This window comes from Spea bombifrons, chromosome 2, assembly GCF_027358695.1.
Source record: "Spea bombifrons isolate aSpeBom1 chromosome 2, aSpeBom1.2.pri, whole genome shotgun sequence".
NCBI classification, from domain to species: Eukaryota; Metazoa; Chordata; class Amphibia; order Anura; family Pelobatidae; genus Spea; species Spea bombifrons.
Window position 1 is genome coordinate 7,878,502 of NC_071088.1, and position 144,179 is coordinate 8,022,680.

Consider the following 144,179-nt stretch of genomic DNA (forward strand, 5'->3'; position numbering starts at 1 on the left):
TGGAAACACAATACGGCGGCAATGGTGACAGGTGACGTTCTGCTTTTTAAGTCTATTTATTATATATAATATATTATTAAATGCGTTCGAATAAGGAATTCATGCAGCAGATGCCCGAAATGCGGATCTTTTTTTTATTCTCGTAACGAAAGGCCGGCAAATGGAAAAAAAATATCCGTGAATCAGGAGTCTCCTTTATTAATAAATCACTAATGAGTTGCTTTTCACCATTTCAGCCGTTCTGAACTGCATTCCTCATAGTTATCTGCCAGACAAAAAATATACAAACGCAGAGGAGCGCACAACCAAAAAAATATAAAAGACATTAATATTCAGATTCCCGGGTTGCTGCTAGAATAATAATTAATGACCGATAAAAACGCAAAACAAAGCAAGACCTCAGCGCATACCCGGCGAATAGCATTCAAAAAACACCTATCTGTGACATAAATATTGTACATGGCTTCGCCCGCCACTCCACCAAGCCAGCCAAAGGTCAGCCATTGTCCTTCAGTAATGATATTTAAGTCTATGGAATATTTGGGGGCAATTAAGGGACGGCTAGGGGCAATACCCCCTTGTGTACTTAGACTTCTGGATTTTGAGGCAGTGACTTTTGTTCCTCATAATCCGGTTATTATTCATTTATATAGCGGTGCCATATTCCGCGACGCTGTACAATGCGCAGAGACATGGAGTGAGGGTGACCGCATCGGCCATGTTTTCCAGGACACATATAATTTGTACATATTGCTGACCAGCCTCGGATAAAATGCTGCCTGGAGTATGTGGGGTGTATAGACTTATAGAAGAGAACCGATTAGTCAGTTATGCATCCTCCATACTGCAGGGCAGCATTTCTATCTGGGCTGGTCAGCAATATGTAAAAATTATATGTGTCCTGGAAAACATGGCCGATGCGGTCACCCTACCTGGAGTCCAAGGTCACTATGGAGGCTCCATGGTGTCTATGGATAAGCTACATGGGAGATCTCTGGCCCATGAAGCATCTAATAGGGCCATGTGGCCCCCGGTTATGCGGCACAACCCCCTTGGCCTGGGCCACAATACGCCGCTGACAATGGGCCTAATTTGAGATAATGAGCACAGGGGGCGAGGAGGAAACGGATACGTCTACAATGTTACCAAACGCCACAAATACTGCGATACCCATACAGGGGAATTCTGTAGCGAGTCTGGCGAAATCCCTGCTTGAATTCAGGTGACAATTTAGAATCACTATAGATAAGGTTTAATTACAAAAATCCTTGGGATGGATATTATAGGGTTAATACTTGAAGCATCTCGAAGGCTCATTTATGAAATTCCGGACTGTATATCGGACTGAGCATCTACCGCCAAGGACCACTAAATGTAAATTATTCAAATTAATAATTCTTGTGCTTTTGAATGAATAAAGATTTTTTTCTAGTGGTTCTATTTTTACATTATTTACTTCAGGGGCGTCCAACCTGTGGCCCTCCAGCTGCTGCAGGACTACATCTCTCATAATGCTCTTTCAGCTCAGGGGCTGGCTGGGGAGGATGGGAGACGTAGTCCTGATTTACTTAAAGCGCAATCTCTTTAGGCGGCTGTCTCCTTTTGAAATATAATTCAAGACTGTCCAAGTGTGATTGACAGAGCTTGTGATGGAAAAGCAGAGGTAGACAATGATGCGAGGTGTTGCCCAAAAACATACACTCACACACGCACTCACACACATACACGCACTCACACACATACACACACTCACACACATACACACACACACACGCACCCACACATACACGCACTCACACACATACATGCACCCACACATACACACATACATGCACCCACACATACACACACACTGATTGCTCTTCTTCTGGTTGACTAAATTCCACTTGTTGAGCCCTAAATGCCAGATTTTTCCTTTCCCATTGTGAGTGTGTACTCACACTCCATACATCCCCAAATACTCAGCCATTAACCCCTTGTAAGGCTTTTAAAAACCTGCCAAGATTTCCGTCTTGCTAAGATTGTTAGCTCTGCAGGGTAGTAATTTATCAATGAGAATATACACTGATTACTAGACGTGTGCCCCAGGCCACACCTGGGCCTCGATGAGAGGATGGGATTGAGCCGTCTCGGCTCTGGCTTGTACTTCTCCTCTCCTTTATTAACCAATGCCGGCTCTGACTTCAGTTTCTTATATAAGACCGCTCTATTCTCTATGTTACAGCGCTATGGAATATGATGGCGCTATATAGAACAATCATTAATAATGTTAGTGTCCGTCCAGCACTCCAGCACAGTAAAAAAAAGAAGACTATTTGCTAGATTTGTAAAGTTTCATCAAAATATGGCAATATACCATATAGAAGTTCTGGTGAATGCCACATTCAATTGGTTGCTATGGTGACAAAACTTTGTCGCAGCATCAGAAATTTACGTATCTCCCCAAATCATTCACTAGGACAATAATGCCCCAGTGGGGGGCTATAAATAAATACCCGTTTTCAAACCCAAAGCATCTACGGAAATACAATCGCCTGCCTTTCATAGGATTTTAAATAGGATTTCATAAAATAGTCTTTTTTTGTTAATATTTTCCAGACATTCTGCATAATTCTTTTTGCTTGAGTTTTTTTTTTTTTTATTTAGTACATTTTTAAAAAGATTTCGCAACAAAATTTAAACATCTCTGTAGAATATTTACAACATGGTGACAAAATCATGTTATGTACAAAGCAGACATTATACAAAAAAAATGTAAACATATTTACATAAATTACAGGAGTGCAAACTTTTCATCTGTAGATTCAAAAATTGGGAGCCGATTTGCCCGTTTTTTCTAATGAAAGCGGTGTGGGGGAGGGGTGATGTCATCGTTACGGAGAAACATTTAGCGTCATGTGATATATCTCTGGGTTTGTCTTCTGATCAGCAAGATAGACCATCATAGTCAATCGATAGATATGTGGAAACGAGGTAGTCTATGCATTGCCTGACTTCAGGTGGCTTTTGAACTGGAAGCAAGTGATTTTCAAGGATTCTGGACTTCTGTTTTCACACTTTGTATTCCTTTGCAGCCGCATATAACGGCAAGAGTAGCAAAGTTGTGAGTTCCAGGGCTCGATTCACCAGTAAATTCCTGGTTTAGTAAATACACGCCTGGATATTTTTTACATGGATGTGCTGACCAAGATGGAATGGATGTCAAAACGAGTTGAGTTCATTCATCTGTGGACTACTTGAGGTTCTTCATGAGAACCTTCCTCAATATTTATGAAAGCCTGTTGAGTCAATGATCTGCAAAACAACGTCATCAGCGTGGCCATCCCTTTCCAAACAATCTGTCTTTCAAATAAATCAAGATTACGTTGTAATTATTGACTTCCATAGTGGCCAATGTGGCTGGATGGGAGCGTGGAGTCTTCTTCCAACGTGCTTCCCGCCATCTTCCCTGGATCCTGGTCGAAGTTTTGGTAGTGCCTGTAAAATTCCATTTCATAATCGTCTTCTTCTTCTTCTTCAGAATCGGTGTCGTCGTTGTAAAAGTGGATAGTGGCCTGGACCGGAAAACTGGCCAAGACCTTCTTCCCCATGTGCTGTAAATATTCATTGGTTTTGGATTTGGGCATGTACAGCCTGGAGAACGAGGAATAGTGACAATTACACATTCTGCTCAAGGACGTTTCATCAAATCATCTACCATTCTTTTTTAGACCACATGATTAACTTTATCCCAGCTGATGGACCGGGCCGTGTCCTCTTTCCCTAATGTATGGGTTCGTCTTAGGCTGTTGGTTCTAGTTTTGTCAGACCCTTTGAATGTAGGGACTGTAAGAAGGGGTGCGGAAATTGTTGGTGCTAAATAAAATATAATAAATAACCTAAATTATACCAAAATACTGATGCTTCCCTTTTGATATCTACATTCACAGTGCAGTAATAACCAGCATCTGGTTGGATGAAATATATATATTTTTTACATTAGGTCTTATTAATAATATTATTATTAATAATAATAATAAAGCGTCATTTTCTGCGGTTTACAAAACTTACCGGACTGGGTGTTGGAATCCATGCGCGCCTTTGGATTGAGCATCTCTGTTATTGGCGTCTGTTTTGTCTGACTGTGAATAGAGACACAAATTACACATACAAACCTAAGCACAATATTAATACTTAATAATAATAATAATAATAATAATAATATGTTTAAGCTGTAGATATAGTAGAACATGGAAAGGAATGCCTTGTGTAGAGCTAAAAAGTTAAGCGCAATGAACTAGACTGCCTACTGTCCACTGTGGGTGAGAACTTAATCCACTGGTGGGTGGGCACGTAATCCACTGGTGGGTGGGCACGTAATCCCCTGGTGGGTGGGCACGTAATCCACTGGTGGGTGAGCACGTAATCCACTGGTGGGTGAGCACGTAACCCACTGGCTTCCATAGTATGGATCAAAATAATCACTATAGGAAAATCAAGTTTTCCATCTTTTTGCATCAGGTGCATTTTAATAAAATGTATTTACTACTTACCTGTCTGTGTTGTTCCTGATCTGCCAGGGTCATCACCCATGGCCTCCATAACGCTCGACCACTAAATAAAAAAAAATGGGAACACCGATCAATGACAAATGATCACACTCCAGACTGAGCCTTCTGAGCCCTCTGTCGTTGTATATAATCCCCTATACCCAATTCCCCTAATTAAATTAAAATGTACAACTTTAAAATTACCCCCCAAAAAATAAACAATAATACCTAAAATATTAATGTTAGAAATATTATGTGTTTCATTTATGGATATAAGAAAAAAAATTTCTGCTTAACACCAATTAAATGCAAAAAAAAAAAAAATTTCCACATTTCAATCCAGAAACCTGCTTAATTCCCCAAACTGACAATACACTAAAATCTGTAGCAATATTCCAAGAATTCATTTATTGACATTCCACTTTAACTGTTTGTGTGCCAGACTGAAGAGCTGGATTTACAGAGCACTCTGTGAACAAAAGCAAGTCATTAATAATGCTTTCTGTGCTCTCAGAACCTGAAGAAGGGGGGATTTCCATGGGCTTTAGAAATCCAGTATAAAAGCCCACACATTCCTCTGCAGGGCAAGTGTATTTATTCAAAGGCTCTGACTGTTCCTTTAATAACTCATTAGGTCAATATTTCCAGAAAACCCCTATTATTATGCCTCTCCATCAGGTGTAATATTAACCACTATTTCTATGACACCTGCTAGTTACAAACCTATATAATTTCACTTCAAAGAAAGGGTGCAGCCACCTCAAAGATTAAACACTGTCTGAACTTTAACTCAGATTTCACCCCAAAGGGCAAAAAAGAAAAAAAAATCACATTTATCTTTTTTTCACCTAGAAACAATATCATTTTCCCCAGATAATATAATATATTTTTACTTATTTTCCAATAATTAAAAACATTAGGCATAATCATTTACCATAAAAAAGCTGAAAATAGAAGCACAATTAAAACTTGTACTCCTAACCCAATGAATATTTTACATAATAATAATAATAAAATACAGGCCATTATCAATAATGCCCCTAATAATAGTAAAAAGTGAACAAGGAACATTTATACATGAAACAGTCTCCTGTCTGTAGAGCTAGCAGTTTACATGTGGATCCAGCTTTAACCCTTTGGTTGCCAGTGTGAAAACAGAGCTTACATTCAACATCATGGGTGATGAGTTCATCTTTGGCTTGGTATTCAACATTGAGAGAAAGGATGATATATATATATATATATATAATTACATGGAGATCAGTTGGTGTAGCTGTGGGTTTAACCCCTTGCTTACCTGTCTGGCTCCCCAGGATGCATTGCACTGGCACTGACAGCGGAGCAGTGGCACATGTGGCTAATGGTCGCCTTCAGTGTATAGTGGAGAGAATCCATGGTGCAAGCAGAGAGCTGTCTGTGTGGGAGCTTGCTGTGCGCTGATCACTGATCGCTGATCACTCACACTCCAGCTCCTTTATATAAGCAGCTCTCACCTAAAGCAAACAATCCTTCAGGTACAAGGGAGGGATCAGCCCCACAGAGACCACCTCCAGCCCTCAATGCATACTGACACCAATGGAGATTAACCATTCACTGCTCACTGCTGGTGTCTGGGCATACTGGGAGTTGCAGAGAGAAGCAGAGGTTGCTAATCCCTAAAGGAGAATGAATGGAGCCACACCTGGATGTGCTGGAGATTCACCTCTGGGCTACTAACATAATCCTCAGGCTTTATACAGAAATAATATCCCATATGTCTCAGCACAGCTGGGGGGGGTACACAGAATCTAACTGAAGAAGGACAGTATTTTCTATAGAATAAAAAAAGAAAAAGAACACGCATTGGTGCTGTCACTGAAAAGAGTTTCCCATCGCATGCCATTTATATAGAGCTAGGAGTTCCCTTTGCTGGTTTCGATATAAGTTTATAAATGTATTTACTAAAGAAATAAATAAGGTATACGTGTTATCCTGTGCTGTGTGGCATCATCAATAATACATGTGTAATATATATATATTATATAAATATACAGGCACACATATATATTATCTGTATAGACGGCTCCTGGAATACAGTTTTAATTTGTAATATATTTTTTAAAATACTGTTTCTTGAATGCAAATGTAAAAAAATCTTAAAAATAAAAACAAAGAAAAAATACATAGAAAAACTGTTCATTTTTGTAATTTGCAACATTTATAACAAATGAGCAATAAAGTGTCATCTGCATGTTGCGCTAGCAAGAAGCTAGCTGAAATGATCAAATGTTTATGGCTGCAGAACAACTATGATATATCCATACCCAGCAATCATTTTTCTAGAGAGGAGGGGCAGAAGTCCCAAAGAGGGACTGCTCATCCCGAATAGAGACACTTGGGAGGTATGTGAACCTCACTATACATCAGACTTTGTACATGGGACATCAGTGAGCAAGTGGGCAACTTGAGCGTATACAAGGCGGATTGATACATCAGGCAAGTTATGCCTATATATTAAAACAAATATATATAAAGAAAACGTTGGTATACAGAACGTTCGAACAATGGAATTCTGTGTTTATAACAGATCCTCCTTACATGGCTCTTTATAGAACAGCTGGGGATGCCCCGTATTCTTTATTAAAGAAAAACCTGCTATTGTGAACCTGATTGTTCTCGCTTTCATATTAGTACAAAGGCTGCGAGGGATGGGAGAGCGTTCAAAGACAGCGTTTGTAATGTGTTTCGCTTCAACAAGGTGTGTGTGCTTGAATGTTCCCAACAGCTGCGCCCATAGCTGAGAGAGGAGACTGGAAAACAAAGGGTGGATTTTACACTTTGCTGCTAAAAACTTGAAATGCAGACAAAAGAGTCAGAGAATAATGTAAGGATAATGAATATATATAAATATATATATGTAATGTAATGTATTTTACAGTATAAGATAATATACATTTGGCTAATGTCCTTTTAGAAGAACTGATCCACTTGGAGATAATAAATAGTAACTGAGATTTCCAGTTTCCAAATAAACACAGAAGCATTTGAACGTTCAGCATTACTAGAAATGATGGTTCTAATGTATTATGGCGAGGGTGCTAGATAAGTGGAACAGCCTCCCAGTAGTAGAGGTTTCTACAATGAGGGGATGTAAACATACACGGGATCGGCATACGGCTCCTGAATCTAAGACGAGACCAACAAATGGTTAAGGTCTGAGTCTTTACAGCAGGAATGAAAAGCCCGACTACTAGATGGGCAGCGAATGTTCTTATCTGCTGAAAAATGCTATTTTTCTATGATTAATGCCCAAGTGAAGTGTTCAGTTAACACATAAAGCTACTTTTGAGATACTGTATATTAAAGTGAGTCCAATAGCTATTTGCCCATTTGGGGTCCTCTTCCCATACTGTTCCCCCATATCACCCCAAATTTACAGCAATTTATTCTCCACTCTCAGCCGTTAAATGCATACGTCTCTTTATATATATATATAATTATATGCATTTTGCATTTATCTGAAATTTTAATCTTTTTACTTATTCTGTCCTGGGGGGCCGGCGATTCCTTGTGAAGCAGGTAATTCCATGTAAATTGCTAATTATGTGGCTTGCTGCGTAGCTGTTAATGGATATGTATTTAGGGCGTTCGTGGGTAACTGCCAGTTCTGAACATCAGCACCTCTGCGACAAGTCTCTACGGCATAGCAAAGAACTTACATAACTCTCATAGGAGAAGCACCGTGGGAAAAGTCATGCCAACAGCTGGCCGGCCAGTTTAATAACGTCAGTTGCTTGGAATGATAGGAGTTGAAATCCTCTTCATAGGTTGCTCGTTTTTTTTTTTCTTAAAAACGTCTCAGACTTGGGGGCATCTGCCATTTTGGTGCCAGGTTAACCCGGAAAAGATCCTAGCAGCCCCTGCTAGCAGCCCCTGCTAGAGCTGGCCTCTCCATTTTGGTCTAGTAGTTTCTACATAAATAAACCTTGAGAAGAATAGATAGACAGATCGACATTAAAGGGGCATTCATGTAAGATCTCCTTGTGAAATGTTTCATATCAAGTCGGTTTGGCACGCAGAGCAGAAACAACTCCGTGATACATCTGCGGGCACCGCGGCCGCTTCCCAAAGCAAGTCTTTTCTTGGAGTGGGGAAACCAGATTTCTCCCTTAAACTGGAACCTGCATAAAAAAGATTGCTTTACTACCCATACCTTCCAACAACTCTTTAGGGCTATCACTTCAAAGCAGGAGCCCTGGGCAAATTCAGGCCTGTTGGTAGCTATACAAAAGGTCTATTACATTATTGTAGTATTTGGTAACATCGGGGTCTCTTTACTCAAGGGAGGGCTGGCAGGAGTTGTGGTTTTAACTCACTTTACTATTCAGTGTGAAGGCCTGAGCGGACCCTGTACAATGTATAACTTAATGAGCGAGGAGGACTTAGTGAAATCCAACTATACATTATACAGGGCCAGCCAAGATCCTACTGCTGCAGAAGCTCACTGGAGATGGAAATTTATAAGTCAAGAAGCTGAAGCCACAACTCTCCTTCAGACTCTCCGTTTAGTGAATAAACCCCACTGACATGGGCAAACATTCCCAGTACTCCCAGTGTATCTGTTGTATGAACGAATGCGCCTCACACGCAAGACAGCAGCACGTGAAAACATCCAGCTTCAAAAAGTTCACCTGGCAACAAGTTAATTGCCTAATTACGAGTTAATTAAAAAAAAAAGAATATTCAGGGAAGGTAGCCGTGCTTTTGTGAGATGACACACCTGCGGCAGAACAACACAAATACTATTTATTCCAGAAGAAGAAACATCGCGGTGACATTACCTCGAGAGCCGGGAGCTGTACAATAAATGAAGATTTAAAATGAAAAAGTAATTAAAATTAAACGATGATCCTAACGAAGTATTTATATATGATATATATATATATGATAAATGAGAAACGTTTCAATGCTCCCCCCGAGCCTATAGTGATGGGAGTTATTAACCTGGGGGGCTTCCTGGCCACCCGCGAAAAACCCAGTAAAATCCAAAACATCAAGGGCTGCATGGGATGTTTTGACATAAACACCGAGGAAGACTTTTAGGAGGACGACCGTTTCCTCGGCTCCTGTTTGGAAAGCGGGATATCCTGTTATCTGCAATACAAAGTTATCTTCAAAACCAAACTGTTTGCAGCAAAACCCTCCGTCCCTTTTCTCTGTTTGTCAGCAAATATTCTCCAATAACCCAATTTCTACTATTTATTTTTACATTAAGGATTTTAAGATTTTAACCAAAAATAAACCCCCGTGTTCTGCATCTTCACAATCAGGAGAGAAATTATATTTCCATTACAATGGTCCCATGTACATCATTAGATAATTCTTCTAGATTGTAAGCTCCTCTGCGCAGGGCACTCTTTTTTCCGTTTGTTTCTGTTGTGATGCACTACTTGTTATGTCCTGTTTACCCATTGTACATCGCTACAGAATATGATGGCGCTATATAAAACAAATAATAATAATTCTCCTATATATATATATATTACATACATGCACTTGGTGCTGTCTATCAACCCCTTTCCCTTTTTTATTTTTGGGTCTATACTGAACCTTCCGTTTATTTGCCCCATAAATATAACGTATAGAAATGCGGGCGACGTGTTTCAAGAGGCAGCCATTTATATATTCTAAAAGATATATATATATATAGATTGTAAGCTCATTCGATCAGGGCCCTTCCGTGCCTCTTGTTTCTGTCAGTCTATTTTTTTATGTTATACACTACTTGTCATGTCCTGTTTATCCTTTGTACATCGCTGTGGAATATGATGGCGCTATATATATATATATATATATATATATATATATATATAAAAAGAAATAATAATAAAATAATAATAATAATAAATATACTAAGAGTATTACGCATTATAAGCACAGCTGTGTGTTTCCAACAGAAACTTTAGCCCTATCCTATGTGTTTTTAAATTCTCTCACTGGATTAGCCTCTACCACTTCCGCTGGGAGGCTGTTCCACATATCTACCACGTTCTAAAAAGAGGCAGCCGGTCCATTTGATGCAAAGATGGTGCATTACAATTCACCTGGATATTTCTGATAGAACCAGGTGACACGTGAACAGTTTATATATTCTATATCCCCTAAAGTGCTTTGATTGATCTCTCTAGTGAACCAGATGTCACGGCTAAGACTGATTCTCCCTCTTAACTCATTCACTGACAGGGGGCATCTCATCAGCTCTGTTTATCAACAGCCACGACTCACCTTTTCACTTGCTGGGGCTAAAACCCAAAGCCCCCATCCCAGCTATCACACTCCTTATCTCTCTATGGAGAATGAGCTCAGTCCTCACCCCTCCCCCGCCGCTGATATTAGAGGATCATCCATCTGTCAATGAAGTCTTCAGCCCTTAGGAAATAATAACCGAGGACAGTTCATGTGATAAGTTTTTTGTTTTAATCTTTCCTTATTGTCTCCATTCTTTATTTACTGATTAAATTATACCAAAAAAAAAAGAATGTCGCCTCCATTGTGGCAGTAAAAGGTAAATTATATATATTTACACAAAATGGACAAAAGTATTTGGACACCTGACCATTACATCAACAGGGGCAATGATGACATCACATTTTAAATACATAGACATTAATATGTAGTTAGTCCCCCCCCCCTTAACAGCTTCTGCTCTTCTGGGAAGACTTTCCACAATATTTTGGGGAGTTCTCAGTCCGTTCATCCAGTAGAACATTTGTGAGGTCAGGCGCTGATGTTGGATGAGACGCCCGGCTCACAATCTCTGTCCGAGTTCATCCCAAACGTGTTTCATGGGATTGAGGTCAGGGCTCTATAGCGCCAACAGTTCCCGCAGCGCTTCTTACAGTCCCTACATTCAAAGGGTCGGACAAAACTAGAACCGACAGAGTAAGACGAAGCGACACATTCGGTAATGAGGGCTCACAAGCTTGCAATCCAGAGTGGAAATTTCCTGTCTTCTCCTTAAGCCCCCTTTACAATTAAACGATAAAACACTCCTTACTGGCATGAAAAGCAAAGTCTGCTCGATAATCCTAAAAACGCACAGTACGGGGTTCACTTCTCAGCTATGGGTTCCACATACTGCAGGGCAGCACTTAACGTATCTTGTCTTAGCAGGGCCCTCTTCGCCTTTTATTTCTCAAGTCCTAATCGATATGTGATGCGCTACTTGTTATGTCCTGTTGATCCATTGTACAGCGCTACAGAATATGATGGCGCTATATAAATCATTAAATGATACATTCTGCGTATAGACTCTTAGCCCCAGCATACATAGGAATTTCCCAAGGGCTAACTCCTTGGCTCTCTCCCCGCTCTGTTACTTGGCAGTAGGATACGTAAAAAATAAGAAGGCAGGGCCCGCATACCTGCCAGCACTCTCCAATCTGCCAGGACAGTCCCTTTTATGGGGTTCTGTCCAGTCAAATTTAGGTCTGTCCCGGCATAAACATACCGGTAGGTATGGAGTGGACTCCGACATTAAATACACAAGCCTGCTCAGCGGTCAAGCATGGCACTGCATAGATGGGGAATCCTCGGCATGACACAAACAATGTCTGTTTCACTGAAAGACACCCTGGGCTGATGCATGTGACTTATTTAACGGGAGATGTTTATAGAAAATACATGTCACAGGGCTGCGTTTAAATCAGTACTATGCTGCGTCGTACATATCCGGTAAACACGTGTGATTAGAGGGACACTCTGCCATCACACGTGCTTTAATACATACGATACCTTTCAGTTTGCTCTGTGACCCCTTTGCAGATATATAAAACCCATTGTACAGCGCTACATAATTTGATGGCGCTATATAAAACAATAAGTAATAATATGAAGAATCCCGACATATGCATTTCCCCATCCCCCCGCTTCTTTCCGTGCACGTACACGTGAGTGCATAAAGGAAAAATCTGATCTCCTCGCTGCGCGATATATTGTTATTTAGCCCTCAGCACTCATAGTGGTTACTGTAGCGCTAGGCCTCACCAGTAGCTGGCTTTCTAAACTAATATATTCGTTTATGGAAATAAAATTACATCGTAACATTACTTCATCTATACATTTGTAAATAGTTTTTAAAGCTTCAGTTCCAGTGGAAGAAGTGTGAGGTTTAACAGTGAGTGAAGCTATTATTATTATTATTATTATTATTATTATAGGTCTGCAGCGTATAGCACACCCCAGCAACCTGCCTTACTGCCCCTATACAACAAGCCAGCTTTATTTATAATGAAGTCCCAGCTGAACTTTAGCTGCACCGCTCCAGTTACCCTTAAACTACAACTACCGTGATTCCAAGCATGCCAAAGCCTACGTGGAGAATCTTGGGAATTGTAGTTCGACATCATGTAAAAAAGGGCGACGAGAACTCCACCAATCACAAGGCGATATTTCTGCAGTTGTCAGTAGCGTGCCAATCACTAGTCAGATTAGAATGAGCCAATAGGTCACTGCGTTAGATGCAGAGGCTTCCATTGGCTGGTGGGCTGCCCGTGCTGGTGAAGGGGAGGTTGTATGACAGTGACAGAAGTTGGGCTCCCACTTTCACGCCTTGGAGCCACTAATGCCCCAGGAGAGGATGTGAGTTGCCTTCTGGGATTACCCTGTCTGGGGCAGTTGGTGTGTGAGGCGCTGGCATTGCCCTTGTGCATTGGGGCCGTTATGTTATTGAATAATAGCGGACAGTGTGTGTGATTCTAATAATGGAGCTGCTGGCAGGCAATGCACATTCATTGGATGGATTCTATTATTAATATGCAGGCTTTAAACGGTTAATTTGCCTTTGTTTCTTAATGTTGTAGTGCGAGTAAGTTTTACTATATGCTTGGTAAGTGGAACAGCCTCCCAGCAGAAGTGGTAGAGGGTAATACAGGGAGGGTATTAAACATGCATGGGACAGACATATGGCTGCTGAATCTAAGATGAGACCAACGACTGAATAAGTCTTTACGGCAGGAAAAACAGGTCGAGTAGAGGGGGCCGACTGGGTCTCATCTGCCGGCAGAGTCTATGTTTTTGTAGTGATTCCAGTGCCGGGGGAGGGGGCGGCAGTGACACCCCCTTCTGATATATTCCTCTGGCTGCTGACGTTTGGCGGCTCACGTGTATCGTATACGAGGCGCACCTTGTACCGCAAAACACACGTACGCTATAAGTGCCGTACAATGTCGCTGCTCCAACAATCATTCGGATGCTGACCTGAGACGTAGTAGGAAGAAGCAACGGTAACCATGACAACAACAAAAAAACCCAAACTGCCCCATGGGTGCTAAATAAAGCGGTATAGCAGGAAACATTACACAGGGCACGAGCTCCCGGCTCACACTGGCTTATAGAGTTTCATACCAAAAAAAAGCCATTCGGCCCATCGAGTCTGCTCTTACCTCTACCACCTCTGCTGGAAGGCTGTTCCACTTATCTCACCCTTACAGATTGTGTTAAAAGTTGTCTGGTAACATTCCTGTGCTGCCGGCTGGACGTGCTTTCACGCCGTACTCAGCCGCCTTCACCCTGTTTAATTATCTCCAAGATTTGGTTAAATGTCCTCACACGTTTATTGTTACTTTTGTCAAAGCTCAAAAATGATTTCATTTAAGAAATTTAGGTTAAAATCATTTTATAGGAATTTTACATGATTTTCAAGAAATTTACAAAAAGAAATTTAGCATGATTTTCAAGAAATAAAAAAAAAGAAAAAGAAATGAAATGTAAGTTTAAGTTAACAACAAAACATGATAAAGTGACCTGAATATTCTATACGTTTTCTAAAGCTCGCCAGCACTTTAAGGAATTGCAGTAAACGTTATTCTCTCTCTGTTTCATCTGCTCCGAATGAATTATCTGATTTTGGAGCAAACTGTAAAATAATTAGCAAAGATTTACGCATATGTCACAAGCAGGGAATGTGTTCAATGCACAAGAGACATAATACATGCCTGTTAACAATACATACAAAATGTATGGTGCGTGGGCAATGAACGTGCGTAAAGGGGCAGATACAGGCTTTCCGCAGGTAGAATGTTCTATGACATCATGCTGTTGCCCGCGTTTATACGGGTGGATCCACGTATGATGTCACAACGTGCCCACACAATGTGTCTACGCCTGGCTTTACATCATGGGCTGTCAGGTGCCCTTGGCAGAAGTGATTGGCAAGTGATTATATTAGCAGAATAGTTCTGTTAATATATATATATATATTTCCATATATTATATTTGTATATGGTGTGTGTGTGTGTGTGTGTGTGTGTGTGTGTGTGTGTATATATATATATATATATATAATGCTGTTCTATGGAACCTGTATGTTCTTAGTGATATACTTTGGTAACATTAAATTCTTTTTTTCTCTCTCAGCAGGTGTCGTATGCTGGGCTGCGGCAATTGTCAGCTTTTGCCCTCAAGGTGCCTATAACCTACGTTTCACCCATGCCAGATCTCTGAACAGGGGGCTTCGAGGCGCCCTCCACCCACCCGCCTGCTTCCCCAGAGCCATGCTCATTACCCTTTGCTACGTGTATCTGTGGCTGCGTGTCCGAAGCGGCTATGCTGTGCTGATCAGGAGTTGTGTGCGCAAGCTTCACAGGACCAGCTCCTTCACGTTCTGTGCTCAGGGGCCCCCGCATCCCGGCATAAAGAGCCCTAGTGGACAGCAGACCCCAGGGGAAGATAAAGTCTGCCTGAAGGTGGGCAGCAAAGTCTTCCTCATTGAGGGTTCCCAGGTACTAACCGTTCAAATTATATTCTAAGCCGTTTCTCTCGCAAGACGCCGGCAGCGCGCTCTCGTGTTGTGAGACGCCGGCCTCTCGGGGAGCAATATGGAAACCAGCAAATAATAATTCTGCCGCTTACCACCTTGCGATTTCACGGCGTTTGGCCCGATCAGGCCTGCTGATTACCGAACTGGGACAGCGGGGTAGTGCCCGAAAATCAGGACTTTACTACATAAATCAGGATGGCTCGAAGGTATGGCTCCTTACTGAGCTGAATGCCATCGTCTAACACGCTTATAACCTATAAGATTATAATATAACACTAATAAGAGGGGCTTAAGTGTAGGGAACAGCTCATTTGTATGAAAATAAATATAATATGGATAAAGCCATAATTTCTATAACAACAATGTTTCCAGAAGTTACATTTTCAGTGATTTCCCAGATATTGGTATTTGTAGAATTCACCTATTCTCTTATTGTTTTTTTTTTAATTTTATTTTCTTGCGTTGAGTCTAAAGGGTTAAGTAAAGTGAAAGGCTCTCCTTTCTGCAACCTTGCTTTTGTTTTCATAGGTCCGCTGAGCAAAGTTGTGTGAAGGTGACGGCTGCCGTCGTAAACCTGACAGGTTCTCATGTTAAAAATTATATCTGGATCCCCTAACCGAAACTTTTTTAAGCAGTTTAGAAAAAAATAATCCAGGAACAGCAATACCGGACTGGTTACTGGCCATGAACGATTTTGGATAAATTACTGGTGTTTAAAAAATAATAAAAATAAAGCCGGGGTATAAAAAAATAATCTATAGTATATGCATTCATTTACTTTTGATTTAAAGTCCATTATTTGTTCCCAAACACCTTCTGAAGCTCTAAAGGAACCTCAATCAGGTTTTTATATCCAAAAATAATTCTGATCTAGTTGATTCCTGTTAAATCGGGAAAGGGTTAGCTAATGTTTTGTCCCCGTGTGACAGATCATACAATAAAGCACCATATCTGCATAGAACAATACTCCCCATATCACCAAATATATGGGACGGTTGGGATAGATCTTCCTCTGGGTCTTTGGTTTGGGGGTTTAGTCGCTAAAACCAATAGTTTGGAATCGCTTGCTTCACTTAGCATTGTGACGAGCCACTTTCTCCTGTAAGAGGGTCTGAACTGGCCCTGCATAATGCATAGTTGAATATCAACTGGTTCAAACATGCATTATGCATATAATATATAGGGTTCCTAGCTTTTTCTAGCACTCCCAGGAACACTCCAATAGCAGCACTCACTCGCTAACATAGGAAAGAACCTCAAGGTGGCGCTCTCTGCAGCTCCCTGGTTCTCACATATATTATATATATATATCTGCTAGGGCCGCCCTGCATGTAATATTAATTTAATAGCATGGCAGCCTTCTTGTCGTGTTCTGATGTTCTGAGATGGGTTTTGAAGATACTAATAGCACATAGAGCGTTGATCGCTAACCTTTGGCACGGCGCATGTGCAGCGGGGCCTGGACTCATAAGTGAGCACCTGGCAGGTGTATGAATTCGCTGGTGGCCGCCCCGAGCCGTTTTTTTTATAAACACAGCTCTGCAGGTAACTTGTCACAGCCCTTTATTACAAGTTATATTTAAGATGGCTGGGACCTTGCTGGGTTCCACGTACAGTTCAGTGTATATTTTCGGGGCTGTTGCCCTGGTAACAGTGCGTGAGTGGATACATTAGACACATATATGCATATATCCGTTGCATGGAATGGCATGGTTGTATGGAACGGCCCACGATCTGCTGGCTGCTTGGAGAGCCTGTGTCGCGTTGAACTTTCTTTTGTAAACTGTTTTTGTCTTTCAGCTCTTTGAAGATTTAAACAAGTGGAAGCTGCTGCTTGGATCCTCCGGTGATAGCGATCTGGGCGAGGGGAGCATAGCCTTTATAACCGAGAGTGTTTCCTTACCTGGCGAAACCTTATCCTCCGCATTAAGAGCCTCCAGAGAGGTGAGCCGTGTCCCTTCCTCCCCAAGTGTTGTGTAAACTATCGATACAAAACCTTAAATAATAAATCCCTCTGCACATCAGAGCAGTGTGATATATGTGTTACCGTGTAACATGTGGAATCCTCCCAAACCCTTCGTTTTATCGCTGAATAAGTAAATAAATCCACGGAATGTTGGAATAAACAACATATGTATTTGAAATGCGTATAACCTGGGCAGAGCCGTCCTAACGTCGTGATCTCTGGATTTTTGTGATTATTCTCCATTGTGTTATCTTACACCTATTGTTAAAGGGAAGTCCCCTCTATGCGCTGTATACAGTAACTGCCCCTTGCCCAGCGCTGTATACGGTAACAGCCCCTCGCCCAGCGCTGTATACGGTAACAGCCCCTCGCCCAGCGCTGTATACGGTAACAGCCCCTCGCCCAGCGCTGTATACGGTAATAGCCCCTCACCCAGCGCTGTATACGGTAACTGCCCCTCGCCCAGCGCTGTATACAGTAACTGCCCCTCGCCCAGCGCTGTATACAGTAATAGCCCCTCGCCCAGCGCTGTATACAGTAACTGCCCCTCGCCCAGCGCTGTATACAGTAATAGCAAATGGAGAGGTTTTCTCCTGATATTTCCACGTTTACAAATAGATGTGTGATATTTGATGAATTTGTAGGCGATTCTAGAAAAGTCCTCTAAACTCTGCAGTTTCAGAACTCCTTCTATTGACGACAAATCAATTTACGGGACTCTCATCAGGCTTTGACGCTGCCTAAAAGACCACATCTTGCTACGCAGCGGACATGACACGGGAGTCGGGGCGTTTGTCGCGCATCTGTCTGTGATGTTTTAATAAACGGGAATTATGTTTATTTGTGCAGATTGCAGGGCCGTCCGCGATGTGTCTTTCGCTTTATAAAACCAATACTATTTGGTCTTCGGATTCTTTTTTTTTTTTTTTTTGGTTGATACAGAACCTGGAGACAACAATTAGTTTAAGATTGAAGTCAAAATATATATATAGGGTCCTGTATAGAGTGCACTTTTGACGAAGCAGCCCCCGGCTGTAATGATGAAGCGTACCCAAGGAAAGCGCTCGTATTCTCTGGACACAAAGGGATTCGCTTGGTCTCCGCGGTGGGAAATCCTCTTGTTTGGGGCAAGTTCTGGCTTCCTTTGCTTTGATCGTTAAGCGTTGGCTACCTGCTCAGGTTCCCATCAAGCCACAGGAAGGGCTTGACTTTTAAAGCGTCCCTGTTTACATTTGGGATGACTGAATGGGGATCTTGCCTTGTACCTGGCCTGCAATGCAACACGCTGCGGCTTTGATCAGGTTACCGCAGCCTTGTTTTGATTGCACCGCAGCTCTTGTCTTGGCCGTATCGGTCACGGAGGATGCACTTTGGTCCAGAGCTTCTATCTGAGCCCGGGAATAATGTTCAACGGAGATGGCTGTCCTGGCATATCGGTGTCTAGGAGTCTTCCCTAAGCCTCTAACCCTTTGGGGTTTATTCACTAAATGAAGAGTTGTGTTTCAGCTCCTTGACTTCACTGATCGTTATGAAGGGGGAATACGGGCAGGTTTCTCCAGTAGAAAGACTTAGATGGTGCTGTATATAGTAATTATGCATGAAGGTCTCCTGGTAACTCTCCGTTTAGTGAATAGACTCATTTGAGTATCATTAACTAGATTTAAACACAGTTCGTTTGGTTAGAGTGTTTGAGCTCCATTATAATATTCATGGCTGATTTTTTTTTTTAAAAGAAAAGGCACCATGTCATGGGATTTGGGCCAGTACTCGGTGTTGGCCAAGAGATGGAACCCGAGTGATGGTTGAGGCAGGGATGTCCGGTCCGTTGTGGTATATTGTTTTGGTGAAACTGTCTGCTTTTATGTATATTTAAGGTATGTACTGTATATTTCCCACGAAAAAAGCTACATAATACTTCTTTAAGCCTTAGTTATGGCTCGTGGTTATCCAGCAGTAATAAGCTAATAATCCAAGATGGGTGCTATGTTGTGTATCGTGCTGAATATATGCGTCTTGGCCATTGTTCAGCGCTGATAAATCCCAACTAACCTGTGTTTTCTCTTCTCTCCCGGGCCAGATTCGGAACCTGTCTGAGTACTGCTTGCCCCTGGCTCTCTGTCATGGAGATTCCTCTAAATTGCTTGCCGAAGCCAGCGTTGAAAACTTCAGCGAGCTGGGAATAGCGTTCATGGAAGACCGGCTGCAGATGGATAATGGATCGCTGCTTCACAAAATTACCTGTAAGAAGCATCTCTTTATAATATTACATGCGTTCGTCAATCAGTCAGACCATCGGGAAAAGGACCCTCGTTTACCAAGTGACTTGTTGGGTCTGTTTATTTTATTAACCGTTCATTACATTCCAGATAGCAGCAATAATAGAGGTGCAGCCCAGTGATAGAGAGAGCATCCTCGGGCTGTGGTATAATAAGACAAGTTCTGTTCCCTCGCTATATATATATAAATATAAAAACGCTGGGCTTCGGCAAGGAGGGTGCAGGGAACAGAGATCCTCCAGCCCACCCAAGCATTAGGCAAGAAGGAATTAGTGGATATTTTGACTGCAGAAAATAGTGGTGAGGAGAAGAATCTACGCTAGGTGTGCATATATGTTTTGTACGGTAAGAAGGAGGTCTGTTACGTTGAAATATGGACTATGTGCCTGATGAGTACCTGTATACCCGGTCTATAATCCAGCTACTAGCTAAAATATAAGTTTCAGTTGCCTCCCCCCAATGTCGTGCTGGGGTGGGAATATGCATTTTAATATGCATTCCTTACCTGTTTGGAATAAAAAGTCCCATACGTTTAGTAGAAGCTGCAGCTCCAGAGCTGCAGTGCGTCGCCTCTTTTTTGATCTGATTATTGAGCCACTTTTGACTCCTTGAAGCAGCCAAACAGCGGCTGAAATAAATAGCAGCGCTTTCCGCGCACGCGTCTACCGCGAGTCAAGTATCCATGGAGAGGGGAAAAGGGGCAAATGTACAGGAGAGAGCCTGCTGCGTACCTAAATGATCATTTAAAGGGAGAGCTCGGCTTCATACGGATTAAAGCGCATGTGACGGCCGGAGTTTCCCTTTAATATTCTAGATAAAACCCGAGTTGTTCTGTGTAAAATGTCTGTTTTCTGGAGGAATGTTTGTCAGATGCTTTTAATTAGCTGCCAAGTAATCCCGTCGTTGGGTTTATTTTGTCAGCGGCTTGGACGTCGGATAATGCTTCTATGGTGAGTTGCAGCGACTGTTTCATTGCCTGCGTTGCTCGTTCTTTCTGATTTGGTTACATTGTACCGTGTCCTGCTCCATCTATTAACCAGAGGCACGGAGCAGATGCTGAAACGCGGACTTCATTTTCGAATGGAGTTATTTTGGGGAAAGGGACGCATTTTATAGTATTGTCCCCAGAACCTGATGTACCTTTTTATTTGTTTTATTATAGCAGTGCAGCTCAAAGCGTTAACAGCGGAAGATAAAACACAAGCCGTAAAGGAGGCAGAAGTTACCGCGCCGCGTAAATCCACCCTACCGTCCGTTCGATTGTCCTCGGAGGCAGACATGGGAGTGAATGAAAGCACCGAAATGGCAGCTCCAGATAAACACAAGGGCAGCTCCGGTTTAAATGAAGAGTCTGATGCCCCTTACAAAGAATCTGCCCCCGGCGAGCATCATCATCTCCACCTCTCCAGCTGCCACGAATGTCTGGAGCTGGAGAACCGCACCATAGAGTCTGTCCGGTTTGCCTCTGCGGAGAACATTCCCGACCTCCCGGACGAGTTCATCAGCTTAGAAGACCATGCGGATCAGGGCAGCGTCGGGGAGAATCCCAAACGAAGCGGAAAGCCTCCTAACGTGCTAATATACTGCGGCGCTGCCCCCGGGGAGACTTTTCAACAAATCAAAGATGTGTTGCTCCAAAGTTTTGACTCTTCTAGATACGTCGTATACTCTATCCCCGATGACCAAGTCCACAAAGCTCCTTGGATGGATAATTGCTTGCTGCTGGTTGTAGCCGCAGAGCACGTTCCCGCGGATGTCCATAAACAATTTATGACTTACTTGTCCAGAGGAGGAAAGATTTTGGGGCTTTCGTCAGACTTCACTTTTGGGAGCGTGTCGGTTAAACATAAATCAGCGCTACAGGGGTCCGTTCAGGCTCTGGTTTTCGGCAAACCTGAGTGCTCGGAGACCAGCTTCGACGTGATGACCAGCGGCAAAGTGTTCGAGAAACAGTCTGGTGGAGTCCACATGGAGAGCTGGGGTCATTTGGACAATGAGAGTAAAGACTTGGTGGTGGTTCGCCAGACTTGCGGAGACCGCGGAGGAGAAGCCGTTCTCTGTCAGGTACGGTTATGTTGTAAAGTGTCACTTCCGCCCAAAACTTTTTCCAGTAGCCGTGTCTGCACTTAACGCCGGGCTATTAGTCGTGGCTGATATGAAGGGGATTGCCCACCATGGTTGTATTGTAGAGCAATTACTGTGTTACATGCGAGTACTCGCTTACCCATGATCCTCTATTTATACTGCATGTGGCGTCATACTTAATCAAGCCATGAATGCGACAAACATGTCAAAATGTGTCTTTATCTAGTATTGTAAATAATCACAGTCTCCATGCTGAGCTGATGCTTTATGGCAATGCTAATGAAGTCCATTCCTCTATAGACTTTCATTAGTCAGAGTTTCTAGATGGGTTATTAAGACTGATCCATTCTATTGGTTTACAACGAGCAGTACGGTAAGGAGTCAGGTTTATCAGATTAGGCTAACAAAGCTAGAAATGGGTCGGTTGTGTCGTGTACGTTTTATTTCCCCTTCGGCAAACCATTAGTCAAATTTGTAAGTAAAATGTTACATTTGTCATTTTTATTCTCCTCTGGAGTTCCATTTAAGAAGATTTTTCAGTTTCCATGGCAACAAGCTATGGGTGCCTTTTTTAGTATCACATGATAGGCTTCCATACCGTATACGAGACATGTACATGTTTTATACACAGTCTACAATAAATTAGATATCTAGCATTGGCTTGTTTGTCTTGTAAGAGGATGAACATCATAACTACAAGCAATGCAGTCATTCTTGAATTTTCATTTTGAAGGTGAAGTTGGAAGCTGCCCCCGAATTACTTGCTTATCAGGATAAGGGGACGTTCGACTCTCTTAAGCTGAGCAACCCGCGGAGGCACGAGGTGCTGGCACAGGTCCTGAACGGTCTGGGCCTAGAATGTGAACGGAGGACTCTGCCCTCTCTGACCCCCGTGTACCTGCTGACTTCAGAGCCGGTGAGTCCCTTCCTTACCTGACTTACCTAAAAAGCTATATATATATATAACCTACGTAAAGGGCCGCTGAGCTGGGTTGACCAGGTGAGTCTTTTAATCTGGGATGCAGTGCATCATTGAGCTTAACCCCTTCACGACGAAGCTTGTACATGTGCGGGCTCACAGTGCATTGTTCTTAAGGGGTTAATAAATCCTTTTAGTGTATATAAAATGTCTGTGGCTTAACTAACCTGTTTAAATGAACAGGGGAGAGCTAACCATGAGGTTGGGTAGGGGCAGAGTAGTCATCTGGACATTTTAAGCAAAGTACCCGAAGATTTTCCACTTGCAATTCCACATGTATCCACCGGGTGTCCTGGAGCAACAAGGACTTTTACCCTGACTGCATCCTTTCTGTGCTCTGTTTTTGCATTCCTTTTCTGAAATTGTGTTTCGGTTAGAACTGCATAGAATATATCGCATGTATTGACTTACAGATATGTCTTAAACTGCTTTATTATCCCCCCGGGTATAATGTCCAAGGCGGCCCCACCAAAGATTGAGGACATTAACGTGCGTTTTTTTAAATGTTTTGTTTTTAAAATCAAACAGCGGGATCCCTTTCTGTGCATGCGCATGGAGGAAGTGTCTCAATACTAATGTCTTTAGCTCTGTGAAAATTATTATTCTGTAAATACACAATAATAATGATTTATTCAATTTTGGCTTCCCCTTCACTATGAAAAATCCTCGGGATGCTCGCGCAGCCAGTTGGTGATTCTTTTATTTTTTTGTATGCTGTTGCTTCTTAACTTTATGCTTTTATAAAATGTAATTTAAATCACGATGCATCTCGATAACGGAAGACACCGGTCCTTTCACATGTGAGGAAATTCCTAAAATAATCGTTACTAGCGCTCTTATACTGCCCTCTCCTGGTGGAGGACGGAACCTTCCTTTCACAGATTCTTGGTTAGAGGGGAACGCCACCATTCTTTAATAACACTTTTAGATAATGCTTCCAAAAATATTCTGCTTTTTTATATGAATTCTCGCTCTGTTATCTGAGCCCCAATCTACAAACACCCCGACTCCTTATCATACTGCCTGTGGGAAACAATAGTATGGCTCAGTCTTAGTCATCCAGCCAGACACTCTGACTAATGAAAGTTTATGAAGGACCAGGCATCAAAGCTTTGCCATAAAGAATATCCTCAGTGTGGTGATGGAGCCGGGAAAGTCACCTAAAATATCACATGATTCACAGCAGTGGCGCCTCAGATGAGTTTATTGGAACAAAATTAGATAAAACCCAATTTTTTGCTATTACGGTATATAGCGCTGGGGGGGTTATTACGGTTTATAGCGCTGGGGGGGTTATTGCGGTTTATAGCGCTGGGGGGGTTATTGCGGTATATAGTACTGAGGTTGGTTATGCTCAAGGAGAAAATATATATATTTTGTTTCTTTCTTTGTATGGGACGTCCGCTTTAGGGGGATGAAGTGGTGATACAGGCTGTGATACTCGAAGAGTCTTTAATTCAGTGGGAGACAAAGGGTTGCTCATAGCACTCCCAGCCAGGCTTTGTGAGATATCCCAGTGTCCATTTACTAATTATTTTTTTTATTTACATTTAAACCGGAATAAAATAGTGTATGTATTTGTATATTGTTATATTGCTTCTAAGCAGGCATTTTTTAGATGAATTATTTTAAATATTAATATTTAATTATTATAAAACACATTTTATTGAAGAAGAAAAAAACAACCTTTGCTGCTGATTTTTTTTCTCACTGTATAGTGTCAGGTTAATTCTAATGACTCTTATTATTTGGGGTTTTAGACAAAAAGTGGCAGACAACCACTATGTGTCTCATTTTATACCGGATTTCATGGTTCGTATTACCAAAAATACTTTTGATTCTTACCTTGGCTTTAAGAACCCAAAGTTATTTTTACAAAGCCCGCGAGAAAGCAGCTTGCGCATTACATGATCCAAACTTCTTTCTTCCCAGACATCGGTAGAAATAAACCTTGGAAAGCAATTCTCCTTTAAACATTCTCCATTCCTCTTGTATCTGTATGTCAATTGCTTGTCATTTTGTACTTGTTGTTATCTGTAAAATTTTTACCTTGTACAGCGCTGCGGAATCTGTTGGTGCTTTATAAATATACAGTATAATAAACATAAATATGGCTTTAACTGGGAGGAAAAATAAATAAAAAAATAATAATATAGATTTTAAACGTCACCGACTTCTATAAAGAATCTAATTACACGAATAGTGTCAAAAGACTTTTAAAGTGACCCAACCTTTGGTGTGACCCAATATCGCAAGAATCCATAGTCTATTTATTTTGACGCAGAAAGAGAGAAGGGATCTTTACTAAACCCCCTGTACTGATCTGGAGCGCAAATAAGCCTTGATTGCTCCAGAAGCCGTAGTGGAAGATCACTCCGTCAAGATCTGGTCCCAGCTGATTGGTTGGGGCGTATGCTGATGTCATCATCGTGCGTCTGCAGACCATGAGCTGCCCATCAGATGATGAGATGCAGCTCCATAAATATATATTTTTTTAATTCCATGAGCAAATAAAAATGACTTTTTGGCTTCTTCGATAGACGCCAAGTCTTATCGCTCTCTAATTTGTTTCTATACTTCTCTGAGTCGTCGCTGTCGCTTAGAATTCTTTTATCTTTAGAGCGTTCGTGTCCATTGCCGGTCCACCGTCTTTTGGTGGCAGGTCCTCGGCGTATACAGGAAAATCCCGCTCCTTTTTAACGGTTTCAAAGAGACCCTTTAAACCTTGATTAACATTTGTCTTGTTTAAACTCTACGAAAGGAAATTTATGGCGTATCGAGTCACCCGAGAGAGGTTTTTCTTCCACTTTGAGTATTCCCAGTTTCCCTGTAACCGTGTCCGTTCCTGGCTACCATAAAGGTTGTAAAATAAAACAATTGTTAAGCGAGTAAAGGTCTACGGAGACCCGTTACTGTTCTCCATGAAAAGCGAACCTGTAAAACAGCACGGGGAAGGCTAAACTTAATACCGCGAGCGAAAAGGTTCTTAGCGAGGAAGGGAATTGGCTTAGAAATTCCCTTTAAATCCGCAAACAGCTGCGTAGACGGGAAAAAAAAATAATAAAAAAAATAATAAAGTCCAGTAACTATGAACGTGCAACTTTTACCGTCTACAGAAAATATTTGATATTGGGGGAAAATAACCCCGTTGCGATCATGACATCAATTTGCTGATTACACAGACTATCGTTAAAAAGCATCGCACCTGAAAAGCGAACGGCGCTCACCGGCGTGGAACGCGAGGATCGGGCCAACGAAAATCCTGCGAAGCCTTAACGTCCCCCGCGTGGGCCGTAAATAACCGCGCAGCCGACGCGAGAGAGGACGCACTCGTTTTCATGTACTTAATTGATCCAGTCTATAACGTTTCCCGTTCCGTGGAACCAGATTGTAAACGGGCGAAAAGTTTGTTGGGCCTCGCGGATGCGAAGAGTGAATGACAAGAAGTCCTTTGTCCCGGGCGTCAAGAAAGTCAAACGGCTCGTTAACACTTTTTTGGTATTGTTTGCACAGATGTCTTTTTCATTTTTCATTATTTTTTCCTTTTTACTGTAATGGGGGGGGGGGCTGTATGGATTCCTGTAATATTGGGTCAGACCCGGGACTCGGAATATCCTCAAAGACCGTTATTACTGCTTTTGATATTTTGTTTACAAAGTTAGATTGTTTACAGAGGTCAGTCACATTTAAATTGACATTTTGTGTTATTCTCCCCGAGTTAAAAATATATATATATATATATATATATTAATACAAAAACACTTTTATATATATTTTTTTTTGTATTAATATTTTATTAAGGGAGTTTCTTTCCAAGGTTTTATTGTACTTGTCTGCTAAATCTTAAGCAATTCTTATCCCGCCGCATTTTGTAAACAATTAGCAGGTCAGATTAATTGAGTGAAAATGTTTAAAGGAGCACTCCAGTCCCAAACACGGCTAAAATGCACTTTTATGCGGCCATGCCCTGCTGCGCACGCACAAACATACATTCGGTAGAAGCAGGTGGAAAGGAGGAAAATGGGACAAACGTCCTTTATTATTAATAATAATAATGTAAGCACAGATGGTGTCACGCTGCAGAGTGCACAGAAAATGGACTCCAATGGAAATTTTAATATTTTTAAAATTTTAATAGTTATTAGGAGCAAAATGCGTAAGCTGCGGAAAGATGAGGTTGGGTATAGGAAAATGTTATGGAAAGGGAAAGAATGGTCATTAAAAGTAAGAAAATGTTGGAAGTATGACTTTCAAAGAAATGCTACTGACCATTTATTCTTAAAAAGCATTAGTTATTATATTATCTAAATATTTGAACCTTATATCAATGAATGAAATAAAATGCATTAAAATATTTTTTTTTCTTTTAAACATTTTGCTGTAGATTTAATATATTTTACAAATCACTAAATATATTTTTAGCCCTTGGAAATAATTAAGAAGGTTAATTTCTGAATTCAGTTTTTATATTGTTACAAAATAAATATATAAATATATAGATATTATTATTAGTATTATTTTATCGTTGTTGGTGTTTTTCATCTTCAATGCTATCGGTGAATATGTCTACTTCAGAGTAAACTGAAAAGGGCAGCTGTAAGAAAGGCAAACACTTTAAAAGATCCGCGAGTCCCTCTTGAATTGGACGTCTTTACGATCCCGGCCGTTGGCTTCTTGACTTTGCATCTGTTTGGATAACCTCGTGAATGCGAGGATTCCGTCAAACGCCTTTGCTGCCGGCTGATGGCAGATGTCGGATATCGACTGCTTTCTCCGTGCTGCTGTCATTGGGAGCGCGGCTTGTGATGGCTTCATACGGCGGGGGCCGCTCCGAAAACAAACAGATGGGAGACATCGCAAGTCCAGAATCACTTTTCTGATCGCAGCTTTGTGCCAAACTTCCCCAGTGTTCTAATTCTCCCCTGGGGTATTTAATAAAGTTTACGCAGATCAGAATAGCCTGGATGGCTAAACGTCAGGACAGGACGGCAATAATGCCTGAACTCTCGTATTTGATTACGTTTTATAAAATAAAACTTTTATCGTTTGGTGTTTGCCTCCTTCCATGAAGGAGCGGAGATTTACTTTACTGAGAGAGTGGCATATAAGTGGAACAGCCTCACATCAGAGGTGTTAGATGCTAATATAGTGAGTGAATTTAAACATGTAGGGGATAGGCATATGGTTTCGGAATCTGAGACGAGATCACGGACTGATTAGAGTCTCGGCTTTTACAGCAGGAACAATGGGCAGACTAGACGGGCCGACAGGGTCTTCTCCCCCAGCAAGTGTTTCTGTGAGTAGTCCGTGGCTGGACTGGTCCGGTGAGACCTGCTCTGGTTGGTATTTACTTTTTTGCTAGTCCTCCAAAAACATTACTGCGTGCAGTTATTGGAGTTAGAGAATTAATCTCTTAATTTATTTTTGAACTTTTTGCACATGCTCAGTAGCCCCCCCCACCGTAGTGATTGAAGCAGCAGCCAATCATGCGCATGCCGACAAAACCTCAGCGTACAGGTAGTATACATATGATTGCCTGCGGCTGCATTGCATGCGTAAGATGCATACGGAGGAATGCTTCCTGCTTCTAGTGGAGGCAGCTGGGGGCGGAGATAACCGAGTTAAACTTTCTAACACCAGTAAGAATGCCCGTGCCGGGCAGAAGGGACCTTCATAGTCTCCTGGAGATCCTTGTGGCATGTCTTGGCAGTGAGCTGTCCTCTTTCTTTCATTTTATCCAATTGTACTCCCTGTCGTGCTTTACCAAATAATCCTTAACAGTGCATCTTCTGCGCTAACAAAAAAATAAGTGATATCCTTATCCTCTTAGCCATAACATAGAATGTAAGCTCTGTGGGGCAGCAACTTCCTTTACTAATACATTCATTACTATTATATACCAATAAAGATGCCCTTTTTATGTAACTGCACGTATTGTACCCACACTTTTATTGTACTATAACCTGTAACGCTCCAAGTCAATATCTTGGTTAAAAAAATCCAGCACAGATGGGGTTAATGTTGTAAATGACTATTGTAGCTGGAAACGTTTGATTTTTAATGGCATCTCTTCATAGGCGTACAGAGGCCCTTTATCACTCCCATCACTCCTGTGTTCCAATGGCCCTTTATCACTCCCATCACTCCTGTGTTCCAATGGCCCTTTATCACTCCCATCACTCCTGTGTTCCAGAGGCCCTTTATCACTCCCATCACTCCTGTGTTCCAATGGCCCTTTATCACTCCCATCACTCCTGTGTTCCAATGGCCCTTTATCACTCCCATCACTCCTGTTTTCCAATGGCCCTTTATCACTCCCATCACTCCTGTGTTCCAGAGGCCCTTTATCACTCCCATCACTCCTGTGTTCCAATGGCCCTTTATCACTCCCATCACTCCTGTGTTCCAATGGCCCTTTATCACTCCCATCACTCCTGTGTTCCAATGGCCCTTTATCACTCCCATCACTCCTGTGTTCCAATTGCCCTTCATCACTCCCATCACTCCTGTGTCCCAATGGCCCTTTATCACTCCCATCACTCCTGTGTTCCAGTGGCCCTTTATCACTCCCATCACTCCTGTGTTCCAATGGCCCTTTATCACTCCCATCACTCCTGTGTTCCAATGGCCCTTTATCACTCCCATCACTCCTGTGTCCCAATGGCCCTTTATCACTCCCATCACTCCTGTGTTCCAATGGCCCTTTATCACTCCCATCACTCCTGTGTTCCAATTGCATGTTGTTTTCCCTGATGTAAGTTTAAGCTTAAAGGGCTAATTGATGGTTAGAAAATTTCTAATTTATTTTTGCAATTATGTTACAGCTAGAAATTTCCTTGTTTTCCATGAAAACAGTGAAGTGACTCAAAATTTTTCAGTTATAGTGTGTATGTATGTATGTATATATGTATGTATGTATGTATGTATATATATATATGTGTATATATATATATATATATGTATATATATATATGTATATGTGTGTGTATAATACATACGTAAAGTAAGTTGTTGGTATAAACTTGGGGTTTATTTTTTTAGTTTTTTAACACTTTACTTCACTATATACTCTGCAGGACCCAACCTGTTAGGCTGAGCTCGCTCTGTAATACGCCATTCATGGAAGGGGAACAAACATTTCAGCTCTGTGCCCCTTAATCACAAACCGGAATAACCCCCGTATGTTCTAATTCTTCTCCGTTCCCAAAGTAACACTAACTTTGTAGAAATTAAACCGGTTTCTTCCCTTCTATTCCGTTATATATTTATATAAATAACGACAACAAAAGAATTAATGCTTAAGATATGTTAGTTACCATTGACCAAAGCAGTATTTTTTACACATTCATTATCTTTAATACCTGGTGTGTAAAATAAATTTTGAGCTAAAAAAAACATATTACGGAACAGTGAGGCTCATTCACAGAGCGGAGGTCCTAAATAAATATACACCTTGGCCCTTCAGCCCTGAAAATGTTTTTCCTCTATTATTTGGCTGTTTTGGCATGCAGCGGGTGTATCGATGCGCGGGGCTATTTGCGCTCACACAGGGGTTTAGCTCTTGACCTGGCTATTTTCCTATAATAAACACTCTGGTGATGAGGGCAGATTGCTTCCATATTGAGTTTGCTCTGCGCGGGGCAGGTAAACACCGACCTCAAGTGCTGGCTGATCTCCGAGGTAAAGAGTTGCTCGGCATCCTATACAAACTGAACACAGAGCCTTATTATATATATACGGTATATATATATATATAATTAAAGGGAATGTGCCTTATTATAATTTTATGTACACACACAATATCTATATCTCCTTTTTCTTTTTTCTCTTTTTCTTTCTTTTCTTTCTCATTTTCTCACCTTCTTGAATTCTTTTTCCATCTTCTTTCGTTCTTTCTTTTTTCTTTTGCCCTTTCTTCTTTTTTTTCTTTTTTGTCTTTCTTTCTTTTTTTTTGTCTTTCTTTCTTTTTTTTTCGTCTTTCTTCCTTTCCCTTTAAACAAAGAAAAGTACTTATCGGGTCAGAACGATGATGTCACTGTTGTGGTCGCTTTTTTAGAAACCTTTCAGACGCAAGTGTTTGAAAAACATTTTTTCATCATCAAAACATGGATTGTGGGATTTTTCCAGTTTGTGCTGTGATTCCTTGTCATTTATTAATCTTCTATGAGCGGGGCCCTACCTACCTCCCTCCCTACCTCCCTCCCTACCTACCTACCTAACTACCTACCTACCTACCTTTTTATTTCTGTAAGCCGAGTTGCCTTGTGCAATGCTGCTTACATCCAGTTGTCCATCGTCCAGGGCTGCAGAATATTATCACGCGATATAAATCTATAAATAATCCTTTCCAGAACGTAGGGCTATCTCAGCCTTGCCTATTAATTAATTTAATTCATAATGGCACCAGTACTACTTGAGATAATTGTTTTTAACAATGGTTTTGCCGTTGTTCAGTGGCTAAAGATCTCCGTAGCCTTGTTTATACTGTAGGTAAAATTCAGAGCGTTTTAGGGCCACATCTGCTAATGACTCTTCTTTTTGGTACAACCCCCAGTATGTTCCCATTCTAAATGCAAAAAAATATCTAAAAATGCATTCTGTGTAACTGGGCTTTAATGCCAAGTTTAAAGGCATGTTTCGTTCATAGTTAATGTAGCTTTTTTTTTTTTTCAGTACTTTTTCTTGGCTTTAGCGTTTTTTTTATTATTATTCTACCAGCAGAGGGGCGCTCTTAGCCGTGAAAGTAAAACAATAGCAGCATGTGTGTGACTTTAAGGTATTGAAATCTTGTAAATCTCTTTTGCATGATTGTGTTATTCCTGGAATATCCACTAGGGGTCGCTGTTGACTGACTGGGAGTCGAGGCGTAGCATTATTATTGCAGATGGGATGTATAGCAGCCAGCGTGTCGCCCACCTGTTCCCTCCCACCGCGGCCAGGAAGCAGCGAGCAGTGCCCACTTCTAACATAAGCGCTCACTCACCTGGAGCAATTATTAGAGTAATGGGGGGGGGCAGTTAGAAGCATGGGCGTAGGAACCCCTAAAAATCTGGGGGGGATAGCATTTTTTCTGGTAGGGTATACCTGACCATTTCACCAACAGGGACTTTATGACATCACATTATAAATACATAGACATCATGGGCGTAGGAACCCCTAAAAATCTGGGGGGGATAGCATTTTTTCTGGTAGGGTATACCTGACCATTTCACCAACAGGGACTTTATGACATCACATTATAAATACATAGACATTAATATGAAGTTGGTCCCCCTTTGCCGCTATAACGGCTTTCACTCATCTGGGAACGATTTCCACAAGATTTTGGAGAGTTTCTGTGGGGAATTTTTGCAGCCATGCCTTTATGGGCCTTGTTTTGTACACTGGGGCAGTCATGATGGAATAGAAAAGGACCTTCCCCAAAACCGTTCCCACAAAGTTAGAAGCATAGTGCTGTCCAAAAAGGTATATCACCTACAGCTCATAAAACGTTCTACTGGATGAATGGGAGAAAATTCCCACAGAAACAGAAAAATCTTACAACCACAGATGGACCCCACTGGACACGGCCACAGAGACTACTATGATGTACTGATGGAACCATCTAAGACTCCTAACACGTCATGCACACAGGAACATATCCACACACTTAAACACTTGAATAACATACACACGCACACAATAATACACCCCAAAACATTCCCACCCTAATATACCTAGACACATGCCCACCATAACACACCTGGAAACATACTATCATACCCATAAAAACAGATGTGCACAATAACAAACCCACAAACATACGCTATCACACCCAGACACGCAAACACATCCTTCACTTACTCTGCCTACCCCTAGATTAACTCGTGGTGCTTTGTATTAGTGATGCCCTAGACCAAGTAGCACCCCGAAATATTCTCTTGTGTCCGAATGCTGTGACATACAGTGACACACATACTCATTTTAACCAGAAATAGGCCTGGATTTAACCCTAGGTGCCCCTGAGTTAAACGTGTTACAGGGAATCATAATCTTCCCTTTAAGTACGACATGCCTGCTCATACACACATATACACTATCCATACACACATATACACTATCCATACACACATATACACTATCCATACACACATATACACTATCCATACACACATATGCACTGCCCTTACGCATGCCTGCCCACAAAAACACACACATACACTGCAATTGCCTGCACATACACACTTGCCAGTACTCACACATATGCACTACCCTTATACACGCCTGCCCAAACATACATAAACTGCTCACACACACACACGCCTCCCCATAAATATACACTGCCTTTGCACATACTTACACAGACGTATACACTATAAGACAAATACACTCCTTATATACACACACATATACACTGCCCATACAGACGTACACATATACACTGCCCATACACACGTACACATATACACTGCCCATACACATATACACTGTCCACACACACGTACACATATACACTGCCCATACACACGTACACATATACACTGCCCATACACACGTACACATATACACTGCCCATACACATATACACTGCCCACACACACGTACACATATACACTGCCCATACACATATACACTGCCCATACACACGTACACATATACACTGCCCGTACACATATACACTGCCCATACACATATACACTGCCCATACACATATACACTGCCCATACACACGTACACATATACACTGCCCATACACATATACACTGTTTTGCACATCAGACCGCCCCCTCGTCTTGCACATCAGACCCCCCCTCGTTTTGCACATCAGACCCCCCCTCGTTTTGCACATCAGACCCCCCCTCGTTTTGCACATCAGACCCCCCCTCGTTTTGCACATCAGACCCCCCCCTCGTTTTGCACATCAGACCCCCCCCTCGTTTTGCACATCAGACCCCCCCCTCGTTTTGCACATCAGACGCCCCCTCGTTTTGCACATCAGACCCCCCCTCGTTTTGCACATCAGACCCCCCCCCTCGTTTTGCACATCAGACCCCCCCCCCTCGTTTTGCACATCAGACCCCCCCCCTCGTTTTGCACATCAGACCCCCCCCCTCGTTTTGCACATCAGACCCCCCCCCCCCTCGTTTTGCACATCTCTTACCTTTCTCTTCTTCTCTTCTGCTTTCTGCTTGCTCTTCCTCCTCCCCTTCTGGTGGTTTGCCGCTCTAGTGCAGTGCAGCTGCGCAGAGCTGTTTCTGCTGAGCGCCGGGGCTGGGATATAAACGTCATATCCCATCGCCCGGCACTCAGTGACAGACAGCACACCGGTAAGTGTTGGACTGGTTAGGGAAATCCCCAACCAGTCCTGCACGCTGCAGCTGCTGATCGGGCAGCTGTGCACCGAGGGCACTGGGGGGGATTGCTCTATTATCGGTCCCCCCGCATGATTTCCTGGGGGGGATCTGTCCCCCCCGTCCCCCCCGGTTCCTACGCCCGTGGTTAGAAGACTGTAGTTTTGCCTTAAGTTCCAAAGTACCTTGGGTCAATGAGAGTTGGCATCGATCGGGGCAAACAGATTTTTTTCGAGGCTCCCCAAAACGATGTCATTGTTTAAAAAAAAAGAGTGAAGTAATGTGGTGTATAGACCGTTTACCTGACAGGTCCACTTTGGGCTTGATTGATGGTGGCGTAACTCTGCGGATACACAGGCGAGAGCTATTAGGGGCTGATTTGTGTCACCCGTAGTACGGAGTAGGGACTCTTGGCTTCGCAGAAGCGCCATTATTTTTAGTTCACTAGTCAAAGGTCATCGGTTCCTAAATGGCGGGTGATATGGGTGGCGCTTTGTAACGAGGCAGCGGAGGTACCCTAAGAGATGGGCATTAAAGGACAGTTTAGAGGTGCTGTTCCACTTAAACAAAACTCTTTTGAATCCTAAGCAAATAAACCTCATCATATATTGCATTAAACATTTAGTATCACAAATGTGGTGCCTAAAAAAAATGTTGTGTTTTATGTTTAAAGAAAAATAATGTATTCGAAAGGATCGGGCGTACATTGGCGTTGGGAATGATCTTTGTTACCGGAGTATGAATTTAATAGAGTTGGTGGAACAGCACCTTTAAAGCTCTAGACAGAGCTCTAGAAGAGCGCGATGGCTGTACCTGGGATCTGCCCGGGTCTGATAGCAGAGCGCTGCCCATCTATACCCCTCCCAGGTATGGGGGCTCACAATTTAGTTGGGTGGGGGGCTCGGTTAGTCACACATGGGATATCACTAGCCTCGTGATAATTCACACGCGTGGCTGACGGCTGGATTTTATGCTTGCCTAACGTGGCGTCGGGCATATCCGGGGCATTGGGCATATCCGGGGCGTCGGGCATATCCGGGGCTTGCTTCTATTCCTTAAAGCAAAAAAACTAGCATTTCCAATGTTTTTATTACGTTTCATTTTTAAACTGTTAAAAATAAATGGATTAAAAATAGTGAGTTATTTTGTGGATGGAGAAATCGGCCAATAAATATTTATATCGCGCCTTCTGCTCGCGCCCTGCTTTCCATAATTTTTTTCCCATCTTGCATAAACGACGTTGGAAATTCTCTGAGCGCTCCGATGTTTTCGGCGGGAACGCTGTAGCTTGTTGTCCTTTTGAACGCCAAAGTCGGACGCGGCTTGTGTGGCCAAGGAACGCTTTTGGAACACGGCGGGCAAAGCGTATCAACAATAATATTTGTGATGGTTTGGAGGATCGTAGAACGTCTTGTATGCTGCAGCGGTCCCTCGGTGGAGGCGTCATATTAATGTTTAGTCATGTGACTACACCTGTCTAAATACACATAAATTTTATCCAGTTCTCCTGGAAAATGCAATTATTTTATTAATATAAAAAAAAATTTAAAGAAGATCTGTTACCATCTAGATCGTAAGCTCTTTGAGCCGGGTCCTCCTCACCTGCTGTTTCTGTAAGTCATATTGTTATGTTACATACTACTTGTTATGTCCTGTCTACCCATTGTACAGCGCTACGGAATTTGATGGCGCTATATAAACAATAAATAATAAATACAATCGCAGTGTTCAGCATAACTAAGTTAATGTATTAACACAACCTATAGCTTTTGCTTTTTGTCGATAACCGTTACAGAAGCCGGAGACGGCAGGCAGGGCCAGCATTGTCTGATCCTTTTTTCTGTTTTTCCCTCAACCTTCCAAAGGTGCCTGAATTAATAGGCAGCTTAACGATAGGGGAGAGAGAATTTTAACAAGGAGGAGTATAGCTGGGCTCAGGAGGAGTACGAGCCTGAGCTTCCTTTTTGGAAAGTAATTTTTTTTTTTGTCTATATGCAAAGGACCTTCCTTTTTGGGCCATACTGGGCCAATTACTGGCCTTCTTGCCGTCATCTACGGAGGAATAATCATGCAGATCCCCAAAACTGGATTTTACGATCGCCGCTCCAATTTGGAACCCCTTTGAGGACAAAAAGCATTCTGTGGCATCCACCTTAACAAATGTCCTTCGAGACCACGCGGGGGGGGGGGGCGTAGAACATTGCGTGACCCGCGGTAGATCTGATGACTCTGTGTATGAATTCGATTTAATGAAACCTCTAATTATACAAAAAAAAATATAAATATAATTTTATGTGGGAATTCTAAAGACTGGGAGTGAAATGATGGTTGAAGAAATATGTGGCAAAAGTGGTAAAAATATTCTCGCTGGTGAGTGTAGAAACATAAAACGTCTTGTTGCGATAATGAAATGTAAAGTGTTAGATTTGGGAGAAGTTACAGATCCTCTTTAAAGGGATTATATCGTTAAAATGTACTGTTTATCTTAGGCGTAACCACTTGATTGCTACTTTTATGTATTATGTGTGTGTGTATATATATATATACCGTATTGGCTCGGATATAGGCCGACCCCGTATATAGGCCGCACCCTAAAAGTTTGGTGCTTTTTTAAAGAAAAAGTTTTTTTCTTTAAAAAAGCACCAAAAAAACATGCTGCCACTCTGCGCCCCCGGGATACGCTACCACTGTCCTCCCTCCCCGAGATATGCTACCACTGTCCTCCCTCCCCGAGATATGCTACCACTGTCCTCCCTCCCCGAGATATGCTACCACTGTCCTCCCTCCCCGCGATACGCTGCCACTGTCCTCCCTCCCCGAGATATGCTGCCACTGTCCTCCCTCCCCGAGATATGCTACCACTGTCCTCCCTCCCCGAGATATGCTACCACTGTCCTCCCTCCCCGAGATATACTGCCACTGTCCTCCCTCCCCGAGATATGCTACCACTGTCCTCCTCTGCCCCCCCTCGATTTACCGGAGCAGACTCCCTGGTGTCTTGCGGGGCCGGCGGGGGACATCTACGCAATACGCGTGTACAACTTCCGGTGCCGGCACCGGAAGTTGTATTGCGCAGATGTCCCCCGCCGGCCCCCGAAGTCTGCTCCGATAAGTCCGGGGGGGGGCAGAGGTAAAACGCATCGTGCGGACGGTCCGTATGATGCGCTTAGACAACCTCCCGTGCCGGCAAAACACCCCCCCCCCCCCCCGTGGGAAGTGCTGGCAGGGAGGCTGTCTGAGCGTATCGGAGAGTAGGATGCAGGTCCCCTGCACCGCTGCGGGGGATCTGTATCCTAACCCCGCTGCCTGCCCGGCGCCCGAATATAGGCCGCACCCCCACTTTAAAGACTTAAAGTGGGGGAAAAAAGTGCGGCCTATATTCGAGCCAATACGGTAATATATATATATATATATATATAAAATTTAATCTCAGTTGGCGTGTTTAACCCCGACCCTTAAAATGACTGAAGAATTCTCCTAGACTCATGGAGGGCCAGATCATTCGCTAAGCAAGAAGGACACCTTCCCCAGGAGCCACAAGATGAGGGGCAATCCTGAACTACCTGCTACCCCCCCTTTACGTAACAAAACAAAGCATGAATTCAGCGCATGCCCAGCAAAAAACACAGAAAGGCGTAAATATTGGGGATTCCGTCATATATCGCTTCGTCCCCCAAGTTTGGCGAGTCCGACCTAATTTTTCACGGCTCCTTTCACTACCTGAACCCGATGTGACGTCGGCGCCGGACGCAAATACCAGGATCCCTTATTCCGCCTCGGAGCCGGGGAGCTTTACGTCGGCTCCCTCAGACTCCCGATACTATCGATCGTAAAACATTATTCACAATTCACCTCATTAGAATCCTGGAAAATCTGAATCCGTCCTGAAAGAATAGAATTATCTTTGTCCGGGGGGAATGTTCATGGTTATGCTCATTTAAATCGGCGAAGGCGTTTGATCCCGCGCATGATCTCGCTGCCATTTTCAAGTACTGGAAGTTTTCCCGTCGGAGGGGGAACCTGGCGGAGGATCAGGTTTATTTTATTTGTACTCCCGGCGTGGATTCTTGCCGATGGACCTTTTTGTCTTTCACACTCCCGTCTCGCCAGACACTTTTTTTTTTATTATTATTTTTTTTCTGTATTTCTGCAATTCGGCCGCTGAAAACCAAATTAAGTTATTTGCAATGTATCAATATAAAGGCATTTTTCGCTTCGTGGATGACTTATGAGTTTGGCCACTCTTTGCTTTTTGTGGGAGATGATCTCATGTTACAATGTAGCCAAAATCTAATTAGGGGTTAGATACTCGGTATGGTATTGAATTCCGCTGTAGATTTGATAAAGCGGCCCTTGATAGGGTTTTGACAGGACCTCGCGTGATGTGATACAGATATATCGCTCATTGCCAGTTGGATACCTGGCTTTACTATCCGTGAAAGTGCAAACTACATGCAGAGCGCACACGTTAGTCCCCGAGCCGTCACATTACGGGCCGGGCGTCTCATGCCTGGTCTGGGGGTCTCGGCACATAGTCTCAGAAGTGCCTCATCGCTCCCCGCCGTGTCTCGGGGGCAAAAGGCATCATACTTCATAATTGTCCATGCTGGTCAACCTGTTTACCATGAATGAACAAGAAGATGAAACTATTTCTTTAGCATGGCTGTAATGCAGCGGGGTGAACCACCCCACCCCCCACAAAACAGTGTTTTCCAGAACAGAAGAGAAAATGTAATTTGCTGTAATTTTTACCCATAGTCCTTTATTGGATTTTTTAGAGGTTGAAAATATTATAGGGTATAAAATATACTGTCCTATTATACCTACTGTACAAATGGGAGCCATACTACAAGCTCACGGGAGCATGTGACGCGTGTGCCATGTGACTCCTTTTATAAATAATAAAAATATACAAATAAATGAAAAATGTTCGATTTAAAAAAAGTTCAGTGAGTTTTAATTTTTTTTGTCCACCTGCAGATTTGAGCTCTTAAAAGGAAGTCTTTTTTTTCCATTTCTAGAAAGGTTTTTTTTTTTATTATTATTTTTTTTTTATTTTGCCGGTATCAGATCCACATTAAGATAGACCATTGTTGGTGAATTTACATATCTTTAGATAAAGTCTATTAACCCCTTAAGGACAATGGGCGGTCCCTAAACCCATTGAAAACAATGCATTTTGAGCCCGCACATGTACGGGCTTTGTCATTAAGGGGTTAAAAAAATAAGTAAAATATACATAAATTCCGGTGCGACTTATTCCTGTCTTCCCCCAGTTATTGGCTTTTCTTGTATTGATAGATATTTTTGCATTTTATTCCCAATGTGCACCAAAATGTTAGTAATCTACTGCATGGATTACCAGGTAAATTGGGTGGATTCCGTGTAGTTAAAGGGGTTCAATAATTAGCTTTGCATGTTTTATAACTGGTGCAGGAATCGCCCTACGTACACCCAGCTTTACAAGTAATTAGTTTATTCTTCTTTTATACATTTACGGCCGAACCACATAAATACTGCAATATAAAGGCACTTTTATTCTCTTTATGTATCATTTACTTCCTGGTGATGATCAATCTTCTAAATTGATAGAATGTAACAAGTTGACTATACTTTGCCCTACTTTTGTTTTATTTTAATTTTTTTTCCCAATTTTTGGGGGGGTTGCTGGTTTTAAGTTTCTTACCTTTCTATTCAAGCACAAGAGGCAAGTAACGTGTACAAAATGACTACTAAAATTGACTAGTTTTCAAACTGTTTGGTTTGCTACTATTAGACTTCAAATTTATGATAAATTATAAAAAAAAAATAAAAAAAAAAAATAATAATAATAATAAAAAGAAAATGTTGGCTGCGTTTGAGTTGAAGTGGACCTTTAAGTGCCCGGGATAATGAAGGCGTTTATCATGCCGCCTCTTGTTTAGCCGTGAGAAGGTTGTTGGAAATGAAGGTTTATTTTAAGACACTACATACAGCACTGGGCTGTTTCATGCATTCGCTCAAAAAGTAGCCTTTTTCTTAATCGTGCTTCATTCATATGTAACGTAATGTATGTAATTTTGTATAAATAGGTGCAACCTGAATCTATTTTAATATTCAATAAATCAGACTGAATTGAGAAGTGTCTGGGTATCCACCAAAAGCGGTGGCGAAGGCTATGGTTCTAAAATATTTCAGCGCCTTCACACAATCACTCATTTAGAAGTAACGGAATGAAGAATGGATATAGAAATTTTAAACAGTAAGTTATGGAAACCCACAGGATTCATCGCTTTACGTGTTCCGCTGAGCTACTGAATGCTAACTAGATGTGGCCCTCGTGGAGTCCGCACATAATTCTCATCCGGAATAGCACTTCATAATTCTATATAATGAATCCTTCAAACAGATTTATATGGTTAAAAAGTCGTTTTCTGGGTATAAAAGTTACCGAGCTGACTTATGTGAACTTTGGATGGAACTCTTGACGGGGTTGGATTTGCAATTCCCGAAATCGTTTCCCTGCGCGGTAAACGTCCCATCTTTAATTTGACGGCTTCCCTGGGCAAATACTTAAGGGTTTGGCACTTTAAAGCGGACAGTTTGTTGAAACGTGACAATGGTCCTTTGCGATAGGGATAATGGCAGCAAATGTATAGATCAAAAGAGATTCTTACCCCATTTATTCCTCTGCTGATAAGTGTGCGTGTGATAAGTGTGATTATTTTTTTTCTGTCGGACAAATATGTATTTACACCACGGAAGTAAACGATGAACTTTCAATCGAAACGTCATTTAAGTTTGGGATAAAATAAAATAAAACTTAAATTTATATGGGTCTCTCCGTCTCCAGTCTGTGCCATAGATGGGCTTTGTGAGCTACTTAAATTATTATATATATTTTTTATAACAATTGAGAAGACCCAAAAATAACAAAAAAAAATGTAATGCAATACGTGTGACATGACAGATGATGTCTGCCGGGTACCACGGTATGAAATCATCCTTTTTTTTTATAGCGGAAACTCAATTTCTTTCTCACGATCCTCTCTGTCTGTCCGTACAGAATCTCTACCCTGCGGTTCTCCAGTGGCTTAAGGCCAGAGCAGCCAAAGAAGGGTTAATAAAGTCTAACAAGATGACCCTTAAAGTCTGTTCTTCCGCGGACCCCCGTATGGAGATAAGTCCATCTCTCGTGCCTCTGATAACTGAAGCGGACGACGTCTTGTTTGATGACTTCAGTCTCAAAGTCTACGGGGAGAATCTCCAGACTGAAAGACTTGGGAAGACGATGCTGTTTACCGAAGTTACCACGTCCACCTTCCATCTTCTGGACGGGTGAGTTCCTAATTCATCTTGTGTATTCCTGCCATTCATGATTTCCATGATCCGGACTCCATTATGGCAATAGTTTCAAGGGAGAACTTATGGAATGTGCTTTGTATGCGCTTCAGCCTTATTCAGACATTAGTTGTGTAGTCCATGTTAAAAATCTGGATAATAATAATATAGTTAATAAAATACGGCCCATCATACCCTCTAGTATTAACACATGCGGAACTCCAGAAAAAAGTATAATTTCTCATTTATTTTTATTAAAAATGTGAACTTTTGATGTGGCTGCCAGTAGTGCATTAGGGGGTCTCAGTCCTGTCTTGTTTCCCTACCGGATTAAGGCTTTTTTGACACAGAAGAGAAGATACTCAGAATTATTATTTATGTCTTTCTTTTTCCAAGTATCAACTTTTTTTTTTTTTATTTTTTTACATGTTTTGAGATTGGAAACTCCACATATGCCGGGATTTTAATCTATCCAAACCGACAATAAGATAACAAGTAACAGGGCGACTTTCGTTTAGTAACAAAATTATGAGATTTCATGAAATCTGGGCATTAGGCACCAGAGACGCAGGTAGCAGCTGGATAACCACAAATAAATATTTACAAACAAATACGTTAGTGTTAATGAATAAAACCTAAAAGCCTCTATATTGAGTTAAAATGTTAATACACCATTTGGAAGTGGATTGCCGATAGAGTGATGTAAGCCTTTTTCTCACGTAAAAAGAGGTTATGAAGATGCCGGATAAATAGCCAAGAAAAGGAAGGTCAGGTGTGAGCTGGGATAAAAATCTTATGTTTTTGAAAGCAGATAAATGCTCTGAAAATCCAAGAAAGTGGTTTGTCTAATCTGAGAACTCTGGTGACCTCTCAAAGCATTTCTACTAAGATCTCATAGGAGCGCAGAATTCGACGTCAGATCAGACCCATTCGGCCCATCTAGTCTTTTAACGTACTTTCTGGGGCGTATTCTCCAAGACTTGAGTTATCGGTCATCTGCTATTCCAGCTTGTAATAGAAACACCTGGGTTTTCCTTTATTGATCAAACAAAAGGGACTTGGAATGTTGCATTTTCCCTAAAAACAGAATGTTGCAGAATCTTGCAATATATTACGAGATTCTGCAACATTCAGTTTTTTTGCTTTCTTATACACTGGACTAATACGGCTACCTCAAACTACAGTATTTGCCCTATAAAGACTAGATCCCTTTGATCCACTTTGTTCTGCATCGATCCCAGAGTAGACGGTGTCTTTACTGGTTTATGATACTTAATGGTCGGCCAACATAGTTCGGAGCGAGACCCCGAGTCACTAATGTTATTATGAACTAAGAGAGGTTCCTCCGTCGGATGTAAGAGGAACGGATCTCTTAGGAGTATGGCGGACACTGATGGCGGACGCTATTTCTCGGCTGTTGGCGGCTCGGGGTTATACGGCTCCCCAGACCACAGCCTAGAAGGTCTCCATGAAATACCCATGATTAAGTAAACTAACACTTAATGTATTCATCGCAAGAGCTGCATGAGACGTCTGTCTTACCTCTCCCTTGTGTTTTTTTTCTTTCCTTTTCTCTCTTCCTACAACACTAATGCAGATACTTAGAAAACCCATGCAGATTCCAACCGCAGAACAAGTCGAGCGAAGCCAACAATAACACAACATATATATTAATATGTAGAACATCAACACGGGCCATCTGGAGATCTAATGAATAATCAAGGGGATTCCAAATTAAACTGTAGTTTCTTTCGCCCTCTCTCTTCTGAATCTTTAGGACAACACTGTCAAATTCAATTTCGTCAGCTCCGACCAAGAATCAATTTTTCAAACTTTTATGACAGGCCTAATCGCTACCACCTGTTGCGTGACTCTTAGCCTTGACTGGCATGTTACCAAGCGGGGTGGAAACATATACACAAAGACCCTTATTAGGCTCTGGCTGTTACTCAGCTGTGAGGTCACCCATCCATTAAATTAGTTCCATCCCACTTATTTTTTTCTTTTGCTCTGTTTTTATATATATATATATATATATATATATATATATATATATATATATATAATATAATATATATAGTGGAGTTGTTTTTTCCTTGGTGGTAAACCTATATATACGTATATAGATTTTCCACTTGGACCGTGCGATGTCAATGGGTACAGCTGGGATGACCCATCGTTTTTTGGGGGGGGGGGTTTTGGCCGTCCTTCGGAATTTGGCACGTCGTTATACTTAGACATGTATCTGATGAGTCCTCCTAATATAGCCTCCTCCTGAGAGATTTGTGTCTGAGGTCGGCCGTTTGTCATTGTCTACCAACTAAAAACATTGAGGCTGGGTTTCCATTGCCGACGAACGCCGGCCGGGCATTCAGTAGAGGAACAAGTACGATAATCCAGAGAACAATGTGTTTTTATTTGTGAAGACTCTAGAGCTTTGTCATTATGTTGCAAGAGAACTTTTCATCAGGTGTATCCTTCCCAAGGGTGTAACGAGACAGTGTTTAGAATGTAATGAGGATTATGGGTCGTTGGGGCATGTACCATCTAGAAGACCAGGCTTTAGCGACCATTCAAAGATTTAGCGGTCATCACTGAAAAATGTTCATTCCCAGAAAATAGCCCTTTATAGCAGAATTCCGTTTTTTTTATTAATTCCATTTTTTTGTTCTCAAATACTATTGCAATTAATAAAAACATAAATAACATCTAGTGATTTGGTGGATTTATAAATGCTTTGTGAGGGGACTTAAACACGCGCAGGATCGGCATTTGGCTCTTGAATACAAGGCGAGACCAACGACCGACGAAGGTCTGAGTCTTTACAGCAGGAAAAACGAGCAGATTAGACGGGATGAATGAGTCTGATCTACCATCAAGTTCTACTTTGTACGTGTGTGTAAATACACATTATATGCTTAATCCATGGCTTTTTGGGGCTGGACCAGCCAGTTTGGGCTATAGTCCAGCGCCGGGCTCAGCCCAGCTTGTCTGGAGGGGAAGCGTGTAAATCATCTAGAAGGACGCGCTCAAGGACTCCACATCCACCGCAGGAGTCTGACTCGGTTCATACGGGTCCGACGGTCTCATTCAGTCTTAATGCCGCTTGTTAGTCGTGCGCATCAAGGCTTGTTGGGTCAGGTTGCTGGACATGGATACCTATAGATACTCAATAAACATATCAAACGAGTTATTTTTTAGGGGTAGACATAGTCTTATAGCTTCACTTTTCTAATGGTGACCTCGGTTTAATATCTGTAACGGGAAGAACTACTTCGAATGACATCTGTAGCTAAATAATAGTACATGGAGTATATATTGAATATGGTTCTATATGATAATCAAACATATCCGTATCTGAATTACTTTAAACGTACGAGCCAAACGGAATCCGGCTAAAAACAATAGTTTTCCTATTTTGTTTGCCGTTCTGAGTCTTGACTTCTTTCCCAACCAAGGCGATGGACAGAATGCTCTAAACGTCTCAATAAGTAAAAAAAAAAATTAAAAAAAATATGCATTTTCTATAGTTTGGTTTTAATTTAAAAGTTACTTTTTATGTTTGTTAAATACTGATCTAAATGAACAGCTCTGCCCTTTGTGCGGTTACGCGCCGACATCCCCTCGCCCGCCCCGGCCCGCCATAACGACTACATCTTTCTGAAACCGGCGAGGTGTTACGCGATGAATGCTTTCCCTTTATTTCATCCTTAATACAGATTACCGAGTAACAACTCGGCGGTAACTAAAAGTGGCAAGTCCCGCGGCCCGGGGGCTGTCTACATAACTAATAAAGCTGGAGCGGACCACTTTTACTACACTTATTGACATGTCAGGACCCCTTTAGTACGCTGCGTGTTAGCGGAACCGTGTAATGGGAGCGTTCCCATGAGCTCTTTAAGGGGGGATCTCTGTTAACCCTTGTTCAGCCAAGAGGAAGATCCTTTTCCTTGTAAAATATTATTAAAGCGTCTCGTTCCAAAACGCAGCACAAAGATACTTTCAGACTCGGCTCATGTTGGGAAATCTCGGAAATTGCGCCTGAATTTGGTAGCCGGGGGGGTCACGGACTCGACAACACTGAGCATGTCATTTCAATTCAAACAGGTTAATTTGGCTTTGACTTTTAATCCGCAGGAGTCAGAGGTCTCGGGTTAATTTTGTTTTGAGATAATCAAGTGATTGTCCTGGAACCCGGCTCCCTGTTCACAATTAGGTGACACTTGCCTCCCGTTAAATGCAATACTAAATATCCGAATCTTTCACCCCCCCCTTTTTTTTTTTTCCCCCCTCCAAGTCTCCGCGGACTAATTTTCTTCCAATTATGCCATGAGAACAAATATTTGAACAATCTTGCTGCGGATTCACATGAAGTTTTCAGCCATAACACCTCATATCCTCGAGGCTCAAGTGTCCTTTTAATTGTAAAGGGAACAGAATATTTCCCCTTACACTGATTTGGAATCTGCGGGATTTCTGTAAAACGGTGTTCTGCATTTTTCCCCCCCTGAAATGTTTGAGTGTCTCGCTACTTTTTTTTTCCTCCTTTTTTTTTTTTTTTTTCTTTATTGGAAACATATTCCACTTTGCTAAATACATTTTTATACACTCTTATATTTACATATAAAACTTTTTTTGGGGGGGGGGATTTTAGAGAAGTTCTGGGATGGGATGAAATGTTTTATTTATTAAAGTTTGGTGTATGTGACACTATATATATATATATATATATATATATATATATATATATATATATATATATATATATATAGTGTCACATACACCAAACTTTAATAAATAAAATTTGAATACATTATAATTTATTATATAATGTATTATATATATATATATATATATATAATACATTATATAATAAATTATAATGTATTCAAATTTTAACCCTGTTCTGCCTTTTTTCTCAGTATTTAACATTTTTAACAAAATTCATTAAATGTTGGGGTACCTACCAACTCCTTTTACATCACACATAGAAACGTAGAATTGTTGGTCTCGTCTTAGATTCAGGAGCCATATGTCTGTCCCGCGCATGTTTAAATCCCCTCACTGTATTACCCTCTACCACTTCTGCTGGGAGGAAGTTCTATTTATCTTCCACCCTCTAAGTAAAGTAAAAGTTCCTTATGTTACATCTAAGCCTCGGAACCTCTGTCTATGACCGCTTCGCTGTACCGGGTCAACATATGGTACATCCGATGGATAGCCCAAAGTTCATAAAACATATGAAGGTCTGCAATTTTATGGTCGATGGTAAGAGGGGCAAAACTAGGAAGATGACCACTTACTAAAGCATTCACCATAACAAAGTGCCCAAAAAGTCCATAAAAAGGGGCAGCATGTGAGTCCATGGGGCAGTTTTCCCTGGCCATGCCTCCCATAGCCTGGTCGGCCATATTGAACCCCATCTGCTGACATCGCTCCCCCTTGGTCGGCTTTGTGTTGGGTCATCCACTGCTTGGGAGAAGGCTTTGCGTGTCAGACGCATTTGGTGATCTGCCTTCTGTTATCGGACATGGTTGGCAATGACTTAGTTCCCCTCTACAGTGGGGCCAGTGCATGTAAATATGTTTATAGTACATTTTAAAGAACATATATGTAATATGTAATTGCATTAAGGTCCGCTCAGCCTGTATGTGCACCGCGGGGTATTTCTATGCGAGACCGTCGGTAGCTCTGTTGGCTTCCCTTGCTTGGGCGTGATGACGTCTTTACCCCTTTGATCATGCCAGCGTGAAGAGTCATGCCCAGGCTGAAACTCTGACCTATGGGGTGGGCAAAATATTGACGTATGAAGATGTGCTCCCGTTACCTGCGCATGGGGGCAATGTTTTGCATAGTGGTGACCCCCAAGTGGCGTCAGCCGCCACCAGGAAAGTGTCGCTTGTAAGTAGCCATAGGGATCACTGAAACAAACCTCGATCATTGATTCCTAAAAAAATAGGTATCTGTCTCTTTAAGGCAGGTATACGGCGCATGGAACCCGCGAGAAACGGAGAAGCAGACGATATAATTAACACACCCCGGTGCGCCAGGACGGCAATTATTCTAAAATCACATGGCAAGCTGCTGGAGTATTTCATTTCACGTTCCGCTGACACCTCTTAATTGGATGACACAGTATAATACGTAGAACAGAAAAAGCATAAATACTTTATTCTTTCTAGTGCTAGATCTGGATCGGATTGCAGCCGGCCGCTCGTTTTATGGAAGGACTTTCCTTTATGTGTTAAAAATCACTCTTCATGCAAAATGTATTCTTCAATCGAAGAGTTTCTTATTGAGAGACCAAAAAAGTTGGGGCTTCTGGTTATTGTCCTGGCTTAAAAAACATTCAGCCGTCTCGTGTCCCGGGTGATCGTCTTCGATATAACTGGCAAAAATGGGAAAAAAGATAACATAGATCGGATTTTGCGTTATGATTCCGATTTGGAATTCTGCGCATAGGGATTTTTTTACACGGTCACGAAGATCTAACACGCGATTGGATCACCTGTAAAAATAAACATGTCCCGTTTCGCCTGATTACATGAGACACGAAGAAAATACGGAACGGAAATACATTAAAGCAGCTTCTCAGAACACAAACGCACCGCGGTAATATATAAATACTCATTTGCATTGGTAGATTGCATTAATAGTCGCCACGCCATAACCTCATCAGCGTCGGAGATATAGCATAACGGACTGTAATCAGCGGCGTGATTGGGCGGCCATAAAAATAGGAAACTTTCCGTGTATTTATATAAACTGCGAGGAGTCGGCGGCTCACAAGAAGGATATTTTCACTCGATTAGAAGTCTAACAGTTTGTTTCCTGGACTGGGTCGTCTTCTTTCCCCTCCGCCTGCCAGTACTGTAGGTGACCACTTAGGACCGCAGCTGGTGGAGGGCACCGCCATGACGTTCTTTCCTAACTTGGCATACAAGTGCAAGTCATAGGGGGCGCCATATTCATAGTTCACCTAGGGCTGGCCCTGCAAATACAATATATGGAAAGGAACCCCGGGTAGGGCTTGCGTTGGAGCTCAAAGTGATCTGTAGTAAGGACAAAGTCCATGGCTGAAGCCAAGACGCCAGGTTGTTATTAAATTGACATCCAGTCTACATCCTTCGCGTGATTCTTCAGTGAGGATCCTTCTGTTACTAGAAGAGGAATGTATATATTCTATGCCTAGTTTGAGCTCTATATCTCTTTGTCAAAATATGGAGTCTATAAAATAACACGGATGAAATCTGTAATAGTCCGGAACAGACTTACGTTTTGGGGGGTAGCGTTTAAAAATTGCCCTTGTGAATTGTCTTAGTAGACTTGTAAGCATTGACCGAAAGCAATTCAAAAGACAATTTTCGTTTGGTTTTCAGACCATTAATTCCATTTTTGGCCCTTTCGGTTGGGAAGAAACTTGAAGGGCGTTTTTTACTCGTAAACAAAATTTCGAATGTCACTCATTCCCACCTTCTCCGACAACAGCTTCCGCCTGAAATATGAGGCTCACAGGGACCCTCAAACATATAGCACCCCTTAAATTAGGGACTGTGGCGTAAGTCAGGTTTATCGTGCATAAAGATTCTGTTTTGTTTATTGGGATGGTTGGCAGCTATTGCTGGCCCTGCTGAAATAGGCCACTATACATTTGAAATAGGGAGAAAACTGTACGTTCGCTGGGCTGACCTATATATGACATCATAGTTGATTACGTATCCTGATGTGGGGCCATTTTAATGTATTATACATTAGCTCTATATTCATTTATATTTTTGTATGCACCATATATATGCCCTTCTTCTACGTACGTGTGTGTATGTATATATATGTGTGTGTGTGTGTGTGTATATATATATATATATATATATATATATATATATATACACACACCAGAGATATATATTGTTATATAGGAAAATATTCTTAGACACACACACGTACATAAATACATATATATATATATATATATATATATATATATAACACTTTTTTATTTTTACAAACAAAAGGCAGCTGTTCTAACAATCTTCTATAGAACCCTGCAGGTCTATCATTACCGAGTGATACTAGACAGACACGCGTATTATTTTACAGACTTTTTTGTTATTTTTGATTTCTTTATTTCAGATATGAAATCCGATCGGGCAGTTAATAGAGAAAAAAAAAAGAACCAAAAAAAAAAAAAGGAACAATGTTTTGCTTTTGGCTTTTTACAAGCGCAGAACCATGTATTATATTAAAAAAATAATAATAAAATCAGATTCCGCACCTAACGCGGATCACAATACCAGATGTGAGGTCTACCAGCGGCCCTGCTGGCGACCACCTGCTTAGCGCGTATTAAAAGTCCTGTGTGGTAGCTGATGTCATGTCCAATGCCTGGGATCTGGAATCATTTTTAGCAGCGCAGACCGTATCAGGTTAGAGGAATGTGCAAATTTCTGGATCTTGCTCTGTCCATCTGCGGTGGTCGTGATTGGACAAAAAAAAAAAAAGAGTATTTTCTTTTAAAACGAACGCAGTTTGGAAATATTGCTTTGGCTTAAACTACTAGACGTAATTAATCCCCCGGTTATAACGACAACTGGATTCAGGACAGAACCTCTGATTTACCAAAGACGGCAAATTCTGAACTAATCCTAGTGTTCTAGAGCCTGCCTGTATTTCATGCGTTAAATTGCATTTTTTTTCTTTTTTTTTGTTATTTTAGATTTGAAAATTGTAAAACATTTAATATTTTTAATATATATAATATTATTATAATATTTTTTTATCCTTAACATTTTTTTTTGCCCGGTGGTCATAATAAATGTAGTTTATTTTATTGTCAATTTAACAAAAAATAGTTTCAAAATATTTCGTTTTAACTTACAATAATAAAAAAGTGTGTATAAAATATCAGTATAAAAAAACCCAGGTATTTTTGATATGTTTTTTAAAATATTTTCTCAATTATTTTGAATTTTTGCAGGAGATTTAGGCTTTTTTACAGGGGGGGTAATAATCTTTGGTGCGTTATTCTTCAGAATGTTTTTTCTTTTTTTTTTTCTTCTTAAATCTGTCACTCTAATTGCTTTTGACGGAGTGCTAATTTGTAAGCAGCGGGGTGCTGCGTATGATAATAACTTCTACGGCGTACGAGCCGCCTCTCTAAAGCATTAGGTGCTGAGGTGTTTATTTTAACATGGGGGAACATTTATCACCCGCGCGCTTTCTCCCGCGCCTTACATTCTATCTTTTCTTTGAAACCAGATGGACCCGATACAAATCTGACACGGCTTGTAAAACATAGTAATCCTGGACATTTTCAGTCCCCCCCCCCAGTATATTCCTCATTGAATCATTTTTTTTCCTTGTATTAACCCTTTGAGTATCAGAGGAGTTTGCAGACCCCCTGTAAAACATTTATACTACTCATATTTGGTTAAATAAAATAAAAAATTTTTTTTGGATTGTAGATATATTATTTATTTCAATTGTAACATTTCCAACCAGAGGTTGCGATTTATTTTTTTTTTTTATTTTTTTTTTTAATAAATATTTTTACATTTTTTTTTTTAATTCACATATTTTGTTAAAATCGTTTTCTTTCGGAATTCTTGCAATGCCTCCCGTAACAGTAGGATGTTGGAAGGGTTAGGATTGGCGCGGAGGGTTTTTGGCTCCCTTTGTGTTTGTCCAGTGGTTACATTTTGATTTTTATACACTCTCCAGTAAATAAGTGTTCTGGCTTTTTGGCTTCACAGTACATTAACCGCGTAAGCATTGCATGCGCAGCCTCATCCCCACCTCATTACACACGGTGCAGAAACCTGATCCGCGGCTGCTGGGTATTTTTTCTTCTAACCAGGTGATTATTGACGGGGATGTTTCAGACATGGCTTGGTAGGGCTCTTTCACGCAGCCCTTTCTTATTGCGCTACTAACTCGATGCATATTGATTCCTGGGCTGTTGGTTTTTTTGTGACTAGAATGGAGATTTTCCAGATACGATTGCAAGCATAGAAACATTACATTCATAAAGTTACATTGTAAAACAAGATATACGTTTTGTGTTTAGTAAACTCAAGGAAATTAAACTGACAGCGCAATAATAGAGATTCGTATTGTGCTAAAACACACACTATATATATATATATCTATTTATGTAAATATATGTGTGTGTAATATACACAAATACTGTAGTTGGAACTACAGTTCCCGTTGGAACACAGGAGTGATGGGAGTGATAAAGGGCCGTTGGAACACAGGAGTGATGGGCGTGATACAGGGCCATTGGAGCACAGGAGTGATGGGAGTGATAAAGGGCCATTGGAGCACAGGAGTGATGGGAGTGATAAAGGGCCATTGGAACACAGGAGTGATGGGAGTGATAAAGGGCCATTGGAACACAGGAGTGATGGGAGTGATAAAGGGTCTCTGTACGCCTATGAAGAGATTCCATTAAAAAACAGAAATTTCCAGCTACAATAGTCATTTACAGCATTAACCCCGTCTGCGCTGGATTTCTGATCCATTTCATGTTATTTTAACGGACGAAAGTTGCAACCCCCCCCAAAAAAAAAAAACACAAGGATGTTTCTAAGCGACTTCAAACTTTTGAACAGGTGTGTGTGTGTAATATATATATATGCGCAGCCCTGTATTTACATGACGTGGATCCTCTCGTCTTTAAGAGTTCCAGTATAAGGTGTAGATTAATGTAATAGTAATGGGGGATTCGCTGTCATTGGCAGAAATGGCTGCAGCGTTGGTGGGAGCGGGTAGTGTTTTTACTAGAACATGCGCAGCTTCCGTAACGAGCCGAGTAACCGTAATAACGGAATGGCTCTTATCTTCTATTCTATGTTTCTGTAACCCCTTCCTATTTCACTTCCCGTGATAGTGCATGCATAGGTCTAGCAAACTCCATTCCTGTTCTTACTATAGAGAGAAATTGTGAGCAATCGGCTGCGCATGCGCACATCATTGCAGTGGCACTTTATGCCCCGGATAGACCACCCTGAGGGTCTCTGTTCATTTCCCTGGTTAGGTTCCGCTACTGTGAGCTTAGCTGTGATTTTACGGTGAGGAGCCGGTTGTTCTGCGTCTATACACCCCCCCCCCGCCATTTATCCGCTGCGTTTCATGGAAAGTTTATTATCTGGAGCTCCACCGAACGGCGCATGTATTAATTCACATCTCATCCACAATCCGCTGTGAAATCGGCTGCCGAGTTTCCAGGCATGCAAATAACCCGCCAGTTTTATAAATGGGAAGAAGCCGGTGAAAATATCGGTGAATCGGATCCTCCTCCGCACACAAAGCAAAATATCAAGTCACCCGGAGTGTTTACTCAAAAGACACAAAACACTTTGGAGTTAAATGCAAAGGATCTACATACAGCGTGATCGTAAAGCCCCCGAGCCGCGCAGGAAGAAGACCTTGGCTGGTGGCAGTCCTGTGGCTGGCTTATGATGCTGAGATTAGTTGCCTGTAACAGCTGTGGCAACAAAGGTTTTTCTGCGTAGCCAGACATCCCGAACCAGGCTTTGCCTTTATGATAGAGATCTGCGGGAGACCACCGAGTGCGGCTTCTCAATTCCCCAATTCAAGACTCCGAATCGTTCTGTCTGTTAAATATCATTAACCCCTTAAGGACAACGGTTGTCCTTAAACCCATTAAAACAATGCATTGTGAACCCGTACAGGCTTTGTCATGAAGGGGTTAAAGGAACATTTTTTAATTTTTTTTATTTTTTTAATGTACCTGTTCCTTTAACCGTTTAGGGGAAGGCAGGCTGGGGTTCTAATAGGGTTACATGGCTTCACTCCTTTCCGTTTGTTGGCCTCTTACCCTCTTTAGCATGCTGTGGTGTTGGAAGTCTTTGGAGTGTCCACGGTGCCCAAAGCCATTAACACGCATCCACCCGGGATGGCTATAAGACTTGGAACTTTCCGTGTCGCGGGTTGGTTCACGCTGAGAGTAGATAGACTTCATTATTCTAAAACACATCTTAAAGTGGAACTGCATACTCACTAATGAACATAGTAATATTACAGGGAGGGTTTGCATTGTGTTTGGCAATCGGTGTAACTATTTTGGAGGTATGCAGTAGAAATGTTAACCTCAGAGTCCCCCCGAGGTCTGTTCCAGTTGAAGAAGATGGAACCGGCGGCCCCCCGACCACTTGCCTCGTCTGCGCCTGTCCTCTATGCTGAGATCAGGGATATGAGGTCCTACGTTTTAAAGATAGGTGGAGAAGGTCTGCGCCGGTTAGCCAACCCGTGCCGGTTTCAAGGGAAATCTCCTCAACTGGCTTATGGAGCCTGTGGGGTGGATTTCCCTGGTCCCCTGGAATTGCCCGTAGGACTAATTGGTATAGGCAAGAAATGACCACTATACAGAACGCTGGCTCAATAAAACGTATCGCCTTTAACCATTGGCTTCATCCTCTCTTGGACCAATATGGCAACATCCATTTCCAGGCGTTATTTTATATTTGGGTAAAGACTTACAGCCCCCAATTTATTTAATGGCGTGAAACCAAACAATATATTGGAACAATATCCGCACGCTTCCTGTATCTTTTAAAAGCCAAATACTTTTCCGCTTTGACTTGACGAAGGTTGTAGGTTTTAGTAAGCGCTCTCCGAGCTGGGGGGGAATAACCCTGCTGATGAGGTATAGAAGGGCGAAAAGCGTTTATTTTTGTAAAAGCGTAAAATGAAAGTTGACACGGGTCACTATTAAAGTCTGTTTCCTGTAAAAATATATAGAAGAAGAAGAAGAAAGCCAAAGAAACCCGGAATAAAAGAAAGTCGCGGTGGATTTACACATAGACCTTAATTGGCCCAATTGACCTTCTGTGGTGTATTTACAATTGTCTCCAAATTGTAAGCAGATGCTGGGAAAGGCCGCGCCGGAGCTCCAACATCTGTTTCATGGGAGGTTCCTGCCCGTCAAAGCCGAAGAAACCGGCGGAACGCCGGGACATCTCCCTCCTGCCGACCCGACATCTCCCTCCTGCCGACCCGACATCTCCCTCCTGCCGACCCGACAGCCTTCAGAACGTTACTTATGGTACAAATGTCCAGAAGCATTTTCATCTAACCCGTTAAATAAAGTATCCGATTATGGAGGCCTCTAGCCTATTGTCGGATCAAAATTCCCTCTTCTATCAGACAGCCGATCCCGGAGCAAATGTATACACAATTAACGGGGCAGTTAACGAGCCCCCCCCCCCCGCTTGATCTGTAGGGTCTCTGTGCACCTATGAAGAGATTCCATTAAAAAAACTGCCGTTTCCAGTCATTTACAACATTAACACCGTCTGCGCTGGATTTCTGATCCGTTTCATGTTATTTTATTGGGCAAAATGTGCTTTTCTTTCAAAAACGAGGGAAGTTGTAAGCGACCCCAAACTTTTGGAGGGTGGTGAAGGATGTCAGAAAGTGACGGATTCCGCTTGCAAGGACCTCAGTCAGTAAGGATGGCAAGAAGACGATGTTGGGAAGATAAAGAGATCGTCTTGGGTACCTTTATCAAACGAGCAGATGGATAGAAAATATACATTATTATCGCAGAACAATTACAATTTGAGCCTTTTTCTCCTTATTTTCCTTTCAGTGGGAAAACGCATTATGTGATCCTCCTTAATCCCATTCCTTACATGTCTAGCGTGCACAAAAATGTACACTAATTTCCCTAATTAATAAATAATTAAAAGAATTGGTAAAGTCTGTTGCGGAATCTCGTTTTCTGATTTCTTTTTTTAAGTACAGTTAGCTTTCCTTTTATTAAAAAAAGCAAATAACCAAATATACTTTAGTTGTTAAAATAACTGGATTTATGGGGTTCTTTGTATGTTTCGCAACCCTTTAGCGCTTAAAATGAGCGTGATGTCTGAGGAGGTCTACGTGGGGGTTATTTTGTGTGGCTTCTGAATGATGTTACTGGAAAGTCTGGGTTTGTTAAGGGCCATGAAGGGCCGCCAGGAGCGTCGTTGGCCGAGAGTCTGAACACGATGACAGGAGCTCGTACCGACGCACACGCTTACTAATGTGGAAACTTGGCCTGTACGTGCCGGGCGACTACTGAATGATCCGAGGTGAAGAAAATACGTGGAAATGTACTCTGTGTTTAGTTTAGAAACACTTCAGGTTTCATCGGTTTAGGCCGGACCGTGTTCTGATGGACTCTGACGTATGACATCATGCCCCTGCGCTCTCTGAACGTCTTTCCATATAAGATACTCTAAAGGATTTGCTAATTGTGGTGTATTCCAATGAATCTGCGAGCCTGAGATGATTATTACCTGCTACCACTTCTGCTGGAGGGCTCTTCTACTGATCTACCTCCCGTATTTCTCTCCTTATGTCTTTTTGTTCCTAGCTCTGTATCCAACGCCCTTAGTGAATGTAATGTTCAGGAAGGTTATGGGAGAGCGATGTGCATGTTGATAGGTAAAGATGGAAACTGATGGCGTCAAACGTCTTGTGAATCCCACCCCTGCGCAAAGCTCTATGTGCTCTTTCCTGCTTAACAAAAACTTACGTAGGGCTCCCTACCCTACAATCTAACTATATATGTAACGTGTAAATAGTCACAAAGTGTCCCGAGTGGGGTAAACACTCAAGCAGGGCACACGTTTTGGTTTGGTGAGGTCTGTTCTTCTAGGAGTTCTCCGTTGGGCTGAGAAGACCTCTTTGGCCGCACGCTGTAGACACGCGGCCGTGTCCTGGAACACAGAGCGACGTATCGATTCCTTGTTAATACGCAGCCCAAGTAACCAACCTGCCTTAAGTGTGCGTCTTTGTGTGTGTTTGTGTGTGTTTGAAGTCCACAAGTGTCACCTGATCTCCCGACACGTTCTACATCAACGTGGAACGGCTCTAACAGAAGCGTTTGTGTATAACACAGAACCTAAGGTCACTTTTGAGAGATCGCTTTTTCTGCCCTTCTCCCCGATCCGCCGTCCGGGTAACGGGAAGCCCGTGCGGTTTGTCGAGGTGTGGGGTTCCCAGCGAGGCGCAGGTGATGGAGGGATTTCTGGCAGCTTCTCTCCTTTCTCCTACGGGGCAGGAGTTTGCAAGCAGGACAGGAGCCGTTCCTTCTCTGCTCAACGTCACCCGTCAATAAACGGCATAAGCAGCCATTGTGTCCGCATTGTTATAGAACCCCGTTCCCTAATTTCAGGAAACAGGCTAGCGTTTTGCTTCCAATTTATATTTGTTTGCCACCAAAGAAAAAAAAATTCCGTGCCGGGATTAACGTGGAGTCTCGAGTTCGCCGTATTAAAACCCTGATTGGGTGTATTATATTTCACGGCTAAATGGCGGGCTCTCCCGAGTGCCCCGGAACACACAAGCTCTCATTATTTCTCTTGACAACGTCTCGTGATTGCAGTTGACATACAAGCTTGCTCTGAAATTGCGGTTCATTTAAAAAACAACTCCCCCTATGTTTAAAGAATTACCGCCCCTCGCGTCTGGAAGGGACCGCCGTGACCCTGCTGGTACTTTTGGTATTATCATGTTTAAACGCGGCGTTTGTTCTCCGGGGGGCTGCAGACCTCTCCAGCGACTTAAAGCAATCACGAGTTTCGCTGTTGGTGAGTTTGCGAGCGCCGGATGAATTGGGCTTGTACCAGGTAGATTTCAACGCGGCTTCTGTTTTAGGGACGGGAGGAAGAACGGAGTTATACGAACATGCGCGGAGCTTACTGGGAATCGCACCGTATATAAAATCTCAGTAACGCAAATATTGTAATTATATTCATAAATAATTATAATAGTTGTGTAAATAGGATAACGTATTCCTTGCTCGGAGCAGTCAAAGGGAAGTCAAAAAATTACATATATTTTTATATATATTAAATAAAAAGATCTATTGGACTCAAATATCGCTTAGATACATAAATATTCGATGAAACCGTACTGCCCTTAAACAAAGAAGTATCCGACGTGTTTCTTGAAACTCGTGCCTGTTTAATAAGAGGAAGATTGATCGGATGTATGATAAGAAAAAAATGACTGAGAGGGTGGTGGATAAGTGGAACGGCCTCCCAGCAGAGAGGGAATCAAAGCATGCATGGGACAAACCTAAGGCTATCCTGAATCTAAGACAGGACCAAGGATTGATGAAGGATTGAGGGCAGGACCTGAGGGGCATTGTGGGTACTCGGGTAACCAGCTCCAGGCCTAGATTGGCAACCTACTTGGGGCCACATACTTTCTTTGCAGCTTGTGTGGCGGATCTGGTCACGTGGTCACGCTGTAAGCGTGTAAGCGAGGCTGCGTGTATCTGGCAGGTACATAATTATTCAGCTGCTGGCCTGAATAGGCAAATGCTTTCCCCAAATCGTGCTACCTTTTTACACGAGATGAACTGTAGCTTAAAGCAACATTCATGTCCGGTGCGCTAAACACCAGAGCCCTATTTAAAGGGACTGTTCCAGCCGCCACATGCACTTTAACATGCGTTCTTGTTTAGGAAACGGTCCCTTTAATGGATTCTGTCAGTTTTTAGGGGTCTTCCATTAAAAACGGAAACGGCTCCTAGCAGCTCCCAAATCCTCGCTAATCTCTTTTACAAAGATTTCCCTGCGCGAGCGAGATCCCCTCTCTGCCCGCCGCCTGCGTCTGAGTTTTTACTAATGACTCTTTAGCTTAGTTTGTAGATAACAGGATTGGCTCGACGAGGCGCATTTCCAGATTGGTTTATACATCGATCTGCAGAAGATCAATGATAATGTACTTCCCAATCCATAAACCGCAATCTCTTTCTGGATCTTTCCGCTGATGGCTCTCCGTATCAACCTGAAATGCAAAGTGGAATTTTCTTTAATTATTGCCATGATATATATTTTTTTATAGATAATGTTGCTATATTGGAACTTTTAGTGGGTGGATGTTTCAGAGTAAACCCAAAGTTCAAATCAAAGTCATCAATGGGTCACAGAGGTACATAGATTGTCTTGTTAGAGCCCCAGCCACCTGGTCACCCCTCTAACCCCACTCCCTAAAACAAGAGTGGCCCTCTTCGGCCATTTAAAATGTTGGGAGGTATGAGAACGGATAGGAGTCTCCCATCTTTGCGTGTTATAACAATAGCGGTATCCTTTTATGTTTGCACCATGTGTAAGAGGCATGATTATCTTTGGCGTTGGCCTAGGTCTGGCCCATCCACAGCTGGCGTCCTCAGTATGGCCCCCAAAATATCTCATATTGCGGGCTCAGCACAGCCTCCGATGAGTAAATGGGCCAGCTGGGGACACCAGAGATATTCCCAGTAACCGGCCCATTGAGCAGCGGCACACTGGTGGGCCTGATCACCTAGGAGGGCGTCCTTCCACCTGTTTTTCCCGTGTGCAGACTGTGCCCTCCTGGACCTGCTGCCCCTTCTCTCTCCCCTTTGTCCACTAATCTGAAATAAATATGTAGCGTGTTTGTTGTGTTTAGGTGAATCATGTATGTTTTATATATTCCAACCCGTTTAATAACCTGATGGTTTTGGCGTGGGTAGCATTTTGTGGATTAATAGTTAACGAGTCCGCTGAGTGTTGCCCCCACCGTCCTGCTCATCACGGAACGACCCATTTACTGCGTCCTCTATCCGTGTAATGTAATAGTTATTGACGCGCTAAGAATGTAGTTTGCGTGAAGTGATTACATTAAAGTGAAATCCGATAAAGCGCTGACAGGGCTTTAAAGTGTGGATGACGGCTTGACACTTTCCTTCTTCTTCTCCGCCACAGAGAAGGCTCGTAGGACTTGGAGTTGATCAACGGCCATTGCTACATTTTGCTCCCCCTTCGAGCGGGAAAGATCGGGATGCGTTTTTCCGTATAGGACATTTTCATAGTTTTGCTGTGGTTAGATTTAGGTAAATAGTTACAATTGTAGATATATATTTTCTCCACACGACAAGGCATTTAGTTAAGGGCACCCCCGTTGCATGATAACCCATGCCCCCCCCTCCATAGATGCCAAACCCAATAGTAAAAGTAACTAAAACTCAATAGAGCTGGTGTGACTGGCACTGAAAGAGTTAAAGGGAACTGAAAGAGTTAAAGATGCTGTTCCACCTACTTAGTCATAACTACAGCGTTGGAGGCATAATTCGTATTTTTGCCGAATGCCCGGACCCTCCCCAGAAATAATTCCGGGCAACATTTACCACGTTCCTCATTTTTAAGGGAATGTGTAAGTGTCACGTGACGCGGATGCCGACCCTGATTTGATGGCCTAGAAACTGAGAATAAAAAAAAAAACCCCTGATGACAACGTTTCTATGCACACGTAATGGGGCTGCCAGACAAATCCAGCTGGTGGTCGCACGCTACGGGGGGTGAGCGTGTGGGGGCCGTCCGCCGGTGGCCCACCGGACATTTGTTAGGTCTGATCTGCACAACTGTTGTCCTGATTGCAGGGACTGGTTTTTACATAGTCTGTGAAGACCATTAGAGTGAATATAACCTGTAAATAATTGTCTTCCTATAGAATTAGACAGACGTGAAGCCTTTTCCAGCGCCTTCGGTTGATGAGGGTGAGAGCTTTCCACGGCTGGTTTTTGGGACTGGCCGTGTGCTGTAGGGAAACCATCGGTTCCTCCAAGAAGATATTCTCTACTAAACGAGGAAACGCTTTAGCGTTTTTAATACTTTATTACTTTAGATGGCTTTTCCGCACGTCTGCTGCCTTTTGCCTGTCCTGGTAATTGGTTCCTGCCGGCTCCAAACTCTACATTTCTTTCGGGGAGACCATATGTTCCTCGCGGGAGGGGTCAGCAGAGCCAGTTCTTATAATCAGCGGAACGCGTTATCCAAGGCATTAAAAAAATACAAATAAAACACCGCAGCGTAATATCCTTTGCTTTTTACTAGCCAAGCTTCGTTTTAGCGTACCCAGGGCTCGGACGCTTTGTGTGATCAATAGCTGATCTCATTTTCTCTTTCAAATAAATTCACTACTGCTTTACATGTTAATCCACCCAGAATTCCTTTCGGAAAGGTCAAATTAATGGCACGGTTAGAAAAAAAATGGAAGAAAAGACACTTAAAGCAGCCCATTTCAGTTCCCAGACTAACGCGAAGGACTCCTTTTCTTTGGGACACTTATCCGGCCGTCGTATAGAAGACATCACACAAGGACATTGTCCAAGCGATCCACCAGATAGAGACGCTAAACGAAATTAGTTCGACTGCCCAATAGCCGGATTCAAATTAAACTCCTGCGCGGCCCGAAGCTTATCGCGTGATTAACGCTTCATTGTTCCGATCCCAAAATTGTACTTTAACAAACCTCAAAGAAAACACGCTTTCCCAATTTATTCTGCCGCCATAAATATATAGCTAAGTGATAATAATAATAATAATTAATAATAATTATAATAATAATATAAAAAGGAGGTAGAGTTTTCCATGATTCTAGTTTCCTTGGAACACTTGTAATTTTTTTTTTCTTTTTTTTACATTTTTTATTTATTTATTTTTTTGGAAGGAGGCTATTGTATTTTTTCAGGGGCAACCTATTTCCTTAAAAAAAAAAAAAAAAGTGGAGTTGGTTAAAGGACGTGCCGATGCCTCTCATAACATTTTTAGCTGCGCCCAACACGATATTGGAAATAATCGTGAATCACACGCTGGAATCTTATTTTCTGACGCGTGATTCGAATTGTAATAAACAAATGAAGCCCGTCGGTAAGAAATGATCGCCCTCTCTTACTGTTTCCATCTACGATGCTTTTTTTCTTTAACCCTAACTATCCCGACACGTTTATGCATGCAAACCAGCTCTGCCACGCTTCTGTTTTATTTTTGTTCCCATTGATATTGTTTGCATGGAAACGACGTCTTAATTTGATTCCAAAGTATTTTTTTTAAATGGAATGAATTGGCGTAGAGCGAACGCTTTGTGTTTTGAGATCACGTATTGTCAGATGTCCAGTCCAGCTGGTAGAGGACAAGGTAATCGGACTGTGTTCATGTGAATCTCATACAAAATTGGGAGAGTATAACCAGACCATTAAGATAAAAAGGAAAAGCATTGAATGTTTCTGGTTTAGATTCCTGGTTTAGAATGTTTTGTTAATCTTTTAGTGCGTTGAAGGGACGGCCATCATATGAACTTTAATGCATATGATAGCTGAGAGGTCTCTTTATGTTTTTATGATATCCCCTGACCCCGTTCCTCACCCCACCACCAAGCCCATTTCCTTTCATCAGCTCCAGTGCCGCCATGTGTGCACCTTTGTCTTTGCCCTCAGGTCTCTAGGGTCCCTAGGGCAGAATCTAGTTTTCTAGGTATGTGGGGTGAATGGCATCTATCTCTTGCCCCTTGATACCCCCCATGATGTCACTCCTTTGTGACATCATGTCTGACCTGTAGTTTCTGTAGTTATGGATGACATTACAATATATTTTAAACAGCAATCATTCTGAGCTCTTAGAAAACGGAAATCAGAGGTAAGAAAGAGAAATTCAGGTTCCAAAGATGGAGCGTCCTACCGCACAAGGGATACTTAGCGGGTAAGTTGTTATATATTCTCACCCCATCCTCCCGGGCCATCGTTCAGTCATCGTTGGCTCCCATCCTTGGCACAAGGAAAGTATCAGAGGTATTGGAGGTCTGCCCCGGGGCGTTCATACAGGAATATCATCAGCCAGACCCTGATTATGGGGGGTTTACGCGGGATCAGAATACTTGTCAGGGTCCACAAGTCTACCATTCTGTTTGTGAATAAGACTTCCTAACTTTACGTCCCACCTCTTGTTCTAACATTTCCCCTCTTTTAAAATAAACTCCCCTCCTCTACTTTGTGAAATCCCTTTATCTCCTCTCTCCTCTCTTCTCTAAGACGGAGATAGTGAAACCCCTCAGCCTTCCCTGATAATGTTTTTGTTTAGATCGTCACAATAGCATAAGAAAGGTTACATTATATTACTCGGTCGGTGCAGGTCACCAGCGGTGGGCCGCGATAATTAGCATTGAGTATTTACATGTTGCTAATGAGGCTTTGTGATACTCGTCGCTCGGCTGTAGCGTGTCATCTCTCGGCATAACGAGGAATTGTGTGAATATCGCACCGCACCATGGCTCTCGCAGAGAGGTCACAGCAAGCCTTTCTCACCTGGTGAGCGCTTGTGCTCGTATTAATCCTCATTTATTCCGCAGGAGGACTCGCCGAGACCATCTGGGTCCTCCTGTCTGAGTTGATCAGGAGATAATTCCTCAAAGTGCCGCTGCAGTCATGAACAAGTACAGGAGGCGATGGGTCGGCCCTGCCGAAACACGAGAGCACTTAATTAGCAGCAATGTTCAATCAGGGCCGTTTAACCTGCTGGAGCGCTGGGCAGGTCATGTGGCCACCAAGCTCGCTCGTACCCGGCTTATGAAGCCTCCGTGAACCTTCACCACTAGCATCCAGTATCCGCTATTCCTAATGCCCTCATACAGAGCGGCGCTTACGAGTCAAAAGAACCTTTATTTTTATCTCCTGGAAATAAAAAAGGGAAAAAAATTGGTATTTTAGTATTATTTCACAGATTCAAATTTCATAATAATAACATGGAATACATAAAAATGTTTAAAAAAAAAAAAACGCCAAAAAATGTTCCTTTGTGGCTGTGCGTAGGTTTTATTGGTAGTTACTGGTATAGGGAAAAATTCGGGCAGTAAACTGCGTTTTTTTGGTGATTGGTCAGAATCCTCGGGAACTGGGAGTGACTGAACATTCATTTTTTTTAAAAAAAGTTTAGGGGTTACCGGATCGAAAATGTCAGTGATATAGACCATGTAGTTATGAAACATTTAAAAAAATATATTTCCCCCCAAAAAGTAAATACATTTGAAGCTGAACAAAAAATGAATTTTATCTTTTTTTTATAGCAAAATTAAGTATTTTTTTTCCATTTTTTTATAAACAGCAGAATAATGTAAAAAAAAAAAAAAAAAAAAAAAAAGGAAAATCATTAGGATAACAGAACTGCGTCTGCCTTGATTTATTTATTTACTTTTTTTGGGTGGAGGAAAACCTATAACAAAGGGAATTGGAGGGGAAGAAAGGCGATGTGGGGTGGGGTGCCGGCCTGCTACGTGATAAAACACCAGTAACAAAGTGGCCAAAGCGGTGGGCTGGGGGGCTTTATGGAAACGTCAAGGGATGAATGTCTGGTTTTAATACGGTAGAAATACAGGTATTGTGTTGAAGATTGTTAAATATCTTCAAACCCACTTTTTCTTCTTCTTGATTATTAATTCCCGGTCCAAGTTGACCTCTTCTATCTGTTTAACGTCTACAGTTCGGTCAGCTCTCGGGACGAGATCCCGGGTCTCTTCATCAGCAGTCTGTCGCCGTATAACCTCCGTCCGCTCCCTTTTCACGTCTCTCCTCTCCAAGCTCCGCTGGAATTCCTTGTGAAATAAGATGTAAGCGGCCCGTCGATGCCGTAATCCCTTTGTACATAGAGTCTCATCCCACGGGCTGCATTGTTCCGCGGGGCTAGGGGCAGATCAGAGGGAATTCTCCGTATCTATCAGTCAAAGCATTCTTCCGCAGAATGTTTGCCTTCTTCGTCCAAATGTGAATGGCGGGATTTAGTGCGCGATAAGCCTGTCAGCTGCGTGTTTATTTGGCGGGCGATTGTTCTAGCGAATGATCTTTGTTGTAACTTGCAAACCCACCCCCCCAGTATGTTCACAATCTTAAAACACTATATTGAACGAAGGAGGTTTTTTATTTTATTTTTTATTTTTTTTATTTTTTTTTTATTTTTAAATCCGTATAAAACCATATTATAGCGAGCTTTAAACTATATAAATACCATATAAATACAATAGATATGTCGGATAATTCCATGTTTCTATGAGTTATCGGTTGGGGAATATAGATTATTATTTAATTTAGATTATTATTTATATTTAAGTATAATTATTATTATTTATTGTTTTATATAGCGCCATCAAATTCCGTAGCGCTGTACAATTAGATTCTTTCTAACGTTACTAAATTCCAAGGTGGGAATAATTTAGTGATCAGAGCCCTAGCCCGGGTCCCACGCTTTCGTCGGTTTTGTAGACATGTTCCAGGATGAGAAACCTGTAGCTTTTGTTCTACGCAAAAAAAAAAAAAGTAATAAAAATCCTAAATGATGAAAGTAGGCCAGGTGTAGCAAAGAAAAGCAGTCTGGCACGAAGAAATGTCACTTCTATTCGCGGAACCCGCTTTGTAAGGTTCCCCGGACTCCGTGGTAATATTAAACACCTACAGCTCCATCGTGTGATAAACTCCAGCAACGTGCTTCGAGTCAGCGGGCGAGCAAATGAAACACGTGTGACTGTTATAGTATGTCATGGGCGTGTGGAAGATCAGTGGAACAGCCTCCCAGCAGAAGTGGTAAAAGTTAACTGCATATGGCTCCTGAATCTAAAAAGAGACCACGGCGTGTATCGGTTCAATGGCTGCATGTACCGCCAAAGCCCTTTGATAGACTCGGCTTCAATTCCCGTCCCTCCCGGTGACTTTAACCAGCGTCCCAGCCCTGAACGGGGTCTTATTGTGTCTTAGGTGTGGGGGGGTGTCAATAAATGCAGTATTTCACATCCAAACATCCCAGGTATTATTCCTCCCCGAATGCACCGTGTCCGTAACAGATGTCTCTGCGCTTTTTAATCGTCTGCAGAGGAAACTGATCTGTTTACAATAGCAGGAAGGTGTTTTATTAAGTTCCGCACATTCTTCCAATTCCACGGCTCCCCCGAACCGTCCATTCCTTCCCCGACGATGCCAGTCCGCTGTGTCTGTGACATTAAACACGGAGCCCCTTCAGAGACGACCTCTGACCTCTTAGAGGTTCTTGGTGTTCTTCAGATTCATATTATTGGAAAGTGAAGGTGCTGTTCCACTTAGACGAAACCTATTTTGAGATCTCCAGTATTCTAACATATCAAACTTTAGAATATCCTTCATTGTATTCTTTCTTTTAATCTCATAAAAACCAATACAGAAACTTTCAAGTAGCTTTTTTTTCCAGATTATATCCCAACAGCCTATCAGCATCTCCTTTTCAGTCACATGACGAATCGGTGTTCCTGGCAAAAATTACAATGACATTTTTACATATGGTGTAGTCGTAGAGCCCCAACCTCAACCCCATCGATCACCTTTGGGATGAACTGGAACGGAGATTTCAAGCCGGACGTCTCATCCAACATCAGCGCCTGACCTCAGAAACGCTCTACTAGATGAACGGACAAAAATTCCCATAGAACCCCCCCCCCAAAATCTTGTGGAAATCCTTCCCAGAAGAGTGGAAGCTGTTATAGCGGCAAAGCGGGCCAACCTAGAATATGATGTCATTAAAGCCCCTGGTGGTGTAACGGACAGGTGTCCCAATACTTTTGTCCATATAGTATAAGTACCATGGAAACTTCCATTTTAACTCCCCGTTCCCAGGATCTGTATGATTGCTGCTTGTCATTTAGTTATCTCTCCCCTATTAATAAGATCCTGATTGTTGTCGATTGGTTGACGCAGCCATCATAAGCGTGGAGTGAGGAGAAGGGAGAGAACTTCAGGACGGGAAATGACGTAATGCTTTTAATTTCCAAGAGAATTATGGTAATAATTAGTTTTAATAAATTAATGTTATTATACAGAATGCTGCGGCCCAACGGTTCTTTTAAGAAGCCTACGGTTTCCTCGACCTCTATGCCCGCGTTCTTCCCGTACCGCGTTCTTCTCTGATCATTCTCTTTCAGCCGTGTGAGTGATTGCGGGGTAAAAGCCGGCATGGTTGGAAGTCTGGCTGTGCTCCCGCTCTGCTGAAATACACATTTCACTTCTGTTAGCACTTTCATGGGCATTAAATCCACGAGCTGAAAAATGAACGCATAAACCACATAATATTTCTCACAGAATAACGTGATACTTGATACGTATTCTTTCCTCTACAATCACCTTATGTTTTTTGGAAAATATTATTTTTTGGTCTCGTAGCTGAATGTGGAATTTCCAGATCAGCAAAGCTCCTATTTATGGAGATTTATCATTTCATTTGCATGATTTAGAGAGCAGAACCATTAGAACCATCATATTACACCCATGTTAAAGTATACGTTTGCGCATGTTCTCATATATCTACATACCTGGAAACTCTCTAAGGTTTGACTCTGCGTCTCTGGTTGAAGTCCTGCTTCCCCGGGTCTCCAGGTCACTTTTCCTTTTCTCTAGACAGATGAGTGGTTGGCCACGCCTACTCTTCACCCACTACCCCTCCTACTCCCCGCCTACTTATTACTAGCCAAACCCCTTAAGAAAGCCACTCCCCCAGAAGAGGAAGAGCCAACCTGAAAAGTTCCAAGGGATGTATATCCACATGCCCGGTGGGTGCAATGCTTTTTTTCATTCAGATGGGAAAGTTACATATAAACATAGAATTTGTTGGCCCATCTAGGCCGCCCATTTGCCCTGCCGTAAAGCCTCCAACCTTAATCAGTCCATGGTATTGTCTTAGGTTCGGAAGCCAAAAGCCTGTTTAAATTAATTCGCTGTTGTAGCCTCTACCACTTCTGCTAGGATGCTGTTTCATCTACCTACCACCCTCTTGGTAACAGTTGGTCCCCAGTTATAGTGACCGATGCTGCCGGTGTCATCACCAGAGCTCAGGAAGTTTTGTATTGTTTAGAAAAGAACAAAGAATAAACATTCTCAAATGGATCTCATCGTTGACTAGCTCCACAAATATTGTCTTTAGGAAGTAACCTCATCGTCAATTAATAAGCCCCCGGAGTAAGTCGTGCTTGGCTTCATTCAGATGTCGCACGTTGGCTCTGGTACTTGCACCCTCCAATAATGCTTCAGAATGTTAATGTTTTATAAACATAGAATAATTATATATTTAACCCATTTCGTCACCCCTTTTTGCGTAATGTGGCTCCCTTTAAAAAAAAACAAAAAAACAGACCAATGATGATCTGAGCAATATAAAGAAATGGCCAAAGAAGAGCATTTTTGTTATGGGGGGGGTGCCCATTCATGCACACGCGCACACACTCACACACACACGTAATATAAAGGGAAATAGCCGTACCCTCTCCCATATTGGAGACGCATGTTATTTACCTATTGTTTTAGGGTAAAACTAACGAGCAGAAGTGAAACCAGTAACTTTTATTGCCCCTGATTATTTTGTGTACATACAGTCTTTCTCCGAGGTTGCGACCCCATTTATCTGATCTGTTTATCTTTCTTGTAGCTTTATGTCTTTTTTTTTTAGAATTCATATGAAACATTAGAATATTATGTTGCCGTTTGGGGCTTGGCCGGTAGGAAAGGTTATGATAAGTTTCTTTTGTCAGGCTTCTTTATTTTATAGGTATTTTCTCACGAAGCTCAGATACGGAATAATACACAATAAAGATCTGTACCTCTGCTCCATTAGGCGGACTTTTCGCCCCGTAGAACATCAGTCAGTTGATCTGAATGCGCCGTCTCGGCTTCCTGCGCCTCGTGATGGAAACTCTGTTGAGGAACTTTTATTGTAGCCTCGGAACGGTGCGGTAATGCCCCAAGAGTTATCTCGGATAGCAGGAATAAATCCGTCTGCCTCGATTTGTCACCGCTGCTGCATTAGCTACTTCCCCGGCGCTCCTGCCAGGGTTTCCTCTTGGCCCGAAGAAACATCCACTCAGCTCATTAATAAGGTTTTGAAACCGCTGCCAAGCGTCTAGAAGCTTCAAAGTCCCTCGTAGACTTCTTTCTCGACCCTTACTAACGCTGTCGATAGTCGTGGCGTTTAACCCATTCACTCACGGTTTCTAAACGTTCTAGGCGGAGGTATAACGAGTACGATCGTAATCTGTGAATGTGGCGGTGAATGAACTCGTGGTTCCTCTTGCTTTGCACCTCTTTCTTTGTTGGTGTTCTTAGCATCGTCTGTGACCGTCTTCTATGGATCAGTTAATGGCCAAAAGAACGTTTTAGGTAATTCATTATTACATTTCCCTTGGATCCAATGCCAGCTCAGTTAGACTGGCAGCGTGACTTGGTGGTGAAAGTAAGTGTGAAACACGCAAGGGTGCTAAATTTACTATTCACAGAACAAGTGCAAGATCCCGTAGACTGCGGCCACCGACATTTATGGGACTTCTTCAGGCCTCCTGCTCAGCTTCCAACTTAAGTTGCGTTATCCCCGACAGACGCTGCAAGGACTTCCAACGATGTTTGTACCTGAGGCGAGCTTAGTTGCCCCAGCAGGGGCATCATAAATCCCCAAGGTGTATTGGGGAATTTTCTTTTAGTGTTTGTCTCGGGCCAGATTGGTCCTTCTTTAGATGTTCTACAGCTCTTACTCTGCTGAAGGTTAGAATCTTTTTCATTCCTTGTAGAATAGCAGGTAGATCAGAACCACTCAGCCCATCTCGTCATCTGTTTTTATTGCTGTAATCGCTTTCGACCTTAAGTCCTTGGCCCTTGTCTTATATTCAGGGGGTAGATGGTATCGATATCTACTACTTCTGGTGGAAGGCTGTCCCACTTATCTACCCCCCCACCACCAGTGCAGTAAATAATGTGATGATAGAGACTAGAATGACCTTACTGTTCATATAGTACTTGGTTCACGGGTGAATGTGGAAACCAATGAGTTTTGACAATGATTACTAGTTTAATGCTGGGGTGTTACCCTCTCATTTACCCGCAAAGGGTAACACTGATATTCAGTATCTGTTAAGATTCTATACATGGGAAAAGGATAATTCTCATTTAGTATGTATAGAATCTATAGTATATAATCTAGTATCGTATGTACTAGAATGTATAGAATCCTAACAGATACTAAATGTCTGGATTACCCTTTAAGGTTGGAAAACAAAAAAATAGAGGATTCTTAAGCGTTACATTATAGCAAAGGAGAAAGAAATGCTACGCTGGAGTTCTGTTAAACGGCATACGTGCCATGGGTTTTACTATTCATAAAAAAGAAAAGAGCTGGCGCCGGCAGACGTTTTGGGGTAAAATGCCCCTTTCTCCCTGCACCAGCTCCTTCTGCATTCATGGAGCGTCGCGTAATAAGCAGCGCTCACTTTCGTATTTGGATTGTGAGTGCTATTAGTTACCCTGTTGGGCATACAGTTCTTGGCAAGACACTCTTTTACCCCATTGTGAACCCACGCTGGCTCAGGTGATAGACGGATGGGGCAGCCAAACACTGGCACAGAATCCTTCTGCGGGGTCTACCCCGACTGCATCGGGATCGGAAGTGACTTGGACCTCAAAGACAGACACTTGGCAGCTGTTTGGGCATCTCTGGAAATCTGCTTTAAAACCGATGATATTCCGACGACTTCCAGCCAACCCCCCGGTCTGTGTAAAACACGGAGAGAGGATCTGTAGGAAACAAATCTTGGAATAGTTCTTTATTCTCCTGCAACAATGGCCGGGTAATTTATCGGGTATTACAATGTAAGACAACGCTAATGCATTCATTCCTCTCCTCACCCCCAACAAAGATTCTGAACTGCTTCCGTCCGCTGAAAGGAACATTCACCTGTTTCTGATTTACTGGTATCAGCGGTCCCCGTATCCGCCTCTCTGCGGTGAGAGTGTCCGTGACGGACTGTCTAACCGGCAGGCGCTGCTACGACTCAAAACGCTCTGTTCAAACGGCGCGGGACAGCAGAGAAGTGGGGAGAATAATGATGTCTTATTGAATATGTTAGGTGCATATATATATATATATATATATATATATATATAATACATACATAAAAATTGTATGTATGTGTGTGTAATATCTATATATATTGTATGTGTGCGTGTAATATATATTATATATAGTGTGTGTAATATCTATATATTTTGTATGTGCATGTAATATATATATATATATTGTATGTATGCGTATAATGCGTGTAATATATAATATATATAGTGTGTGTAATATCTATATATTTTGTATGTGTGTGTAATATCTCTATATATATATTATGGTGAACACGTAGGTGATGTTTTAAAACAGTGAAACTCAAGCATTTAAGGATGTTTTTTAATTACCGTATTTGTCGGCGTATAACACGCACTTTTATAACTAAAATACGGAGCAGAAACCCTACCTGCGTGTTATATGCCGATAAATACGGTATACGTATGTAATAAAAATGTATAGAATACTGGGTTGAAACAAAATATCCGAGATATTAACCGGTGGCCATGTTACTAGTTCATGCAGCGCTCTATATATAGGAAAACAAATATTTATTAAAGGACCGGTCTTTACAGACTAATTAGAAGTTCCAGCCTTTTCTATGTATTGATGGGTGTATGTATGCGGAATGCAAAAAATATTCCATGTGTTATATTATTATGTACTTTTATGTTGAGTTTTTACCCCAGTGACCATTTTTCACTGTTATAGATGGAACTGCGCCTTTAAAGTCAGAGGCAATAAATATTAATGATACACCAGTTTCTTTTTCCTTTGGTGGTAAGAAGTGCAGACCCTGCAATAATTATTATTAGTTGTTATTAATGCAATTACTGCATTATTAGCTATTAATAAACAAGGATCATTATCATTATGTTATTATTTAAAGCGAAGCAAGTAGTTTCCAAACTTTCATGTGCGTCGTTAAGGTCCCTTATTATCCTCGTAAAGGTTTTGTCTGCGTGTTAAACGCCGTCAGCATGAGGCATTGCGACTCTTAACCATCCATCATGCCATCGAATGGTAATACTATGGCGCTCTAATTAGTTCTCCGGGGACAGCGTTACTTTGAAACCAATTTCTCGCCGGCTTGTTAAACGTTTTATTTTTGTTTTGCTGAACCCTACAGAATTTATTAAACACCGCGGTACCTTCAGCCAACGCAGCCAATGGCGAGCGACCTTGGGCCCGACCTTTAATTACCGTAAAGGTGCCATCTTGAGATATTCACATAACTTGAGGCTATATTATAGAACTTCATAAAACCCAAAAACCTCCTAGATCTTCCAAATAAAACGGGATGAATTCCAGAGTGCGGTACGGATTTGGGGAATACATCAAATAAATATCAGCAAAATACATAAACTATTATAATGTTTATGATGTAGCAATCCTTTTCAAAGCATGGATGATATTTTTTCTTATTCTTTGGTAATTCTGTATATTAAATCATATATTCTGGTTTGAATGATGATGTTTCTTGAAATATAAGCAGTAATCAGCGACCCGGCTGGTATGAATAATTTAATCCATGGATTTTTTTTAAGCAATTATATAATATAAAACATAATTCCCAACATTCTGTTGGCGTCTGTTGGAATACATGGATGGGGCGTAATTTTGGGTTATTCTTCATCCAATTTAATTAATCTAAACTGGAGCATTGGCAATTATGAGTGACTATGTGTATATATAATATATATATATTTTTTTTTTTAAATATGTGTGGGTGTATATATATATATATATATATATATATATATATATATATATCATTTATTTATTTATTTTAAATAAAGTGGATCCCTCAAATGCCAGATTATCAGCAATGGCAGTTCTTACATCTAGATAATAGAATCCACACTTTTAACCCCTTAATGACAAAGCCCGTACATGTACGGGCTCAAAATGCATTGTTTTCAATCGGTTTAGGGACCGCCCATTTAAACTACTTCACATTAAGATATTCCTGATACAATCTCTAACGCACGCCGCTCATGCGCAGCATGTTAAACGAACACGGGTAGAGTCCAGGAAGTCGGTGTTAACTTCCTGTTTGAGTGATTCAATCCAATCTTTGCCAAGGATCATGGGAAATGAAGACAAATTTGCATACACTGTCACAATTGTGTCTTCGTTAAAAGTCGGCGCTGAAAAATATCATTTGTAAAGAAAACGTTTTCAATAAAAAGACAGCTCTGTTTAGCGCTCTAATCCCAGCGCGTTCTGTGTTTAGAGCGGGTTTTGCTTCTCCCGAGACAAATCCTATCCCTGCCAAGCGCCGCTGATAGCTCATTTCACACTTAATTAGCTTTTATTCGTCGCTGCTTCCTGTTCTAACCGACCGGCTCTTTTCCCATCACTCTCAGGCTGATGTTTCATGAACCGAAGGAAATGGGGTTAATCGCCATCGCTGCGCACCAGACTCAAGGCAAAGGTCAGCCGCTTTCTACCAATAAAAAAAACATACTCCTGGAAGGTTAACTTCTTCATTTGTTATGTTTTTTCTGGAAACCAACCCAAGTGTGATTCATTTCTTATTTATATAGACCATGGCGGATGGGATTTTATGCTTTTACTGATAAAACCCAAGTTTGTGGCTCCAGAAACGTCACGTTGGGGGTAACAGTAGAGGAACCGGTCTCTTTCCAGGGTTCTGTTACTGCAGGGCTGGGGGAATACAACTCCCATGATTCTCACCCATCCAGTAATACGCGTAGTCCAAGATGCGACAATCTGCATTTCCTCCAAATGAAGAAATTAATCTTAAGCTTTCGTGATCTTTAGATTGGGTTGATATAGTTAAACTTTTGTATTGAATTAATATAGCCCATTAACCCCTTAAGTGCCAGAGGAGCATGCAGCTCATAGGCTTCATTGCAGCTCAAAGGGTCACCCAAGCAAGATGGATATGTATACATCATATATGTTTATATACTTTATGTATATGTAAATATAACTGTGTGTGTATGTATGTTATATCTATAATATATATATATATATATATATATTTATCTTTCTATATCTATCTATGTATGTATATCTATCTATCTATCTCATCTATCTTTTCAAAGCACACAGGGCATTTAACCCTTGCTATGCCTCTGGATATTGTTCTACTGATTCTCGCTGCTCATACATGTGGCACGCATGGGATAGGGGGGCCGCTCCGTGCCCGTTTTCACCGTTTGGTTGTTTGCTCGATTTTCAGGTCGCGGTGGGAACGTCTGGCTCAGTCCCAAAGGCTGCGCCTTAATCACTTTACACATCTCCGTGCCTTTGTCCTCCCAGCTGGGGCAGAGGATCGCCTTCGTGCAGCACTTAATGGCTCTGGCCGTGGTGGAGTCTGTGAGGTCTCTACCTGGATACGAGGTATCACCGTTATTATTCTAATAATTCAGCCTGGATCGCACGTTTATTATGCAGTAATACCTCAAAAATATATATATATATTTTTTTTTGTAGCAACCATTAAAAATGTTTAATGTGCAAGATTTCACCTCTCATGTTATCTGTTAATTAGCCGTCGACCAATTGAAATCTCTCGCTGTCTTTTCCAGGTTTGCTACAAACATACAGTAACTTTCTTGTAACTCAATGCCAGAGATTTGCTCCGGTATCACATATATCGGATATATAATATATATATATATATATATATATATATATATATATATATATATATATATATTGTGTCTATATCAGTTGCAGATTGGAACGCTCTCTATGAAAGGGCTGACTTCCATCTATTAACCCTTTCATGCAGGGAATATTGAGCGCTCCAATCTGCAACTGATATAGACAGACTCCGTTACCTTGCCACAATATATATATACATGTATGTGTATATGTATGTGTGTGTGTATATATATATGTTTATATATCAGATCAATGCTGCCCATCTTTGTAATGAACGTTGTAGAGCGCTCAGAAGTCATTCCTTTAATACGCTGAGAGTAGTTTTCGAAGCTCTAGGTGTCATTGAAAGCCTTGAAACCTCTTAAGGATTCTTTTTCCACTCCTCGTCTATACAATTCATTTATCCGACCATTATTCTAATTAGGTATTGATAGGTTAAATCCCATTTACTTTGGCTTTTCCGTCTCTCGCACAAGCCATTCATCACGTGCAAAAAACGTTAGCGGGTTATCTCCTGAGAAAACAGAACAGCCCGACGTCTGCGATGAAAAGCCGTCTTGTCTAGCACTTTATATTTCTGTTACCGAGTCCTCTAATATTTGCTAACCATAAGCATTCGCCCCTCTACAGGAGCGTTTAACAAAACCATGTGTTTCCCGTATCACATCAAAGCAACGCGTTCCGCACATTTACACCAGTACCCCCCCCCGATGTATCAATGCCCCGCGTCCATTCATCAGTCGCGTTCCTCTATATTAGGTGTCTCCAGTAGAAAGAGAAGGTTGGAATGGGCGACCGGTCGTGGCTGCCTTCTTCGGCATCCGTTAGCTTTACACACAACATGGTAACCCGGCACGTCGCGTCCTACCCCCTGCCGCTCTTCCCAAACCTCAGACCGGTCTGCCTTAAATCTTTGTAAGCCGTGTGGGGGCGCGTATCGACGTCTCTCCTACGGGGGGCTCGCGGCACAACCACTAAACGCAAGCAGATGGATTCACTTTGAAGAGCGCCATAGACTTATCCGCTCATTGAATTGGCCTTTTATAATGCTTGGGTAGAGCGCCGGGGGGGGGGGGGCTGCGATTTATCCCGGCTTTACGGCCCTTCTCCCGTATTGATGCTGTGGTTGCCTTAATACTCTTAAATGTTTATTTTCGGGAAATTTAACTCAAACTTCAATACTTTTTTTCCCCCCACAGTAAATTATTAGCTCTATTCTGTAAACCTTTTTTAATAACAGGGGGTCTCTGTATTTAATAATCCCACAGAATGTATACCTATGTAATAATTTCACGATAATACACGTTTTTGCTCTCTTCTTTCACACCTTTTTTTTTTTATTTACAGGATATCGAGTTAAAAGTAAAATGGCCGAATGATATATATTACAGCGACCTGATGAAGCTTGGCGGAGTACTGGTGAATTCTACGTTAATGGGGAATACTTTTCACATTCTAATCGGTATGAATTTATGTTGTATGTAATTTTACCCGCGGAATCCTTCTTGCCCCGGCCCACCGCGACCAGGGTCGCTTCTCATCCCCGGTCCGGCCCTGATTCGGTCATTCGAGGATAAACCTCCTCTGCCGATAAAGAACTTGAATTATTGCAGATTCCCACCTACCGCCTTTATAAATATATATATAATATAATGTATGCTTTTTTCTCTGCCTTCTAGGCTGCGGCTTCAACGTCAGCAATAGTAACCCAACAATTTGTATCAATGACCTCGTCATGGAGCATAACCGGAGAAACAAGACAAATATTGAACCACTAAGGGTGGATTACTTGATTGCCAGATCCGTGACGGCTCTAGAAAAGCTCATTACCGCGTTTCAGAGGGACGGACCCGATGGCGTTCTGCCTCTTTACTACAAATATTGGGTGCATAGGTGAGCGGGGGCCTTTTTTTTTTTTCTTGTTCGTTCCCCATTTGCTCAGCACGGGGTAAAAGTTCACCCGTTGAATACTTGAAATAACACTCAGATAGCTTATCGTACGCCGTACATGCCCTGTACGCTGGGATTAGACAGCTTGTTTTTAATTATGCGGTGTGTGCACAATATTTCCTACATTTGTCTTGTAGATAAGAACATTGCGCAGCATTGATAAGCTCAGCCGACGAAGAACTTAACGCGTTCCTAGCAGAACCGGTTAATGCCTGGAATCTGCTGCTCCCTGCAACCCTATGCGTTTTAGCGAAGGGTTAAAAAGTTGCCCCATGTTGAGGAATGCTTTCTCCGGCCCCCCCAACCGTAGGAGAGGAGTAACTTAACGTGTTTTGGGGTGGGAGGTCATGAGAAAGTTAAAATGGCGGTTCCCGTGATGTATGTATAGCGTGTATCGTTAGCAAGGTTTATTTACTTGGCTGAACTGAAAAATGGACGTTTTGGGAGACGGTCCATTTTAGCGTTTTCCACACTATTAAGAGCATCCTAGTAACAGAACGACGGGTTCCACAATTCATCTCCATGGGGTTTATTCGCTAAACGCAGCGCTGCAGATGAGTTTATGAGAAACCAATCCTGCCGTCGCTCATTATTCACGGCCAGGTCAGCCCTTCTCGGAGGTTGACCTCGTCTTTGTCGGCTCTTTAAAATGTATATACGATGAGACTAATTAATTAATCAGACTTTCACTCAACTACAGCTCACCACATACTGAATATTATGCGTGTATGAAAAGAAATGTATTGCACAGGTTATATATATATACACACAAAATTCAGAAAGGACCCAACAGTGCCCTGATCTTCTAAATAGAATTGCAACACGGTAGAAGGCAACAAACTCATCGATTTGATCCAGAAAGAAGCCTCACGGCGTTACGGAAATCATTCATTAGATATTTATAAAGGTAGCGCAATGGGATGTTTAGCATTAAAAACTCCATGAAATGGGTGGCACGGCGCGGTGGTGTCGTCCCAGTCCTGGAGCGACTCGATTTAATGGACTTCTTCTGCCTTGCAGCGGGTGCCAGGTTCGGCTCGGCAGCGAGGACGGCCCGTTGGCTTGGATAGTCGGTTTAGACGACTCCGGATTTCTGCAGGTTCTCCAAGAAGGGAAGGACATCGTCTCGGTCCATCCGGATGGCAACTCTTTCGACATGCTGAGAAACCTAATCGTGCCAAAGCAATCGTAATCCTAACACTAGGTTTTTCTGGAAAAAAAAAGACATTCCCAAAAGAAAATGGCCTTTGTTGGTCGCAACATCCGATGCTGGACTTTGAATGGCAAATGGCAAGCTTATATCAATCTATATATTCCTGTCTATATAGATTGACGTTTAGTAAATGTTTACTTTATCTTACTGAGGGAACGGTGTAGACATGGCAGAGTTACGCCGTACCTTACAAGCAGAAATGGGGATAATATAGAGGATTAATTGCCTTAAAAAAGTCCTCATTCTCATTTGAGGCGCCTTTCTCTGATAGTTCGGCGTTTTAAAAATATATATTTGTAAATTTAATATAATTCCTGCCTCCTCTGTGACAGCCACACGCACCGTAGAAATAACCCTCTATGCCCTCGTTGTATAGAAAGTTAACGCGATTAAAGAAATAGGAAAGGATACAAAGTTAATAAAATATTCTTTTTCCTGGTCTTCGAAAATACTTAAAGTTACACGGGATGGAGAGATGGCCGTTCCGACACTCAACGGCTGAACTCCGCAAGCTGGGCAGGTATTTCTCGGTCCTCCTACGTGGCCAACGTAGAAAATAATGAGAAGACCGGGGCTTGAATGGCAGCAGCGGGCAGCAGAAGGACCATCTCCCCTCCCCTAGGCATCTGTGATTTTACAAATGCTGTCTGGCTGAGTGTGCTGGGGGTTGTAGTCCCGAGTAGCCGTGCCGGAAGTTACACGATCGTAAGATATAAAGCGGTTCAGAAATTGTGGCCTTTTAACCAAGTCTTCCACGATACAAACGAAAAGTTTTTTACATATTTGCTGTAAATATTCCCACATAAAATGAATAATAATAATAATAATAATAATAATATACTATGGTATCCAACCTTTACTATCAGATATAGGGAAAAAATACAACTTTGCATTAAAATGGTGTGGATATGCTTTAGTGGATGCCCGGGCTGGGTAATATACATCTGAATATCTCTAATTGATCATTAAATAAAAATACTAATGCTAATAAAATACTAAAACCATTCAAATAATAATTACTGTAGTGATTTTTTTAATACTGAATCAGATACCCTTTTATATATATATATATATTTATATGTATATATATATATACATACAAGCTGTTTAAGGGTTAAGCTCAATCCATACGGTAAAATTTCAAACCCTTCCGTAAAAAACGACATATGTGGTCGCAGCCAAAATACCGACGGAGTAGTCCTTCTGCAGCTGCGTGTTTTTGGCCGTTGGTACAGGATATATTACTTCCAAATTGGTCATTTTGGTTTATTTATTTTACACAAATGTCTTTGGCAATAAAAGGAATGCAAGAAAGAATATAATATCCTATTGTGTGAGACCTTTACAGTTATTGCTCCGCGTTCGCTATTAAAACGTCCCCGTAGACTGCATAACGAATGGCTATAGACTTCACAAGCCTCCGGGGGTGTGCGGGGGGGGGGTACTCCATAAGCCGTTTAAACTGCTTAGATATTTACATTTTATATATTCAAATGATGGAGGAGTTAATTTGTTTCTGATTTTAGACAATTTTAACCAAATATGTTTAGTTTGGGTTTTATGAATGCGAAGAATTTATATATAGTCGATTATCCGCTAAGTGGTTCTATATTAGTCGGTGTCATAAGTCGGTGTTTTGATTCGGTATAAGCGCCGCAGGTTTATGGCGTGCTTATAGAAATCCAAAATCCCTACCAAAGCCAAAACCATAAAGACGCAATTGAAGGCAAGGTTAATATAAATGTGTTTCCTATTCTGGAATATAATTCCTAGGAGAAAGTTTAAAGTCGCAGAGCGCTGGATCTCCTGGGCAAGTCTTAAGTAAATCGTATTCTTTGTAGATTATAACCAGGGGATTAGGGTAATATTGGGCGTTATTCACTAAACTGTGCTTTCCTGGGAGATGAGCTATTTCATATTAACTCCTTAATTATGCATTGTGAAGGGCTAATGTGATGGCAAACTCCCCAGGGCTGGCTCTTCTAAAATTACTCATTAAACTGTGAGTTTGGAGCTAAAATGTGTTGACATAAAATATTTTGATTCCTTGCTGTCCCTGACAGCCTCGCCAAGCAAGAATGCGGATTAAAGTACTTTGTGAGAGCTTTAAAATCTTTTTTTTTTTTAAACGTACCTAAGGTAGAAGCTGCAGCTACCTGATTCCTCTGTGGTCTGATGCTTCTTGTCACTGATTGGCTGCTTGAAACAGCCAATCAGTGGCAGGAAAGCATTTCAGTTGAAATCAGTAGGAGTCATTCAACTCAAGGTTGCTTAAGCCAGAGCCAGTAAGTATACCATTCCATGAAATGTGTTTGATGGGAAGAAAGCTGGAGCCTGGGTAAAGGGGACATTGCAAAGTGTCCCTTTTAATCCCATCTGCAAGAAGGGACTTCCAGGAATCTTCCTCATTCATCGATACATTATTCCCAACCTACGCAGTCTACTCCGCTCTTCTTGCAGGAGGACCTCACCGGGTTTGGCACTTCACGATGCGTAATGAAGGCGGTACATTTAAAAGTTACCTGGAAATAACAGCTTTAGTGAATAAACCTCATCTTAGAATGCAAGATATCTTAATTTACATTTTTTTTGAGATAATCAAGTTTTTAGTAGAATTAAAGCACTTCCAGGCCTTCCTAGCACACTCGAGTTATCATTTTGTAATCGTAGAAACCCTTGTATTTCTATGTTTTCTTCTGAGAATCTGGTTCTGTTCCTTCTGGATAAATAGTTTACGAAATAAAAAAAAATTAAAATGTGTTTTGGTTAATAATTTGTCTCCGTGCGTAATGAATAACAACAATCAATGCTTTGACGGCCAATAAATTACGGACGGGTTATTTAAAACATACAAACCAAGCCGATAACCCTACCGGTACTTCATTGAGTTCTCCCTGGCCCCTAAGCTCAGGGTTCCAAATTCAAATTGTAGGCAACATTCTGGTTGGTTATCCCTTCCACCCAATCAAAAGCCCCGGCTGGTCCCCCTGTTCCCGCTTCTCGTGTTCAAATGTATTTGTCCAACCAAATGAACCCTCGTACGTCGTGCTCAGTGCTCCATTGGCCAGAGATAATGGCGGTCAATATGTTTTGTGTTTCTGTGAGTTCACCGTTGTTCTTTCCCCCCCCCAATGCTATGTGTGTCGTTTTACACAAATAATTTCCCATTTTTTTTATTTTTGCCACTACCAGGAGCTTTCTAATTTACATTAAAAAATATATATATTTTTTTGCTGCCAATTGAAATTAATGAAGTGCCTTGATTTACAGGTAATTATTACAAAAACGTATCCTTATTCTTTTTTTTTTTTCTTCTCATATGAGATATACCGTATTGGCTCGATTATAAGCCGCACCCTTAAAGTTTTGTGCTATTTTAAGGAAAAATTTATTTTTAAAGAAAAAATACACATGAGTAGAATGGTACAACAGTATTTTGCCTAATGAACAGTAATACATGTATTTTAACATTTTGGTAGGATCCAGGTCCCCTGCAGTGCTGCGGGGGATCCGGATCCTAACCCTGCTGCTTCCCCGCAGCAGGAATAAATGAAAAATAATAATAAAAAAACACCCGCCCGGCGCCCCGAAACTACATGTCCCGGGCATCGGGCGACACGAACTGCGCATCCCTGCGATAAACCCCGAATATAGGCTGCACCCCCAATAAGTGCAGGCTTTATTTGGTCAAATACGGTATTTCCATCTGGAGAACAGAGCAACTTTATTTGGGGATTTTTATTAAAAAAATAAAAAATTCTGGTTTCACATAAAACGTCAGAATGGAATTGTCTGTAGTCTGAGCTCCTATGGTCTGTAATAATCCCCAGTTGATAAATGGTCCGCGTCGCACGCGTTGTATGAATATTAGAATGTCTGTTACTTTTTTCCACCCGTTGGAATTTAGGAAATCAAGGAGAGGGGGGAGCGAGAGGAGTTATTCTTCCCTCCGCTTCGCGTGTTAGAGGCAGATATCAGCGACACGCAAAGCATGTGGGATTGATTGTCATACATGCTATGGGCTTGATCTGTCGTGTATGAAATACTACATTTTAGATGAGTGGCCTAGGGTGACCGGTCCACGGGGGGGGGGGGTTTGAAGTTTTTTTGGGTTGTTCCTGTATAATGCATAGTGATATCAGGAAGTCGTAATGTTCATTGTACCTCAGAATCCTGGGTAGGGCTGCAACTAACGATTATTTTTTTGATTATTTGGATAAAAAAACAATATTGTTTATTTAAAATAATTTAATGCAGAAACTGGGTGTTAAAAACAAACAGCAGAATATAAAACGTTAAATTGAAATTGACATCCCCCCCACGCCCAGAATAGGGAATGAGAAAGTTTGAGGGTCTTTTTAGGCCCTCTGGATCCAGATCCCTGTCTGTCTTTGTGATTAAAGATTACATAGAATTGTAGATTTAAAAAAGCTGTATGTCATAGTAATAAATTGGGGGGAAAGTACAGAATATTGGTGCATTTCCCTTGATAAATGTACGTGGAGAATCGCATGCCGCAAAAGCCTTTGGCAGAAATTGAATGAATTGGGGATATAGAACAAGGATAGGGCAGCGAAGTACTGGTTCGTAAGAGGTTAATTATTATTAAAGGGGCACTACAGTGTACCGGGACCCCTCTAAACAAACAATAGATATGGAAGTATGTTGTAAGTAAATAAAAAAGATACCTCTGTATGAACAACCAATAAAAAGAGAATAACCGAAAGGGTTAAATGCCTCATTAATGTAATTTATGCAAAACATTGTATTTTTAAAAATATTTTTTTCAGAATATGTTTGATTGATTTAAGAGAAAAGTAAGAGTTTTACATCATGTTAGACCCATTTGTCCATCTATAACTCGGACATTAATCAGTCGTTGGTCTCGTCTTATATTCAGGAGATCTTTACCCCACGCAGGTTTAAATTCCCATACTGTATTTGCCTCTACCGCTTCTGCTGGGAGGCAGATCCACCCTCTCAGTAAAGTAAACCCTCCTTACGCCATTTGCCTTTTACACTTAGACAGATGGGCGATCTAGTTCTATAAAAGGGCACGTGCTTGACAAATGGAGTTAATATTTTTTATTAAGCGCGTTATTACGTTTTTAACGCGGAGATTTCAGCGGAATGGCGAAAGCGCGGTTACCAAGCGCTCTTCGGTTCCAGAAAGCCGGTTCAGAGGCCTCCGTAATCCACTCCTGATTTCTGATTCCGCTGTTTGTCTTCCGCACGCTTTGCCTTTGGATTGGATTCGATGCGCTGCCTGTAATGTGAATTCCTGGCACTGGAGCATCATTCCGCTAAATAAACCCCGGCAAACGGAACTCTCCCCACCCTCCACGCGGAACGCGTCCCACCGACCCGTAGCATCTCGCTGACCCATAGCGTCCCGCTTAATGTAATATTTCTGGCTGCGCTTTTATAGTCATTCTTTTTATTAGTCGTAATACTGGAGCTGGTTTAAAAAAATAAAAAATAAATCCTAAAAACAGGAATTACAGCATTTTCACCGCTTTAGACAGAAGTATTATTTTTTCCCTATATAGGCAGCTAGGTGGCCGTTCATAATTGGAAATTAACGGATCTGGGTGGGGAAAAGTAAATCTTTTTTTATCTGGTAGATAAGTGGAGAGGACTCCCAGCGGGTGTGGTAAAGGCTAATACAGTGAGGGAATTTAAACGTGTACGGCTCCTGAGTTTTATGTTTGGTGGTGTTGTGGGTAATATAATGAATCCGGTATAATTCATAAATATATTCCCTTTTTTATAAATATTACTTTAAGGATGATTTGAACCCAAAGCTTAAAAGTGGATTTATCTCCATAGTAACAAATGGGACTGTCCAATGAGCACTGGGATCTCAGTAAGTCCCGTGCCTCGGCCTTGAGATGCTCTAAATATTAACCCTTTTTAGGCCGAACTCTGTATAGCGAGTGTTAACGGAACAGCTCTAATAGAGGTCCTTGTGGAAGCCTTGAATTGTCATTATTTAAAGATGCAGGTAATTGAGTCACCTGTATTCAAGCAGGGATATCAACTATGAGGTAACTGGGAACAAAAGCACCAATTAGGAGGCACGGATAATATCAGATCAATTCAAAGTGTATGACAATCTGTCCCTTCACTGTGAGACTGGGGCAAAAACCCTGAGAGTTTCCACATACGGTCTTGACATCATGCAATTAAGTTTTATGAAATTTAAAATTCTATTAAATGTACCTAAAAAATATTTAACATTTCCTTGAATGTATCTTTGTTAATGTCTTTTGTTTCTGTGAAAAGTATCTTTAATCTTCATATCTATCAATTAAAGTTGTTCTTGAAGTGAAATTATATACTTGGCAAAAAAAAAAGTGTACGGTTCTATTAATGTATCACAACAAACAAATGTATTATTGGCAAACTAAAAAAATATATATATTTTTTTTTTTTACAAAGCAGCCATTGGCCCCTTTCCATTGAAAATTAAATTGGTATTTATTGCCGTTATTCCATTTTCAGGTAAGTGGCAAACATTTTGTTTAAGAAAAAAAAACTGAAAATATTATTAAGTGAAGATGTTGAATATAGCAAAATACGTTAAATTAGAAATTACTTTTTTTTTTTTGCAATATAGTAATGGATTGAGTTAAATTAAATGAAAAAGAAACTTAAAAGCATCAAGCTGGTTATTTATGCCTCCTGACACATTTTAATACACAAAAATGTTGGGTAAATCTAAAAAAAATAAAATAAATTTAAACCGCAAAAACTAATTCCTAAAAAAATAACTTCGATAGTAGCTTCAAATCCCCAAATTCACTGCAGAACAATTCATTTAGATTTGGGCTGAAATGTTTGTACGAATCACGGAGCCATGAAATATATTCACGGGCGATTATAGAGTGAGGAGCGTCGGCGAGCGGATAAATGTGCTTTGGAAACACCCTGAGGCGATAATCCCTGACATTGGTAACTCATTAAGTGAATATATACCAAACTATTACCTGACAAGATTAGAATTATGTGTTCGGCCGCCCGGTGGCAAATCATTTCTTTTAATGTTATTGTTCATGGCATAGCCTGTGTGTATTTGAGATAATGGTTTCCTCAGTAGGCCGGATTCTCTAGTGTTTATTACTCTCCGTGTAAAACGGCTGCCGTCATAGGATCAAATTCTGTATTGGCTGAGGGACGGAGCTCTCAACGTGTAAATTATCGGTTATAGTACACGCATGAAGTACATGCATTACACAAACATGTATGTACAAAGTCTCCCTCAAATTATTAACGATTCCTTATAGAGTATTCAGCAATTGTGAATAAAAAATGGCTTCCATCCCTTGGATGCACATAAAAATCCCATGAACAGAGGTCCTGTATCGTTTGTAATTCACTCCTCGATGTAAAGGTTAATATCCACCGAGGTCTTGATGTGGAACTGCTTTTTTGGTGGAGCAATGTAGTTCCAATTTGCTTTTTTGCGAATCTTATGGAGCAGTTTGGTGCGATGGTGAAACCACAGAAAGACAGAGCCTTCATATGGCAAGTGTGAAACTGTAATAGCCTCCACCACTTCTGCTGGGAGACTGTTCCACTTATCTACTACCCTCTCAGTAAAGTGGAACTTCCTTACGTTTATATCTAAGCCTCTAACAATCTAGTTTTAGATTATGACCACTTATTCTTATGTTGCTCCTCCTTGCAAATAAGCTTTCCTCCTGTACTTTGTTAAATCCCTTTAACCCCTTAAGGACAACGGGCGGTGCCTAAACCCATTGAAAACAATGTATTTTGAGCCCGTACATGTACGGGCTTTGTCATTAAGGGGTTAAGTATTGTAATGTTTCTATCGCATCCCCCCTCTCTCTTTCCTCCGAGATATATATTTCCTGATAAATTCTGTCCTGAAAACCACTCACCATTTTGGTCGCCCTCCTCTGAGCTCTCCCCAACGTGTCGAAATCATTCTGAAGATGGGGGCCTCCAGAACTTTACATAAAACTCTAGGTGAGGTCCAGAGATCTGTAAAGTGGCAGAACCACCACCCTCTCCTGCTACTAATGCCTCTCATCATACAACCCAGCACCCTGCGACGCTTTTAAGACATCAGTAAAAGCCCCTCTCTCCGTCGTCCCTGACAGAGCAGTGCCCCCAATGCTATATTCTGCCTTGGGATTTTTACGTCCCAAGTGCATTATCTTACATTTATCAACGTTAAACTGCAGCTGCCACACATTCAACCATTCTTCTCATTTACTTAAATCACTTGTCATTTGGCTTAGTTTACCCTGAATATCTACCCCGTTGCAGACTTTTGTATCTGCAGAGTTATCCTTCTGTAATATCACTGATACAATTATTTAAAAGTACAGGTCCCAATACTGATCCCTGAAGTACCCCACTAATAACGAGTCCTCCTCCTGAATATCCACCTAATGCGGAATGAATTCATGCTTTTAATGACTTTCTAGATGACTCTCTTTAAGTCGGATAACGGTAGCGGATTGTCCCGCAGTATTTGTGATATTTGACATCAGATTTCTGAGGAACCGTCCTTATTATACAATATTTTCATACATGCTTTGCTGTGAGTATTATCTTCTAGACTCCTGCTCAGGGTATGAGTGGAAGGCACTGCTTGTCCATCTCAGTGAGTGAAGCTTTTACTCATCGTCTGCATCGGTGGAATGGGGATTATATGGTCAGGGAAAAAGTAAAATTGGCAGAAAATAGCTCCTTTTGCCCCAGGGGAAACTCTCGTTGGTATGATTGCATTATATAGTCCCATTCCTCAGTCATAAAGAGTGATAACTTTAAACTATGCGGGTGAAAAGAATAAAGGTAGGAAAATGGAAGGACCTATTGTACAGCACTGCGGAATATGGTGCTGCTATATAAAACAATAAATAATAATAATAATAAAATGGTGTAATATGGGTCAGTTACATATCCTGTTTAGAGCAGCAGATCCAGGGGGCAACAGCCCCTGGGCTTTTACTAGTGACGATTGGCCTTCCCGGTGCATTGCAGCGTATAAAATCGGCCCGTATATATTGTGCGTCGCAGAGCCAAACACAAACTGGGGTGGTCAGCGCGTTTAAACATAGCGGGCGGCCTCGCATATCCAGCTGTCGGCCATAATTACATCATCAGGCAGCCGCTGGCCTTAAAGTGCCAGATCCTCAGAACAGTAATTTAGGATTAATGATAATTATTTAATCTTTTTTTTTTTTGTAAATAGATTAATTTAGTGGGTTCATAGGTCAAATATAGGAAACGTTCCATTTAAAGATCACGGCTCCCACAAATAGAAGTACAAAGGCGATTGTATAAAGCGTGTGTGTAGAATTCGGCAAACTAATGTGTTTACTTACCTAACTCGGTAGCTGAAAGTAGAACAATAAGATAAGAAGCAATGCCACCAATCTGCTCACCTGTACTCAAGTCAGGGTATCCCCCAACTTAAGGTAAGGTAAGGGGTTCAGAACTTCACAATTTAAAGATTTTTATTCATTTTAAGCTTAAAATGAAACAAAAATGGTTGAGAACGTGTGCCGTCTGTACGTGTGCCGTAAACTGTATCCAATATTTGCCATCTGAAGACAACCCTTCCAAGATCCTTTTCCTTCTTGGCTCCTTCTGGATTAAGGGGTTTGCCCCGTGTTCAGGGGCTCATCATTCATTTCTAAACTGGAAGCAGATGGGTTTCTGAGGCTGACCCTGAATAATAGCAAAGCTTTTCCTGGCCAAGAATACCTGTTATTATAGGACACGCTGAATGATTCCTCCCCATCTGGTAAAGGCCGCCCGGTAGTCTAATATTTGAGGTCTGACAGCCCTTTCTTCGCTAACTGTAGCTGGGAATATGGGTTAAATTATAATGTATTTGGGGGTTTCCCTTCACCATGTGAATGAATGAATGGAAGTACTGCTCCAGTGGCCAGTGTCTGGATACGTCCGCCAAGGGTACGCGAGCATAAAAGTTTCCCATTACATGCATGCGGTCGTTTCACGATCAAAACACTTGGGGGGGGGGGAGAGAGGCTTTTATTCAGGCAAATATAGTTTAAAGTGGACAAATTTAATTTAATCATTTTTGTGGCAGACATTGAGAAGTAAGCATAAAAACAGTGCATCGGCAAAGAGCTGGAACAACCCTAAATGACCCAAAAATGTAGACTGTATGTATAAACGCTGGCTGATTTCGTTCCCACATACTAAGAGCCTTTCTGTCCATCCAGATATGGGTTTATTTTACACAATTCTCAGATTTTGTTTTCTTTTTTTACCCTACTTTTATGTTTTTTGAACCTGATTTGTTTTGATGCATAACCAACAAGTTATATGCATGTCTGTGTTTGTAAATATATTATATATATAGAATTGTTTCAGTTTCGGTGACCATGAATATTATTTTCCTTTAAAGAAAGTTTAAGCTTTGATCTGTACGCAGGCTCCACTGCCCTTCCCGTCCATTCTGCAGTCGGAACATAGGAAATATCTGGCATAGGACTTCTTAAATGCCATGGCCTGCGCTGGAGATTAATCTGTAACAATGTTATTGTGAAGCTGTGTATTTCTGCCCTCATAGGTTCGGTTACACATGGTTTGCCAAGAACGCATGCTTGCTTGTCCTTCTGTGACCTTCCGCTCCGCTTGGTAAGGATCAGTCACCAAGTTTTTTTCAGGTTCCCTGTATTTAATTCCAGTTTTCTCTTTTAAACAACAACAAAAACTCCACGCGATGCTACTGTCACCTTCCATTGGCTATAATAACAGAAGTCCCGATATAATGTGGAAGTGCAGCATCTCGATGGGTTTCTGAAGAGGAGATGGATGAGGGACTTTGGTTTTTGTAAATAAATGTGTTTACTTCTTCAGCGCTATAACCATAGCTTTCTGATCCATGTTCTGTTCCTGCGCATGTTGCCGTTTGGCATGACCCGTGTTTGGGTAACACATGGTAGTTAAGAGGTACATATGGAACTTGTCCTCCAGACTTCAAGTGCTCATGTTCTGAATTGGGGTTAGAGAATTTTGGGGCCATTCTGTCATTGTTCTCCAGTTCATTATAATCTGTGTGATGAACACTAACATGTCCGTACCTAGGCTCCTTCATACAAATCCTCCTTGTCTGCTCATAGACCATCGGTCTTGGAAGAAGGTGGCCTAGTTGTCCAATAGTCTTTGCATGGAGGCATTCTGATTTGGGCAGAAGAGAATTATTTAAGGAGTTGGAATAATGCTTATCGGTGGCATTTATCTTCTCTTGATGGTACCGGCCGTAAGCAAGCTTGTTCTCTTCTTTTACGGCGTGGTAGCTTGAGGCTGCCCTGTTTTCGAACTTGTTGCTCTTGGATGCTGCCGAGTAATAGAGTTCATCTTTGTACCTGACGTTCGATCTTGACGATGAACAACTCGTTAAACCTTCAGATCCGTGGTCTCCAACGTTGTATCTCTTACTTGCTGTTTGAAACAAAGATACATTATTATAATTATTATTATTATTATGTATTATTATTATTATGTATTATTTATATGGCGCAAACAAGTTACGCAGCTCTTCTTGCAGTCCATACATCCCAAGAGTGAAAAGACCAGAAACAAAACTTTACACTTGGCTTAAAAAACGATACTAAAGCTTGGTAATGAGTCAATGTATCTGTAGACTTGGTTATCAGCGTTCTAATCATTCCCACTTCGTTTAACGCAATACGAAGCCTCAAACAGCGGAGGATATTTCTGTGAACTGGTACGTGTTATGCGTTGGCTTGGCCGGACTTTTTATTCTGTTCATCAATAGTTACTTTTCATTGTGAACTGCTGGGGCATAAAACCCTAAGCTGTGAATATAACAGCTACTGAGCTCTTATTTAGTCAGGGGTGAAGCCAGGCCTCTTATATCCACAAATTCTGTTTGCAGAAAGGCTAAGGAGTAATGCTGATCAAACATTAATGGATACCGGTTAACCTGCAAGCCATTAATTCACCCATTCATGACGTGTGACAAAAAAATCCAAAAAGAGAAATCATTCTTTTTTTTGCGTTCAATGACATTTTAGCAAATATAATAAAATATGATTAGGTAAGATGTTATCGTGTCTGTGGCCGATATAATTTTAGGATTGCTTTCAACCGCCCTGGTGTGTTCACTGATGGTTTCAGAGGGCTAACCCAACCAAATGTATGGATAAGGAGCAAGGCCCTACTTCATACCCTGGAGGCTTTAATGCTGAATGCACAGGGAGCTTCCCGGGGACGCAGTAAGTTTCCATTGAGTTGACCTCTTCAGTCGTTTTGCTCAATTCCATAGGTACTTGACTTGGGACAGTTAAGAAAAGCTCAGAGATTGTTGGTCGATGATAACTTAGATCCCATCTTGAACCATATTCAGTGTGGATATACAGTATGAGGTCATGGACTTGTATGAGGTCACACATTCCTATACTCTATAGTATTCTCTATAAGCGGCATGTTTCTAGATAAACCCAACTACGACATGAAAAGCCCTGGCCACAGATTCCAGCCCAACCTGGGTGCAAAAGTTAAATGCTGGGGTCTTACGCAGGGGTCTTGTGCGGCAGGGATAAATGACACTGGCCTTCAAATGGCTGGGCATGAAGGGGCCTTGAATTGGCACCTTGCCAAGGACTCCATAAGCATTAAACCAACTCCGGCACATATCTAGATGGGGAATCAGGTGTTTTTCATGCAGACCACAACAATGTTTTTCATTCAGACTGTTTCTTTAGAGGAAGGAGTTTTACATTAACGAGAATATTACAAAGACCATCTTCGTTTAGTAACAACTTCCGATCTGATGTTTGATTAAGCTTAACTTTTAAAAGTTCCATCCCATCAATAGACCACCCACCACACAGAACAAGCTTCAAAGGATATTAAAAGCGGACTCACCTTCATACGTCTGAGCCAGGCCATGCCGGGTTTGGTTGGCCGGTTGGTCGTGAATACTTTTTGATGGGCAGTTTGGCACCAATGAGTTGGCGTAATGCCAGTGGCATTCACCCCCTGTCTGCAGCGTACTGAAGAAAAACCTTGCCATTTCACAAGAAGACCCTTGAGGCTGTGCAAAGCGAGAAGGCATTCCTTGCTTCTTGGCGCCCAGAACATGGGAGTCGATGGGGAAGTGTCCGTAGTGGTACGGAAATGGTAGGCTGTATGTGGGAGCATATAAAAGTTCACTGTTTTCTGGATGGTTGGTTTGCTCTGAGTTCATGGTGGAGTTTAACGTAGGGCTACCTTTCCAGTTTCCAAACTGCGGGCATTCATTTTTATCAGCGTGGAAGGAGCTATATGGCTGAAAGAAAGAAAGAAGACGACCCAGTATTACAATGGCGGCTTGCCCCGTCTCTTTTTGGGTGAGAGTGGACCAGGAGGGTTTGCAGAGGAGTTTTGGTTTTAACCGCTGGACTTCACTCTACATTATGAAGGGCCAACTCCATTGACCTTCTGCTGCAGGAAGATCTTCAATGGTCCTGGATAATGTATAGTTAAGTCAGTGAGAATTTTCAATTCAATTGTAAATTATACAGGGCCAGCTCAGCCCTTCTTGCTGGATAAACCCACCAGTAGAAAACAAAACTCTCTTGCAAACTCTCTTGCCTCTCTGATACCCCTGAATCCTCAGCCATTGGCTTAGATAAATTATAACACACTTATGTCAATATGATGATGTCTAAAAACAAATCCTGCGCCGAACATTGGATAGTTGGATAGTTAACGTGGGGATGTTTCTCAACAGTCACTTCCCATTCTATTCTATGCATTACACAGGGCCAGCTCAGCCCTTGCTGCGTAACATTCAAGTGTTCGCTCTTCCTCATGCATGCGGTAAATCAGATTTGCGTAATCTATCTTGTGTGTTTTCTACATGAAACCATATGATCTTGTTTTAGATAATTGAAGGCTGAATTAACCTTTTAGGATCCGGATGTTGGAACATTCTACTTGTAACAATGTTGCGGTACGTGAACAATGTTCTGATTACCAGCACATATAACACGTCCATGCAGTACGCTTAGCGTGTCTGCCTGTTCTAACATTGATGTGTGAGGTTACCATTGCCCGGCGTGATTCTATAGCCGGCATTGCTCTCTGTCCCCGCGACTGGTGATGGGAAGGGGGGATTCACTCTATTGCCCTCAGGCTGCTTTATTTTAAAGATTTTGGGACACTACGTATAGTTACAATTCCAAGGGTTCTAGGATAACGTGGACTTTAGGCAGCATTTATACAACGTCTGGATCCTTTTAAAGCTTTCCGGTGCACTTGCTTTGTGTAAATATGTTTTGCATGGGGATGGCTAGTGTTATCTGCCAAATGTATCTGCCTGCCTTATTACCAGGCCACTGGGCTTGGACTTGCACCTGGGGAGAATGCATCATCCCCAGGAATATCTGATCTTATCCATACCCGGCGCGAGGAGTTACCTGCGGGTACGGGTTTGTTCTTGGCTTGGCTTTGAGTTTTGCCGCTTTCATTTTGGCCGGCTTGCGGGCTTCCTGTGAGGTAGTCACTGTGGACCTGCAGGCAAACGGTGCCTTTGAGACGGCCACTTGTTCTAAAGACATCTGGAGGTCCTTGTACTCGATATCTCTGCGGGGAAGTAGAAAAAAACAAACGTTTGTTTCTGCATTTGTCGCACGGAAGACCAACGAGGTAGTGGCGCTCTGTGCTATCGTGTGCCGCGCCGCTGACATCAGAGAGGATTATTATTCTCCGGTGTGAAAATGGCAACATAGATGCCTGTAAATACCCACAGCAGCTGAATGTAACCCCAAAAATCCCACAAAAATGCGGAATACGCGGTCAGGACAAATTCCAGGACCCGTCACACAAATAGTAGAGTCTCAAAGCAACAACTAAAAATTGGGGATTTAACCCATTCCTTCCCATTGCACAGCTCAGAGATATACTTTTATCCATGTGAACCGTCCTTTATTGGGCTTACTTTGGGCTTAAGTTTTTCTATCCCGTTGTTATATAGATTACCAGTGTGTACACCATCCTGGGGCTAGATTCTCTGTATTGCCCGCCAGGCACTCAATTTTGCCCCCCTTACACCCATTGGGCACTTGGCCTATTGTGGTTCATTGTAGCTCACTTTTTCCATAAGAAGTTTTCATTGCTTTTAAAGAAGGGCCTCTAGGCTGATATTCCTACATATAGTTCCTAAAAGATAGCTTTCTTTATAAATCGCCGCTGCTTGGAGCACTTAAGAAAAGTCGTTCAGATGACTGCATTCCTGTAAACGTTTACCGGGTTTAAGCAGTAAACATAGGCAACACAGTTGAAATTGGGACTGCCCCACGCAAATCAGGACAGTTGGGAGGTATGTGGTTGCCCAGTTCTAACAAACAATCACAAGCCCTGGTACACAATAAAATCTTTATTTCCATGCACGGATGTTAATATTAATAATACCGGTAATAATAGTATAATAAAATTAAGGATTTCACAGAAATATAAATATGTAATTATTTTTAAATAAAAGTGTCTGCATTGTTTTATGCGCTGAAAAATGTAGAAGAAACTAAAAACAAGAGACCTGTAAATTTGTTTAACGTGCTTAATTAACATTTTAACAAAGTCCTTTAATTTTTGACCCTCGACACAGTTAACCGCTCCGCACTTACGTGAGTACGTAGTTCACACTCACGATGCAGTGAGGTCTCGAGGAGCGGCTGTTATGCACTATTGTCGCGTAGCTTTGGACCCAGACCCAGCCGCCGTGTTTGGAGAGCAGCCTGTAGTATTTTGTAGTCACCTGGCCTTTCACCAACACTGCAAATAAAAATGATAGCAAATAAATCGAGAATAAAGTCCCATTCTCCGTCTATTGACAAATACATTAACCCGCCGATAAGGCTAAGAAGCCGGTGTTTAAATATTATGTTCGTTGGCAGCTCGGCTCTTGTCTTAATGTGCGTTAAACTTATTGTCAAAATGTATACTGTCCGTTTTTATTATTATTTATTATTATTTTATATCGACCATCAAATTCCATAGCGCTTTACACAGGTAGTATTCAGTATTAGTATTAAGTACTGATATTCAGTATTAGTATTAAGTACTGGTATTAAGTATTGGTATTAAGTATAAGTATTCAGTATTAGCATTGGTACTAAGTATTGCTATTCAGCATTGGCATTGTGTGGTGGAATTAAGTACTGGTATTAAGTTAAGTACTAATACTGAATACTTATACTTAATTAGTATAGTTATTATCTCTTGTTAAGCGCCAACAATCTATGCAGCGCTTAATTAAGTACTGGTATTAAGTATAAGTATTCATTATGAGTATTCAGTAGTAGTATTAAGTACTGGTATTAAGTACTGATATTCAGTATTAGTATTAAGTACTGGTATTAAGTATTATTATTAGTATTCAGTGGTAGTATTGGTATTCAGTACTGGTATTGTGTACTGGTATTAAGTACCGGTATTCAGTATTATTATTGTTATTATCTCTTATTTATATAGCGCCTACAATCTATGCAGCACTTAATTAAGTACTGGTATTAAGTATTAGTATTTAGGTATTTGGTATCTGGTATTTACCGGTAGTTATTTTGCTTAATAATGAAAGTGCATCAGGGGTTAAATAAAAACGTGAAGATTAAATGAAAGTGAATGTCATTTTGCGACTCACAGACATGATGAGCGTATCTCAGGTGGAACACATCGCAGCCGTGTACGTGGTGATACAGCGTCTTCTCGATTAAGTCCTGCGGCTCGTAACCGGTTAATTCAGCTACTCTGCAATAAAAGGCTAAGTAGTGAGCAATCTATCCGGCGGTATTATCTCCCATCTTAAATGGACAAAATTTATTTTAATGGACATAATTTGCTTTTCTTCAAAAACAAGGACATCTCTTAGTGATGGGAGTGTAATTATTCGATGCCTGTATTGTGCATAGAGAGAATGTGCCAAAAAGGGTGCTTTCTTCATCGTTCTCGGATAAAAGTCTGCTTATTAAGGTTGTATCGATTTTATATTTTTTTAGTCCTGATACAAAAGCCAACAAAACGAATCCAGAGTTTCTTCCCATGAAAGACTGAACAGCACAAAGTATGTCGTGGGCAGAACATGATGTGGCCGGTGCTTTCAGAGTTCGTTCAAGTCTGCATGGTACATTTTCAATAATGTTTTTACAGAATTGTGTTTCTTTTATGCTGTTTCATCCAAAAAATATATAGAACCCTGTGATACCCTCATAGCAAACATTCCGAGCTCCTAGAAAAGAGGGGCATCGGGGGGAGGAGAGAGGGACGGGGGATTTGAGTCCCAATATGGTGAACCACCCTAGGAGGAACATGACGCTGCCCTGTGCCCCCCTGATTTAATGCGCCCCCCCGGCCAATACACCTGCCCCCCGCGGCGTACCTAAAATGACAGAGTATTCTCTTACCTGGAGTCAAGGAAGATGAGTTTGAGATCCAGGCTCGCTCTAAACATGAACATGTTACTGTGGAGTTTGATTTCTGTTATTGCGCTGGGTGGTAAGGACTGTCCCACAGCAACAAGCCCTACAATTTGATAGCAGGAATCATATAAAGACATGTCCAGCATATACTGCCTTATTTTCAGATACCCACTGCAGTGAATCACCTGTCATACAAAGATAAAACATATCACATACGGACGACGTATATCACACACGACACAGGTACTTTGTAACATGTAGCAGCCCCAATAAGACCTCTGACCCGTCTTGGGATCATTTTAGACCCAAATATAATTCCCTTCTCTACGCTGAAGATGTATTTCACTAGAATGTCCACGAGTGTTCTCCCAGGAACAGCCTCCCAGCAGAAGTGGTAGGGGCTGATGCAATAAGGGTATTTAAACATGCATGGGATAGGCATATGGCTCCTGAATCTAAGACGAGACCAACGACTGAAATAAAAATATATATTTATTGGGATGTAGGGGTCTTATTTCAATCTTTAAATATATTTATATCGCTTTATTTTGTGTATAGAATATAAAGCGACCGATACGTTTTTAGTAATAGAATGCAAGTTCTTTGAGACAGAGCACAGTGTCGGATACCTTATTAACATAATGGGAAGGCTTCTGGGTGGAGTTTCGGAAGGGGTGGGGCTAGCTCTGTGGTGGGTGGGGTTCAGAGTGCCTAGTCGACTGGGAGTAGGAGGAGAAGTGGCCATGTCCTACAGGGGAAAGTGACCCGAAAAAACCTCCCAGGTATGCATAAGACGAATATATATATACCGTATATATATATATATATATATATATATATATATATAATATATAAATACAGAAATATATATTGCGAAGCACAGATTATTACATTTCCATTTCATTGTTTGGGCTTTTTAAGGATTTTGCTGGATGTATAGTTTTTTTTTTAACAAAGAAAAAGCATATAAAGCAGCCAATATAAAATAAAACATACATTTTCTTGAATAACACACACTGTAGCTGGATCAGCTCTATGCGTTTTGTTACAAGATTTGTTAGGTGTAATCTTGGGGTAAATTGGTGTTTTTTGCTCTCTGATCTGAGTTTAATAAAAGGTATGTTTTATTTCACCCCAGCGGCTTTATTTTGTTGTCTTGCCGCGCCGGGAGGATCTCTGCGGATGTGGAGCGTGGCTGACCTGCTGAACTTGTTCTCTTTTATCAATTGTGTTTCAAGCTGAAGAAACAAAGAAACATTCTTACCTTATAACCGCTACATGTCAGGCCGGCGTTTCTTTTTGCCAGAACGCATTTCATTCGTAGGAAAAAAGACCTCTCAATCTCGTATTCTGGGGGGGAAAAAGAGTCTGAGTTGCTTTAATGTTTCTTTTGCCAAAGGAGCCGCACCTGGATCACTGAATAATGCGTTCCAGATCTATCTGCAGACTGTGGGGTCTATTCACAAAGCATCGAGTCGGGTTCAGTGGGTCAAATTTACTGAATGGGCTAAAAGAAGTACCAAAGTACCAGGTCCATTCACTAAACTCGGCTCACCTGCCAACTCACAGCATTGCCGTAGAAAGAATAGACCCTCTAATCAACTCTATTAACAGTGAATGCTGACAATCAACACGACAGCGCGCAGCTCAACAAACAAGTCAACAACGCACAGCTCAACAATCAAGTCAACAACGCACAGCTCAACAATCAACTGGACAACTCAACTCGACAATGTGCAGCTCAACAATCAACTCGACAACATGCAGCTCAACAATCAACTCAACAACACACAGCTCAACAATCAACTCAACAACTCAACTCAACAACACAACTCGACAACGCACAGCTCAACAATCAAGTCAACAACGCACAGCTCAACAATCAACTGGACAACTCAACTCGACAACACAACTCGACAACGCGCAGCTCAACAATCGTCTCGACAACGCGCAGCTCAACAACACGCAGCTCAACAGAGCTCAACTAAACCTGCAAATCAACTTTTTGTGAACGGACGAGTTCCTGTTTAAAATCGTAAAGCCCCCCCTGTAACTCAATTCACAAATTCAACTTTTGTGAATTATTGCGCTCATGTTTACAGTAAATGAAGTGTTGTTTGCCTGCTACTCAAATAGCCACCAGGGAGTCTCAAGTAACAAGGGCTTTATTCAGCAGTTACATCCTGCCTGGGTTCATTCTATGCTCCCTTTTTTGTATTCACAAGCAGTCCCTTTGGGTTAATGTACTTTGGGTAAAATGATATTATATGATATTAAATCACTGGGCATTTATCTGTTGTTGACTCTTTGTGACCCAGGGAAGGAGACACAAACCCAGCTATGCGACTTTGGTAGGGGAAGTAGGACCAACCGGCAAGACCCCCCCCCCACACAACAAGCGGAAGCAGCAACAGGTCTTCCCAACGTGCTCCACATACCCCAATCACTTCCAGGTGTCTTCTCACAGACTCCGGGATCCTTGTATGTACATTTCCCTCTGCTTAACCCCAAATATATAGAAATGTTGACTCTATAACACCGACTACACGCTCTGATTATTCTTCACGGCAGGCGACTGGCTTAATGCCTCTGATATATCAATGAACTGGGAAATAGTGGCTCATTTTGGTTCTAGATCCCTGAAACAATATTTATTCCGTCCTCGAACTCCACTTTGCTAGAATTGCTGCAATAATCCCTCTATATTTAAACTTCCACGTGGCACCCGCTGACGTAAGGTGAACCCGATAAAAGAGCTCCCGCTTTTTTCCACTGGTGACACAATATATATCAGTGGGTCTACCCACTCATGCTTTCGTTCTTTTTTTTTTTCTCCTATACGTCCTCGTTATCTTGCCTACAGACTAAAATCGTAAAATTTAGAGGGTACATCTCCCACCTCGAGGACCTCCACGGCCCGTATACCATTCCAAGCCAGAGCTTCAACTCCGACGAAGAAACAAACACCTTAAAATAACTTTCACCTTAAGAGATCTTTCCCTATAGCGTGAGGTCAGTGTCTGTCTGGGTCTGTGTTTATTAGTCATGCGGCGCGTGTCTGCTAACACGCGGTCTCACCCGCTACGTTACTGGATACCTTCTAACAAATCAGCACTTTATGGGATAACGGGATTAGATTCTGCTTCGTGTATGTGTCATTTGTTATTCCTCTCTGAGGCTCGGCTCTCGAAACGCTGTTCTTTTTTCTCCCCGGCTGATACGGAATTAAGGAGAGATTTCTAGGTAAAGCTGACTCCTGAATTTCTGCGGCCATATTGTTCTCAGAAATTCTGAGAACAATATTGTTAATCGTCTCCTTCCGCCCTGACTGCCGCCGAGGGGTAGGAGAATAACTAGACGCGGTGTGTAATATAACATTTTTAAATTAAGCGGCTCGGCCAAGCCTGTGTTCCATTAAAGGTATGGCGGCATGAGGAAAATTAACCAAGACGAGCAAAACGAGCATATTATGTCAATCTCCACTGCTAAAGTTTCCGCATAATCACATTGGGGGAATATGTCGGAACTTGATGAATTTCTAGCTTTTAGATTATTAAAAAAAAATGACTTTGCTGAAAATGTTACTATTAACATTATATTTTATTACATATTAATACTGAACCTTGAGGGTCTTATTTTCCAAAAGGCAGATCACATGACTGCTTAGGGCTCCTGGTGCTGAAAGGGGGCATCCAGTGAGCGGCAAGAAGTGAGAAAGGTCCCCAAGCGCTCTCCATGCCTCCTTACGTTGTATGGTCAATGCAAGGACTTTGCCCAATTAAGAGTTTTAGATCTATCACGTCCCTCCCCCACCAGGAAAACTCCAAATTTGCCAGAAGACACACTTAGCGGTTTGAGTAAGTGATGAACTTGGCTTTTTAAGTCGGAAGAAGGGGTGTCGCAGTATGTTAACCCCTTAATGACAAAGTCCGTACATGTACGGGCTCAAAATGCATTGCTTTCAATGGGTTTAGGGACCGCCCATTGTGCTTAAGGGGTTAAACCGCGCGTCTGTGCAGTTAATAATCAAAACACACATCTTGGTTGAAGAGCTAGCGCTCAGAACGCAGCTGTTTCTTTGCAGGATTCGTGGAATGCATTTCGCTCATCATTCCAGGAATCCGTCCTCCATGAATGGCCACAAAATTCAAGCCAACAGCCTGATACGTTCTGCTTAAACCCACAATGGACCACAATCCAACTACAAAACATCGCACTAGCCAAAAACACACATAGTCACATGTACCTTTAACACATATAACATGGTAAGTGTTACGTATGGTAATTCATGTGACCGCTTACATCTGAACACATACACTTATAGTAATTTCTTCGATTTCTCACATTTATATTTATATATATCCAGCTGATTTTAAAATAAAAAAAACAACATGAGTAAACATGAAATGCAGTTTGTAAATTGTTATTTTATGAATTGACAGTAAAGAGTTAATTAAAACTTATATCCCCCCATGTGAAAAAGCAATTGCCCCCCTAAACCGAATAACCGGATCTGCCACCCAAGGAGGGTGCAACTGCCATCAAACGTTTGCGATGACTGGCGATGAGTCTCTTATATCTCTGTGGAGGAATTTGGGCCGCTCGTCTTGGCAGAATTGTTTTAATTCAGCCACATTGGAGGGTTTTTGAGCATGAACGGCCATTTTAAGGTCATTGCCACAGCATCGCAGGTGAAATCATAATTTAAGAACTGCATGCTGTGTTTACCTGAGTTGTCTTTGTCTAATAATAAAATTAGTTATCCAAAAACATTTCAATGTGACAAATATGCACACATGATAGAGGGCAACAAAATCGGGAAGAGGCAGATTAATGTCAGGACAAAACAGGCAACTTTACGGGCCGAATGGCGGCAAATTCTATGATTCTAGTCTAGGTTGGGACAGCTGGTCTACCTGAAGTCCAGTTGCCGGGACTGTCCTCACTAAATTGGGACAGCTAGCAACTATGATAAAACATGTATTTTTTTCTCATTTTTGACATGCATACTGGTGGGTATATTTTTATTTCCAGAGCTTCCGCAGCCTGTTATGTCATACGTGACATCATGTGACATGAAGGACTTCAGGCAGGAAAGTGACTCTATGAGTGTTTTGTGATAGGAGCAGGTAGATGTATATGTATACAGTGTATATATATATATAGATAGATAGATAGATAGATAGATAGATAGATAGATAGATAGATAGATAGATAGATAGATAGATACAGTATCCAGCCGCGCAGGGTTTTATGTGTGTATATATATATATATATATATATATATATATAGAGAGAGAGAGAGAGAGAGAGATAGATAGATAGATAGATAGATAGATGGATAGATAGATAGATAGATAGATAGATAGATAGATAGATAGATAGATAATGGATGGATAGATAGATAGATAGATAGATAGATAGATAGATAGATAGATAGATAGATAGATAGATAGATAGTTAGAGTATCCAGCCGCGCAGGGTTCTATGGAATGAAATTACCTTGCAGTAAGTGTGGATGTAGCGGCTGGTGAGCCGTCAGCACGGCCGTCATCTCATCGTGATCCGAGGGGTGAATATACTCGTAAATACTGTTACCGGTGAGTTCCACCTGCCACGGGAAAGACAAACGTTTACGGAGAATGGCGGCTTTGGATGCTGGTGGATAGTAAAGAGGGGAAACCCGTCTATGGTTCTACAGAAATACAATTTCCATCCTGTGGCTAAGGATCATGGGAGTTGTAGCTTAATAAACATGACACTTGGACGAACCCGGCTCCAAATAGTGATTCCAATGCAGCCATCCGCTATTACACATTAAAATGATGAATAACATGTAGACAATTAAGCAGCGGCACTAATCTAGCAAAAAGCCATTTTCTCCTCCTGTAGATACATCGCTGATAATAAATAATTAAAATCTTAGTAAATAGGCAAAAAAATAACAGACCGATGAACCGATGAAAAAAAGACCAATAAAAAAAAGAATAAAAAAAAAGGCGCTACTGGTTGTGTAATCGGACCATATGATCAAACAGATTAAGCATTTCACATCAAAATAAGGTTTATTTACCCAATATTGGCTGTGATGGCCCTCAGCAGAGCAAAAAAATCATCATCAACGGGCGTGTTTGTAATGATTTTTTGCCCTCGTGAATAGGCTTTTTCATAAAAAATAAATAACGTCACTCCACTTTTAATAACTTGTGATTGGGATCATCTATAAACTGAGGGGAGGATTCTGCCTAAAGGGGTCACAAAGTGGGCTGGAAAGAGACTTCGGGGGCTCCTAGATACTTTTGTTTGTTTTTCTATGAAAATAGATCTTTTCAGCTGTGCATTTCCTGTAGTATTTTTATGTAAAGCATTTTTAGGAGATTTAATCATTTTTGAATTTATATATTAAATATTTTATGTCAGCTTTACTGTTACACTAAAGGACAGATGACATCATCGGCTTATGTAATGGACAATAAAATGCATGACTCGTAAAAACCTTTTTTTTTGTAGAAAAAGGCGTGTTTTGGTTACAATCTAACTTTTTTAAAGTAAAAACAGAACTGTCATTTTACTTTGATTTTTAAAAATGCAGAAACTTTTAAGAATTGTTTTCCGTTGATGATGCCATCTTTTCGAATACCATAGCCATATAAAGTATATAATTAAAAAAATATTATAAAAAATAAATAAATTTATTTGACTTGGGTCGGGGCAATCAGAGTTACATTGGCAGAATAGCCAGCACAATGCTTCATCATCATCATCATCATCATCATCATCATCTACTATTCAGAGGAAAAAAACAACTGCTGAACAGATTTTTAAATAAAAAATGTTTTTTTTATACGCTTGGAGCACCAGCTGCACCAAACATGAATAATAAGCATTTTACTAAGTAAATGAGTGTGCATTTTTACATGAAGGAAGATTAAAACACATTGTTCAAACTCAGGAATGCCCTTTTCCGCCCTCGGTGGTCCCCATCAGTTTGGATCGCTTGATCAACCAATCACTGTGCAGGAGAGAGCTCCCACACAAATCAATGGGAGCATGCTTACGGGGGGGACTCGTTAGACCCTCTATAAACCTTGTGTGAGCCGGAGCTGGAGCTCGCTGGAGGCGAGTGCCTGATACTTCCTCGGCCCCTTTCAGGAGAACCGAACAGATCTCCTGGAAGAGACAGGAGCTGAGGGACAAGGAGACATCTTAAATGTATAGAAAGAACAGTCCCGGGGGAAGCATTGGACGCAGGGGCAACATGACTGAGGTGACGCCAGGCAGCCCCCGTATCTGAGGAGATTATCAAATAACGGCATTAAGGGGCCAGGTTATGGTTGGTGGGTGCCCCTTGGAGGGGCAGGACGCAGGGGGGCCTGTATGGGCCAACGTCCCACCCTCCCCATTATTTAGTGCTGTTCTATGTTTAGTGGGGTTGGTCGCTGGCATGGTGTAAGGGTGAACCACCTATAGAGTTGGTTGGACTTGAACATTCCTGGGGCTGGAGCCCTCGTGATTTCGTTTGGAGGATATGGGACGCTGTACGCCGGTAGCACCACAGGGACATAATTGGTACGCCTGTGCCAGCCGGTGGTGGTGGTGAATACATGGTTTGGCTCAGTTCCAGCTGATGTAATGGTTGGTTATATATTAATAGGTTTACCTAAATAGCATACATTTGTACAATAATGTTAACTGTTTACAAATTGTTTAAGGATATGTTGAGTGTCGCGGTGCTGAACTGCAAGGTGAAAAGGATCGAGGCCAATTTTATCCATAGTTGACTTTAATAATTCTTTAAACTTTGATTCATTGTGTGGTTTCTTATTGGGTGGGAAAAGGGATGCCGACCCAGGCTCTACCTCAGTCAAATATTCTCAAAAATAGAACATCCATCAAATATAGGTGGAGATGTCCCTTTAATCAACATGATCGCATTGTACACATAGGAAATATTCACTGTATTTGGTGAAAAAAAAAAAAAGAAATGTATTGATAAGGAAGAAAAAAGTCATAAACCTGCAAAAAAAATAATAATAATAATAAAAAAAAAAATATATATATATATATATATATATAGATACAGTATATATAAATATATTTTACATTTAATGTCGCTGATGATATTTTAAGGGCCATATTCAATAAACTGGGCTGGAGGGGATTTTTATAATGCCGTTGACTATGATATATACCTGTTATAGCATTGAATAAAACAAAAGTTGGTTTGGGATATAATTTGCGTTTGGACAGGGTGTGGGGACAATCTCAGTGGTAAAAAGAAACCAGGGTCGGAATTGTTCATCAGAATCTCCCAATAGTAAATACTTATAGAGAAGTCTTAAGTGCAAAAAAATTCAATACATTTTTAGCGCAATAAAGGATTTATTTTATAGCAAAAGACTTAAAGCAAAGACAAGAGGCTTTACTGAAATGACTAATAGTCGGTCATATTAAAAGCAGGGGGAAAAAAATCTGAAGAAGGCGGTAAGCGATCTATATTTGATTTCTGGTTTTCTGAAGATATTTGGCATTTCTTAGGTATATAACATTTTAAATCACCTCCAGATGGCATTTCGCTGGATTCTATTGTGCCGTCCATTTCCATACATACTTTACCAAGGTAGTTTTAGTCACTTTATTGGAATGATGAGAACATAATGTTTATTTCTTGTGTTTGCAAATCCCGACTGCGTTGAATTTGTTAAACATTATTAAAGTTTGCAAACGGTATGCGATACGTAGCTTTTTTTCTGTGGATTTTTTTAAAATGCATATTGACGCAAGCAATTGTCTCGCCAATAAAATGAATCCTCAATATGAAATTTGAATTTCTGTTGAACGTCATATTAAACACATGAACAAACATATAGATATAATATATATAGACACATATAGATATAATATATATAGATACATATAGATATAATATATATAGACACATATAGATATAATATATATAGACACATATAGATATAATATATATAGACACATATAGATATAATATATATAGACACATATAGATATAATATATATAGATACATATAGATATAATATATATAGACACATATAGATATAATATATATAGACACATATAGATATAATATATATAGACACATATAGATATAATATATATAGATACATATAGATATAATATATATAGATACATATATATATAGACACATATAGATATAATATATATAGATACATATAGATATAATATATATAGACACATATAGATATAATATCTATAGATACATATAGATATAATATATATATATAGACACATATAGATATAATATATACAGTATATATATATATATATATATATATACATGTGTGTACATACAGTGCTTAATAAAGTGATAGTAAAATGTATAGTTAATACATTCTAGAATAATAAATGTATAATGCTTTTGAGACCATCTATGGCTCTTCTTCAAGCATAATACATCTAATAAAGAGACCTAGGAGATCTCTTCTGCTTCAATCTATTATACTTCAGTTATACTTCTTTTCTAGAATAATGTAGGCAGCAGAATCAGCAGAAAATGTGTTTATAAAATAAACCTTGGAAATAAAATGAATTATTCTACATCTAAAGGCCTTTCTGAATTCTATATTCAAATATCATTTAAAAAGTCTTAGTGAAGCCCCGCCGCGAGCTACGTCTCTAACCACGCTCCCTAAAGCAAAAGGGGTACAGAGCAGTCGCTCAGTCGAGGGAGACAAATATATGATTTAGATCACTACGTGCGTTCTTACCTGTGACAGACCCAGGTGTACGGAGGCAGTTTCTGAGATGTACATTATTTTACCATCAGATGCGACAACGAACACAAATCCATCTAGAGTCTGTAAAAAAAAAAAGATACAGTTAGAATATAGATCACATAGTCATATTACTATATTAACAGCTCTTCTGATGGCGGTATATCACATAATATTAGACTCATGTGACCTCCTGAGAGTCCCTTGTATGTCTGCTGCTATGGACTACAAATGCCAAATACACTATATGGACAAAAGTATTGGGACACCTGACCGTTACACCAACAGGGACTTTGATGACATCACATCCTAAATACAGAGACATTAATATGAAGTTGCCCCCCCCCTTTGCAGCGATAACAACTTCCACCCTTCTGGGAAGGATGAACGGGAATGCAGATTGTGAGCCGGGCGTCTCGTCCAACATCAGTGCCGACATCACAAATATTCATAAATGGATGAATGAACAAAAATTCACACAGAAACCCTCCAAAGTTTTGTGGAAAAACTTCCCAGAAGAGTGGAAGCTGTAAGAGCTGCAAAGGGGGGGGGGCAACTACATATTAATGTCTATGTATTTAGAATATGATGTCATCTGTTGGTGTAATGGTCAGGTGTCCCAATACTTTTGTCCATGTAGTGTATGTAAATATGAAAACCCCTGTCCGGAGGTCCCAAGATATATCGGAAAGCTCTGTTTCACTTGAGTTTGTTCATTTAGGTAATATTACTCCTATAAATTCTGCATATTGCATAGCCTTCAGTGCATTTTACTGCATGCAAATAGGTGCAGACGTTCTTTAGTTAATGACAGTTCTTCTGTCTCATTTAACTCCTCCCCCAGCGGCCTCTACTGAAAGCAGACAGCATACCCCAGTACACATGCAACGTACTGATGCTTCAGTGACTTTAATGGGGGTGCTACTGAGCGTGTGCAATACGTCTGCAGACTATTGCTGCATTAGAGTTAGCCGGGAAAAATGAAGTCTAATGTTCTAACTCCAATAACTAAATAAAATGCATTGTCGACCATGTAATGGTTTTCGGGACCAAGCATTTCCTTAAAAACGATGTACAACACAAAGATCCCTTATTATCCCTTATTATCTGTTATAATTAGCGAAAGAATATCTGAACTGGCCCTCCCAGACGTTGCCGGCTACTTTATTACCTAGTGGAAACCATGATCATACCATCACCAGCGGAATATATTACACCTCCTCAGCCAGAATGTTTAATTATATCCCAATCAACTTTTAGATTTTCTCCAGAGATGCAAACAAACAAACCGTCTCGGCGAAACTATCAAAAATATAAAAAATTCAAATATCGTAGGTAACGACCAAAAAAAAAAAGGGAGGAATAGCCAGACCACAAAACAGAAACATGGTGCAGCTTATGACTTTATGAAAAACACATTTTACAAAGTGAGATCGTACATGGGTTCTGGAGAGATTATTATGTATTTCTTTTTTCTCAAATAATAGCAACTTTCAATGCAAATCTTCAGGGCTTTGGGCCACATATGAAAAATTGCAGTGGATTAAATGCTTTTAGGAGCAAACATACCCGTACGCCGAGAATTTATCTTAAAAAAAATAAAAAATCCGCCATAAATATTTAGAATCTGCCGGTAAAAAATGAGCCCAAAACTCTCTGAGACAAGGATGGCTGTTTCCTTATGAATAGCGCGTATTCCATATAAAAAGGACGTTTAAAAATAACACCGAAAAAAAACAAATTGGCCGGTGATTATTTTTTTAATATTAAGAGAGATGAGGTTAAGTATACATCATGCTCCAAATTCATATTTATCATTTGTGTTTATCCAGCAAAACGGTCTTATTAAATCATTATTCTGCACTCACAAATAAGCTTAAGAAAATATGTTTTTGGGCAGGGAGCTGAGGGCGGCTTTCATGGATTCTGTAGGAAAAAATGCAAGCGGATTAAGCTTGGAAAAAGCAAGCGCTACAAGTTTGAATATACTCTTTTTTTTTGCACATTTATTCAGTGAAGCGCATGTTTTTTGATATTTAAAGGGATTATGTTTATTTCGGTATTCTGATGGCCTGCAAAAAATGACTAGGTTCTAAAATATATATTAAAGGGCAATGGGCTGGCAACGGGCTGGCAATGGCGGGGTGGCTTTAAGGCCAGCGGCCGCCGGGTGACGGCTAGATATGTGGGCCGGCCGTAGCCAGTTGCATTTATGATAATAAGTAATGTCATGCGCCGCCATCTGAAAAACTCTCCTTAAACGTTAGTTAGTACCACATTGGCCTTGGATGGCTGTCCATGGTGCTGATTAGGGCGGATGTGTAATTAGAAAATTAATATCCAACCTGATAATTTAAAAAAAATAAGTTCTTTAAATTGTATCTTTTTTTGTAAAGTTTTTTACAAAATTGGTGCAAAAAAAGTAGGACGCGAGTGTGTAAAAATATATGCCAGAAAATGCATCAATGTATCGATATCTCAGACACGACCACGTTTAGTTTCTATTCGGTGGAGCGTCAGTGGTGGGTGTCTCTTTCTTGGTTCAATACCCTTGGAGCGCAGTAAGAGGTAGATTAAAAAGGGAGATCTCATGAACCTCCTTTTAAAATGGAAAGTGAGAACGCCGACCTACGTTATCCCAAACTATCTAGGTAGGAACATAAATACTTTGGTAAACTTTCAGAAGAGGGTTTCAGAACTCTCGGGTACAGGAAGAGATAAACCTCATGGAGCTCAATTGCACAAAGGTGCCCTTTTTATCCTCAAAATGAAGACCAGATAGGACATTTTTAAACTAACCATAGGACGTGTACAGGGAATGCTCAGTACAAATTACAATACATGGTGTTGGAGGACGACGTGGAGAAGAGCCAAAGCGACATATTCTGGCCTAGGTCAACTAGGTCAGATTGTCCCAACCCCTACCTCCTACACTATGGAGGACTGTAGCAATACCCACTGCTTTCACTGATAACATGCGGCCACTACCAGGGCCGAGGCGGGTGCACGGGGTGCACAACGCCCAAGCGGCAGGGGCTGGAGGAGACGGGCGCCATTATTTCCCCCCGGCAAGTCTTTGTGTTCTTCTATTACTCTCATAGTCGCTGGCTGTGCCAGTTGGAAAACCCGTCACATAACACTTACCTTTACTGCAATAATATGATAGATATTAACCATTACCTGAAGTAGATGGGAACCGAGTTCTTTTGCCATATTATCCAGCGGTCCGATTCGAGATGGATGCCCCCAAGCATCTCCTAAACCTGACGGGAAAAAGAAAAGAGAAAGACATGATTAAAGACTAAGACAATGGTGGTTGGGTTAAACGGTTTACGGGTGATGCTGTCTGTGGCTCTATAAATCCGCGCCATCCGCCAGAGCTAGAGAATGATGCGTGGAAGCAGCGGCGGTTGATAAATGGAGGGGGATTTCCAATGTGTTTCATGACTTCTGACCTGGAGGACAATTTTTCATGCTGGTAAAAAGCCCAGCGCCGAGGAGGGAAAGATTATCTTAACGCCGCGCAGCTTGCGGCAAATGGCTCTGAAACCGGCTAACAAAGATTTCAAGCCTCGTGCGGTAGATTAGGCAAAAAATTACTTGGCAGACAGAAAATCAGGTTTCATTTCTTTGTGACAAATTAAACATATTCCTACTGGGCAGATATTATGTTATGCTTTAGATTGCAAGCTCCTTTGAGCAGGGCCTCCCTCTCCTTTTCTTTCCGTGAGTCTAAATTGTTATGTGATGTACAGCACTATGGCATATGATGGAGATATATAAATTGATAAACTCTAATAAAGTGCCTCCCAAGTTTCCCATTTAGTTCATGATTCAAAATATACACAAGAATGACGCATTGGGGAGACACCGCCTGTGATGTAATAGGATACGGTTTCCTTAACTGGATATGTATTCTAAATTTATGATGTACAAAAACAGGTTTTATAGAATTTCTTTTATTGTAAAATAATATCCTCTTCTGTATGTATGAAGTGTCTAAGTCGTTACCTACTGCCCGTGTCACTCTTTCTAGGTAGCAGAAATGGGGTAACGGACTGGGAGCGATGCCAAGTCCACGTTAAGTGATTGGCAACCCATGAAATGTGTTCGGTGGCAGAAATGGAAAAAAGGATTCTATCAAAAAAGAAGAACGGAAACAATGTGTTCATCCTGCGCTGTGGCAATATAACCAATGACAACTGAAAAAAATATAAATTTCCATCATTTTGTTGCAGAAATATATATTTTTATTAAATTACAGAAATTGTGTTTTCCCGTTCTATCATAGCACCTGCCATAAACTGATACTTTTCTGCTGTATTTTGGTTTTCCAGATCTACTCAAGCAGGTCTGGGACTGGAACACATTAACAGCCACGGTCACTCATTACAACACCCGAGAAACTGCACACAAAGTCCTGCGCAGGTTGTGTAACTACAGCAATGGCCAAAAACCCAACATAATCACATGTCCCTCGATACTCCCACACCGCACAGTCACGCTTACTCCATCGACTGTGTCTAAACGCTGTAATGTGGCTCAATGAGAAACCTTGTACAATTGATTATTGCTCCAAGGTATTGCTTGGTTTGGGATTTCCTTTTGTGTTATCAATTTCCCTTAGATGTCTGTGGTTTGCGCAGTATTTCTAGATGATATTACAATAATAACTACATGGAACAGTAAAAATAGAGTGCACCCCCTGGGTCGGTGATCTAACAATAGGAATTATTAAAGGCATGGAATTTACAACAGTACCCTTTGATGCTCATTATACTTTTTAAAAGTTCTGGTCTATAAACTCTAACTTTATGCACATTAGAAGCACCATTCCCAGTATTATTAAATACCCAAATCCATGCCAGAAAGAATTCATTAATCATATGAAACGATGGCTTGTTCTTATTTTTTCCCAGGAACACTTAATTGTCATGTGACCTAAAAAAACAGGCCCTGATATGCTGTTGTCATAGAAACCTAAAACACTTCTGCGTTGTTTTTGTGTGGATAAACCTTCAGAGGAAAGAATAAAAGCACAGATCTCTTAAAGTTTATTAATTTAGTATAATTATCGGTATAATTAATGTTTTGACTAGGGGGGAAACAACAAATTACAAGGATTTAAAAAAAAAAGAGTAGCCAATCAGAAAAGATTTGCCATTACAAGACTTTCAAAATATTTTACATTTACTAAATTTTCCAAAAATATCTTAACCAGTTTTGATAAAAATATATAAAAAACATATATTTTTTTTCTGCTCCAAAGATATATCAATTAATGTAAATCTAGATATATAAGTAAATATATAACATATAAAAAATATAAAAATTGTATATAACTATAAGTAGTTCTAAAACACAATTGAACTGGGTAGTTCTAAAAAAAAAACAAAAAAAAAAAAAAAAAAAACCCCAAACCAAATATATAATAAACCCGCTATGTGAAACATCTCCATAAAACATGTGACTTAACTACTTGCACTAAAAAGCCAGCAGGATAGAGCAAAAAGTTTCTTTTTTGGAATTTACTGCGTAGCTGCACAGATGTCGAGCTGAACACAGAAAATGATTAATTTGTGAAAAATAAAATGAACAATGTCACAGAGAAATCTAGGTTTTGACAGCTGCTGGACTGAGTTATACATGACGGAGGCAACCATAGATCAGTGTTTGCAGCAGTCTATGGCCTGTTTGGACCTGTTTTACACCATAAGTCAATTTTGTTTAAAAAAAAAAGCAAACATTTATCTTAAAACAAAATCCCATATAGGTGGTAGTTCGGGTCGGTAGCACAATCCTTCTTCTGGTGTTATTTCTTGAAAAAAGGAGAAAAAAGTACCAATTGAAAAGATGCTTGAAGAAGCTTGAGTTGTCAGAAACACTTGTTTGAGTTCCTTTTTTAATAGCAAAGAAAAGATGGTGTCATTTTGTCATCCAAGGGGTTATATTGTATACCCGAAATGAAAGAAATGAATATTCTCAAAGAATATTACCCACATTATATGATTCAGGGCTGAGAAATACGTTGGTGTGTTTTAAAGAAATAATAATTAACGTCCATGATCCCACACTGCTTGGCGTGGCCCAAGGTTTGACCTTCATATAACCAAAGGCCTACCATGTAGACGTCCTTAAGGAGGCTTTTTTTATGGACAAAACCTCTTTTGAGACACCCGCTGATTATCGTGAGATCACGTTCTTGCAAAACCACATTAGCATTTTCAGAGGATGATAAAATGAACCCAAGAATCAATTTGAATGATAATTTTAACAATCATTAAAAAGGGAGCTGGGTGAAAAATAATCATGATGGCGTCTGTTTCAGGTCTCCGAACACGTAGTTCTAAAATCAGATTTTGCTTAACGTTTGTTTATCCAGATTTGTTGTGTGTGATCCGGTAACAACTGTAATCCTGATCAGCGGAGCTGTGTGTGGGCTGGAGTATATCGCCTTATTAGAGTAGGCTTGTCAGGTAAAGAGGAGGCTTCCACTTCTTTCATTAAGATTTTGAGCAAGTCTGGAATGGCATGGACCTGCTCATTCAGAAGCCCAATTGACTCAGTTGATTCAGGTTCTGTAAGAGGCAGACTAGGGTCTGGCTCAGCACCAGCCTGCCAAGCTTACATCCTCACCTTAATTATTGAAAATGCCCCTACCATCTAACAAGGGAGGACACCCTGTTGGTCAGGAGACAAGCCCAGCCAAATGTTATAAAGCTGCAGAACACTTTGGCGAATAACACTCTCCATAGGCACTATACAGCCCTGTCCAAAACACATTTAAAGCAAGGGATTCAATACAAAGGAACACAAAAAGGCACAGTCAGGTTGTAACTGCTTCCTTTGGATATTTTAGACCCCTGGTGGTCATATCAGGAGCTGCAAGTAAAAAAATACACCCAAAAAGGCTTCCTTTGGTGTTTAAATCAGAATAGCCCATTGCCATTTCTGCCCCCTGCAAATTCTTCCCTTTTATCTTTTATGTACTCTATCTTTATTTAGAGTGTAAGCTCTGAAGAGCAGGATCTAATGAATATATATAAATATCTATATATATTTATATATTACGGTATGTCGGTGTGTTTCTCATTGCCACTTTACAACACAGCAGAGTATGTTGGTGCTTTACAAATGAATAGTAAGTTTGCAACATCCCTGGTAGTTTAAAAGACAAAACAAGCAAAACAGAAAATTACAGGTGTATACACGAAAAGTGCTTACTGAATATCAATGTTAGGGTTAAATGATCAATTCTTTTGGAATCGATTTTGTAGTAAAACTAGACCTTGAGGATTGTGTCATATAACATATACATATGATCACTAATTATTTCAGGAGGCTTGGTATTATTAATATTCTTCAATTCGACGAGGTAAATATTGAAAACCAACCAAAATATTTAAAATACTAAAACAATTCTTGGCAATCAAACCTTGCGGATTCCTTGTAGGTGATGTTGATGGATTCGTTTTGACTTTATCATTAATTGTTCAAATTATTGTTTTTTTTTCAATTAATACTGAATTAAGGAAGCTGGTAAGCTAGTTTTATAACTGATAATTATTTATTGTTATCGTTATTTTTGTATTAATGATATAGGATTTTGGGTGATGGCAAATATTTAGCTGATTTAAAGGTCCACATCCAGCACGCATGGGGTTAATAATCAAGCCTCAAAGGGTTATTTTACATTCCCCGCCCCTTCCAGCGTTCATAGGGTTAATACTCCCGGATCACTGCTGCTGATTCACGTTTTCTCACCTTTCCAGCATACATGGGTTAATACCCAGGGATCACAGAGCTGTTTCACATGTTCTCCACTTTCCAGGTTTCATAGGGTTAATAATCCAGGATCACAGGGACTGTTTCACATTTCCTCATCCTTCCAGCATACATGGGGTTAATACCCAGGGATCACAGAGCTGTTTCACATTTCCTCTCCTTTCCAGGGTTCATTGGGTTAATACTCCAGGACCGCTGGGACTGTTTCACATTTCCTGCCCCTTCCAGCGTGCATGGGGTTAATGCCCAGGGATCACAGAGCTGTTTCACATTTCCTCTCCCCTGCTGTTGCTAAAGATCTGGGACGTGTTTTGCTCTCACTTGCCTAGATTAGGGTTTTTAATACCTCTTTACATGTCAGAAAATTTCTATTTCTTAGGAAAAGACACCTTTCATGTAACAAGATCTGGAACAATGGAAGGAAAAGCTCAGCACAGGAGAAAATGTGATCCCCTCTTTTTTTTTACTGGGGGTGCAAAATGTGACCCCAACAGCTTTATAAACCCACCCCTGCCCCAAAATAATGGCCAGGCAGATAATGCACTCATTATGGCAAAAAGGGATCCGGGCTTGGAAGGGGTAAAATATCACAGAAAACAACCGATCCTTCTGTTTTACAGTTAAATGCTTTAAACCTTCTTATCCCAGATGGATCAGAGGCCAGAGAACCTACCGTGATGTTTGTGAACAATAGATCTCATTAAACACAAAATGATACTGCTGTTCCTGTTTGTTTTTGTTAAGGAACATCAATAATAAATGAGTTTTAAAGACAAGTTTCTGAAACTTGGTTACTCGGGGTCCAAGGCCACATGGTGTCTGTCTGCTTATACATTCAAATCTCCAGACATCGCTTTCATTTTCACTTTATAAAGAGTTTCTTCCCAATGACTTTCCAGGCAATCCTCTAATACAGGGTTGTATGGTTTATGTTAATGAGGTAATAAAAATAATACTATCACTACTACTACTACCACTAATAATAATAATAATAATAATAATAATAATAATAATAATAATAATCAAAAATAATAATAATGTAATATTTGGTTTAGAGGATTAATTACAGAATAGAAATGGATAAACTCACTGGGTATTGTCATTATTAGTTATACATGGATATATTTCATCAGTTTGTTGGGTAACATGATTAGACTTTTATATTTATCCTTGTGCCCCTGTGTCTGTCTGTGTACAAGTGTTTGTGTGTGTCTGTATGTCAATCTGTGTATGTGTGTCTTTGTTTGTGTCTATGTGTGTTAGTTTCTGGGTGCCTGTCCTCTGTGTCTCTCCTTGTGAATTTGTATGTATGTGTGTCTTCTCACTTATTTGTAAGCATATAAAGAAAGTTCAATATGCAGGAGACCAAAACTAGTTACAGACAAACGAAACCCCTTACAACAACAACAACAACATGTAAACTGGTGAGTCACAACTAACCACTCATAACAGCATCACGTAAACTAGTTACAGTCATACCAACCAACTAATATCAACAGGTAAACTGGCTACAGTCATAGTAAAACAACGATAACAACAGGCAAACTGGTTAGATTCACAGCAAACCCCTGGTAACAAGGAAAATGGTTACAGTCAAAGCAAGTCAGTTCATAACAACAGGCAAACTGGTTAGATTCACAGCAAACCCCTGATAACAAGGAAAATGGTTACAGTCAAAGCAAGTCAGTTCATAACAACAGGCAAACTGGTTACAGTCATGCCAAACCACTGATAACAATAGGTAAAGTGATTACAATCATACCATACCAATTGTAAGAACAGGCAAATGGGTTACTGCCACACAAAACTACTAATAACAACAGGTGAACTAGTTACAGTCATACCAAATCACTGATCACAACAAGTGCACTGTTTACAATCACCCCAAACTATTAATAACTACAGATAAACTGGTCACAGTCATACTGATGGCAGGGGTCAGTACGTTACCTTTACAATACATGAACTAGTTGTAGTCACACTTCATGTACTGATGTGGCTAGACACTGATACAATAAGCCAAACCCCAAATATAACACATAAACTGGTTACAGTCACATTAACCAATGCATAGGCAGGTTAGCCCACAACTCAGTGATCCATCTTCATAGTTACAGTCCTTTATTGCAACCCAAGACCATTGATAATCCTCAAACCTGGTTCCAGCCACTGGCAGCAACTAATAAATCAGGCAAATTAAACTACTTACAAGAAAGTAAGTAATGAAGACATGAAGTAGACTGGTTCCAGCTAAATCAGATCACTATCACAACTGGTTACAGTCATATCAGAGCACTTTCTAAAACAATTCAATCACCAACTCTACAGACTGTAAAAGCAACATAGAGACTTATTTTTAGCACAGACAGCATTCTGCACCGCAATTCTCACTGGCAATCCCTGGTACCAGAGCCCCCAGCGCTATACACAGTACCAGCCTTTATCTGCCAGTATACAGAGGCTTCCCTGACACTAACTACACATACCCCAGGTAAACTGCAGTGGTTACAGTCACATGAAACCACTAATGCCAGCAGGGAAACTGGGTACAGCCATACCAAATCACTGGTAACAATGGCTAAACTGCTCATGGTTACAGTCTAAATAACTAAATAACAACAGGCAAACTGGTTACAGTCACTTCAAACAACTTGTAGCAACTGGTTAACTGGTTACTAGCCTTTATCTGCCAGTATACAGAGGCTTCCTTGGCAGTGAGAAAACATACTCCAGCATAGTACACAGGGTGTGCAAACAGGTGTAGACAGGGGGTGGCTGGGTAGATTTTATGACCAGTTACCCAGTGCTGGTTATTGTAAGTGGGCAGGGGGGGGGGGGTATGGCCCCACAGTGGGGGGGGGCACAAGTCTAATTCAGAAGTAGCACTTTTATTTTAAAAAACTAATATAATCAAAGAGGGTTTCTCTGGCTACTAGAAGAGTACAGCTATATCTGCGACTAGTTTCTCCCTGGTTCAGTGTGATAGAAGTTACTCTTCAGCTCATTTATAGTTCTAATGTCTAGCTCAGGCATTTAACTCCTTTACCTCCCTTCCCATCCACCCCCCAACCCTTTCTTCCCTGTTTACAGGAGTTGTTACTAAAACTACTAATTATCTCAATTTGCAAGATTATCATGGGATTAAATCTGAACTAATTTTTAAAACATTTTTTTCCCTTCATTTCACACCCCAGGCTTCCTGAGGGTTAAATACCTCGTTTAACCCTTTCAGTGCTACTAAGGAATTTGCAATGTCATGCACACTTGATGGCACCAAGAACTAAAACACTTCGCAGAGTCTGCGTTAATATACTCCAGCAGAAGTGGCAAAGGTTAATTCAGTGGGGTGCTTATGAATACATGCTTTAGGCTGGTTAAAATTTGAGTCTTTACATTAGGAAATACATGGGCAGAATTCAGTGACTCTAAGCTGCCAACACATTCTGTTTCTATATATGAGAATCTACACAGAAATATAGGTGTGTGCTTGCTTATGTCCATAGCCTTATACTTACTGTAAAGTCAACTGTATATATGTATTCGCTTCAACCCAGTGCTGGGTGCAGTGTAATTGCACCTACTACACTGCTTAATACATTGATAACTGTTTGGACCCCGAGGTCTAATCATGCTATAGACGTGTGCTTACAAGCAACACATTATTATATCCCAGTAATACCAGTAACATGAAGGGGTATCAGCTACCAGTGCTGTGACATTGTACAAAATGAAGTATTACAATAGCTATTATATATCATTATTATAACATGAGATAATCTGCATGGAACAGCCCCCACACTAATGATATACACTGATATAAAGATATGTTTTACAAACCTATCGCATTTTTTTCTATAATGTTTGATATTATACTTGTAAGAATAATGTTATAAAATGAAATAAGGACTTTATTTAGTTACAATGAATTAAAACAATATATATATATATATATATATATATATATATATAATTTAAAGTAATGCGCTTTTAATAGAGTATTTTTATAATAAGCCAGCATTAAATTATTCGGACTATTATATTACTGCCCAGTACTGTATTCTCAGATTGTTTAATATTAAGTAGATTTAAGTAGTTTGGTTTGCGTTTTTTCTTGTTGGCGTTTTTGCCTAAAATGTATGTAATTTATGAATTTATGTGGTGGAAACATATCAAACGTAACACTTCTTAAGTCCAACAAACGTTTTAATTTTTCGGCTAATACTCTTTTTTTCTAATAATAATACTAAATTATTATTATTAGTAGTAGTATTATTGCTACTATTACTGCTATTATTATTTATGATCTGAAAGTATTTAAAATATCAGAAAACGTTAAATGAAATCATCTAGGGAATTTATGAATTATTTCTCAAAAAAATACCTCCCTGATATAATGTGAGAAAACGAATTTTATCTATAAGCCGATGAATAAAAAACAGGTACAATACAATGTGCCGTTTACTATACTACACACACACACACATTTTGTAGATATATATACATTTATATATATATATATATATATATATATATATACAGAAAGAAGAGAAAGATCTGTGTTTATATAGTTATATATATATATATATATATATAGTATCTATATATTCACAGTATATATATATATATATATATATATATATATATATATATATATATATATATATATGTTACTTAGGTAATTCTTTCAAGAGTATTTTATGTCGAGAAACACGAGTTTTTCCAGATTACGTATGCAAATACTTTATACATTTTGAGTAATTTTCTAAACATTTTAAAGCAATTTGACAAAGAAACAACTTGTGACAATATAATGGAGGAAAGGATTGTTTGATTCACAGCCATTTAAACCATTACCAATATTAGAAATATGTCCATGTGTTCATATACATTTACAAAAGCTAAAATGGTTAAAGTTTAATTTTCGTTTAAATGCTGCTTTATTGGAGTAACCAAAAAAACCTCAGACACTTGTTTTGTTTTGGCAGAAAAAGAGACTTAGTTTTAATCCTTATAATTGATGTGAAAAGTACAAAAGAAGGATTTGGGTTATCTAACCTGTTCCTGCTGAACATTAACCAGGATTTCACTTAATGCCCTTATTTCTGCTCACCTAGGGGCAAATCACTGCAGGTGAACCTAACAAGACCGGTGCTATTTTTTTTATACTAAAAAAATACATTTTCAATTTTTTTGGTTAGGGAAAAGTGACAACGTGCACATATAGTCTACATTTTAGATTAAAACTGGCAGGTGCAGCGATTAAAGTATACATTTAATTTATTTGTATAAAAATGTTAAATCAAACTAAAATAAATGATTAATCTTATAATTTTATACTACTTCCCCAGACCCCACAATTCTCCTAATGCTGCCAGTATAGCTATATTTCCTAGGGGATCACAGCCAATAATTATCAAATATAGCACATTTCTACAGCCATTTGTAAATATATCAATACACACAATAATATGTACTGAATATAACCCTTTAATATTATATTGCCATATACTATCCTTATCTATAGACCTACATTAATTATGTATGTAATATTGTCAATACACGTCTGACCGCACATATAATCAAATCCTTATCTGAAACATACATTCACAAATATCTAATTTTAGCACGAAGAAAATCAATTAAAAAAAAAGTATATATATGATTTTGCATTTTTTTATTTTTATTTTAAATATAGTCACACCATATAGTAAATAAATATATACATATGTAAATGACATATAACACACACAGATATATAAATATATATATATATATATATACACATTGTATATTTATATATATATATATATATATATATATATATAATATATATAAAATAAAATATGTTTTTTTTCAATTACATATAACACAAACTGACACATATTTTCACCAGGTTTACTGAGCATGATGGATCTGTGGATTTAATTAAAACTTTATAGTCCACAGTGCAGGCAGAAATGAGCCCATTCCCAGGACATGAAGAATTTGGTGTATTTTGGACATATGGGCTCTGCCAGTGTCCCTGGCTCTGTGCTGGGCCCCCCTTTGTCAGGATTCTGCTCTATAGACCCCATAAAGCTCTTATGAGTGTCAGCTTGGTGACATTTAATTAAATCTCCTCTCCAATATCTCTTCAGCAATCCCCTCATAGAAACTGGCATTTATTTTGTACAGAACAAGGCTTCAGAGAGGATCCCCCCAAATTCGGAAAGTGCTTTGGACAATTACATTCAGGATTCTGCTCATATATTGTGACAACTGCACAAAGCTCTTTCTGGTTAATATTTTCTTCCATAACGCCTTAGTGGATTTGCCAGGTATTTTTATTTAACCCCCCTGTGTGTTATTTGTACACCCAGCAGGGTTTTTGCAGGACTCATGCTTTGTGTTACATACAATTATAGTTAATTTGAGACAAGTGAGCAAATGAAGCTAATTATTTGTAAGAGGGATGTATGGATACTGTGGGATCCAAGCAGGCAGAGTGTGTGCATATAAAGATCCCTGCAGTAAATCACTTTATCTGCCTGATCCATCATAAATCATTAGTCTTTAAATTATCCCTAAGTATACTTCTATGACACATTACTAACTCATTTCTTGCCAGGATAATAAATATTAATAATGCACTAAACACATTTCTATTTGAGGTTTACATTCATATTGTAGGAGTTGTTATCACCATATTTCTTTACTGTTTTGGCTTATGAATAAGAATACATATACTTGTTTACATATTATATATTTTTATTATATATAACATATTTTTTTGCTGTTTTGGTTTTTGAATATGAACACATACATTTATGTAAACATTATATAGATCTATCTATCTATCTATCTATCTATCTATCTATCTATCTATCTATCTATCTATCTATCTATCTATATCTATCTATAAAAATGTATAAATATATATATTTATGTGTACATATATATATAAATATAAATATATATATATATATATATATACACACGCATATTTATATACAAATACATATATACACATTCGCATTTATCCAACCACACATACTTGCACATATATACATAAAGTTATGCTACACTATCATCAGAATATTAATAAGATGAAAATATAGACTCACTTTAAATTTTAATAACATTATTTCGATAGACGCATGTTCTGTATTACAATTATGTCATATAATCCCAACTTTAAATTTTACTATTTTGAGTTTTTATAGTAAAAAGAAAAAAACAAAGTTAAAGGTAACCGATTTGCAAAAAAAAAATTACAGGTTGCCATATATTCACAAGTATTTTGGGTTATTTTAAATGGGCGATATATTTTAAGTATATATTTGGGGAATTTTGTTTAGCGTGAATAATGAAAACAATGTGGTCGCCTGTATTAGTTTATTTTATTTATAATATTATATATAATAATGATAATAATGTATTATTATATAGATAGAGAGATTTGGATGAAGCCATTACTCACCATCTGGAAACACAGCTCTCATCTTCAGGTAGCTGGTGGTCAGGCGGATGATAGAAGCTTTGTCCAGCTGGGAGGTGATGGCAGAAGGCAGAGGCAATAATTTGGCCAGTTCATAAAATTCCCCATTCTCCTTCTCTCTTCTGGTTTTTGCTGCATTTTTTGATTTTTCCTTCATCTCGATTATTGTAGAACAAAATCACAAATACTGGCATAATAATCCCAATGTCTCTTAGATTGAGGAGTCATGTAAATTGTTTGAGAAGCCCCAGGCATGAAGTCCAGACGATCCCACCAAGCAGAGGAGTGGATGTGGACCTTCTTTTAAAGGCCTCTTTGTACACATGGTTCTGCTCGTGTCCTCATCATCCTCATGTAGAACACATTTAATCATTGGAAGCTCCCCATCCAGCTGAATATTCTCAGTTTATTCCCCTAAAGTTTCAGGAACTGCTCCTGGTTTTCGTAATCCTCTGTTTCGGTGAAGTTAAGGTCTTAGTAGTTGAAATCTGATAATAAATGTTTCTGAAAAGAAAAGGGAAACATAACATTTTAGCAATAAAGTACAAACAAAATCTGTACAAGTGCAAATCACATGCGCTATACACATACATGTATTATTTAACTCCAATGTTGGTAGCATGTGGACCTTAGGGGTACAATGACACCCCCATAATGTCATACCTGCATTGAAGGGTCTGCAGCAGAGAAATCCAACTAGATTATGGGGCAGAAAAGGGGAAAAAAAACAAATCCACTCAGTCTTAGTGAGAAGCCCAGCTGGCAGTCATTTTGCAGGCACTTTATGTTGGTTAGTTACCCCAGTCACCTGAAATGTGCAGCACCCCTGGGTGCAGAGAGGGACAGATCAGTTAGTGGCTCCCATTCTGATTGGGAAGACTCAGCACAATCCACAGCAAATGCATTCAGTCCACTGACCATAGCAGGGGGTGGGGGACCCACTCCAATTCCACTGATCCACGAATGAGGCTCCGAGGATAGCAGGAGACTGGAGTGATTGTTGAGTTAATTCGTTCCCAAAGCCTGGAGAAAACAAACAGAGGCAGGAGAGGGAGTGGAGGGGCCCCCGCTCAGTGACGCCTCCCCATCCCACTGCACAGCCAGGCAAGAGGGCTCCCAGCCTAACCCAGCACACCGGCCAGGAACGGGTTAACGGCCCCCCACTGCCCACGGGAGACCTGGGGGTGTCCGAGCATCATGTTCATTACCAGCAAATACAGCACAGGAAGGGCAAGAGTAGAATACAGTTAGATAGATCGATAGATGGATAGATAGATAGATAGATGATAGATAGATAGATAGATAGATCGATAGATGGATAGATAGATAGATGGATAGAAAGATAGATAGATAGATAGATAGATAGATAGATAGACAGACAGACAGACAGACAGACAGACAGATAGATAGATAGATAGATAGATAGATAGATAGATAGATAGATAGATAGATAGATAGATAGATAGAAGATACACACATAGATAGATTTATACATACATAGTTAGATAGATATAGAAAGATAAATATCTGATTATACATATATAGATATAAGATAGATAGATTGATAGATAGACATAGAAAGATAAATGTAAATAGATATATTAAAGATATAAGACACACAGATATATATATATATATAAATATATATATAAATATATATATATATATATACGTAGTATATAAACATATGATAGATATGATAGATAGATAGATAGATAGATAGATAGATAGATAGATAGATAGATAGATGTCGATAGCGATAGATTAATATAAATAGAAACACATTAAATTCGAATATATACAGTATTTATATAGTTACTAAAAGTTACAGAATTAAGTGTAATGAATGTAATAATGAATGTATAGCTATGATGCTATAATACATTGGAATTGCGGTCTTGGTGTGACACGATCTGTGTATAATGGTGTTTTTCTACTTTATGCCATCACTTAGCAACTTTTTCTCATTTTTTGCCTCAAACTCTTTAAATCTGTTTTAACATCCACTTATAGCCGGTAATTAGAGACTCATGATATAGCTGTATCAGCGACTCAGACTCAACTTCCCATATATTTAATGTACAATGATTAATATGATTTGTTTTATTCATTCTTAATGTTCATAATAACGCACCTACAAATAACTATATACTTGCATAAAGATAAATGAATGACATTAGGTAGAATCGGGTCTTCTTTTATTCATTAAGATAAATCCCAAGATAGCTAACAAACCTTTTAACTAGATACATCTTTAAAGATATAAATAATTTTTTGTGCTGTGAATGTGCACAATATTGAATAATAATAATAACAATAATGATAATAATAATAATCATAATAATAACTGCATAGAATGTTCCTCTAAATCCTTTAAAATAAAATCGATTTAAAGTAATAGAAACTGGCCTCTCATTTATACAAAAATATAATAAAAACAAAGTAAATCACTTGTTACATTTTAACTTATTTAATTTAAATAAAAGTAGCAGTCGACGGGTCTGGTTAATATTTATTTAATGCTTTTAATGTGTGAATTATAATACTTTTAAAATGATTTGTTAAGACGTATTTTCCAAAAGTCCACATTATATAAAGTATAATTTTTTTTATTTGGCACTAACATAACAAATTCAACTATTTATAAAAATAAGTATCGTTTCTATAACCTGATTTTAACGTTGTCTGTGATACATTTGCCTTAATCATTTCTGCTACTTCTTTGCTTTGGTATTTATATAAAGGGAATAAATTATATTAGGCACCCAAACTATTGTACAAACACAAACACAACCCTGATTATTCTCAAACATCACATGATTACCTACATACCATTGCTTTTCTTGTATTAACACTATGGTTTTATATATGTATATATATATATATATATATATATATATATATATATATATATATATATATATATATATTGAAGGGAGTTTCTAGATAAGAGACACTTAATTTAATTTAAAATATATTTGGAATATATTTTTTTCTTTACAGGTAAAATACAACTTTTGCAAAGAGATCAATAAAACTTTACCATTGATAAATTCTCTACAGTGCCCCTTTGTTAGAAGTATTGCATCCAAACCTTGATAAATGATTCCTTAGTGTTTATTGGATATAACACATGGATACCCTTTATTTCAGGTGATTTATCAAAGCAATAATCCTCGCATTTTGACTGTATTTTTTTTTAAACATTTATCATTTTCCAGTCGGTTTTTGATCTTTTTTTTTGACACCTCCTGAAATATTTTTTGCAGATAAATTATTTTACCCAAAATAAATATTACCATTTGCTGTGAAGCATTATTATAAGCCAGCCTTATATGAATGGTTAGCCTGTCCTCAAAATGGGTTTGGTGACATTAAAAGAAGTACTTTAGTACTTACAGTAAGACTCCAGAAAGGAGTTGGGACTTTATTTAGAAAATCATTTGTAGTCTTTTTTCCCTTTACATATTTTCCTGATCCTGAAAAAAATATATAAAAAAACAATTTCAATATATATACGTTTAAATGTATACATAAATGTACATTTCGATATAGTGCTTTCGTTTGTTTTTTTTTGTAGTGGTTGCTTGGATAACTAATTGGATAATAATAATAACAACAACATTTGACATCATATACATTTATGATTTAGAATTCCACAACAACTACTTAAAAAAAAACAATTCTGGACCCTAAGTATTTACTTAAATGTGGAACCCAGTACCATAAAGCACAGGAACAGTGGCATAATATTCATGTGTATTTATTTTCTACTGCATACTGCTCACTTGGATCTCAGCAATTGACATAAGAGGTTTGATAGGGCACACATTAGTCAATAGGTCTCTTTCTGGAGAGTCAAACATACCAGGTTAGGGCTGGGAAATCTAGCCAAGTGGCCTGTCGTTATAGCAGCTAAAATCCAGTTCTCAGTCTGGGTACTTCAATATTTGTATCCAGCCCCATTCAACACATACTAAAAGAGGTCTAAAAGAGAAGCTTAAAACGGAGCCAGTCAGGATGTAGACACAATCAATAACGTATATTTGCCATTCTACACATGTCCCTAGTGGACATATGAGGTACTGCAAATACAGCACACAAAAAGGCTGCAGGTGATGGCCTGAAATCTTAAAATTGGAGGATCCCAGGGGCACTAGCCCCTTGACCTCTAATACTCTCAATTTAACCCTTGGGCTACCTCCTACTCCTGTTGATCCTTAATCTTCCCGCTCCTATAGCCTCTTCATATCAGAGGGCTTAGGTTGAAGGGCTTAATCTGATACAATAATTGACAGCTCTTGTATTTAATTTTAAATATAATGTAACATCACAATAATAAATTGAAGTAATGCTCATTGGTAGTGACATTTTAATACACTCATTTTGAAAATTATTGTCGTTAAGAGTTTTCAACCAGATGTTTTGGGCACTCCAGGTCCAGGGATATACATAAGATTATCCAGAATCTAAGACAAGACCAAAGACTCAGGATTAAGGCGTCCTTACATCAGATAAAATGGGAAGAGTAGATGGTCTGAAGCAATCCAATTCTATTTGTCTGTTTTCAGAAGAGAAGGAGAAGTAGGTGCCTCTCATTTGTTGCAGATACTCATAGAACTGCCATCTGAAAAAGTTGACATAACTTATAGGTGGCATATATGGCCCTATTGATGATTATCAAGTTCATTTTTGATGACGCATTAAAGGTGCTGTTCCACTTCACTCTGCACTAGAAAAACTCATATACTCAAATGCATAACCTTCACTTTAGATTATTGGACATTGTATAGAAAAGGAAACTGGTGCAAAATATGAAGCAACCAACGAGATGACACAATCAGCAGGACTATTCCCTTAGATCCAGTACCACCTCTACGCTGCAGACTCATTAATCTACATTTTATCTCTCGTGCCCTATCTCCTATTCTTCTAAGCCTCCTCTCCCCTTGCTCTTCCCCCTAGCTGAAGAGCAACATTTCATTGTCTCCCACAATTCCTGATATCTCCATCCCTGTTGACTATTCCACAATCCACCCAACAGACCAAACTTGAGTCCCATCTTGCTTCTTCACCCTCATATCAAGTCAGTAAACAAATAAAGCAGCCTTCACCTGTGAAATATCACTTGAATGTATCCTTTCCTCACTCAAAATGTAATTAAATACATTGTTTGCTTCGCGATATTCCATCTGGATTACTGCAGCTTTCTGCTAACCGTTCCCTCCCGCTCCAACCCATTCTGATTACCTCTGCCAGACTCATTTTCCTATCCCACTGCTCCGTATCTGCTACACCCCTGTGTCAGTCCCTCCATTACCCCCAGCATTAAACGTAATCTCCTGACCTCGACTTACAGGGCCCTTAACAATACACATCACTCATCTTATTTCCAAAGACTCCGGTAACCATCCACTTTGCTCTTCCCATGACCTTCACCTCTTTCCACACGTCTCCACTAATTTACCCGTAGAGTACCTAGAACTCTGGAACTCTTTAACACCTTCTGTCAGACTCCCTCCTAACCCACCTATTCGAAGAATTGTACTACCTACCCTCATATTGCCCCCAACCTGCCTCCTAAAGAAACCATCCATCCTCCCCACCTTTGAGATCTTCTCCACATCACCCTCGCAAAAATCAAATCGTCCGCACTCAAGCAGACCCTCAACTTCCATCCCGTTCCCCCTCAGTCCCCTAATAGATTGTAAGCTCACAGGAGCCAAGTCCTTCTGTACTCGTATGTCTTAATGCGTGTTAATTATTAAATGGTACCTTGTGAACTTTAATGCTATTGTTAATTTTCACTGTTCCTCTATTGTTTTAATTCTATGGAATCTACTGGAGCTCTATAAATAAATTAATAATAATAATAATAATAATAAACTGCTATTAAAGGAAATGGCTTTCTAAAAAATACTTTTGCTACATTAAACGCATTGTTATACGCTGTTAATATTTTGATCTTAAAGAATGGAAATAGTTTTTCTTAGAATGGGATAAAACGTGCCTTTAATTTAGCTATCCGTTTTACTGCGGACAGTGTGAACGCGCCATTCTGTGATCAAATATTTACTGAAATAATAGTTCGTCGTATTAAACAAATTCCAGCACCTTCTGCTTGTTCCTCACCTGTTTGCAGTAATCAAGTGCGAAATGGTTGATATATCCCCCATTTATCAGATTGTAGGCTTGGAATCTTCGCTATTTTCCATCTTACGCATGTCAAATAAACTCCACGAAGTGTGACTTGGCAGAGGCTCTAAAATCCATTCTGCATCAGATCAAAGATGTATATTTTTTTAAAGATAGTTATCTGAAACTCACCTCAGGAGGACGTGGGTTGAGGTTTATTTCTGGACGTACTTTTTGGGCCCTTTATCTCCGCGTACAAATGTGCATCTAATGGAAGAATGATAAAAATGGTACAAAAACACATTTGCTTTCTCCCAACGTCTAAATATTCTCTCTCTCTCCTTTTTATGTTTCCATAAACTCATTAAAATAAGTCCTCTCTCTTCCCTATGTGGTATAAGCATGAAAAATAGCAAAAAACAGAACATTATTAACATTCACAATGTAGCATTCCAACATTCCTGCAATTTTCAGCAATGATTAAGTTTCATTTTTTTCAGTACACTTTTACGGATATGAGATCTGAAGTAGTTTGCTGCTAAAAAACCCCCAGGACCAGCCCTGATTGTAATGGAGAGTTGGATGCGTCAGACTACTAGCTACGTCACCAAAAATGTGTATTTTCACATAATTGTTCCAGTTCTGACACAGCCATATTCACTATAACATGAAATGGCCAGAACCTACACAGCAAACTCAGATATTTGGTATTTTAACCCTTTGGCAGTTGGAACCCTTTGGAAATTCCACTGAAGATGGGTGAACGTTAGTGAACTTACCACAAACCCGGTAGAGGAATATCCCTTAATAAAGGTGCTATGTACATTACATTACAGTGATTTATATAGCGCCAGCAGATTCCGTAGTGCTTTTACAATCAGAGGCAGTAAAAGTAATTTAAAAAAGGAGAAGAGGGCTCTGCTCTTGTGAGCTTACAATCTAGTCGGCGGTTGAGGTTGAAATGAAGCAATAGGAGAGGACTTTTGAACATTGCATATCAGGGAGGAAAGCCTGGAGGAACGGGAAAGACCTAGGGGGTGCGGAGTTAAGGGCTCTGTAGCTCAGGGTAAGAAGTTTAAATTTGATTCTGGAGGGTATGGGGAGCCAAAGGAGCGATCGGCACAGTGGAGCGGCCCATGAGGAACGGTGGCAGAGAAAGGTCAGTCGAGCTGCGGTTTTTGAGGATGGATTGGAGTGGGAGAGGGGAGACCGGTTAGTAGGGAGTTGCAATAGTCCAGACGGGATATCACAAGGGAGTGGATTAGTATTTTGGTTGTTTCTTGTGTGAGGAATGCGCGATATCGGGAGATGTTTTACAGGTGAAGGAAGCAGGATTTGGTGAGGGACTGGATGTGAGGGATGAAGGAGAGAGCAGAGTCAGGTGTGACACCAAGGCAGCGAACTTGGTCAGTTGGTTGGATGGTGGAGTCGTCAACAGTAAAAGAGATGTCAGGAATTATAGACAGAGGGGATGGCGGGATAACCATGAGTTCAGTCTTAGAGACGTTCTGCTTCAGGTAATGGGTATGTAGCTGAGTTATCACTGAATTCAGCAGAGCATTTGGCAATTCAACAAGTAGCTAATAACCGATTCCAGCCCAGTTTAGATGGAATGTAAAATGTTTCAGCAAGTTATCATTGAGTTCTCACCATCCAACTATCTGCATCTGTTTTCTATACCTACCTATTCCTGACATCATTTGTTGCTGTTATTTTGTCATCAGTAAGATTCCGAGGTCCCTGTAACGCTTTTGTAGAATGGAATAGGTTGCCTTTCCCCAAATAACTGAAGGATAATATTATTTGTCCGTTATTACAAGGGTACTGTCCAGGGGGGCTAAGACTAAGTAAGGGTTGGTCTAATTTTGATTTTTTCAAGCACATATTAAATTTAATAAAATACTTAACAATTGAAAATGTTAACTGAAATACAAGGTTTTCTAACATGTTTCAGTTAAAAAGTCCCATGGCATATAAAGGTTAATATACTTGAAAGCGAAATTGCACTGCAGCTTTTCCAAGGAGCGATAATAATTGGCTTTTAAATGCTTTACTCCCTGTTCAGAAATGAAGTGGAGAAAGTGTAATGGATAAGACTTTTCCCAGGTGACTGAAAATCTACCCATCTCAAATATTTAACGTTCTTTCAAAAAAAAATCATTATTTAATATTAGAAAATTACTTTTACTCATAATATGCGTTTAATTTTCCTTTATCTCTTTCATTCTATTTTATAAAATCATAAAATGACCAACCTGGCATAGGAGAGAAGAACAAAATATAGTTTGTATGATTGTCTCATTATGCACTACGTACAAGAGTAACTGAGTATTTAGAATTCAATAAAATAATAATAATAATAATAATAACACCTGCATAGAGCATAATGTGCTGGGATAAAAGGGAAAAAAATGTACACATTTTATAGAACATCTTCCAAAAAATCTTCAGGTTAATCATTACTTTTACCTCTAATTAAAGAATTTTTTTGCAAATATAACTTAAACCTTTTAACTTAATATTTTTTTTTATCCCTGATATGCAATAAAGACATTAGGTGTTTCTGCAAGTCACGAAAAACCCTTTATTGGCCCAATAAAAATATTTTTTACAAGCAGCATTTAAATGCTAATGACCACAGCCAATAATATATTTTCAAAGGGAAAAAAATATATTTTTTAGAATTTTCTTATTCTGGCTTTAAATCGTATAACTATAAATGCACAAAATTTGTTAAGATATAAAAATTTACTCTCAAAATCCAGCTATGTCAACAGATCTCATTTTAAAAATATCTCATATTATCTTTGTATCTTGTATATTTTTTCTGGTTTTGTCCATTCGAGAAACCTTTTTTTTGCAAAATAACAAAAGATTGCCTAAAACATTAAAATTAAAATTAATATTTTCGCTTCTACAAATAAAAAAAAATATTTTGGAAGTTTGTGAGACTCTATGCAGTTTATCCAAATATCAATAATTAGTGGAACTATATATATATATATATGTATATATATATATATAAATATAAATATATATTTATATATATATATATATATATATATATATATAATAATATATATATTATATATATTTATTATTATTATTATTATTATTATTATTAATTGTTTTGCTTGTTATAAAATATCTGCTTACGCTTTATTAGCCTTTCAGGCTTTCACTTTTCCACACAGTTTTTTGGAGTGTTTTACCTTGTAACCACCTGTTAACTGTTTTAGTGCCAGAGGGTTGAGCCGAATTTAAAGTAAAATTAATGGATGAGAGTAAAGCTTTATATATGAACATATTTACAGGCTTTCGATGCTTTTATGCCTAAAATACTAAAATATCAAGAGAATGGTTAAATCTCTATGGGGTAGGTATCTGTGTCATTTAAGGACTGTCTGTGTTTTGACTGTCATGTAGTGATTCCATGTTATGTGGTGTAAATGCCGTTTAGATTACCGTAGTATCATTGTGGCGATGGAAGTCTTTATTCGCGTAAGATCTGTTCTCCAGGCCTTTGAATCAGCGGTCTATAAAATTACTGTTTGGCCAAACCATGACTGCAAAATCAAAGTGGAGCAACTGCTCCGACACAGCTCCATAAAACTCCCATTCCAGTCTGATTCTTTATAATGCCGTGAAATGATGAATGCAAAACTCATGCATGGGTTGGGGGCACAATTTAATAGCGTGGCCAGCGTCCTTGAAATGGTTAAATCGGCTTAAATTACATTTTTTGCCTGGTTGTTCTTGTGTTCTTTTGTTTCTTAACACCATATTCTAATTTCATATGTCATTAAAAAGTTTACGTGTTTATTAACCCCTTAAGGACAATGGGCGGCCCCTAAACCCATTGAAAGCAATGCATTTTGAGCCCGTACATCATTGGAAGCCAATGTAAAAGTCGTAACTATGTAATTGCTAAAGGCTGTCTCGGGTAGGACCGAAACCATAAAAAGCATGGTTAATTCTAAAATTTACACTTTAAAATTTTGCCCTATATATACATTTGCACTTTCCCCATCCCCCCAGCTATTTCGCGTGCAGGCGTCACGGACATTAAACTGTCCCTTTAAGCGTTATACATTTCTGTTGAGGTGTACTTTTACAAACCTACTAATCGGCCATCAAACAGTTAAAAAATACGCAAGCAACTCCTCCGCTGCTACGTTCATTTTAAAAATGCTGACTCTGCAACTTGGTCTGCTACACCGATCCAAAGTAGTACTTTTTTTTTTAAAGTTAATTAGCGACTACATTAGGCCCCTATCATACGGCATATTATCAGGAATTCATGTTACGGGGTAGAGCCACGCACGCACTTGGGAAGGAATCAAGCATGGCAGCAGACCTGAAAGACCTGCTTAAGGACGCGAAGTGTCAAATCTGTTATCCAAAATCTGCCAGTTTTTTAAAAAAAAATAGAATAAAAAAACTTTCAGAAAGACAACGTTGTATTAATAGAAGAAAAGAGGCCCTCAGTAGCGCATGTTCCTTAATAAATCTGCTGCTGTTTCTGCAACTCAGAGATGTTAATAAATAACCCCATTTGACAGATCACCTCGTGGGTAGATGTTACTGCCACATTTGTTTATTTTTTTGTGTATGGGGAAAGCGGCGACTATTTATTTATTTTTTTTGTGCCTATTTCGTTTTTCCAAGGGCTAACATTTAACGGAGTAGGAATGAAGGACGCAGCTTTTAATGGCTTTGTGCAACGAGGGGGAAATTAATGATACATAAATTAAAAAAAATATGAGGTCAACTTATTTAAGTGCCATAAAACATTTCGTTTCATGCATGGATAATTATTGCAAGGGTTATAATACAAATGTCTGCCGGTTTTCTTTGCCAATTTACAACTTTAAAACTATAGCGTAAATATTTAATAGCATAATATTTCCTGGCATGTTTTTTTGGCCCTTTTTAGAGATATTTACAGCAATTTCATTATGTTTTATGGCAGGGCTGCACTGGGGATGACAAAGTGGCCGCTTTATGACCTCTATACAGCAAGGAGAAACATTATTTCATTTTATAAGACTTGGACTTTCATCGTACCTTTTCCAAGCAAGGGTCCATCTTCATCTAGAAATCAATTACATAATCAATAATTTAAGTTTTAAAAGTAATATTTTTGAAATGCATTGTTTATGTTCCATGAATTAATGTATAGTTTATATTAGGAGACATATCCGCTGGAGCACAAACTGTTATGCCACGGAAGGTTATTATTTCTTGTTTTATATAGTGGCATCCTATTCCGCGGCGCTGTACAATGGGTAAACAGGACATAACAAGGAGTATGTAGCTAGTAGAGTACGGGGGTAGGGGAGGTCTGCCCCGGCTGCTACTCGTCAGGGGGGTGTCCGGTGGGCCTGGGTGAGCAGATGTCTATGTGGCCCGATGGCCCTGGGCGGGAAAAGAGAGTTTCCTCATACAGTGTGCGGGTGCCACAGAGGTAAGCTGCGGGCCTGCGTTAGGCAGACATCCGGCCGCATAGACATCTGCACGGCTCCAGTGCTGCTCGGCTGGCCCCCGGACCAGAGACATTTGCAAGACAGGTAAAGAAGTGCAGGAGAGTGAATGAGTGAATGAATGAGTGAGTGTTTAGGGGCAGAAATGGGACAGGCAGGCTGCTTGGGGGGGGGATGTGGCACAGGCAGACTGGTAAAGGGGCAGAGGTGGTACTGGCAGGTTGCTAAAGGGGCAGAGGTGGTACTGGCAGGTTGCTAAAGGGGCAGAGTTGGCACAGATAGGCTGTTTCAGGGACAGAGTTAGCACGGGCAGGCTGCTAAAGGGGCAAAGGTGGCAGAGGCAGGCTGCTAAAAGTGCAGCAGTGGCACGGACTGTTTTAGGGGTAACAGTGGCACAGGCAGGCTGTTTTAGGGGCAAAGGCCTAGCACTTCAGTGTCTGGTTTAGTGTATAGTGATTGGAGTTATGCTGCACTACTGTCAATGTCTGGCTCAGTATATAGTGATAGGAGGTATGCTGTACCATATCTGTTCAGTAAATGTTATTTATTTAAACGTATTTAATTTATTTATAAGTTAATAATTTATTTTTTCAGATTTCTATTTTTTTCCAGTTGGCATACAGTTTACGAATTTATGAAATAAATATTATTGCCAACATTATTTTTTTTTTTGTGTGGGTGCCACTTACAGGATCTGCCCCGATACTCTAGGTACCCCACTGTATATAACACACCAATTTGACTTAGAGAAACAAGTATAAAACTAATTTTTATAGTGTCATAACAATGAATGTAACCATTACCATCTGTTCAAATATAGCACAGTAACAACACTTGAGTATATGGGAGTATAAATGTAATTTTATTTTACATTCTATATTTTATAAGCCCCATTCTGTAATCCTAAACACACAAGGTAATTTACTAGGGCAAAGCGCAACAATTATAATATGTTGTACTTTAATAAAAAGCCTAATTTAATAACAGAAATTTGGATAGAAATACACGTCTTTCTGAAATTTATTACAAATCTGCCACCGATTCATTAAAAGATAAATCTTTTTCAAAAATGCTTAGAAAGGCTGATCTTCACCAAGGAACATAGATAATTACAATATTAAAGTAATAACTCCAGATATACTGTATAGATATATATATATATATATATATATATATATATATATATATATATATATATAGAAATAAAAAAAATTTGAGTGAAGTAATGACAAGTATAAGGTTTTGCCATGTACCTTCCCTATGCCAAAGAGGTAACTTTATATTTATCTAAATAAGAATTCCATGTTTTAAAGTTTAAACCCCCTATAGCTTATTTATGTCAAAACCCCAAGTAGGTCCCTTGACGACCAGACCATCATCAGAGATCTCGCCTCATGTTGATGCCATATTTGCTTCTGTAAATGAGAGCAGATCCAGGGGCATTGCTGTCCGGAAAGTCTGTCCCTTAGCTTGGGACAGCTGCCCCTCTTGCCCCATGGAACCTATGGCCCTCGCTACCGTTAACATGTATGGTTATCTACCAAAGATTTCGTGCACCTCCCAAATGTTCTCCTCTTATGGAGGGACTGTCCCTGAGGTCCCTCTTTTTTATTAGGTCAGAATGTTCGCTGTGTATGAGTGTGGCAGGGTTATCCACAATCATGAAAGGGGCAATAAGGTGCATAGAGGCAGCAGACAATGTGTTTTTATAAATTAACTTCTGTAAATAAAATACCCAAACCTTGGAACTCTCCGGGTTTGGCCAGAGAACTTTGAGAGAAGGGCAGCTTCTCCGGTTTTCCGGGTCAACACCCAAATCCTATGGGTTGCGGGGTCCTGAAACGCCCCACTACCACGTCCATTTCCCCTTTAAATGGAGGTGTTTCCCGTGATGGAACACCCACTGACCTCAGTAGGAAAGCCCACGTCAGCGGGACCACTCACTGACGTGAAACATTTAACAAACTTATATAAAATATTAAGCTGTACCCCTAGCCGTGTCTCAGAGCTATTGGAACGTTGAGGGGTATCAGATAAGACGACATGGACTTAGATGAGAAGTCATGTGTAATAGCAGAATACTTGCATTCTAGATAAGAATAATTGGCGCTTAGAGGAATGGCGGCAGATGAATTCACGTCATGAAAGAGCGTAGTGTTTATGTTAAAGGACATTGGGTTAGAGGAAAAAAACAAAATCCGCCATGACCAATGCATGTGGGTTCAGCAGGCCAATGCTGGGTGGAGATCTCCCTGCCGATGCGCAAAACGCCAGGCGTACTATAATGTCCTGAAAACATTTATTTTAGTCATATCCAAAATAGCTATTTATTCGTAAGTGTTGCTGCTTTATGTATAGGCATGTGGCCTGTTGGCAAATATTATTTCAGGCATGTATACTGACTGGCCAAATGCGTTTAAGAAGATTTTCCTAACATAATTATCTAAATTACGTTAGATAGAATGTAGCCAGCTGCGCTAAGTTTGATACATTTGCTATCCATTCATAGTTATTTTTGCCAAATCCTAGCAAAAACATGTCTGCATAAAATCAACTTCAGAAGTTCACGGGCGCTTCCATAAATCATTTAAGGGTAATTAAAGATTAATTACATTCATTTAATTGTCTTTAGATTTTACTTTGAATGATCCAACCAGGCCTAGACTAGCCATTGGGCAAAGAGACAAAATGGACTGTGGCCGAGTGCCCCATAGTGACTCCCACATATCTTTTAAAGGTATGTTTTTAAACCCATTTTTGTTATTTTGTTACTACAAAAGTACCTCGATCCATCCTGCTACAATAGAGCAGAAAGCCGATAATCAGTACCTTGAGTGTGTATTGGTCTGACGTTGGTCTGACGTTGGTCTGACGTTGGATCTTCTCCTGGAGCTTTCATGGATTGAGTCCTATCTCGACTAATCGTGGGGTGGCAGTTCCAGGGGGCTGGGGGCAGATTGCCCTGTTGGGTAATCAGGCTTCCTGGTGCACTACTGTCCAAAGGGCCAGTTGGGGAGATCAGAGATCTTAAAACAGGATAATCTGGCTACAAATCTAGTTGGAAGTATCAGTCAGTGTTGACATGAAGCACAAATGTTAAAATGTAGTGCTTCCAAGACCATCAACCCAAGGTAAAAAAAAAGGAAACTCTGCACTTATTTGCACCAAAGATTGATTGTGAATAAAATATGCTAACATCTGTGGGGAGGAAAAAATCAAGCTGACAGAAGCTTAATGCGTTTCACGCCCGAATTGGGGCTTATTTAAAGATGTCCCTTGTAACCAGTCCATATACACTATGGAGGACTATGTATATCCGTCACAGCTACCATAGCAAACTCATTCGGCGTTGTGCCAGGGTATGATGTCATAATACGCCACTGGGCGCAGGGCACCAGTACATCACGCATAGCTCTGGCTTTCCAAATCCCCAGCACAGCTTTACTTCTAATCCCTTTACAATCCGCCATTGAGCGTATATCAACCTCTCCCAACAGTGGCGTCGGTTGTGAGAATTATATTTTTAAAGTAGCTTCCTTCATAATCCTTGCAGTGAAATAAATCAAAGAGCCAAGGAAGGACATGGCGTTTCTCACATCTCCTGTGATAGAAGGATAGCGAGCGTTATGGAATCCCATGGACTGATTCTTAGTTATTACTCATCCACGGAAACTATTAGCAATACAATAGGTTACACAAATATGTATCCACATAATGTACCTCTTTGGGTTAATTTGTGCACACGCCATTCATTCATTTAGAGGTTTAGTCAATTCCGACAACCTAGGGGAAATTATTCTGCTGAAAGATTAATTTTCCAACTCATTTTTCCCAAATATTAGTTTTTTTCAGTGAATACATCTATGTATCGACGTATACATTCAGAGCCGGCCTTAGGCGTTGTGGCGCCCTGTGCGGACTACTCCTCTGGTGCCCCCCCTCACTACCCCCCCTCTCTGCCCCTTCAAACTACCCGCCCTCTCTGCCCCTTTAAACTACCCCCCCTCAAACTACCCCTCCCCTCTACCCCTTCAAACTACCCCTCCCCTCTGCCCCTTCAAACTACCCCCCCCTCTGCCCCTTCAAACTACCCCCCCCTCTGCCCCTTCAAACTACCCCCCCCTCTGCCCCTTCAAACTACCCCCCCCCCACTTACCTTGTTGCCGGAGTCCTGCGGTAAGAGCGGGAGGCATCCGTCTTCTCGCTCTGCCGGCATTTCATGTTGAGCGCCGGTATAGTCCGGCGCTCAACATGAGATGCTGGCACCGCGACGGAGTCACGGAGAGTAAGGGGCGCCGAGCGGTTGCCGAGAACTTCACGAGCAACCGCTCGGCGCCCCTGACCGGCACTTAGATTAAAGCATCGTTTTTTTTTTTTTAAACTTTATTTAACATCAATGATGTTAAATAAAGTTTAAAAAAAAAACAAAAAAAAAAAACGATGCTTTAATCTAAGTCCCGGTCAGGCGCCCCTGCAACCATGGCGCCCTGTGCGGTCGCACAGGTCGCACACCCCTAAGGCCGGCCCTGTATACATTTACCATGGTTACATAGTTACATAAAAAGACATGCATCCATCAAGTTTAGAATTTCCCATATCTGTTAATTTCTGTTGCTGTTGATCCAAAAGAAGCCCCCCCCAGTTTCCTTCTTGACCCCAGAATGGCAGTCAGATCTCCCCTTGGATCAAAAAGCTGCTCCCCCCATAATTTAAAAATGATATCCCTAAATATTATGTTTTTGCAAGTATCCATCCAGTTACTGTTTAAATTTTTACTTACGGGTCTCTGCATCTGCAACCTGATGGGATATTTTTATAAACACATTGATGAAATTATAGTTGGATATTCATTTCTATTTTGTTACTGTTTTTCTATAAAAATTGTAAAAAAAAAAAAAAAAAGGGAAAATATATGCTGGTTCGGTCGCCATTTGCCTTAGACCTCAGCTTCCGTAAAGTAAAATTATGAATAAGCTAGATGTCTCAAACAATTGCACTGAGAAATGTTGATAAATTTAGTTATTCTAAAGTCCCCAGTTATTGTCCTAAAATATTACTTGTTTGTAACTTGTGTTATAATGTTACCATTGCTGATTGTAAAAATGTTTATCATGTTAATGCAGTTTTTTCCTTAGTATTACAGCTGGGTGAAATTTGAAAACGACCTTGTGTGATTTCTGCAGAAACCTAATGTTTTCGTTTTTTAAAAACAATTCTAGTTTTCACATAAAATAATGTTTTCAGGCAGCTCCATATTAGCCATTTGAGTGTGTTCTCCGCATCATATTGCCTGAGGTAAACAACAGAATGGCTCAGTCTTAATCATCCGTTTGGACATTCTGACTAATGAAAGTCTGTATAGGAAGGGACTTCATTAGCATTGCCATAAAGCATCAGCTCAGTGTGGTGTTTGAGCTGGTAAAGTCATCCAAAATATCAGATGACTGATAACAATGGGGGCCTCCAGGTTTGCAGATAAAGGGAGTTTATTGGGGCAAAATGGGATAAAACCAGGTTTTCGTCACTGCTCACCTACATTAAATATACAGCGCTGGGGTTTATGCCCAAAGGTTTTGTTTTCATAGGACTTGCAAAAAAAAAGCTCCAGTGCTCTTTTCTCCGTAATCCCTACTCATTATGGTAGCTTGAAGTAACGAATACAGTGCTAGATGCGCATGGATGTGGGGCAGACCCATAATTCGGGCAAACAGAGGTCACCAAGGTCATTGTCACCAAGGTGGAGAAGCTGCATCTCTTGCCCCATTGAAGTTCCATCTCTAATGAGAAGAGTCCTGCTAGACCCCATCGGAACTGAGGGCCAGGGAAATAAACCAAATGCATAGAGAAGATTCTGATTAACCCCTTATGCGTAACAACCCCGTCAATTGTAAAGCAGAGTTCATATGCATTAACGCTTATATAAGAGCTGGAGCGTCCATTGCCTCTAAGCTTCTCACACTATGAACCGTTAAAATATTTTTTAATACTGTGTGCTTTTTCTCCATAAACGAAAAAAAAAAACTCCTGGCCTGGCACTTTAAATTATATTTTAAAACTGTTCATTGCAGTGAAAAATAAACATGCAATTATGATCGCCCAACAGAATAACTAACATAGAATATGATTTTAGAACTCAATTTTATATAAATGCAGTTTGCCAGTTAAGTGGAATGCTTGTGTAAAAAAAAAAAGTTTTGATTAATGAGTATTAATTCAGGAACCTTTTTAATTAGGGTTGTTAATTATGAAGTGCATAATTTGTGTATAAATAAACCAAGGTAAGTAGTGTGTTAACAGGACAGGGATGTCACCCTCATGGGGCATGAAATCCTGGGCAGAAATAATTCTTGGCTGGGCTATAACATAGGCCTGACCCAGGGCCGCACCCCAGTTACCCCCTACCATTTACTTCCCCACCCGCCGTCTACCATGCTGAGTGCTGGGATATGATGTCATATCCCAGTGTGATGCATGTGCGGCGCGGAGGAAGGTGGCTATGGAGGCTGTGCCGGTTGGGCAAAGTGCTCAATAGTGTATTTGGGCCAGCTACAATGGAGATTTTTGATCTCCCCAACTGGCCCAAGTGTAGGTAGCATGCCATGGAGCCTGATCGGCCCCCTGGAGCTGCCTCGTCGACCTAGGCGAGAATTCACATCCCGGGAATCATATTCACTTGTGTATTTTGCATGCTTATTTTTAGAACTAAAGTTACAGGAAAATATTACATACAGAACATATTAATTTGTATAAAGTTTGTAAAATACGCTCACTGTGGGTGTCCTAAATTGGGAAAAACATATTATATGTGAGGTTTTACATTAGGTAGCCTAGAGCTTTCCGTGGAGGTTTAGTTGATGTTATTTTCCTTGTAAAACCACTTGATTAGAGCGCCAAGTCCAATGAGTGCTGCTAATCCTTCATCAGTTTTGTAGAGCTGAAAAAAAGTGAGATTTTTCTTTTTCTTACTGTAAATATCACACATTTTTCCCCTTTTCGTGGTAACTCGTGAGGAATCACCAGAGCTTATAAAACTACGAATATCCACCCAGTGACTTTAAGACATACGCGACAGCTATGTAAAAAGCAACTGGCCTCAGACATTCTGAGCAGAAACACAGCTTTTTCTGTGAAAGTTTTTGCTTGGTGGAAAGTGACATTTTCCTCCATATTTAGAATAGGGGTTGAAAACCTTTTTTGACCTCTACAGTTTTGTTCTTGCCCTCGCCAGTTTGTATCGTACCCCACGTTTAGTAGACGCCTCCATATCTGTGGTGGTTTCCAAAGCTTGTAAGTCTATAGAAGTACAAGGGAACCTCGTGTAGTTTAGCTGGGCAAATAAGGCCTCATTAGGGCGAAGTCGAATTTCTTCAATGCTTACATGGAAGAAAAAACATTTGCCCAGGGAACCTCAATGGTGGAGTGGCCTTTCCACCAAAGAATCCCTTGGAGGTACTAAATGTACTAAGGAAGTACAAGGTCATCTAGTCATCTAGTCATCAAAATAGTCTTCTCTCCAGAGATAATGCTCCTGTATTTTCCGCACATGTACAGGACCTTCACCGGCCATCTGGACCAACGGCCAACGGCCAGCAGCTGGATGGGCCCGGCCGCACACTACGAGGGCATAAAAATGGAGCGTGTGGCTGAGCATATCCACCCGTCGGCCACGTTTACGTCATCAGTTGGCCGCCGGCCTTAAAGTGCCAGGACCACCTCATCATGGCCAGTCCTCTCCCAATGTGACAGAGGCAGTGCTCTATTAAATTTAGATTGGCGAGACCTATCTCACTTTATTAAATAGTAACATGATATTTCTCTGAGTGTACCGAAAAACTATTTTAGTAAATTTTGCCCTTAAAAGGAAAGGTCCAGAGGAAATGACATTTTAGAAACATCTTTCTTCGGTTTAATGAATTTGTCACTTGGTAACCTGTGGGGATTTCAGCAACTTTATTTATAAGAACAGCAGTGAACGAGCTTAAAGAGGGCTGGTACACTTGACATGAAGGCTCCGATTCTACACAGAGAATATGTTTTTCTACATAGAAAAAAAAAAACACATTGACCCTACAGATCCTTAAGAAATTGGGGCTTTGCACAGCAAGGCGGGAGCCGTATTGATGTAAAAACCATGTCTGCCAAAACAAATCCGCCGCTGAGCCATGAATATGTTATGTTACAAGCCAGTCTCTACAACGACAGCTAAGAACAATCTTGACTGGAAGCCAAAAATACTTCTTCTGAGATTTTCTCTTAAGGTTTTAGGTGGAAGAACCACAGCACCTCCAGACTTGTTTATATATACAGTATATATGACTTTATACACATCTGACTCACCTTTACATCGCCTCCCCGTCGGTTTCTGTGTATATTACGCGTTATGCTATCTACCCTACGTACATCGGAATAGGTAATGTCTAAATATTATAAATAAGTAATATTTTGAGCGTTTTGAGAAAGTATGTATGTATAGGAAAAACGGCATCATATTTTAAGTACACATCGTATTCCCCTATTCAATAATAACTTGGAGATTGGAAAGCCAACCTGTGACAGGGGTGTCCAACCTACGGCCCTCCAGCTGCTGCAGGACTACATCTCCCATAATGCTCTTTCAGCTAAGGGGCTGGCTGAAGAGGATGGGAGATGTAGTCCTGCAGCAGCTGGAGGGCCGCAGGTTGGACGCCCCTGCTCTATGACAAAACCAATAGAAGTCAATGGTGTCTATGGTGTCCATCTTTAGGTGCCTGTAGATGAGGGTGAGCAGCAATTGGGAAGGGTTGCCATATTGTCCGTTCAAAATAATATTTTATATGCTGCAGGAGAATGTTTAACAACTCTCATTCCGTAGAATTTAACATATTAAATTAATTATACCGTATGAATCCCAAATCTCTAGACAAAGAATCTTTTGGAGCTTGCAGTTCAGGTGTCTGGTTTTAATTAAGCAAGATGGCAAGATTCCTTTGGAAGCCTCTACTGCTTAGATATAATTACATGACTAGGAACAACGAGGCATGACCTCATCGGTTTCTTTTATCTTGAGTACGGCTGATTTGTAGTTTCTCCTTACCATGAGAGTAGCAATTTTTTTACTCCCGATTCTCAGGTTCTGCATGATATACTCCTCTCTGTTACGTTATCTCTACCCTAACGTTAAGTTGCTGATTGTTGTTGGTTGGGTCCGACAGCCTTTGTGATAGGGCTCAGGAGAGAGAAGAGAAGCTTAGGCCAGCAAGTTGATTAGATAATGCTAGTTGTGCCACAGTTTGCCACGGATCTCTTCAGCTTCTCCAAGGTGAACTTATAAATCAAGTATCTCCAAAACAGTTAAGCGGCACAGGCTACATTTTGGTAAATGAGTTCAGTTTTGCTAAAAGCACTGACAGCTCCCGTTTAATAAGCATGTTGGTGGTTATAGTCATAAATAATACTGCAATTCAAGCTCTAAATAACATTTTCGTCCAACGAAATAATATTGCCATGTTGCAAAGTCATATCCAAATGCAAATTCCCCAATAAGCTAATATCAGACATGGAAAAGGCATTTGAGATCACCGCACAGGCTGCTCTAGCGAAATATGTCATTATATCTGAACAATAACACTTTGCACGTTTCAGTACATAATCCCCGTTCAGATTAAAACTAATGTGAATGGGATGTTGGAAAACCCTTAATGGGCCATTAACTCCAGACAAGCCGACAGGCTTAACTCTTTTTCATAGTTCTGCCATATAAACCATATGTTATTGTGTGTTTTATCATGACAACCCCTTTCACTAATGCAATTTTTATATATATACAGCGTATTTAGAATGTAACACTCTGCTCCATTCCAAAGCAGCAAGCGAGTATCGGAACCATTTCACTTTGCGCTTTCAGAAATTCAGGGCGGTTATATTGATTTGGCTTTATTGGTGAGCGTTTTTCCAGAATACTGTCAATTTACAGTCTTATATTATTAATCCACAATTGTAAAAAGCAGTATGAAATATATCTTTAGGAACAAATATGGCGGATACTGTTTTTATGTTTAGGATTTGTAATTGGTAATGGGGAACCTGCTACCTACATTGTGCTTTGTTCAAGTTTTTAACGGAAATGTTTCTGACATTTCTAGATATTTTTAATGTAAAACATACATAATGTAAAAAAAACATAACTTGGGGGAGGCTACTTATATTGCCCACTGCTACAACCCCCCATAAGGCTGAAATAAAGCTTTTAAAGGGTTACATTTTTCCTATCATTCAGAAAGGTATTAGGCAGCATCCTCGGTTTTCCGTGCATGCGCACAATCATTGAGAGCTCACGTTCACGCTACTCTGCTAGAAAGGTAGACGGCATGGAAGTGTGGACATCGTACGTCGGAAGATGTAAAAATAATACAACGAAAGCAAGGAAAATTTTTTATTCTTTTATTGGCAAAGGATAGTTGAATGCGAACATATGGCTCAGCCTCTGGAATACGCTCAACAGCTGGGACTTAATGGGTTAAAGATAATTTAGTCATACTTTAAATTGTGTGCAATCCATCATTTAAGGGTTTTTTTTTTGTTAAATATCTCAAAACGATCAGACGTTTGCTTACATCACACTTTGGAAATGCTTTGATTATAAATCAAGCTTAAAATGGATTTCGCAGAAAATAAACACAATACATCCATATAATTTGAGATTTGTTGGGGGGAGAAAAAGTATAAATAATGCATCGCATCAGAATTCCTTTCGACCAACTCATGGCGTCTTTAGACACTGGTGAAGGAGGTACCTGTTGGAGTAATAATCAGAAGTAGGGATAACTAAGTGGCCCTGGAGCGTTAAGGCCGGCAGCCAACAAAATGTAATTTTAGGTCATTTTTTATTGTCTTTATTTAAGGTGTTGGTGGGGAATAATAAAGGGTGGATGAGCGTATTGTAAGGAAGTATAGATAGTGTAGAGAGGTTTTATCACTAAAACTCAACCCCTGTCCTCCATTAAAAATGGTGTTCCATGTAAAATGTATGGAAAAAACGCTCCAGTCTTTACAGTACAAAGGGTTAATGGAGTACAATGATACTGTTGATGAAGGTATGCCTCAATGTTTGTGTTTATATTGCAGTGAGTGGATACGTGTTTATATGTTGAAAATGGCAAGACATTTGAAGTGAGATATGTTTTCCGTGGTAGCGGTTATTAGTAGCAATGACAGACTAATTGACCCTCACGGCTTCCAGGTGTGTGGCACACTCTGGGGTCAAGAGGAGCGCAGGGATCCCACATGTATTCAATCAGCATTAGAAAAGATTCCAACGCCCAAATCGTAGCCACTTAAGTAAACTCAACAAAAACATTTTGCCGAGATGGGTCATACAAGATGACACAAATGTTGTTTCTTTAAGCATGTGATAATTGGCAAATTAAAAATATGTTTTTGTTACATAAAGGTATAAACCAAGAACACTTTGGGAGGACGACCACCTGCAACCACACGCTATGGCTTTATGTATCCAGTGTTCCCACTGAGAACTTCGGGATAGAAACAGTTAAAAGAGAGGAGTTTATGGGGGAAAATTGGTACAGATGGAACATCTATTAATTTTATGCAAACTGTAGAATGTGTTTGTATAGCAATCCATATGAACATTTCCCGACAACAAACATTTCAGTTTAGAGGACCACACATCTCAACAGAGAAGAAAGAAGATGATCTGAACTCCTTGTACCGGTACCAGCTACATATATATTTACATTAAAATTAAAAAGAGAGCTGGCACCAACAACCTGTGGATATTCTAAATATCTATAAAAAATGTCTTTCTAAGTTGCTACAATTCTGTTCATTGGTTAGGGTTAGGTCTTTTTTTTTTTAGAATAGAAGTATTTTTTGTAACCTTTTTTTTTTTTAATAGAAGTACATTAGGAGACCTTATTGTCTGATCTAAACAGTTAAGCTTCTGGCTTAAAGAGTCTGAATTTAAATATTTTGTTAGAAAGATAAAAAAAATGTAACCATCCGTGTCGCACAGGAGTTGGCTCTTTGTGTCTAACTGCGGTGAACGGAGGGGAATCAAAAGGGTTAAAATGGAGGGAGATAACTGGGAGAGGAGGGTATTGAGATGGATAGGGCAGGGACAGAAGGGCATTTTAGTACATGCAGGGGGGTAGGAATAAGTTCACATTTGTTTCTGACCCACACATGTAAAGTGCAGAGGTTGGGAGGTGAGGTCCATTCAACTTCAAGCCCTCCTTCCCCGGGTCAGTTTCTTCATTATCTGGGTTGGGGAGTAGTGTTTGGTAATGCCCACTCCCATCAAGTTTCCACCTACCCCCGAATTCCTACCCACTAGAGGTTACCTGGGGCTAGCCCTGTCCCAGGAGAGGAAGAGCTCTGGGTTTCCAACCCAAGGAAGTTCCCAGGTATACCAGAAAGTCTTACGAGGAGTTAAATAGGTGGGACATCTTGAAGAACCAGTTCCGCTCTTCTTGCCGGAGAAACTTGTCAGGTCTGGCCCTTTATAATGCATAATAAATTCTATAAGATGAAACCACAACTCTCCATGCTTTACTAAATAGACCCCATTATAGAAAGTCAGAAGACTCCCCTGACCTCACGGTCACAGCCCTGACCTTCTGATGGCCTTCAGAGTTTTGGACACTTTGAACTTCTTCAACAAATCCTGGTTTTAATGGCGTCTCCTCTACACTCTGTGCAAACAAAGCTCTCAATATACGCTCTTGCAGGGAAATGTCATTAGGATTTGTCAGTGTCACCTCACCTAAGACTTCAGGGTTTCCATAGCGCTCTTATCTGTTCATATTTACTGTCGCTGCCATTTAGGTTGTTATCTGATAAGTAGATGCAAAAGCGATTATCCTGCTCAAACATTTAATTTCGCTAAAGTTGCCCTGCGCCCTGCACCAAACATGAATATGTGATCTGTATATTATCCTGTGCTCTTTTCCCAATCAATGCGTTTAGACGTGTGCTATTAACATCTTAATGAATCTCTCGCTAATATTCTGACACCAGCCTGTCAGACCTCACCAACGCGATGGCAGGAAGACTTTACGGAATGCTGAGAATCGCTTCAATTCAGGATAGAACCCGGCGAATCCCTTACATTCTAATGAATTCACACCCATGAGCTAAGATTACTTGACACCGAGCTAAACAGTTCAGGTAGAGCCGGGACGTACGCTGACAGTTTACAACGTGTCCTACAAGACAGACGATGCTTCGGTGCCAGTGACACGGCGTAGACATTGTTTGGAGAGAGCTTTTCTACGGCTTACAGCCAATTCTGTTTCGAGTTGCTGAAGGTTTTTAAGTCGTCTGAATCCC

At 40.3% G+C, this 144,179-nt stretch overlaps 3 protein-coding genes across 6 annotated transcripts; 1 reads left to right on the top strand and 2 right to left on the bottom strand.

Annotated features, from left to right (window-relative positions):
* Window positions 1-3,348: 3,348 nt before the first annotated feature.
* RIPPLY3 (ripply transcriptional repressor 3) lies at window positions 3,349-5,955 on the bottom strand. Its single transcript, XM_053454583.1, has 4 exons — window positions 5,827-5,955; window positions 4,533-4,593; window positions 4,051-4,121; window positions 3,349-3,633 (listed from the first exon to the last, which is right to left on the bottom strand). Exons 1-4 carry the CDS (start codon window positions 5,922-5,924, stop codon window positions 3,372-3,374), a joined length of 492 nt encoding a protein of 163 aa, XP_053310558.1. The 5' UTR covers window positions 5,925-5,955; the 3' UTR covers window positions 3,349-3,371.
* Window positions 5,956-13,043: 7,088 nt separating this feature from the next.
* HLCS (holocarboxylase synthetase) lies at window positions 13,044-77,568 on the top strand. 4 transcript variants are annotated; one of them, XM_053456274.1, is made up of 12 exons: window positions 13,044-13,148; window positions 14,928-14,972; window positions 17,128-17,271; window positions 19,371-19,533; window positions 20,732-21,633; window positions 22,388-22,570; window positions 41,009-41,280; window positions 72,341-72,408; window positions 73,183-73,343; window positions 74,958-75,072; window positions 75,290-75,503; window positions 76,581-77,568. In XM_053456274.1, exons 1-12 carry the CDS (start codon window positions 13,083-13,085, stop codon window positions 76,750-76,752), a joined length of 2,505 nt encoding a protein of 834 aa, XP_053312249.1. In that variant the 5' UTR covers window positions 13,044-13,082; the 3' UTR covers window positions 76,753-77,568. The 4 variants fall into 4 exon arrangements, with proteins under 4 accessions (XP_053312249.1, XP_053312247.1, XP_053312248.1 ...); XM_053456272.1 differs by having other exon boundaries at window positions 13,054-13,148; window positions 14,928-15,289; XM_053456273.1 differs by having other exon boundaries at window positions 13,058-13,148; window positions 14,925-14,972.
* A 9,575-nt stretch (window positions 77,569-87,143) lies between these two features.
* Window positions 87,144-120,080, bottom strand: SIM2 (SIM bHLH transcription factor 2). Its single transcript, XM_053456276.1, has 12 exons — window positions 119,899-120,080; window positions 119,218-119,739; window positions 107,154-107,236; window positions 103,968-104,057; window positions 99,708-99,816; window positions 95,470-95,555; window positions 94,191-94,390; window positions 93,431-93,537; window positions 92,415-92,562; window positions 91,209-91,374; window positions 89,674-90,076; window positions 87,144-88,224 (listed from the first exon to the last, which is right to left on the bottom strand). Exons 2-12 carry the CDS (start codon window positions 119,390-119,392, stop codon window positions 87,512-87,514), a joined length of 2,280 nt encoding a protein of 759 aa, XP_053312251.1. The 5' UTR covers window positions 119,393-119,739; window positions 119,899-120,080; the 3' UTR covers window positions 87,144-87,511.
* Between the last annotated feature and the right edge of the window lie 24,099 nt (window positions 120,081-144,179).

What these genes read in the sequence shown, in the direction of transcription:
- RIPPLY3 (XM_053454583.1), bottom strand. Translation starts at nt 5,924, where the DNA reads ATGGATTCTCTCCACTATACACTGAAGGCGACCATTAGCCACATGTGC. An exon ending in CATCCTGGGGAGCCAGACAG is followed by an intron (nt 4,594 to 5,826) that starts GTAAGCAAGGGG and finishes TTTTTTATTTAG; the next exon opens with TGGTCGAGCGTTATGGAGGC. An exon ending in GGATTCCAACACCCAGTCCG is followed by an intron (nt 3,634 to 4,050) that starts GTAAGTTTTGTA and finishes CTCGTTCTCCAG; the next exon opens with GCTGTACATGCCCAAATCCA.
- HLCS (XM_053456272.1), top strand. Translation starts at nt 15,062, where the DNA reads ATGCTCATTACCCTTTGCTACGTGTATCTGTGGCTGCGTGTCCGAAGC. An exon ending in GGTCTCTACCTGGATACGAG is followed by an intron (nt 73,344 to 74,957) that starts GTATCACCGTTA and finishes TTTTATTTACAG; the next exon opens with GATATCGAGTTAAAAGTAAA. An exon ending in TACAAATATTGGGTGCATAG is followed by an intron (nt 75,504 to 76,580) that starts GTGAGCGGGGGC and finishes TCTGCCTTGCAG; the next exon opens with CGGGTGCCAGGTTCGGCTCG.
- SIM2 (XM_053456276.1), bottom strand. Translation starts at nt 119,392, where the DNA reads ATGAAGGAAAAATCAAAAAATGCAGCAAAAACCAGAAGAGAGAAGGAG. An exon ending in GAGATACGCTCATCATGTCT is followed by an intron (nt 92,563 to 93,430) that starts GTGAGTCGCAAA and finishes TTTTATTTGCAG; the next exon opens with TGTTGGTGAAAGGCCAGGTG. An exon ending in CCTGGCTCAGACGTATGAAG is followed by an intron (nt 88,225 to 89,673) that starts GTGAGTCCGCTT and finishes TGTTTCAAACAG; the next exon opens with CAAGTAAGAGATACAACGTT.